This window comes from Lepidochelys kempii, chromosome 20 (genome assembly GCF_965140285.1).
Source record: "Lepidochelys kempii isolate rLepKem1 chromosome 20, rLepKem1.hap1, whole genome shotgun sequence".
NCBI classification, from domain to species: Eukaryota; Metazoa; Chordata; order Testudines; family Cheloniidae; genus Lepidochelys; species Lepidochelys kempii.
The window spans coordinates 2,956,794-3,092,625 of NC_136399.1; the positions used below are offsets into that span (position 1 = coordinate 2,956,794).

General features: G+C 57.1%; 7 protein-coding genes, 1 long non-coding RNA gene and 2 other non-coding genes across 19 annotated transcripts; 2 read left to right on the top strand and 8 right to left on the bottom strand.

Annotated features, from left to right (window-relative positions):
* Positions 1–4,500: 4,500 nt before the first annotated feature.
* On the bottom strand, positions 4,501–38,396 carry BAZ2A (bromodomain adjacent to zinc finger domain 2A). 4 transcript variants are annotated; one of them, XM_073318970.2, is made up of 29 exons: positions 38,111–38,396; positions 25,142–25,279; positions 22,879–23,406; positions 21,994–22,179; positions 20,661–20,882; positions 19,654–19,842; positions 19,481–19,541; positions 19,262–19,370; positions 18,952–19,053; positions 18,394–18,610; positions 17,692–17,753; positions 17,496–17,561; positions 17,185–17,391; positions 16,578–16,832; positions 16,153–16,367; positions 14,803–14,877; positions 13,650–13,812; positions 13,224–13,283; positions 12,951–13,089; positions 12,305–12,858; positions 11,561–11,771; positions 10,975–11,130; positions 10,735–10,892; positions 10,113–10,396; positions 9,609–9,741; positions 9,228–9,374; positions 8,721–8,953; positions 8,448–8,591; positions 4,501–7,984 (listed from the first exon to the last, which is right to left on the bottom strand). In XM_073318970.2, the coding sequence occupies exons 2-29, from the start codon at positions 25,275–25,277 to the stop codon at positions 7,816–7,818; spliced, it is 5,181 nt and encodes a 1,726-aa protein (XP_073175071.2). In that variant the 5' UTR covers positions 25,278–25,279; positions 38,111–38,396; the 3' UTR covers positions 4,501–7,815. The 4 variants fall into 4 exon arrangements, with proteins under 4 accessions (XP_073175071.2, XP_073175070.2, XP_073175072.2 ...); XM_073318969.2 differs by lacking the exon at positions 38,111–38,396 and adding an exon at positions 30,665–30,772; XM_073318971.2 differs by lacking the exon at positions 38,111–38,396 and adding an exon at positions 29,754–29,852.
* A 5,208-nt stretch (positions 38,397–43,604) lies between these two features.
* ATP5F1B (ATP synthase F1 subunit beta) lies at positions 43,605–49,306 on the bottom strand. Its single transcript, XM_073318991.2, has 10 exons — positions 49,158–49,306; positions 47,964–48,146; positions 47,259–47,433; positions 46,644–46,765; positions 46,087–46,271; positions 45,608–45,766; positions 45,220–45,342; positions 44,851–45,063; positions 44,245–44,446; positions 43,605–43,829 (listed from the first exon to the last, which is right to left on the bottom strand). Exons 1-10 carry the CDS (start codon positions 49,288–49,290, stop codon positions 43,732–43,734), a joined length of 1,593 nt encoding a protein of 530 aa, XP_073175092.2. The 5' UTR covers positions 49,291–49,306; the 3' UTR covers positions 43,605–43,731.
* On the bottom strand, positions 46,370–46,443 carry LOC140901143 (small nucleolar RNA SNORD59). The gene has a single exon (XR_012155777.2). It is a non-coding gene; the product is annotated as a small nucleolar RNA SNORD59 (small nucleolar RNA).
* Positions 47,843–47,916, bottom strand: LOC140901145 (small nucleolar RNA SNORD59). Its single transcript, XR_012155779.1, has one exon. It is a non-coding gene; the product is annotated as a small nucleolar RNA SNORD59 (small nucleolar RNA).
* Positions 49,307–58,094: 8,788 nt separating the features above from the next.
* On the bottom strand, positions 58,095–70,501 carry PTGES3 (prostaglandin E synthase 3). Of its 2 annotated transcripts, XM_073318992.2 has the most exons (8): positions 70,200–70,470; positions 62,373–62,486; positions 62,136–62,205; positions 61,306–61,404; positions 60,918–61,007; positions 59,973–60,035; positions 59,623–59,647; positions 58,095–59,027 (listed from the first exon to the last, which is right to left on the bottom strand). In XM_073318992.2, the coding sequence occupies exons 1-8, from the start codon at positions 70,445–70,447 to the stop codon at positions 59,008–59,010; spliced, it is 729 nt and encodes a 242-aa protein (XP_073175093.1). In that variant the 5' UTR covers positions 70,448–70,470; the 3' UTR covers positions 58,095–59,007. The 2 variants fall into 2 exon arrangements, with proteins under 2 accessions (XP_073175093.1, XP_073175094.1); XM_073318993.2 differs by lacking the exon at positions 59,973–60,035 and having other exon boundaries at positions 70,200–70,501.
* Positions 70,502–75,122: 4,621 nt separating this feature from the next.
* On the bottom strand, positions 75,123–91,001 carry NACA (nascent polypeptide associated complex subunit alpha). Of its 3 annotated transcripts, XM_073319325.2 has the most exons (11): positions 90,895–91,001; positions 89,135–89,206; positions 86,893–87,036; positions 84,676–84,723; positions 80,971–83,229; positions 78,538–78,623; positions 77,962–78,039; positions 77,289–77,435; positions 76,813–76,941; positions 75,847–75,969; positions 75,123–75,250 (listed from the first exon to the last, which is right to left on the bottom strand). In XM_073319325.2, exons 2-11 carry the CDS (start codon positions 89,202–89,204, stop codon positions 75,236–75,238), a joined length of 3,099 nt encoding a protein of 1,032 aa, XP_073175426.2. In that variant the 5' UTR covers positions 89,205–89,206; positions 90,895–91,001; the 3' UTR covers positions 75,123–75,235. The 3 variants fall into 3 exon arrangements, with proteins under 3 accessions (XP_073175426.2, XP_073175429.1, XP_073175430.1); XM_073319328.1 differs by lacking the exons at positions 80,971–83,229; positions 84,676–84,723 and having other exon boundaries at positions 90,895–90,998; XM_073319329.1 differs by lacking the exons at positions 80,971–83,229; positions 84,676–84,723; positions 86,893–87,036 and having other exon boundaries at positions 90,895–90,997.
* Positions 91,002–94,989: 3,988 nt separating this feature from the next.
* PRIM1 (DNA primase subunit 1) lies at positions 94,990–107,623 on the bottom strand. 3 transcript variants are annotated; one of them, XM_073319304.2, is made up of 14 exons: positions 107,467–107,623; positions 106,241–106,398; positions 103,844–103,950; positions 103,431–103,504; positions 102,590–102,726; positions 102,023–102,081; positions 101,363–101,472; positions 100,563–100,654; positions 99,804–99,921; positions 99,062–99,131; positions 98,255–98,352; positions 96,983–97,081; positions 96,003–96,058; positions 94,990–95,462 (listed from the first exon to the last, which is right to left on the bottom strand). In XM_073319304.2, exons 1-13 carry the CDS (start codon positions 107,567–107,569, stop codon positions 96,039–96,041), a joined length of 1,245 nt encoding a protein of 414 aa, XP_073175405.2. In that variant the 5' UTR covers positions 107,570–107,623; the 3' UTR covers positions 94,990–95,462; positions 96,003–96,038. The 3 variants fall into 3 exon arrangements, with proteins under 3 accessions (XP_073175405.2, XP_073175406.2, XP_073175404.2); XM_073319305.2 differs by having other exon boundaries at positions 94,990–95,922; XM_073319303.2 differs by having other exon boundaries at positions 94,990–96,058.
* A 4,919-nt stretch (positions 107,624–112,542) lies between these two features.
* Positions 112,543–116,577, top strand: LOC140901094 (17-beta-hydroxysteroid dehydrogenase type 6). Its single transcript, XM_073319308.2, has 5 exons — positions 112,543–112,753; positions 113,409–113,730; positions 114,498–114,756; positions 115,164–115,327; positions 115,729–116,577. Exons 1-5 carry the CDS (start codon positions 112,583–112,585, stop codon positions 115,947–115,949), a joined length of 1,137 nt encoding a protein of 378 aa, XP_073175409.1. The 5' UTR covers positions 112,543–112,582; the 3' UTR covers positions 115,950–116,577.
* A 3,902-nt stretch (positions 116,578–120,479) lies between these two features.
* Positions 120,480–128,417, bottom strand: LOC140901093 (retinol dehydrogenase 16). 2 transcript variants are annotated; one of them, XM_073319306.2, is made up of 5 exons: positions 128,323–128,417; positions 125,218–125,545; positions 124,237–124,495; positions 122,243–122,406; positions 120,480–120,855 (listed from the first exon to the last, which is right to left on the bottom strand). In XM_073319306.2, exons 2-5 carry the CDS (start codon positions 125,528–125,530, stop codon positions 120,638–120,640), a joined length of 954 nt encoding a protein of 317 aa, XP_073175407.2. In that variant the 5' UTR covers positions 125,531–125,545; positions 128,323–128,417; the 3' UTR covers positions 120,480–120,637. The 2 variants fall into 2 exon arrangements, with proteins under 2 accessions (XP_073175407.2, XP_073175408.2); XM_073319307.2 differs by lacking the exon at positions 128,323–128,417 and adding an exon at positions 126,123–126,175.
* Positions 127,011–130,736, top strand: LOC140901097 (uncharacterized). Its single transcript, XR_012155770.2, has 3 exons — positions 127,011–127,129; positions 129,408–129,643; positions 129,997–130,736. It is a non-coding gene; the product is annotated as an uncharacterized LOC140901097 (long non-coding RNA).
* The last annotated feature ends 5,096 nt before the right edge of the window (positions 130,737–135,832 follow it).

The following is a 135,832-nucleotide window of genomic DNA, read 5'->3' on the forward strand; positions in this document are numbered from 1 at the left end:
TTTCTGTGGAGTTGCTTTTTTGGGGTGATTTGGTTGTGCAGCCCCTGGACACCCCCTGCCTGCCAGCTCGCAGGCCTGCGGGTTGCGTCTGAGATGGGGGGGGGGTCCTGTCCATGGGGGCCCGGGGGGGAAGCCCCAGAATTGCCAAGTGCCCAGAGCAGCTGGCGCCTCCAGCAGGGGCTCGTAGAAATAGGCCAATATGTTGCCCTGGTAACACCTCCCCCTACCCTCCCCAGCTAGTTACCTCCCCCAAACACCTCAGCCAGTCCCCCCCAGTCAATAAACCTCCTGTCCCTGCCCCCCCTTGTGTGCACCCACCCCCTGCCAGTCCCTGCCAGGCCAGACCTGGGACTTGCAGCCCTGGGCCAGCTGCGGGGTGGCCAGCAAGCCAGGTTCAGTGTTTTGTTTTGTCCCGTTAACCAAAGAGCCCCGGGCCCCCCGGTGCCGCCCCACAGCATCAGGGCAGCATCAGCACCCCCGCCCCCCCCACCCAGGCCCTCTCCAGGCAGCAGGAGATGCTAGGTGTCAACCAAAGCAGCTGAGGCCAGGCCTGGGTCAGGGAACAGGATGGACCTCAACAGGCGGGGGAGCAGTGGAGGACCCACAAAAAGTGCAGTGAAACCTAAAAGCAACCCCTCTGCCTTGAGCTGGGTCTCCTGCCCCCTCGGGTGCGGGGGTGCTGCTGGCTGGCCTGCCTGCCCCCCACCCCCTTGCCTTGCTTTGGCCCACCCCTCTGTTCGCCCACTCATTGGAGGACGTGTGGGGGGGTGTCTTGGGGCAGACCCATGTCGTATCTAGGAAGGGGGGAGGGAGCAGTGTGGGGGGGTGTCTAAGCAGTTGGGGAGTGGGGGGGGGCTAGTCTCAGCTCTGGCCCTGCCACACTCCAGCACTTCCAGGCCTCGGGGTGCACCAGGCTGTGGGGTCTCCCCTGGCACAGGCTGCTGGGGGGCACAGGGCCCTGCAGTCCTAGCCTAGCCATGGGCCAAGGCCGGCCCCTGCAGGTGGGTCCCATCCTGGGTGCCTGGCGCAGGCAGGGGGGGTGGCCAGTTGGCTGGTGGTCAGGCCAGGGCACTAAGAGGCCATTCGCCCCCTCCTGCCCCACTGCCGGAGCAGGGACCCGGATGGGCAGGAATCCTGCTGGATTTTGAGCCTTGTGCCTTGATGGGCCCCTGCCTGAGATCCAGCCCCTGCACTTCGGGGTGTAGCGCGGGGCGGCCAGCGTTCATCTCCCCCAGGAACAGCCTGGGCCTGACGTTGGATCCCTGTATCCTCAAGAGACACCCTCCCCCCCCGACCCCTTGCCCACACATCCGTGAGTTGTGCCAGTCCCTGAGGCCTGGCAGCTCCTAGCTTAGCACCCCCCCAGCATGGCTCCCCCTAGCCCACCCCCAGGATTCCTGGCCTCCCCCGCCAGTGAAGCCCTGGGAGCTCCTGAAGCCGGCTCCGCGGCCCACTTGCGGCTCGCTGTTACAGCCGGCGCTCCCTGCCCCTGGCTACACAGCTACCTCGCCCCGTCGCCAGCGCATCGCACCCCGACGGGCGGTGAAACGCCGCGGCCCATTCCCCACGCTCCGCCGGCCCCCCCCACCCCGCCCCTGGGGGGAGCATTCATGGTTTCACAAACCTCATGTTGCTGCTAATTACAGGGGTGCCTGGTCGCCAGACAGGGCCCCGCTGGTTGTTTTTTATTCCATTCCCTGGGGCGGGGAGTGGGGGGCCCACCTGGGCCCACACCCTGGGAGCTAACCAAAGAGGGAGAGGGAGACACCTTGGTGCTGGGATGCCACATGGGTGGGGGGGGCGGGGGGGGCGAGAATAAAACAGCCTTTTGCATTAAAGACCAGGCCATGGGCATGGCTGGCGGCTGGGGATGGCAAGCCACAGCCGGGCGGCTGGCGGCTGGGGACGGCAAGCCACAGCCGGGAGGCTGGTGCCTCGGGCCCAGCCCAGTCTGGGGTTTAATCCCAGCAGAGGAAGCAGATCCCGCGCAGGCTGGAGCTGGGTGCCAGGCCGGGGATGCTGGCCAGAGGGGCCGCCAAAAACAAAACAGGCTCACGCCTGAGGTTAAAGGGTGGGGAGCCGTGAGGCCTCGGGGCTGAGCCTGTGCCAGCTGCTTTCCCCCCCCCCGATTGAAACTGGCAGCTCCGAGCCTTGAGATGCAGCAGTTGTGAGCCCCAGAAGCCGCCCCGCATTGCCCAAGCTGTGGGCGCCGGCCCCACCCCTGCGGCCGCGGGCATCCCAGCACCTGCTTCGGCATCGTCGCAGGCACCAAGTCACACGTGTGGGCGTGGGGGGCCAAGCGCCAGGACAGCCACGGCTTGGGCTGAGCAGAGGGCTGCAGGCTAGCCCCAGCGCTGGCTCGAGGCAGGGAGGCGCCTGCATGGGGCCATAACTGCTGGGCAGGGGCCTGGGTCCCGCTGGAGAAAGGGGACACTAAACCAACCACCTCTTTTGCCATCCCCCCTGTGCAGCTTCCGCCCCGCCGCCCCCCCCCCAGGAGTTAGCACCCTTTAATTTATACCAAGGAGCATTTTGTACAGGTTTTTAAGTTTTGGGTTTTTTTAAAAAAAATCTCGAGGTTTCTAGTTTTGTATTCTTCCCGCTTCTGTGCTCCAGCCGGGCTTGTGTCCCCACACCCTCCCCGCCTCTGATGGAGCTCCCACTCGGCTCATGGGGAAGTTTTTGTTTTTAAATAAAAAGGTGGGAAAGAAAAAAAAGGAAAGTTGGCTCAGTCTCCTCTGTGGTTTGGCGGTTGCCTGGGAAAGGCCCGGTAGGTTAGTGCAGCTGCAGCAATTCTGGCTTCCAGCACCAGGGGGCGCTCTCTGGCAACGTTAGTCACATGATGCACAACCTGTGGAACTCATTGCCAAGGGACGCTGTATCAGCCACCGGCCGCTGTCAGAGCCAGGATACAGCACTAGCTGAACCATTGGGCTGATCCACTGAGGCTGTTTCTTTGTTCTTAAGCCATGGGGGTGAGGGATTCAGGGCCAGTTTATCAGCAAAGGGTTTGTCCAGAGTAAGGAAACACATCCCAGGGTGAGCAAGTCAGCCTGGGACTTGGAGCCCCAGCCGCGTCCAGGCTGGAGCACCGTTAGCTTGGGCGTGTCCGTTTCCTCAGCGGTTTCGGTTGGATCTTTTGCCCAGGAAAACAAACAAACCATTTAACCCTGGCAGAGCAACTGTCGAAGCCCAGGACGTCAGGGCCAGATGCTGAGCTGCCCCGCAGTGCCCTGCATAGCACCCCTGCTTGGGCGATGCTCCCAGTACCAAGAACAGGCTGAGAATAGGCGCCAGTGACTCTGGCAGGAGGGGGAGGTGGTGGTGGTTAGGGACAGTGTATTCAAGACTCCTCTGCAGCCCGGCATGGGCTCTGCCCCCCGCCCCAGGGCAGCGCTCACCAGCCGGGACCCTGGGGCTACGCTGCAGCGGGTGCTGTTCTGGAAGCGGTCTGAGACCGAACGTGCTCATGTCACAGCAGGGCCCAGGCTCACCCCTACTCCAGCTGGGTTAATTCAGCACAGGAGAGACGGGAGCCCGCAGCGGGAACCAGGCCCTTCTCGCGCGGCCCAGGGGGCTGCAGCTGGGGCCTGCGGCACCAGAGCTGCCAGGCTCCCTCCCTGCGTTCCCAAGCCGAGGGGGCGGGCAGGGAGGCCGGCGGAGATGCGTCAGAAGCAGCTGCCCAGGCATGACTCAGCGGGTGCAGGCAGCCAGCCAGCCAGCCCGCCAGCCCCCTCTGCAGCAGCAGCAGCTCCCCTGCCAGTGGCCCGGGGGCTAGTCGAAAGGGACATGGGTGGGAGCCACCAACGCCTGGCCGCATGGGCACAGGAAGCTGGGGGGGGGGGGCAAGAGGCCTGCGTTCCATTCCTTGGACTGCGTGCCTGAATCCCCTAGGCAGCTGAGCTGAGTTTTCTAACGGTAACAGCCTCATTTACCCACCAGCTGCGTATTGGTGCAAGGCCCCACCCTGGGAGTGCTCCAAGCCCCACCCCAGGGAATTAGGGACGGGGCTACGCACCCCTTGCACCCCGTGGAACCGTGCTCAGCCTGGAGGAGCGAAGAAAACGGGCCCCAGCCGTTACACCAGGGCAAGATCTGGGCAAGGCCGCCGTATGGTCCTTTGCCTGCTTCCTTGTGCGGCTAGTGAAGCCTGGGGATGAGATTTTCCAGCAGGGGCTGGAGAGGGAGGATATGGCTCAGCGCGGAAGGGGGCTCCCGGGGAATTTTTAAATGCCCTGTAATAAAATGAGGGAAGGGAGCTTCTACTCCTACCAAACTGGGGGGGGGTGGGGGGGGAGAACCACAGGGAGAGGAGGAATTTTTTCCTACAGCTCACATCCCTTTGACTCCATGCTCCTAACTCTCTTAGGCATGGCTTCTGCCTAATCCCCGTTCCGCCTTCCCAACACGAAGGCCAAACTTCGGCCCCGAAAAGCCAGCCGAGCTGTTGCCCCCACCCCCATCCGCCCGCCCCCACCAGAAACACCCCTGACGCCGCCGTCTCTATCAAACGTGGGTTTGTTTTTATTCTCGCAACTTGACAAGCACTCTCTACGGCTGCACTTGTGGGAACATCACATGGCAACAAACAGGAGTTAATCTAGAATATTTTTTTTTTCCTTTAAACCTTATTAAAAATGAGATTGGTCCTAAAAATATAGAAAGAAAGAAATTTAAATTCACAAAACCTGTACATTATCAAAAAGCCACTGAACCACCACGCTGGGCTATATAAAAGAGAGCCAGTCCGGATCCTTGTACCGGGAACGTGAGAATATCTTTCTTTTAGGGCGGCTGGTTCTTCCTGTTTGATCAGACAGAGATGGGGGGGGGGAGAGAAGAGGGAGGGCCAGTTCTAGACTCCCCCCCCCTCAAAAAAATGTAATTTCCAAAGCCAACTCATTAAGGGTTAAAAAATAAAATATATTCCACATCTTACCCTTTCTCTTACTTAGTCCAGAACGGATTTCTACCCGCTGGTGCATCCCCCGTAAGGAAGCATGGACTGGCGGGATTTCAGACACGTCTGGATTAATTTGGGGGGGGGGGGGATGGCAGGGGCTAAGAGGGAGGGTGAGGGTTTACAATTCAGGGCGTCTTATCAGGGAAAAAAAATTTTTTTAAAAACCAACACCACCACACCCTTACAGAGACTCTAAAACTCGCCCATGACAAAAACCAAAACAGAAACCTGACAGCTCCCAAATAGTAAAAAAAACCAACCCCCCCCCAAAAAAAAACAAAAAAAGTTTGTTACCGCGCCGTTATTTAGATAAAATATAAATATTTATGCATAATATAAAGTCAGTTCAAACAGACTTCAAATCCACCTCTTCTTTCAAAGCAAAAAAACAACATAAAAAGGGTTTGAGGTTATTTGATAGAAACAAGGCTACTTTTTAAAGACGAGGGGCAGGGGGTGGGGGAATGCATGACAGAGGCTGCTTCCATCGCAGGGCTTCCCACCCCCCCAAGGTAGGTTGGTTGATTTCAGTGCTTGTGGTGAGTGACGACAGGCTGGGGGGGCGGGGGGGGTGCCCCAGCTGTCCCACAGCCGGACTGGACTCTGAAGGGGGCTCCCCTGGGGCCCGCCCGCCAGCTGCCCCAAAGCGAGTACCCGTAATATCGTGGTTTGAGGAGCTGGGGGGCAGCCAGGGGGTTGATTACCACACCATCACTCCAGCTCCGTGACTCTCCATCCCCAGACTTGGCTTAAGACTTGGGAAGGGCAAGGGCAAGGGACCCCACTTTCCAGAAAGGCCTGGGGGAGACCAGCAAGGGCCGCAGAGTGAATGAGCAAAGGGTTAATGGGGGCCATCGGCGGGGGGAGTTATTTCCAAACAGAACAGGCCGGGGGGGTTAGACAGAACCCAGCTCAGCCTCCCCTGCCTAGATAAGGCCTGGCCGGCCCCTGCCCCCACCCCCAGCATTCACCAGCAGACTTTACCCTCAATACTGGGGAGGTGGGGGGCGCAGGCTGCAGCTAATCCATGCAGCAACCGAGTGCCCACCCCCCTTCATTTTAAGCTGGGTGCCTAGCCCCCCTAGGCAGCTGGGGAGGATTTGGGGGGGGGGGGGGAAGAGAAGCAAGCCTTCACCTCCAGCTCTCCCGCACCCGAGCCAAGGACGGGGTCACGGGGCAGAGGGAGAGACTCTCCATTTGGACCCAGGGGCCTGGGCTCCCTGCAGTGTCGGGAGCCAGGGGCCTTTCCCCTGCCCTGAGCAGGTTGCGAGGTTGGCCAGCGCCCCCAGTGCACCTTCACCAAAGGCCCCCCAAGGTCCCCCAGGCCCAGCGAGCGGCGGCGCTGGGGAGGGCGGGGGGGAAATGTAGCCTTGAGTAGAGGCGGGGCCTCCCATGAGCTGGGGGCGGGGCTTGTACACTGGGGGCAGCGGAGTCCTTGGTGCCAGCTGAGCCATTCAGGGGCTTGGGGGGGGGGGTGTCGACCACCCCTTTGGCCCCCGCATCCCGTTGTGGGGCAGCCGCCAGCCCAAAGGGAGGGGTCCTGCCCTGCTCCCCCTGCAGGTTCTTTGCTACGGCGAGGGGGGGATGCGTGCTGCCTGCGAAGAGCACACAGGGGGGTAGGGGGGCTGGGCCCCCCCCATGGAGTGCAAACCCACCAGCTTGGGGAGCGAGGGGGGGCTGAAGGAAGAGGAAACACCACAAGCCCTACACCCGGGGGAGGGGCACAAACAGTCAGGGTCCGAGGTCAGGCTGGGATCCCATGAACAAGCCCAGGGCACTGGGGCTGGGGGGTTTCTTGCTGAGGAGCAGAGGCAGGGAAGGAACCCCCCCGCAGAACCACCGCCCCCCCCCCCAGCTCCAGCTCCAGGCCATGCTCAGCCCAGCCCAGCCCAGGGCCCTGTGGGTGTGTCAGACACCGACCCCCACACACAGATAATAGGGGTGGGGGGAAGGGACAGTCCAACAGGAGAGAAGGTTCTGACCCAGAGGGGGGTGGGTGGGGGACACAACAGAGGGACACCCGCTGCTAAAGGGTCTGCCAGGGTAGGGCCTGATGGGGGAGAGGGAGGGGCCTTTTTTGGGGGGGGGGGGGTTGGAAGAGGGTTAGGGTTAGAGAAGGAGGTAGTATAAAGGTCCCGGAAGGAAGGCATGGGAAGGTCCCGGAAGGTAAGGGCGAGGGAAGGAAGGCATGGGAAGGTCCCGGAAGGTAAGGGCGAGGGAAGGAAGGCATGGGAAGGTCCCGGAAGGGAAGCAGCGAGGCAGGGGGGAGGGGTGTGTGGAAGCAGCACGTCTCAGTGTCATTGCGAGCGGGTCCGGGCGTGAAGCTCGACGCGAATCTCGAGGAGTTGAGTTCACTTTACTGGCCATTAATGCCTCAGGGACAGCGCACAGCGGTACTGTCCTCATACACGTTCACTACGAACTATTGCTATATTAAATACTCCCAGCCAAGGGGGGGGGTCTTTCCTCGTTTGCCGGGTCGGGAGGTGGCGAAGTAGAAAAGGAACCCGACGAGCGATCGCCCGGTTTCTTTCTTTTTTGGCTTACACAGTCCGTGAGTCCGGGTGGCTGGGGGGTGGGGTGGGGGGGAAGGGAGCAGCTGGACCGTGGAGACGCCCCGTTACCCCAAGCCCCCTGGTGGTGGGGGGAGTGGGGGGGCCTTTTCCACGCCACGTCGGGACCAGCCTCCGTCGGGAATTCAGCAGGCAGCGAGATCGGCTCCTGGGGAGTCAGTTCTTTTGCAGGGGGGACGGGGTGTCTCTCCCCACCCCACCCCGCACGAGACAGGTCTCAGGTCAGGAGCGTGGAGGGAGGGGGGCTCCGTCCCCCCACACAAGCCCCGGGCTCCCGCTTCACGGGTTAGGAGCGTGTTTTCCCTGATAAAATTCCTCCCACCGGCTCTCGAAGAAGCTCCGCATGGCGCGCCCGGCCTTGCCCACCTCCGAGTCGTCCTCGTTGAAGGTCTGGCAGTTGTCGAACACCCGTGTGGCGTCGGCAGCGAACTCCTCGCAGCTCACGTATCTGGGGGGAGAGGGACTGAGTCACCCCCAAGTGCCCCCCGCCCGGATCACAGCAGCCTCCAAGAGCAGGGAACAGAGTCTCGGGGTGTCTGGTCCCCTATGCTCCCAGGATCAGATCTCCTGCCCTCTGACTCCACAACCGCCACCCTCCCCCATTGCCTGACCCCCCACCCCATCCCCCATCCTGGCTCTTTCCCTCTATCCTCCCCCCACAACAGCAGTTGCCCCTCTGGCCCAGCGACACCTGGGCAGTGACCTGCAAGCCCCTGGAAAGAAGGAGGAGAGGCCCCCGTGCCAGCCCCACACAGCCAGATGGGTGCAGGTAGGTTCTTAGTCCTTGGGGCCAAGCGGCCCAGGGAGGGTCGCACAGCACCAGCCCACAAGCTCCATGCTTCCCTTTGGCTCCTCGCAGAGAGTCCCCCGCTCCCCAGGAGGAGAGCAGAGCCCCCCACCCCAGCACTCACTCGCCCCGCAGCAGCCGCGTCCGCATGGTGGCGAAGTCCATGGGGTTCTTGATGATTTTCCTGTAGCCGGGCACCAGCCGGGGGTTGACGGGCTCCAGGAAGGGCCAGGCATCCTCCTGAGACTCCATCTCCATCAGGATGATCCTGCAGAAGGGAAGGGACATATACCAAACTGGGGTGTACAGTGTCCCTCCCGCCCCCCAGCTGGGACATGCACATGACCCCCCTCATCAGGCCCCGCCCCAGCTGGGGGGCACACCCCAGGGTACGTACTCGCAGAAGGTCAAGTCGCTGCTCTGGCCCCGTGGCGACAGTCTCCTCCGCTTGGAGGGGGACAGGCCCTCCCCTGAGTAGCGGGGCACCGACAGGGTGTCACGCCTCCGCGGCAGGACCCGGCGCCCGGGGCTCTCCTCCTCCTCCGGGAAGCCCCCCCCAAAAAGACGCCCGCCTTTCCGCTTCTTGCCCCGCCTGGGCGAACTGGGGTCGTCGTAATACTCGCCTCCTGCCTGCAAAGAAAGAGAGACTGGGGGAGTCACCCGCTGGGACCGGTCACTCCCTCCCACAACCCGCACATTGGGGAAACTGAGGCACAAGGGGAGGCGCTCCTCCGAGGTCACACAGCCACCCCCCAGCAGTCCTGGCTCCCAGCAGGGGACCGTGCTGAGAATGGGGTAGGGGAGAGGGGGCATTACCTGGCCTCAGAAAGATCTCAGTGAGGGGGGCAGCCAGGCTCAGCCCATGCACAGGTCGAAGGCCAGCTGGGCTCCCACGGGAGCGTACCTGGGAGACGCAGACGGAGCAGAACCAGTCCCCATCTGGCACCTCCGTCATCCTGGGCCGGTGGCAGTAGAGGTGGCAGCCGCGGTCGCAGCCATCACACAGCAGCAGGTGTTCGTCATCGTCCCCCTTTCGGCACACCAGGCACGTCTAGGGGGAGAGGGGAATGCGAGGTGGGCAGGCTGAGAGAGGCCCCCAGCCCCCGACAGGAGCCCAGCCCAGCCGGGCATTTATGTCTCACCCTACTAGGCCCATCCAGCCCTGACCCCCTCCCTGCCTCTGCACTGGGAGCATGGCTCCCCCAACAGAGTTCCAGCCCCGACTCTCCCTCCTGCAGCGGGGAGTTCCACCTCTTCCCTGCATGACCCCACCCCAACCCCTTACCACTTTGTTGACCGACTTCTCCCAGGCGATGGATTTCTCCAGCTGGTAGATGCACAGGGAGACCTGGGCCGCACTCCGGCACCGCTCCAGGGTCTGGCGCCACGTCCGCATCCGGGGAGTGATCTCGTAGGCGCTGGGGGGGCACGGACGGACACTCAGTCTGGCACATGGAGGATGCCCTGACGGGGAGCTGGTCACATGCTAAGTAACCCCTCACTGCCACCCCGCACCCAGCCCTGGGGAGGGGGCTACTGACCAGGTTGTCCAGAGAGGGAAACATAGGCATGGAAAGACAGGGATTCGCCCAAACCACACAGCAAGGCAATGGCATGGCTAGGAAGAAAACCCAGGAGTCCTGGCACCCAGCAACTCCCTGCGTTAACCCACTAGGCCCCACCCCCATCCCAGAGCCAGGAGAAGAACCCAGGAGTCCGGGCTCCCAGCCTGTGCTCTGGAGTCTGGTCCCGGAGGCCCCTGTTGCCCCCTCACGGGCCAGGCACTTACATCTCCGTGCTGCCCAGGTCCAGCGCCTCGGGGCTGCTCAGCACGGCCTTCTCCACCACCACCTCATGCGGGGGCCACAGCGGCTCCTTCAGGTACCGGCGTTCCATGTTCTGCTCCAGCGCAGCCAGCCGCAGGACGGCCAGGTCCAGGGGGTTGGTGGCCTCCCGGCGCGGGGGCAACCCCTCCCGCCGGTTCTTGAGGGTGATGTCCTCCAGGGCCCCCACCTTGTGCTCACAGTACTGCAGGTCGTCCCGGGCCGAGTCGGGGCTCGGACACGTCCAGCCCTGGGGGGAGGGAGAGCCTTAGAGGGGGGCCGGGATCCCCTGCACGGATGCCAGCCGGCTTTACCAGCTACCCAGCAGCACCTGGGGCTGCCTTGGGGTCATTCGTCCAGGTGCCAACCTCTTGAGCTCACAGCCCCGCGGGGGGACCCTGGAGTCTGGGCAAGGCAGCCGGACCCGGGGAAGGAGTTCGCGGGAATGACCGGGCAGCCGCCTGGGCCAGGGCCCCCATCCCCTGCACCAGGTGCACCCTGCAGCACCCAGGAGGCATGCAAACCGCAGCACCCTCTAGCTCTCCCAAGCTAGAGCGGGGGGCGCAGGGCGGGGGCCAGGCTCCTCACCCGGATCTGCAGATCCGCCATCAGGACCCGCTGCTCCAGCTCTTCCACCCACTGCAGGAGGGCGAGGTCCATCTCGTAGGCCCGCTCCGTCACGGACCACCGGGCCAAGGCTTCCTGAGACACGGGGGGGCCGGCGGCCTGGGGCTGGAAGATGGGATCTGAGCAGGAGAAAGGCAGGGTTACAGCCCGGCATCCTCCCCCCTCCCCCCCACCTCCCCCCGCCTGCCGGCGCGGCCTCACCAGCAGAGGTGCGGGCGCAGACCTCGTGCAGATACTCCTTGTGCTTGGTGAGATGCTTGTGCAGGGCCTTCTCGCGGATCCCCCGCGGGTGCAGCGCTCGGGCCATGGCCTCCAGCTCCTCCGGGTCCTTGAGCCACCACCAGCCGCTCTGCATCTCTGCAAGGCAGCGAGGGAGCCGGCTGAGCCGGGGGAGGGGGGACCCCAGGGGAAGGGGACCCCAGCAAGGAACGGGAGACGATCCGACAATCCCCACCACCCCGCAGCACGGCAGGGAACGGGACCCAGGAGTCCTGGCTGGCACCGAAACCCAGCTCCCTGCCTTCTGTCAAGACGTGGGCGAACGTGGTCTCCTGCCACCCTGTGCTTCACCCGAGGCTGGGTGCCCCCAGTGAACGGCAGGCTGAGGGAAAGACACAAGAGGGAGACCCACCCTCCCCCAGGCAAGGAAGGAAAGTCTGGATGGGCAGAGAGGGTGGCACTGGGGGAAAAAGCCATGCTGGAAGTGGCAGGTGGGGAACTGGGCTGCCCCGGGGGAGAAGAGAAGAGCAGGGCTGGGGGCATTGCTCAGCTGCAGGGGGATCCTCACCTGGGGGCACGGGCTGTGCCATCAGCTGGGTGAGATACTTCTGCTCAATCTGCTTGAAGAACTTGGTTGGGGGCCGGCCCCGGCGCTTGGGCTGCCCCGGCGGCTCCTGGGCATTCTCGGGTCCGCCCCGGCCCCTCGGGCACGTGCTGGGCACCCTGGGGCTGGCGTGGACGGGCGTGGAAGCGAAGGGGGGAGACGCGGGGCCATTTGGCTGGGAGGAGAGAGAGCGCAGGTGAGAGGTGCCGGGTGCACAGCCCTCGCCCCAGCCCTGCCGCCCCCCCCCCCCCCGGAGCCAGTCCCTCCAGCCCCCCAGGGGCTCGGAATCCAAGTGACCCATGTCACAGGGCTCCCCTCATTTCCCACGGGCCTCGTCTGTGCTCCTGCCCACCCTTCCTCCCCTCACAGCCACCACCCTACTCCTCCCTGGACTCAGCCCCACACCCTCAGCCCAGGCACCCCGTGGATCCGCCAGGCGCCAGCCAGTTCCCCTGACCCCTCCCTGGGGCCCAGATCCTGCCGCAGGGGCTAAGGGAAGAGGATGGGGCAGCTTTTCAGCCCTGCTTAGAGCGACACCTACAGGGGCCAGAGGGGAGGGTCCCTTTGGCAGTGCCAGCTGACCCTGTGGGCACAGTGAGTCAGGCGCCTGCCAAAGGAAATTGCTAGGCCCCCCCACCCGTGTCCCATTCCACTAACTCTTTTCGCGCCCACTCCAGCAGTGGCCCCAGGCACCCTGCCAGCTCTCACCTGCCTGCCCGTGGCCTTGGGCTGGTCCCCGGGGTGAAGGCTGTGAGGCTGGGGGGCTGCTCGCAAGTGGGGCTCCTCCTCCGAGGTAGCAAGGGGGGCAGCGGCATGGCAGGGAGTCCTGGGCAGTAGGTTGAACCAGGGCCCCCGTTTCTCCGCTGTCTCTGGGAAGCTCTCCTCCAGGGTGGGCACCTCGGGGGCAGGGGGGCTGGGGTCCCCCTTCCCGGGGCTGCTGTCCGGGGTGAGCACTGAGCCGTTGAGTAGGGACGACTGCGTCTGGCTCAGCCAGGACAGGAAGGCCGACTGGCTCAGGTCGTGCTGGCTCTGGCAGGGGGGCATTGAGTCCTCCAGGAGCCCATTGAGGGGCGGGGGCTTGGGCCCGCCCGGCCGGGCCGGCTCCTCTTTGCTTTTCCGCGGCCGGCCCCGCGCCCGGGAGGCTGGGCAGTTTGGCCGGCCAGGGATGGGCACCGTGACCGGTTCCTTCTTCACTGGGGAGATCGCCGGGGCCGCCTCTTTCTCCTCCTCCTGCTCCGTGTCCTTGGGCCCCTCCTCCGTAGCTGCAGGTGGGGGTGTGGGAAGAGATCAGAGCCATGCAAGCCCCTCCGCTCCAACAGCCCCCACTCCCCACGAGGCCCCCGACTCAGCTCACCTGCCTCGGAGCCCTCCACGAAGATCCCGCCCAGGTGGGGCAGGACCCAGTACCGCCTGCGGTAGCGGTCCTGGCCCAGTGCTGCGGCCCGCAGCGTCTGCGAAGCGTGAAGCAGCTTCTTCCGAAAAAACATCTGCCTCTGTGGGGGTGGGGGGGGGAGGAAAAGAGGGCAGAGAGGGTGAACCGGGGGGAGGTATCGTCTGCTGGGGGCTGTCCCGGGGGATCCAGAGCCAGAGGCCGGAAGCTCCCCACCCCAACACTGGCCAGCCTTACCTTGGCTAGCTTCTCGATCTGTCTCTCCAGCTCGGGGACGCTGGCTGCGGGAATGCTGGCCTGAGCGGGAAAAAATGGGACAGTCAGGAGGAGTGAATGCCCACCCCCTTCCTCCGGCTCTGCATACGGGACCCCAATGCGGATGGGGGGGGGGGGGGAAGAGAGAGGACAGTCCCTCCTTTAACCCCTTCAACATCAGCAGCTCTGGTTCACCCTCGTGCTGTCGCCCCTATGGTGCCCCTGGGGAAACTGAGGCACCAGGGAACGAGACTTGCACGGGCCAGTGGTAGAGCTGGGACAAGAACCCAGCAGTCCTGTCTCCCCCATTGCCTCTGCTTGAACCCCTAAAAATGACACTGCCTCCAAAAGCCAGAGGCGAACATCCCCACTCCCCTCGCCTGGGGCCTGGCCCTGCCACGCAGCTACCTCCTCATCCTTGCGGGATTTCCGGCCCCGGCTCTCTTCCTCCTCTGTCTCCAGGCCCCTGGTCTCCTCTGGGAGCCGGGAGCTGCGCCGCCTAGGCCCCTCGTCCAGGCCCGTGATCTCGGGTTCCGGGCGGCCCGTCTTCTTGGCCAGGGCGATTTTCAACCTGCCGAGCCACACAGGGAGCGTCCTGAGCACCAGCCGGGGACACCGACTCCCTTCCGCCCCTCGGGTACCCACGTGGGCGGAGGGCAGGTGCACAGTTTGGATCCAACAGGCCGGGAGCTCAGTTTTTGCCCTCGCAGAGCGGATTCAGCAGCGTACAGCCTCCTTCCAGTTCACCAAGACGCCTGGAGCCCCTCTGCCCCCACCCCATACATTTCTCTGCCAGAAGTAAGGCTGGGCATTTAACTGATCCTAAAATAGGCGGTCAGTTCATCAATCAAAAATTGCCCAATATTTTAAAGCACTGACTTATTCCAACTATAAACCACAGGCGTTCATGGCCTCCCGCAGGCTGCGCCCGAGATCAGCGATCCCCAGACAGACTCGAGAGCCGCAAGTGGCTCTTCAGTGTCTCCCCCGCGTCTCTCTGCGACACACGACATTAAAACACCGTGTGACTTAATTATTGACCCGTCTAAAGTATCAGCCCGTCAGGATGCTTTTGTTATGTTCTTAACCGACTGCAGTTGATGAAAGAATAATACAGCAGAATGACGGACTGGGTGAGAATCATATAGAAATAAAAACTAGATACTCTTTAAATAGGGAGTACCTAGCGCTCTAGTCCATGGACCAATGAATTCACACGGCGGTGGCTCTGCTGGGCAATGCAGAGCGCTAATTTGGCTCCTGAACCACTGAGGTCTGAGCATCCCAGCTTAGACATTGGTGCTTCATTCCAAACGATGAGCTACTCGAGCTCAGAACGGAAAATGTGTTGAAATGAAGTTCCAACTGATGAAAGATGCAATCGCAAGGGTAGGTCAGCGCCTACTTCAGGGCATCTCGCTGGAATATTTAACTCTGGTCGAATAATAGGCAGTCAGTTGACATTATCTGGTTAATCAATTGCCCAGAAACTCCGCCCCCAGCCAGCTCCCAGCCTCCTCCCCGACCCAGCCGGCCGCCCGAAGCCCTCAGGAGCACCCACCTGCGCAGCTTGCCCTCGATGATCCATTTATTCCTCCTGTAGTTGGACATGTTCTCCAGAGTCTTGTCGATTTCACTGCAAGGACAGCCCAGAATTGAGTTAGGGGGAGACCCGCAGAGTAGTCCCGTCCAGACCTCTCCCCGCCCCGCACCCCCTGGGGAAGGCAAAGGAGCAACACCCACCAGGGTGCCAGGCCCGGATCTCACCTCCAGGCCCAGCCCGTTGAGTCCCTGCCCATCACGTGCTCGGGAACGGTTCAGAGCGTGTACGGCTGGGGCGGGCGGAGCACAGCCCATAGACTACGAGTCCCAGCATGCAACACTCCCACCTGGATTGAAGCAAAGCTTCCCACTCAGAGCCAGATGGCAGCACTGCATTCTGGGACTTCTTGTCTACAAGCCCACTGAGCGCTTAGCTCAAACCATGATAGGATATCTAGTTTCCCTGACCTGCACCATTCCTAGGGTCAAGGCAACCTAATGCACGCTGGGATATGTAGTCTCCCTATCCGGCACCATTCCCCAGGCTCAATGCAGCCCAATGCATGCTGGGATATGTAGCAGAGTAGCGGCCGTGTTAGTCTCTAAGGTGCCACAAGTATTCCTTTTCTTTTTGCTTGGATATGTGGTCTCCCTGGGCTGCACCATTCCCAAGGCTCACGGCAGCCCAATGCACGCTGGGATATGTGGTCTCCCTGGCCTGCACCGGCCCTAGGCTCACGGTGGCCCAATGCACGCTGGGATATGTGGTCTCCCTGGGCTGCACCATTCCCAAGGCTCACGGCGGCCCAACGCACGCTGGGATATGTGGATTCCCTGGGCTGCACCATTCCCGAGGCTCACGGCGGCCCAACGCACGCTGGTATATGTGGTCTCCCTGGCCTGCACCGGCCCTAGGCTCAAGGCGGCGCAATGCACGCTGAGATATGTGGTCTCCCTGGCCTGCACCATTCCCGAGGCTCACGGCGGCCCAACGCACGCTGGGATATGTGGTCTGCCTGGCCTGCACCGGCCCTAGGCTCATGGCGGCCCAATGCATGCTGGGATATGTGGTCTCCCTGGCCTGCACGGGCCCTAGGCTCACGGTGGCCCAATGCACGCTGGGATATGTGGTCTCCCTGGGCTGCACCATTCCCGAGGCTCACGGCGGCCCAATGCACGCTGGGATATGTGGTCTCCCTGGCCTGCACCGGCCCTAGGCTCACGGCGGCCCAATGCACGCTGGGATATGTGGTCTCCCTGGCCTGTATCACCCTGTGAGAGGCAACAGCTGGGTTTTGCTCCCGGTTCTAGCCCCCACCCCCCCAAGGCTGCAGGGCATAAGCGGCCCCACCCAGCCCCCGCTCCTCACTTGATGATGAGGGCACTGCCATTGAGCTCGTTGACCAGGAAGGCCAGGATGGCTGCCTTGCGGTCCGGGGGCAGCGCCTGGAAGGGCTTGGTCCGCAGGCCGTGGCATAGGTCGGCGTCGGCCCCATAGGCCATGAGGAAGCAGCGCAGGATCTCGGAGACGGTGTCCCGGTTCAGGCTGATCTCGGACACCTTCTCCCCGAGGATCTTCAGGGACTGGGGGGGAGGAGGAGAAGGAGAGGCGTTAAAGCAGCGGAGGAGGGGCCAGGGGAGGGTCTTTGCTGGGATACGGGGGAGGCGGGATCCTGGCTGCACAATGCCCCAGCTCATGCAGGAAGAGTGGGGCCGGGCAAGAAACGGAACCTGGGTTTCCCCGGCCCCACGCCCGCCTCGTTCAGACAGAGTCCAGGGGGCTCGGCCACGTACCTGGCAGTAGGAAGGGAGGCCGGGGTCGTAGAGCGCGGCCTGGAGCAGCCGCACCAGCAGATCCTGCACCTCGCCCAGGCTGTCGTCCACGCCGAACAGCCCCTCCTGCAGGGTGCAGAGGCTGGGGACGTCCCGGGGCACCTCGAAGCCCAGCACCCGGCCGTAGGAGTGCAGGAACTCCACGATGGTGAGGCAGTCGGAGAAGGCCCCGCTGGGCAGGACCAGGCCAGGGATGCGGGAGAAGGCTGGCAGGGGCTGCGGGGGGTGGGAAGAGACGAGCGGCTGGTCAGCGGGGCCTAGTGGGTGGAGCAAGGACCCTACCAGGTTTCAGCATGGATTCTCTTCCTCCCCCCGGCCCCCCAACACACAGGCGTGTGATACTGGCCTCCCCACCCCCAAAGGGCCAGCGCAAGAGGCACCAGGCCCCATGCCCCGCATGGCGGGGGCCTCGCTCAGCCCTTGCCCTGCGGGGAGCCCACACCTGACCCACTCGTGGGAGCCCGGGGCAGCTGGGGGACGCTCCCCACAAAGCTGCAGAGCCAGACGGGCGCTAGCCTCGGGGTGTGGGGCCCTGATCTCCCCCCTCCCGCCAGGGGGTTCACCCAACCTGATGGTCGCCCAGACACATGTCCTCCGTGGGCTTCTTCATCTCCTCTAGGATCATCTGCTGCCGGCGCCGCTCCTCCAGCCGCCGCTGGGCCAGCAGGTTCTTGTCCACCTTCCGCACAGCCTTGGCCTTCTCCTTGGGCCGCCCCTTCTCCTTGGGCCGCCCCTTCTCCTTGGGCTTCTCCGGCCGCCCCTTCTCCTTCTTCGCCTGGGGGACAGACAGAGCGACCGGCACGGGGGCGAGTCAGGGATGCAGCCTCCCCCAGCTGTGTGTCCCCCCCTGCCCCCCCAAACAGGGCCCTCCACACCCACCTTGGCTTTCTTCTTGGCCTCCTTGGGCTTGGGCACTTTGGCCTCCTGTTTCTGTTTGTTCCTTGCCTAGAAGGGATGAAATCCAGCTCAGGTGGGAGGGGAGTCCCAGACTGAGGGGGATACCCTCCCAGCTCCGACTGGGTACCCCAGATGGAGGGGAAACGGACCAGGGAGCCCTCCCCAGTGCTGCTCGTACCTTTCGCCTCATCTTCTTCTTGATCTTGCTCATCTTCAGCTTCTCTTCGTCGCTGAGCACCTCTGCAAATTCGAGGGGGCGGGGGGCGGGGGAGAGAGAAGACTCAAGGGTGGAGTCTGGCACAGCCAGGGGGGAACGTGCACCCCTAACCCCACTCCCAGGCTGGGCACAGCTCCCTGGCCCTGGATTCCCGTGCCCCAGCAGCCACACAGGCCTCTCCAGGCCCTCGCCCCGCTGGAGGGGGCAGGTCCGAGCTGTGGGTGTCACCTGGCGGAGAATTCGTGTCTCCTGGTGGCCAGAAACGCGGCACTGGGAGCGCACGCTGCCTGGAAGCTGCCATTCGACTCGGCAGCGTGTGCCGAGATGGGGGGGACAGGAGCAAATTGCGGGGGGGGGGGAGACGGGCCAGGGGTTGCACTGAATGGAACGGATTGGGCAGAACTAGCGAGGCTGAAGTTTTAGGCCCAGCAATGAGCAGGCCCAAGCTCACGCCCTCCAGCTGGCAGTGTCTAAGCCGGACTCCTCCCTGGATGGTGCCTTTGCAGCTGGGGCATGCAGCGGGTTGAGGGTGGGGCCGGATCCAGAGTGATGCTGAGCAGCCCCGTCCCTGCTCTGAAATCAATGGGAATGGGCCGGCACATTGGGGCCAGTAGATGAGCTCCCTTAGAGCAAAGGGGCCGCATGACACGCGGGGCAGGGTACCTTGGGCTTCCAGTTTCTTCAGGAGCCGGGCATCGGTCTTGCTCAGCAAGTCGGCCATCTTGGCCTTGGGGGGCCGGCCCCGGCCGCGCTTCACCTTGGGCGCTTCCTTGGCCTTGGCCTTCTCCTTCTCCGCGTTGCGGGGGCGCCCGCGCTTGCCCGTGATGGCCTGGATGCGCGAGGGGATTTCCTCCTGGGTCAGCTTCACCCACTGCAAGCCCTGCATGGGAGAGGGGGGAGCTGCAAATCACCACTGGGTCTCCGCACCAAGCCCTGACCCGACCCCCCAATGCCCGCTCGCCTGGGCCCCTGGGGAAGTCTCCTTTTCGCCCGTGGCGAGGGCACCAGCCGGGCAGGGCGGCTCCGGGGAGCATGGGAGGGACTCCGACCTGCCAGCTGGGAAAGCCATGGGGCCCCGGGCCCTGCAAACCCTGCGCCTCGGGCGCATCCCCAATAAACGGGCGCTCGCCTCCGCCCCTACCCACCCCGCTCCCAAGAGAGGAACAGGCCCCGTGGCCAGGCAGAGCTGGCTGCAGCCTGCGCCCCAGGGAAGGTGCCCACCTCGGGCGTGTCCCGCTCCTCGTAGAAGTCGCCAACGGGCATGCGGGGGCTGAAGCTGAAGTGTTCACGCCGGACGTCCTGCACCACATTCCGGCTCAGGTACTGGGGGAGAGACAAGGCAAATGGGGCTGATCAGGCACCGGGACACCCCCCTCTGCAGCACAACGGGCAACCCCCCCCGGCCGACACTGGGCATCGTCATGGGGGCACCCAGCAGCAGGGATCTGCCCGCTCCAACCCGCCACGCCAGCCTCCCGACGGCCACGGGCGAGGGATTCCACCCTGGTCCTTGACGGGGAGAGAGGTTTACCTTGATCACCTCCGGGAACTGCTTCATCCTTTTGCCGCAGGGCCCGTAGTACCAGGTCTCCCCCTGCCAGCGGTGGCTGCCCTTCTTGATCCGCACTTCCCTCCTCCACCTGCGCGGGAAAGGCCCGTCAGTGGCCGTCCCCCACCTGGGCGGAGCGCTGGCCGTCCCCCACCCCGGCATTGCTCCAGGACCAGCCCCCGGGCGCGGGGCGTCACCTACCCGTGCTGCAGGGGGAAGCGAACCTCCTCCACCGTGGCAATCCGTCTGCGGGGGACTTCGCCTGCCAAGACAGGGGGCCAGTCACTCACTGCGCGCCAGCTGCTCGCTTACAGGCCAGGGTGGGGGCAGGGGAAGGGGCTGGAACAGCCGGGGGTGAACAGCTTCTCACCTACCCCTTGCTGACGCACTGAGCGGGGCGGCTGGAGCCTCCAGGCAGCTGTCCTCAGCCACTTCTTCCTCTTCCTCCTCCTCCTGCTCCAGACAGGCGGCTGGGGACTCTGGCTCCAGCGGGGGGCTGCGCTCCAGAGACTCCGAATCCTCCTCCCCTGGGTCGCCCCCGTCCTGCAGGTCTAAGCTGCTGTCTGCAACACCAGGGAGGGACAGAGATTCGTGGGGCAGGACCACCCCAGCTGGGGTGGAGCGGGGGATACGCTGTCTGCTGGGGTTATTTGCCAGGCTGCCACCCCATGCTGTGTCCCCCCACTCGAGGCAATCCCAGTGATTCGTCTCTGCCCCCCCACCCATGGGCAGGCCCTGGGACTCCCCTTTCGGGGCGGAGGGGGGTGACAGGATGAAACAAACCCTGTCACGTCATGCGGCGAGTCTGCAGCCGAGCCGGGACGGCAGCCCCGGTGCCGCATCACCTCTGCTGTAACCGCTGAGCCACGCTCCCTGCAGAACTGGAGAGGCCGGCTGCCAGACTGGGGCTCCCAATATGCCCCCTGCTAAAATCCTGACCCCGAGCCTTGCTGCTTTTCATGGTTCCTCTGGGATTTTTCTCCCCTGGCTGGAGCCCTTAGAACCAACCCCCCACTCAATACCCCCCGGCTTTCCACAGGCCCACTTCCCTGGGGGTACGCCGGCCATCTGTATCCACCTCTTAACCGGAGCTTGGAAGCTCTGTGGGGCAGGGATTGTCTTTTTTCGGGTACGTACAGCGCCCAGCACCATGGGGCCCCGGTCTCGGACTCCCAGGCGTTGCCGTAACACACAATACTAGGCAGGATTCCCCCCACGCCGTGCGCCCACCTCCCCGGAAGAAAGTTTGAGCCACTGGGCTGGAGATGACGCAGCGTCTGCTGGGACACGTAGTCCCCACCAGCTGTGCGCTTTGCAAAAGCAGCCCGGTCTGGCCCTACAGCCACTTGTAAGCCGGTTCCGCACCAGAGACGCCCCCTACCTTGCAAGACGGCCTCCCCCAGGACAGGGGGCGAGACGGGGCTAACGAAGAGCGACGAGGGGGCCTGGCTGTCGTCCGGCAGCAGGCTGAAGGAGCTGGAGTTGTTCAGGGAGGGGCTCTCGGAGCAGTCAAGGGTCGAGATGTCCGGAGCAGCCTCCAGAGAAGACTTGTCGTTCACCAGCTGGGAGTTGTCCATCTCGTAGAGATCTCCGGTCCCTGGGTCTGCGGGGTGGGGAAATCGGAGCAAGGTGCCTTAGGCGCGTCCTACCGGGGGGCGAGTGTTCACCCCATTGTGGTTAGGGTCGTGCCCGGGGAGCAGCTGGGGTGGGGTGGGTGTCTGCTTGGGAAGTTAAACCCACACTGAGCGCACTTCCCGTGATTCCAGCACACCAGGGGTTAACGGATTTCGCTGGCTCCAGCACACCAGGGGTTAACGGATTTCGCTGGCTCCAGCCACGCCCCCGGCTCCTTTGGGAACCGAAACCCAAGATGGCTGTGTAATAACCATCCCGGAAGCGAGTTGGGCTGGGTGACTATGTATAAGGAAGCCTGGCCCTTTAAACAAGGAAGCCAGGCCCGGTAACCCCACCCCTATTGGGAGAGATTTCATGACTCCGCCTACGAGTGGGCGGGATTCCACAGCCAGAGGGGTATAAGAGGCAGTGTGTGTCCCCAGTGCTGACCTGACAGGGTTAGGGGAGGAAGTTTGCACTTAGAAACCACGTGAACCTGGAGCGCTGTCCCTGGGGGTCTCAGCCCCACAGCCCACACCAGACACCGTTGCTGGGGCCGACTGGCGGGCCAAAGGGAGGTGGGAAGAGTTTGCCAGCACCAGAAAGGGACATTTTTCAAGGACCGGGATGGGGCCCAGCAAATAGTCAGCAGCTTCAGCGACGCCCTCGGCGCCAGACTTCCCAGCGGCCTGACCCCCCAGACCCGCAACACCAGCGGGGCAACAGGGCGCAGGCCGACAGAGCCTTTGATTGGTCGAGATCCAGCCCGTTTCACGAACCTGCCCCCTTACTTCCTCCACCCCTCACCCCAGATCGAAGAGGCTCTCTGAATACCTCACGCCCCCCGAGCGAGCGGCTCGCTCTGGTCCCGCAGCCGGCCGGCCTGGGAGCTTCCCCACGGACGGGGCACGGCGCGCCAGTGGGCCCAGTGTTGAGAAAAAGGCAGCTCACGTTACCTGCAAACTCGCCCACCCGCGATGCCCACCCCGCCCTCTCCAGATCACCGCCCCCACCCGCCCGCCCTCTGCCGATTTCACGCCCCAGGCCAACCTCCCGGGGAAGGGGGTCCACCCTCTCGGGCCGGCCGCCAGCCTCCCTACCTCTAGCCAGCGACTCGAAGGGCTCCAGGGGGTCTTCGCTCAGGAGAGGAGGGTCTGCCAGGGGACCGGCGATGGCAGAGGTGTCACCCAGGCAGCTCCCAGCGGTGTCCGGGGACAAGACGGAAGCTTCCTGGCTGAGCGGTTCCACACCTGTCCCGGACCTGTTGTAGCTGCACATTTGCAGGTCTAGACACGACCGGACCCCCCCCCGACCCCAAAGAGAACACGTTAACACAACCCTTCCGTCCCCCTCCCGACACAGGTGTCGGCACCCGCCACAGTCCCAGCACCCCAGGAGGGACCCCGCTTCAGGAGCGGAGCGCCGGGCGGCCCCGGTGCTGGCATAGGGCTGCCGTAAGCAGCCCTGGGTCCCGGGCAGCCAAGCCAGGCAGATGCTGCCTGGGCAGCTCCTGGACTGGGGCAGGATGTTGGTTATGGGCAGCTCAGCAGGGCTCATGCCACAGCCTCCCCCATGGCACAATTGCTGGTCCCCACCCCCCCAGACCGTGCTTTCCACAGCCCTGTTCGCAACACATCAAGTTTGCCGACTCGTCTCCTCCCTCCTTTGGGAGGGGGAGCCTCCCACCCGGCGCACCCCTCCTTACCCTCTCCCAGGTCATGGGCTTGATCTCCAACCCCTGCCCTTGGGGAATTCCCTGGGCACGTTGGGGGGGGGAGGGAAGGTGTGTGTCTGCAAGTGCAGAACGTGGGTAGGGAGCCAGGCAGCACTGCTGGGCTCCCTCCACCACTGCTGAAAAAGCCCTTGGCACGCAGTGCAGTGGGCCCAATTCGGAGCAGTCTCAGGGCAGCTCTACACCACAGCAGGGATTTGCGGGGGAGGCAGGGGGGTTGATTTAACCATGACCCTCCCCTGCCCCCACTCACCCGGCTGCGTTTCCTCCAGTTCCTTGCTGCCCATGAGTGCGGCGCTGGTCTCCTCGCCGGCAGGCGGCATCTCCTTTGCCGCCAAGGACCCCTCCGGGCCGGTGCCCAGCATGGGGGAGGGCTGGGAGGCCGCGTAGAAACCACTGGCGCCGTTTGGCACAAGCTCGAAGCTCTGATCCTGGAAGGAGTCGTACAGCTCCTGCGAATCAAAGCTCAGCCCCATGGAGCCAGAGGTGCCGTTGGCCCAAAACTCCTGGCCCCCCCGGGGGTTAGTGTTGTGCCCCGGGGACGCCGGCCGGGCGCCCCCAAGGATGCCGTTGAGCGGATACTGTCCGAGGCCGGAGAACTGGGAGACGCCGGGGGTCTCCTTGAGGCCGCCGGGCTGGTACGGCGGGTAGTTCCAGAGATAGTCGTATGGGTGGGGCAGGGTGGAGGCGTCGAGGGAGTGCCCGGCAGAAGCGAAGGTCCCTGAAGTACTAGTGTGAGATACAGTAGATAAGCCATTCCCGTTCATGTCGCCATTCAGGCCTGCCGAGGGAAAGGCAGAGCCGTTGGTTAATTGGCTGTGCTGAGGACACGGACTGGGGGGGTTGGGGGGAGATCCCGGCCTTCCTCTCCGCGGGAAGAGCCTAGGCGAGGGCGGGAAGCCAGCAGGCGTGCAGCAGGGATGAAGGATCTTCCCAGAGAGAGCTTAAAGCGTGTGGGGCACAGACCCCCCCACCCCGGAAACTCTAGGCCTGGGACAGCAACTGGGAACAGGAAGCCACAGAAGGGCTGTCCACGGGGAACACCTCGCCCAACCCAGATGAGGTCCTGCCGTCCAGTTCCTCAGCCCCCTAGAGATCACAGTGTGGAGGGCGCTGAGGAGGCCGGCTGCAGACTGACCCCCCAGCCCCATGCAAGCAAGTCACCCAGCCCAAAGCGGGGCCTTGGGAAGGTAGGAGGGTTTGTCTGATTTCTCCCCAGCTGCCCAGGTGTCTCCCCATGGGCTGCGGCAGGGTACTATGCCCCGTATGTTGGGACCCTCTCTGTCCCAGGAGCAGCAGGCCTCGGAGACCCGCCGTAGACAGGAACCACGCGGCCAGCCGCCCGTTGGCATCCGAGCCACCCAGAGCCATGGACGCGGGAAGTTTGGCAGCTCTGGCTCCAAACGCAGGGGGCTGCGAGCCGGGGTGGGGGTGGGGGCTCTTGCCCCGGCAAACGTCCCCAGGAGAGGGAGAACGCGGAGGTCCGGGTGAAACCTGCCGAGCGGCCCTGGTGTCCGAGCCAGCGCTGGAGTCCCGCGGGGATTAGCTGGCCCTTGGCTGGGCTGCTGGCGAGATCAGCTGACCAGCCAAATCCATGCAAAGACCCGTTCTGGCAAGTCGTTTCTTTTCTAGGATGAAGCAATCCCAAACAGAGCCCCATCCCCCCCGCTAATCCACTCCAACCCAGCCAGAATCCCACCCCCCCACACCACCCGAGTTCCTCTCCTGCGCCCAGCCCAGTGTCTGCCCCATGGCACAGCTGCCTTCAAACCGGGATAACTGTTCCTCTCCAGTGGCTGCCTCCTTGGGAGGAGGATCCCCTGGCCCAGGGCAGACCGGGCGACCGGCCCCCTCCAAGCCCCACCTTGCTGCTCTCAGCTCCTGGGTCTCCTGAGCCAGATGGTCCAGTCCTGCTCCCGCTGAAGCGAACCCAACGCCAACCCCCATGTTGGCTGGCCATGGACCAGGGACAGGAGTCTAGACACGGCTTCCTTCTTTCTGCTGCACAGGGGCTCCGTCCACTCCAGCAGGGGGTGCCCTCAGCACCCCCTCCCCCCCAAACTCCTTGGGACCCCCTGCTCTCTCAAGGGAAGCATCACCACCCAGAGGATGGCCTGGCCGGATCGGGTCCTGCCCTAGCCTGTGCACCCCCTCCTCCCTGGGGACTGGCTCAGCCCCTGCGTCCAGGATCCCAGCCCCCAGCGAACCCGCTGACCACATGCTGCTAGGACGCTAGGCACCAGTCAAAATGATGCAGGGTTTGCGCGGGAAGTGGGATCTAGTGGGCGAGAGCAGCAGGCCTGAAACCCAGGACTCCTGGGTTCTTTTCCCCCCCATCAGACACTGACTCACTGTGCAGCCAGTGGAGATCCCTGACTTGGCACGAGTGGGGGGTGGTCACTGCGGTTTGTTAAGCACCCCAGGGTGCTAGAGACCAGTAGAGGGTTATTTCTGAAGGGTGGACAGGCCAAAGGGTCCAAGCCCACTCAGAGGCCAGCCCCCCTCCGTGCACTCACCTTTCCCTTGCGGGGGGAAGTTGATAGGAGACCCGTTAGTGTAGGGGCTGTCCCCTGAGGAAGGTGCGGGCTTCAGTCCTGAGGCAGTGGGGACAGAGGGGAGGCCAGGGAAGTTAAAATGGTTGTTCGTTTCCATTTCTGAGGAGAGAAGAGACGAGACACCAAAGGGTTAAAAGTGCCCCGACCTGGAACCGCTGCCCGGGGGGGACAGGATCTCCCCCCCCGCCTACTGGGTATAATGCACCCAGACACCAGGCAGGGATCAAGGCCAGGTGGGGGATATTGTACCCAAGCTCCTTGACAGGGGGGTGGAGGTGAGGGAAGGTTGGATGGAAAACAAGCTGAGCCGGAGAGCAGCGCATGAAGAGCCCCCCCCGCGTCCCCCAGAAGGGGGCAGAACGGGTGCAAAAGCAACCGAATCTCAAATCGGTGGAAGGAAAGTGGACGCGGAAACCACGGTGCAAGTTCCCGGCCTGCGTGACGCTGACAGATGGAGGCTCTGAGAAAAGGGGCCATGTCCCCACTTCCCATCACCAGGAACATTCAGGGCTACAAAACTCCCTGCAGCAGCCCCAAGCAGCCAGCAGCCCTCCGGCAAACAAACCAACGTTGGCGTAAGACGGCGTTTCACTGCTGTGTTGGGAGCTTCGCCGAGGGAAGGGGGCTACCGAGAGATCTCACGTGCTCCCGGCCCCGGATTCGTTTTTGCATTAAACTCAGCCGCTCCGCTTCTGCTCCCAGGGCTCAGGGTCCGGCAGAGGGCTGCGGAGAGTTTTCGGCTGTAGCTGGAGCAATCCCACGGGACTGCTTCTAGCATCTTCCCACCAGCGGGCCGGCACGTTTCGGTTACAGATCCTCGCCCCCCTCCCAGGCCGGGAGCTGTTTGCCCATTTCACAGGGCTCACGCGCCCCACTGGGAAAGAACAGCATTTCCTGTTGCCAAGATCCACGCGAAAGAGACGAGCCGGCCGAAATAAGCCAGGGAACGTCATCCCAGGGCATAGAGCCCAGCTAGCTCGGCGCTCGTCTTTCTGACGGGTCACTCCTGCCTGAGTGGCGCCTCCCAGACACACCTACCCACCACACCAGCCCGCGTGGGTCGTATCTTTCGGTTGCTGTGTCGCGGACACAAAGGGCCAGGGCTAACCACACGTCTGGACGGCTGCCCCAGTGCCTCCCCGTATAAAGGAACGGGGACAAGGAGTAAATGCATCACTCTGCCCACCCCCGGCCTGCCAGAGGGAGGGCAGCCCCACCCCGCGCCCCCAAGTCTGGGGCAGAGTAATAAAACTTGCTTTCTATTAGCCTTTTATTGACTAGACCACTTCTCTCCAAGTGGGTGGATTAGCCCCATTTCACAGACAGGGCAGAGAGAGATGGACATGCTTCCCCAAGGCCACACAGCAAGCCAGAGTCAAGAAGAGAACCCAGAAGTCCTAGTCCCCTGCCCATCTCTAATCACCGGCCTCCCATCATCTCCAACTCCCCATGGGCGTCTCCAGGGGATTCGTACACCCGACAACCCGCGGTGCAAACAAAAGACAGGGGGAAAAAAACCCTGAAATTCAGCCCGACCGATTCCTCCGGCACTGCAGCTCATTTCCTCTTTGATGGCTTTTGGAACAAGCCTTCCAGGGTATCTGCCGCTCGGCTCTGGTCTCTGCCTCCTCCCAGCTCCAGAAGAAAACCCTCCTGACCCAGGCACCAGCCTTAGCCACCAAGGAAAGCAAACGCCAACCCCCTCCCAGACATCGGTAGCTTTCTAGCATGTGAATGACGGTATCCCCAAGAGACCCCAACTATAGATGGGGCGTGTGCCTAGGATTTGGCCGGGGACCCTTCAGGGCTCAGGGAAAGGAGACGCAGAGAGGGGAAGTGACTTGTCTGAGGTCATCCTGCAGCAGAGACAGTTGAGAACCCACGTCTCCCACCTCAGTTCCCCACGCAGGCCACGGTGGATTCCTCTCCGCCTCATTGAGTTACAAGGCGAGAGTTTAACACAGCAGGGCCGAGGGACGGCGTGAGCCCAGCGGCAGCCGTTCTCGAAGGGCCGCACCGAGGCCACGGCCTTGCAAGCAGCAGCAGGCCAGACGCGGAGTGTCGAAACAGAGACCGGCGATTTCGTCACTCTCTGCGGCATTCGCTGCAATGCTCCCAGGCCGGAGGAGCCCGATGGGCTGCTCCCCGTCAGCGCAGGATAACAACAGCGTCTGATTCACCAACTCGGGAAATTTCAGCGGCAGGCAACTCATCTCGCAGGCGGGGGACCCCCCTCGCTATTGCTTCGTGACGCCCCGTCCGTGCTGCTCCCTGGGGCACAGGTCACATTCACTAGCGATCAGCCGAGAAAGTGACCTTCCCTCCCACCCCCCTTCAGAGGCACGTCTCCCTTTCACAGCCACACCAAGAGTCCCCCACCGCACAGAGCATCACCGCCTAGCTCTGATTGCTCCTACAAGCCACAACAAGAACAGGGCTCCAGCCTGTGCCTGCACTGGGAAAGCCGGGCCAGACAGTTATTAAAAAACAAAAAAAAAAACCCAAAACCACCACACACACCCACCCCTTTCCGGCAGCAGTTTTTTAGCTGGCAAACCTGTTTCTGGCCCTTTAAGGGCCAGAGGAGGAGCCGAGAAGCCGGAACCAGACAGGTGACTGCTGCAGGGTCAGCTCTGAGAGCATGGGGACAAGCCAGGCTGGTGCCAAGGTGAAGGGAGGTGCTGGGGACAGGAGGGCGAGGTAGCTAACCGCAGGGCGGAGGAACCCTGGCCTTAGGAAAGCAGCCAGGAGGAGGAGGAGGGTGAGTGCAGCCTGGCTGAGAGGGAACCAAATAAAAGCAGGGAAGATGGGGAATTAATTACAGCGAGGGAGGAGGGAGATGAATAGGATGGGAGCGGTTCGACTAATAGGGTCAGGGTTTGAAAGCAGGAGCCGCGGCTGCGAGAGAACATTGGCTGTAGCCGTGAGCTGGCTGCTTTGTTAGCTCCTCCCCAGATGAGCAGCACTGGAGGCAAGCGGGCGTCATTCTCCCGATGGGGTATTGATCGCAGGCCAGTACCGGCACCGGCAGCTTCCAGACGCCTCTCCCTGACCTCCCCCGTCGGTAACGGATTGTCTGCGCGGGGGCTGAGCAGACATCTCCTTGGGCCTAGCCCGGCCGACAGCCCAGCACGGACAGGACTGGGCAGCATCGGATTCCCTTGAAACAAACAGTATCTTCCCCACCACACCCCAAGACACCCGCAAATCCCATCCCAACAACCCCAGGCCTTGGCTCATTTCCGGGCGGGAGCCGCTCACCCCAACCGGCCAGCAACCCTCCCCACACCTGGGCAGGAGACAGAATTAGGCCACGGCTTGTCATTGCAGCCGACCATTTCACAGGAGAGGTGGCGACAAGAACAAGGAGGATTCTGGACCCAGCCGGAGATCCTGAGCAAATGAGAAACATCACAGGCAGGAACGGGCGTGGGGGGTACTTAGGAGGCAGTTGTGATCAATTCAGTGGGCAGGGAACCGGGATGCTTAGAAACCCACGGAGCCGCTCACAGAACCTCGGAACCAGCCAGAAGCTTTCAAGAGACGGCAGCCGAGAATTTAGGCCCTATATTATTCTAGGCAGCACCGGTTTGCTAAACCCAACGCCGATTGAAACGCAGGTGGGTGGTTTGTTGTGTTGATTTCATTTCGATTAAAAACAGGGGGGTTCTTTGCTTTCGATTTCAGCCTCTCCAACACAGGGGTTTAGCCAAGCCAACATGGCAACAGACTATTGAGACATTTGCAGCAGCGCCAACCACCTGCTTTGTGTTTCCCCAACCACTTCAGACCTATCTAGCCACAAAGGGTTAACCGAAGGTGTGATTTTAAACCAGTTTCTTTAAACCAGTTTCATTAAACCAGCGTAACCTACGCACACCTCCTTATATTGGTTCCCATCCGTTTATAACTCACATCGGTAACTGGATGGGCGCAAATGAACCAACGTAACCAGTTTGAAACCGATATATTACCCGCGTCCACACACAGGAGCTAAACCAGTTTACACAGATTTAAATTAAACTGGGACAACTTGTGTCTAGACAAGCCTGTAAAACTGGTCCCTGCTCAGGAACAATAGATGGCTTTAGGCCCAGCCAACCCAGGGCTTTTGTCCTGGCACAACCAAGTCTGGTCAGGGGTGCATGATTTGTAGGGGGACTATCCAGTTACCCCAGTACAAGCCTTGGTATGAACCCCATTACCCCAGCATAGTCCACCCCCCTTCCTGTCCGTTTACATGGGATAAACGCATTGACGCTAGGGGAACTGTACGTTTCTCCTGGTCTAGTTAAAGCGGTACGTCTTGTGTGTTCAGACAAGGCCTTCTACCCGTCAGCAAGGTCCGCCAGAGGTGGATTCAGTGCAGACAGGGTCTGGGCCTCCCTCACCCACAAGGGAACCGAATGAAAGAGGGAAACCAACTATAAAACACAAGCGTGAGAAAGGCCTAGTCAGGGGAGTCAAGAGCGTCGAATACACACGCCCAGCGTCAGCAGCCCCCGAGTTCCCGAGTTCAGTTTTAAGGTCCTCCCCCCTGTTTTGGCTTGTCCCCAAGGGCTTTTTAACTCACTCGGGGAAGGGAGAGCTCTGAAATAGGGCTTTTACACTGCCTTGGACCCTGGAAGGTAATTTTTAACAGGCAGAGATGGACCCCGCCGGCCAGAAAGGGGCTGCTGTGGCCCAGGTTCCCAAGCTCCAGGAAGTCCAGAAACTGAAACCAAATAGGGTTGGGGAGAAAAAAAAAAAAAAAAGGACATTTCAAAAACAACAAGAGACGCAACAAACCCGGCTGCCATTTCCCGGCCACTTCCTGCAGGGGGGAGAGGAAAAGGGCTGCTGGCACCGGGGGCTCCGTGTTTATGTGTGACACAGCCCTGGACCCCACAGGGGATTCCCCCCCCCCAAAATGCTGGGGGATCCCCCCCCAGGCCACACAGCGGGGACTCCCCTGGCTATCCTGTGATCTCAGCCACAGAACTCTCCCACCCCAACAGACATACCCATAGATTCCCCCTCCCCAACCACACATAGGAGACCCCCCCCCAGCTATCCATTCCCCGCCCCCCTCCACCCCAGCCACACCACGAGGGGATCCCGCAACAGCCACATCCCAAGCCAGGCACAGGGGGCTGCACCCCTCCCCCTTCCTACGCAGGGGGATCCCTAACTGGGAGCCAGGGCTCCTGGGCTCTACCCCGCACCCCAAAACCCACCTCGCACAGGGAATCCCCCCCCTCCAAAGAGGGAATCCCGCATAGCCTTGCCCCCCCCGCAGCCAAGCGACAGGGGGGATCCCCCATAACCCTGCCCTCCTCAACCCAGCCAGAGGGGGATCCCCATAACCCTGCCCCCCCCAAACCAGCCACCGGGGGGATCCCCCATAACCCTGCCCCCCCAAAGCAGCCACCGGGGGGATCCCCTCCCCAGGCTGCGGGGGGGGGCTCTCCCACTCCCCCGCCCGCCCTGCCCCCCCCCCCGGACCTGGAGCGACGGGCGGTGCCGGGCCCGGCTCGGCGCCCCGGCGGCGGGTCCCGCTCACATGGCCCGGGCCGGGCTGCGGGCTCCGGGCTCGGGGCCGACTCAGCGTGGCCGGGTCCGGGGAGCCGCGCTGGGCAGGAAGCGGGGCCGGGCGGGCAGCTGGGTCCTAGCGCCGCCCTGCTCCCCCCCCACCCCCGGGGATTGGCGGGGGGCCGGGTCCTAGCGCCGCCCTGTTCCCCCCCCACACACCCCTGGGGATTGGCGGGGGGCCGGGTCCTAGCGCCGCCCTGTTCCCCCCCCACACACCCCTGGGGATTGGCGGGGGGGCGGGTCCTAGCGCCGCCCTGTTCCCCCCCCACACACCCCTGGGGATTGGCGGGGGGCCGGGTCCTAGCGCCGCCCTGTTCCCCCCCCCACACCCCCGGGGATTGGCGGGGGGCCGGGTCCTAGCGCCGCCCTGTTCCCCCCCCACCCCCGGGGATTGGCGGGGGGCCGGGTCCTAGCGCCGCCCTGTTCCCCCCCCCCACACACACACCCCCCGGGGATTGGCGGGGGCGCCCGGGCCCTAGCGCCGCCCTGTTCCCCCCCACACCCCCCCTGGGGATTGGCGGGGGCGCCGGGTCCTAGCGCCGCCCTGTTCCCCCCCCACACACCCCTCGGGGATTGGCGGGGGCGCCGGGTCCTAGCGCCGCCCTGTTCCCCGCCCCCCCAATTGGGGGGCCAGGCTGGGTCCTAGCACTGCCTTCCCCCCTCCCGCAGGGATTGGGGGGCAGTAGCTGCCCGGGGGCAGGCTGTGCCAGTGCTGAGCCCCTTAAGCTCAGTACAAGAGAATGGGGGTGTCCCCAAGGATACGGTGAGGGGGTGCCAGGGAGGACACTAGGGACACAGAGAGGGAGCGGATAGCGGGGTGGGAGAGGTCCTGATGACGAGAAGGGCAGAGGGCACTGAGGACACAGGGAGAAGGGGGTTGGGGGGCACCATGGTAGGACTCCCCAGTGTGATGCCAGCCTGGGAGACTTTGGGGCAGCCCCCTCCCCCCAGGTTGCTGGGGTGTTATCTCCCCTTCCTTAGAAGAGCTCTAGTCCCCACCCACCCTCAGGTAGGGGCATCTTCTTAGCTTCAGCTCCCTCCTCTATTCAGACACACCCCCACTCAGCTCCAACTCACAGCTCCCCTCCTGCCCCCAAAGGGACCCCCTGTCCCCCTCCATAGAGCTCATGGCGCTTTACAGTGGGTCAGGGCCAGCATGCCCCACCTTGCAGAGGGGAGACCGAGGCACTCAAGGGAGTCACAGCAGGGAACAGAACCCAGGAGTCTTGGATCACAACCCCCCACCTTTGCTCTAATCACTAGGCTCCGCTCTCTGCCCAGAGCTGGGAGCGGAACCCAGGAGTCCTGGCTCCCCATATTGTGCTCTAATCACTAGGCAATGCCACCCATCCTCCTCCGCAGCACTACATTTCCTCACTCCACCCTCCCCAAATCCGAGCTCCCCAGACTCCCAGATGCGTGGCCCCCTGGGAGCCTCCCTGTTCGCCTTTCACCTCTCTCTCACTCGCGCACAGAGCTCAGGAAAGCACAGAAGATGCCCCTCGAAGCGTAGCGCAGAGCAGGGAGGGCGAAAGTTGGCTAGATGCTGAGCATTTACAGCCTCTCCCTGGTGCATCCTTCATTCCCACTGCCCAGCTCCCAGGACAGCGATCAATCCCAAACCCAGCCTGCTCATCTCCATAGCTAACCCCAGGCCAGACCCCGCACCCCCACGTCAGAGATGAGCCCCAGGGGCAGAGTCGGGAACCAGCCTTGGTGGGCGGTGGGTTTAGCTCCCCCCATTGTGGATCAGAATCTGGATCCGAAGCCCCATCCTGCATCTAACGTGCCCCACAAAGTGGGAGCTCGGACTAGCTCCTTGCAAGACAGCATGGATGCTGGACCTCTGGGGAGAGGCCAGTGGATGCATCTCCTGGCTTTGCTGAGCCGGGTCCAGACGCCAGCGACTTGAGCTTTCCATCTGCCGTAGCGTCAGCAGATTGGGGCTGCTGATGGCTCCCTCCCAGCTCCAGGGGGAAAGTGGAGGACCAGGAGGGGCACACGCATGGATCAAAACAGCCACCGGCCGCACCGATCCGGGAGGACGCAGGGAGCGGGCAGCCGGAGATGGAGAAATCTTACAGTGTAAGCGGGCACAAGCCCCCCCCTCAGCCGCTCCTCCCAGTGCCGAATGCTGACTCAGCCAGACAGCTAGGTAACATCATCAGCCCTCCCCTAGGCCTCTCACCCAAGGATCTCAAAGCACTCCACTGAGCTACCAGCTAATCCATCAGCACAGCCCCTCTGGGAGGCAGGCATCACTCCCATTTTACAAAGTGGGGAAACCGAGGCACAAGCCGGGAAATGACTCATCCCCCCCCCCCCCAAGGCAGCACAGAAGGTCAGGGCGAAGAAAATAACCCAGGAGTCCTAGCACATCCACCCCACCCAGCCCCCCAGCCTTGCATCCCGAGCTCTGCTTCCTGTGGCAGACAGGAGGATGCAGGACGAGTCCAAGGCCCGTGAACCTTAAGACCCGCTGGGTGGTGGGGTGTCTACGTACTGGCCTAGACCAGCCTGGTACACACAGTGGGGAAGATGGAACGGTCACACAGTGAGGAGGAGACGGCTCCTGAATCCACAGGGACTGGACCTGAGAACATCAAACTCATCACACAGAGTTTGAACCCCCCGATGGCCAATTAGTTACTTCCCCTCCCCTGCGCCCCCACCCTCTCACCTGCCCTCTTCAGGAAGGGAGCCCGAATACAATCCAGGTGGGCACAAGCAGGCCAGGCCACCGAGCCTCACGGGCATTTGCCGGCCCGGCCAGCACATGCTGCAGCCCCCCCAGCTCTCACTAGGAACGCGGCACTCAGCTGCCCTTTTCCGCAGCCCCTGGGGGGGGTCCCAGCCCCCGGCAGGGCTGCACCAGCGCCCTCTCCATCGCCATGCAGAGCCCAGCTCAACCAGACCCCCTCCCCTCCCCAGCCTGCCTCCCTGCGGGGGTGAGGGACGCACCAGGCAACCCCATTAGCGAGAGCCGTGCTCAGCTCCCGTTGGGGGCGGGGGGGGGGGACTTTGCTCGCCTCCGATGCCAGAGGCGTAAGTAGGTTAAGGAGAGAAGCTGTGGTAATCCCAAGCAGGGGGGGGCGTTCCAGCATGGGAGGGGGGTGGGTGGATGGATGGAGCAGGCCTCCAGCATGGCTTGGTGGGCTGAGCAAATCTGGGCGGGGAGGGGTGCAGGGGATCTCCCCTCCGCATTCACGCGCGGGGGCCCTGCCAAGCACAGAGCTGGGCACATGGTCCTGCCCGGCGAGCTCCCCGAGCCGCCCCAGCAGGGCCACTCCCCCAAGCGCTCAGGGGATCCCTCACTGAGCCAGCCCCCCGCTCCCCCCGTCTGCTCCCAGGGCCACAGGCTGAAGGGGAAGGAGCGGGGGGGTTCCAACCTGCAGCGTTGAGGGAGGGGGTGCCAATCAGCTCCCCTTGACTCTAGGGCTGTGGGACGAGACGACTCCCACCTCTGCTCCCCTCCCACCGCGAAAGGCTTCCAGCCCCTCCCACCTGCGTCACTGCTCTCCCTGGACCCCCACACCCCATCTCATCCCCACTCTTGTGGGAAGCCTCCAGCCCTCCAGGCTCAGAAGCCAAAGCAGTTGAAGAAGGGAGGGGGGGGCTGCCTGCTGAGCATCCCTCGCCTCTCCTGCCTCCGTGCCACCCAAGGGTGCAGATCGCCCCCTCCATCGGGGAGTCCTGGCCACGTCTCCAAGCAGGCGTAGGAATCAGAAGTGGGTGGGGAGAGAAGGGACCCTGCATGCGCCTGGTCTGGCTCTCTGCCCTCCCCCAAGAGGGGCTAGCTGGATCGCTCCCGCTAGCCGGCCCAGGGCCCCACTCCCACCCCACCCACTGCTGCCGAGATGGTCTATTTCTAAACCCTTCTGCTTTTCTCCTGCTCAATTCCAGCCAGTTCTGAACCTTCCGCCCCATCCCAGTGCCCCCCAACCCACCATCCCAGTGGCCCCAACTGCAAGAACCCCTCCCCAAGCTCCCCTGCCCAATGTCCCCCTGACTCCCCCACAGTTGCCAAGCCCACCCAGAGACAAGCTCACAACCCTGGGAGGCAGCAGATGAAGGCCGGAGTGGGGGACCCCGTCACACCCCAACTCCTCTGTCATGGGGAAAATGCCACAAGCCGGCTCCAACAGCCAAAGCACTGGAAAGGGGGGGGGGAAATCATGTGCCGCCGGCCCCCCCAGCAGGGAGAAGGGACCAGGATTGGGGGAGGAGTGCAAGCCCCCCAGCTACTCTCACCTGGCCCCCTCAAATACACACAGGGCCTTGTCCCACCACCCCATAGCCAAGGGGGCTTTTAATGCTCTGCTGGAGACAGCTCAGCCCCAGGAGGGATTGGGGGAGCACCCAAGGGGGGGCAGGGAAGAACCATCAGATGATCTGGCCACATGGGCTTCTTTCCTGCCCCCTAAGTTACCGGCTGCCCCCCACCCCCATTCCTGTACCCCCCGGGGAGCATCTGGACAGGGCAAGGCACAGGCTGGTGTTCAGGGTGGGGGGCAGGATGCTAACAAGTCCAAGGGGCATGGGGGGCGGGGAGAGGCAGTGGGGGCTGCCTCCAGATTGGCCTGTGGCTGCCAACTCCTCCCCTCTCTCCCATGTCACACCCCCCCCCATCAGAGACAAAACCAGGAGCCATTGTGGTCTGGGCGCCGCTCCAGGCGGCTGCAAGGTGCAGGGGGAACAGATGGCTAAGCTTGGCGAACGCTTGTGCCAGGCAGTGGGGGGGAGCCCCCCCCCGCCCAACCCCTGGAGAGCACCCTGCACTTCCCCTCCCACCAGTGATCAGCAGGCAGCCGGGAAGCCTTCGCCAGCCCGCTCCTTGGCTCTGCCCGTGAATCACCACCAGGACAAGCACGGGCGCGTCCCCAGTCAGGAGGGGGGACGCCTGACTGTGTCCCGGCAGGCCCTGGGAGAGATGGGCAGGGGGGGGGTGGACGACAGGGCTCCCCCATTACCGATCTGCCCAGACAACTCCTGGCACCACCGATCAGGGACACGGGACCCAGGGCAGCAGCAGCGTGAAACGTGACCAGGCCAGGCCGGGCGAGCCCTTCGCGGACCCCTCCAGCCTCGGCACGCTCTCCTTCCCAAGGACGCGGAGCCGGGGAAGAGGACACAGGCCCCCTCCGGGCCGTCCCTAGCACGGAGCCACAAAGACGGAGACCCCGGAGGGGTCCCATCAAGCGAGGCCGGGCAGCAGGCCCTGGCCCGATGCCACGCGAGGAGTCAGACGCCGCGCCCGCCCTCCACCCCCATGCGCCCAGGAACACCCCCCCGCCTGCCACAGCTGCGCCAAAGCAGCTCACGCTTCCCAGGGACAATTTGCACAAGCGTTTTCACGGTGTGTGTGGGTATTTATTTATTTATTGCTGACCCCCCCCCCGGAAACTTTGCTTTCCTGTGAAAATATTTTCCCACGGGCAGATTCACCCCCCTCACCCCAGCCCCCAGAGCCACGGTGGGTCAAAACTTTTCCGTGCAAAGACTTTCACCAGGCCAGTTTCTCACGCCCCAGGTTCCAATGCCTCCTCCCCAGTTCTGCCCCTCGCCCCAGCTCCCACTTCACCCAACCCCCCTGGGCGCCATGCCCCTGGACCCAGCTTCCCTGCTGGAGAAATTTGACCCCCACCGGCATCTCCAGGGAGCAAAGGGCTTTCACTGGTCCCAGGATAATCTCCCTGCTGGGCAACACGTGGCTGTAGGACCCCAGCACCATTAGCTCACCCCCCCACGCAGACCCCCAGAAATGCTGCCCCCCACTCCCCCATCCAGACCCCCTCTCACAGTGTGGAGGTCGAGGCTAACAAGGTCGCAAGTTGCCAGGCAGCAGCAGAGGACAAGGGAGGAAGCTTCCAGCATCACTCGCCAGTCAATACGAAACAGCTGGAGAGAGGGGATCAGCCAGCCCCCTGCGCCCAGCGGAGACCCTGGTGCTCCCCTACCGTATACCTGCGGCCCTGCCCGGCACCTCAGTCCCCACTGGCCCAGGCTAGCCAGACGCTGCCGGGAGCCGCCTGCACCGTGCGCCCGGGGAAAGAGGAGAAACAGCCAGGCCTAGGCTTCGCTCCAGCTGCCAAGACCCTCCACTCTGGCCTCCCCCTGCCACCCAGCGGGACCAGAGTGCTTTGCAAACCCTAGCTCAGGCAACGGGCACCACCCAGCTAGAGAGCCCAGCCCAGCCAGAGCCCTACAGCCTCCGGACCGGGCCCTCAACACACACTGATCCACGGTTCCCACTTTAACCCCCTACCCCGGGAACCAGGCAAATGTTCTCCCAGTTGTGCAAGTGGGGAAACTGAGGAAGGGAGGTGAAGCAACTCCCAAAGTGGCCGAGCTGGCGGTAGATCCCAGGAGTCCTGACTTCCCGCATCCCTGCTTTAACAACTAGACCCCCTTCCAGCCCCAGAGCCTGGGATGGAACCCAGGAGTCCTGGTTCCCAGCCCCTCCCCCCACAACTCTATTACCCAGTGACCCCTCATTTCACATTCATTCCCAGCCTGACTGCAGGGGTCTGGGGAGGACCCCCCCCATACACGAACCCCTAAGAGGAGCATCCCAGATGACACTGATCACAGAGAGACCCCCAAGAGCAGGCAGGGGCCAGGCCATGACAGAAGAAGGGAGGATCCCCCAAACCCATCCCTGGAAGCTAGGCAAAGCACAGGCCAGCCATGCCAGGGAACAATCCTGCCCCAGAGCCCGTGGGGCAGGGAGGGGAAACAGGCCAGATGGGGCTTTACCAGCTGTGTCCCAGGCCCCAGACCACCCTCTGCACCCCCCACTCTGCCCACATCACAAGCCCCAAACTCCCCCAGGCCTCTGTTTGCACCCCCCCACCCCACCAGCTACGTCACAAGCTCCACCCCCCACACACACACTTTGCACCTCCCCCCCCCAGCTGTGTTCCAAGACCCAGATCCTCCGGGGCCCCCACTTTGCACCCCCAACCCTCCAGCTGCATCACAAGCCACCCCCCCCACATACTCCCCTTTGCAACCCCCCCCCACCCAACCGCGTCACAAGCCCCAGACCCCCCCTCTGCTGCGTCACAAGCCGCAAACACCTCCCCCCCCGCCCCCCCCGGACAGAGTTGCACAAAGTTTCTCCCAGCATCCAACGCCCCCTTCGCCTGGGGGAGGGCAGAGCGGAGGGACCCCCCCCCCCCCACACACACTCTCTCCAGGCAGCCGGATCGGGGGATCCCCATCGGGGGGGGGGCAGGCAGGGCCCATGGCTTTGGGACCCAGGAGGCTGCACGCAGCAGCTGGGCTGGGGGGGGGGGCAGGATGGGCTCAGCTGGGGGGAGCCGCCCCCCCCCCGGGGGTGCACCCCGCGCTCCTTACCTGGCCGAGAGGGGGCGGGGGGGTCCCGGGGCGCAGCAGCTCCGGGCCGCCGCCGCCGGGCTCTGGCTGGGGGAGCAGGTGGCTGCAGAAGCCCGGGCGGGCGCTGATGTCACCGGCGGGCGCTGCTCCTCCCCGCCCGGCCCCGTGCAGGAGGCAGCCGGATGAATTATTTAAAGGTGCAGGAGCCATTTGCAGCCGGAGCGGAGCGAGCCCCGGCCCTGATGTGCGGGAGGGGGCGGCGGCTGCAGGCCGTAATAGGGAGCCCCCACCCCCACCCCAGCCAGTGCATGGGGTGCCGTGGCGGATGTGCACTGTAATGCCCCCCCCAATGCACCGTGACCGACGTGCATCGTCATGGGGGGGGGCCCCCAATGCACCGTGACTCACGTGCATCATAGTGCCCCCCCCGTGCATCATGACGCACGTGCATCGTAATGGGGACCCCCCATGCACGCTGACCCACGTGCATCGTAATGGCCCCCCCATGCATCATGACGCACGTGCATCGTAATGGGGACCCCCCATGCACGCTGACCCACGTGCATCGTAATGGGGACCCCCCCATGCACGCTGACCCATGTGCATTGTGATGGCCCCCCAATGCACCATGACCCACGTGCATCGTCATGCCCCCCCATGCACCCTGAGCCACGTGCATCATAATGGGGCCTCCAATGCACCATGACCCACGTGCACTGTCATGGGTCCCCCCCCAATGCACCAGGACCCATGTGCACTGTAATGGCCCCCCAGTGCACCATGATCCATATGCATCGTAATGGACCCCCCCCCAATGCCTGTCTGGGCACCCTCCGATGCCCTGGACATGCCACATGCACCCTATGACACCCCCCCAGTACACCAGGCACAGGGTAAAGAGTGGGTGCTGGTGGAAGCTTAAATGGGTTCAAAGCCCTAGGGAGCCGCACCTCGCTAGAGCCCCCTGAGAATGGATTTAGGGGTTAAAAAAATTCCCTTCCCCACCCACCCTCTAGCCCTTGGTTCTTTAGCCCAGGGTTGGAAGCAGCCGGGACCTCTTCCCAGCTCCCCCCGACAGTGCCAGGGGAGCCCACCCCAGCCAGGGCTTTCCCCAGCTGGGCTGGGATCGTAGGGTTAGGCCCTGGTCCCCTTTCGGATCCTGCCCAGCAGCAAGTGCGGGCAAAACTTTGAGTGAAGCCAGCTCACCCTGCCGCAAACTAATGCCCCAGGAATGCAAGGGGGGCGCTCTTCCCGCAGAGCTGGCATCGCCCCAATCCCCAGCATGCTGATAGGGGGCGCTGTGCCGCTGGAGATCCCGACTGCTCGTGCCCATGAACATCCGGCCGGCACTCCACCAATGGAGGGGTTAATCAGCCGGAGAAGGGGGGTCTTCACTTCCTGTCCCAAACTGAGCGTGTTACTGAGAAGGTGCTAAACAGCTGCCACGCCCCACCCCAGAGGCAGCTGCATTTCAGTGACAGGTGATCTCCAGGCTAGCTAAGTTGCAAAGCATCCTGGGAATCTTCTTTCGAAGCCTGGGCCAGTTCAGGCACCGCAAAGGCAGGCAAATGCTTTCCTCTCCCTTCGCTGCTGCGCTAAATCTTGTGCCTGGGAAAGGGGAGAACCCCCCCCCACCACCACCTCCGTCCTGCTCTGGAGCAGTTGAGCAGCTAGCCGGAGCCCTCCTGCCCCGCTGCATGGGGTTCCATTACGGCTTTGCCCCATGGGCAGGCCGCGAAATAGCCAGTCTCTGCCCATGGCCGATGGGGAAATAGAGCTGGTTTTGGCGGCGGTCTGAGCTACACATGGTCCTGGGGCACTGGCTGCTTTATGGCACCTGAAGCTGCCAGGCAAAGGTGGCCTCCAGGCCTGCAAGATAAAGGAATAGGGCAGGGAGCTCTGGCACTGGGCACCACCCGGTTGGAGGGGCATGAGAGCCCCGCTGCTAGCCCCATCCGAGGGGAGAGACACCGTCCCTGCTGGCTGGCTTCGCCGCTTCCCTCCCTGGCATGCTCAAGCCTGACCCTCCCCTGGGGCCCTCTGCAAAAAGGGGGTCCCAACGCCTCTTGTGTTGAATGGGGTGCAGCCCAAGGGCTCGGTGTTCCCCACGCAGCCCCCAGCATCGGGCACCTTGGTCAGGACAGCCAGCAGACCCCAGAGAAGCGCTTTTCCCCTGCCCCTTTCCTGTGCCCTCTGGCGGGGGGCTGGTGCCTGGCCCCTGGCTGGCTGATTGCGCGGGGGAAAGTGTGGGGCGGAACTGGCGAGACCTGGCACCGATCACCCACCCGGGGCTCCCTGGCACACAGGCCAAACCTCTTGGACTCTGAGCCGCGGGGAGAGGCCGTGTCACTCCCTGCTGTGTGCTCGGGCCAGCCTGGGAACCCCCCGCCCCAGACTGCAGAGCGCCCCACGGAGCCTGTTCCCCACCTCGGCCCAACAGGAGGAGCCAGGCTGGTGGGATTTTCAGCCCTCCCCACCCTGATGCTTCTCCCTGCGTCTGCTCAAAGGCAGGAGGAGATGGCCTGGGTGAAATGTCCCCCCAGGCGCTGTGTCCTGAGCTGGGGGAGAACCCATCTCTGCCCTGCACTAACCCCAGGGGAGTGGGGCTGGAAGGGGGGGCACTGGGGCACATAGCCACTTTCCTCTTGCAAGGAGCCAGGGTTTCCCAGGGCTGGTGGGGCTGGGGCCTTGGTCCTAACTCATTTCCCCCCTCAGGGACTGTGGGGGGGGGGCTCTTCCCCTTCTCCCACGGTTCATGCCCCTCTCTCTGACCCCAGACCAGGCTCCCCTCCCAACCAAGGGCCTGGCCTGGATTCAGTGCCAAGTGGGGCATGAAAATCTGATCTTCCCCCCCGCATTTATACTCCCTCCCCCCCACAAACGGTCAGAGGCCTGCCCCTTGCGAGGCTCCCGGCCCCTCTGCTCTCACTAGGGGGAGCCCCGAGCCGGGCCCAGCCACACAAAAGGCCCAGCTGCTCTGGGGATGGTGATTAAAGCCAAGAGGCAGCCGAGCAAATGGCTCTTTTGTGTTTTCAAAATGGTGCAAGAGACAGGAGGCCTGGGGGGGAAGGGGGCTGCTGGGCACCCCCTCAATGGAGAGGCCTGCAGGGGGCAAAGGGGACTGTGGTGCCTCCCCCCCCAGCTGGCTTCACTCCAGCTACCAGGTCCTGTGTAACCCCCTCTCATCTAACCCCCCCACCCAAAAGCAGCTCCCCGGGGTCTTGGCTGAATCCCGCATCTGCCTGCCACCCCCCCCCCAACTCCTTCCGGGTCCCAGCCAGCGTTTGCTGAGCCACTGGGTGCTTCTCCCCCTGCCAGGCCCCGGCAGGCTCAGCCCCGCAGGGCAGGGCCCACGGGAGGGGAGGCCGGGCGAGGGCTGCCAGCGCCCTGGAGCGTCCTACCCCAGCAGTGCCTTTTTAAATCAGCCCCCAATAATACGGAAACACCCCTCGCCAACATGGACCACCCCGCACCCCCCCCCCCCGGTGAGGCCAGCTCCAGGCTCCCCAGAGCCAGCCCCCGCCCCCACAGCTAGGAGCCCCCACAAAGCATGATGCGGCTGGGGCAGATCCGCCCGGCTCGGGCTAGCCCCTGTGCATCACCAGCGGTGCAAAGGGGCCCTGCCCGCTCCGGGCCGCCCCTGCCCTGCTGGGTTACAGACGCTGCCAGGAGAGCGGTTTGGAAACTCCCTCCCGCCCCCAGCCCGGGGCCATGCACCGTCTGGCTCACTCCAGGTGGGTGAACCAGCCCCTTCCCCTCTACGCTTCCTCAGCAGGGGTGGGGCACTTCAGAGCTGCACCCTTGGCACACGCTGGGGGACCCACATGCCCTGGGGCTCCAGGGCTCCGCCCACTCCCATAGCTCTTCTTACCGGGCTGGGCGGGGGCTCTGCTGTCCGCCCCCTCATTGCGTTTAGCCTCCCTGAGGCAGCTGGATACAGTCTTTGGCTCCTGTTGGACTGTTGCCCTCAGAGCCTTCAACAGCTGCCACGTTCCAACCCAGAGGTGGCTGCATTTCAGTGGCCTTTGTATTGCGGTAGTACCCAGTCGTCCCAGTCACAGACCTAGGCCCCTTGTGCCAGGTGCTGCTCAGAGACCAGGGGCCTGGGCTGGCTTAACTCCAGCCTCGTGCACAGAGCCCTGAGCTGGGGGGCAGAACTGGGTTCTAGGCCCAGCTTCGCCACTAAACCAGCTCAATCACTTCCCCTGCCCAGCTTTTGTCTAAGGTCCTCAGGGCAGGGAGAATCCCACCAGCTGTACAGCAGCCAGGGGCCCTGAGCTCTTAGGACCTAGAGATGCGGCTGTAGACCCATGGGATCGGCTCAGGGAAGATGCTGGAGGAAACAGAGGGGCCAAAGGGAAACACCCCACTTATTGCACATGAACCTGGCTTGCAAGCTCTCTGGCAGCTGCTGTGGGTGGAATATCCTCGCCCCAGTCCCCAAGCCAGCCCTGCAAGAGGAGCAGTGAGCAACTAGACAAGGCAACCAGCTGGAAGTGCATCCCCCCAGCCTCCCTCTGCTCTTGCATGGGGTACAGGCTTTGCAGAGCAGTGGCTGTTAGCGCCGGACCCAGACACTCAGGAGTTAACAGAGCCAGCCGCAGCCTGCAGGTACAGCTGAGCAACCCGCTGCTTCTCCCCCACGGACTCTGCGCTGGCATGTCTCCTGCAGCACTTCCCCCCAGCCCGGGGCTGCGTCATCGCCCGGCTGCCAGCGAAGCCATGTTAAGAAGGCACTGGTGCCAGACCGGGGCTTTCAGGGCAGAGGGGGATGGGGTCAAGGACTGGGCCTGGAGCCGGGGCAGTGCCAGAAGGTGGCATTCAGGAGTCTTGCGGTCCTGGGTAGGTGATGAGCGTATTAGGAAGCAGACAGGGCTGGGTACTCGCCCCTAGGCCAGTGGCCCCACCTCTTAAAGCCAAGCCCAACGGTTGCACACCAAGAGACAGAGGCTCATTCCAAGAGACCACCTGCCCCTGGGAAGAGAACGGCGCCGGCCGAGGGAGGACATTGGGTCAGGCCAGGCCAGGCCGAACTGTTTCAGAGCCAAGGCCCTTTGTTCTCTGCTCCCCAGAAGCATCCGACAAGCTGCTCTGCAATCTCAGGCCCTCGCTACCCACCTCCCCCAGCCACCAGGGGACAGAGTTTGGCCGATCCCCTCACCCGCTAGTTAAGCGTGGGCAGGAGCCGGGCCAGAAGATTGCACCGCAGCACGGCCATGGGGGGTAGCCACGGACTAGCCAGGAGCCACAAACAGCAGCTCAGGTTGGGAGGAATGACTCAGCAGCTATACTCCTTGCTGCCGCTCAGCCCCTCCACAGGGCACAGAGCCGAGGGGAGGGAAGGGGGCAGCCGAGGCCCAGCGACCAGCTGGGTTGGAAGCTAGTGGCGATGTTTTACGAGCCCTGCAAGTTATGCTGTGGCTCCTAGAATCCCGCCCCACTGATCCAGGTGTCACCCCTCGCCCAGAACTCTGCCCCATGCAGATCCTGCCCCCCACAGCCTCAACAGCCCTGCTTCATGTTTTAGACGGATGTTTTATTGGAAACTTTAAATATACTCTGGAGACAGGACAACACCCAGCTCGGGCCCCGAGGAGCCGGGTGGGGATGCGCTGGGGGAGAGGTATGACGGAGCCAGTCGCTCACGAGTGCTCTTCGGCCAGCTTCTCCGCCTTCGCCACAGCCTCCTCGATGGGGCCCACCATGTAGAAGGCCTGTTCCGGCAGGTGGTCGTAGGTACCTGCGCAAGAGGGAGCAGTGAGGAGGGGGACCCAGCTTCCCTGCACCCCAGGGACTCCCCACAAGGGGGCAGCAAACACCAGGGCTCTTATACATGTGGGGAAGGTCCCTGCAGCTTCACAGGAATCATGGGGGGGGGGGGGGGCATGGGTGGGTGTGTGTGCTATATCCCCCCCCTCAGCCCAAAGAGCAGCTCCCCAGCTGAAGCTGGAACACACCAGCCAAGTCCCTGCCAGGCAGCCCAGGACAGCAAGACAGCCACATACCTCAGTGCCCTGCTTGCAGCACCAGGAGATGTGGGTCCAGCCTCCCAGCTAAGAGCAGAGGGGAGACTCCATGGGCCACAGCCATTGTACCCCCTACTTCTAGGGCTGGGTTAGCTGAAGAGTCAAGAAGCCCCACCCCTGGCACCTCACCTCCGAGGATGTCCTGGAAGCCCTTGATGGTTTCCTTCAGTGGGACCAGTTTGCCCAAGTGGCCAGTGAAGACCTCGGCCACCTGGAACGGCTGGGACAGGAACCGCTGGATCTTGCGGGCACGGGCTACTGTCAGCTTGTCCTCCTCCGACAGCTCGTCCATCCCCAGGATGGCAATGATGTCCTGGAGGGATTTATAGTCCTAGGGGGAGAGAGAAGCGCTGCAGGCCACCGACAGGCTGGCAGAGCTGGGGGCAACCAGAACTGCCCGCTCCTCGGCAGCTAACCAGGGCTCCCAGCTGGCCAAGCCTTCCGTACACAGATCCCACAGGCTGTACCCTTGAGCTTCCCCTTCCCATCAGCCTCTAGGCCAGCTGCTGTGCCCCCAGCCTGGGGGCACAGAAGAGGGGACCCAAGCGCCCCCCAGTCTGTGCTCCTCCCCTCCCCTCTGTACAGACGGGGAACTGAGCTGCGGAGAGAGCAAGGAACTTGTCCCAGGTAACACAGCAGGGAACTGGACTCTGCCCTTCCACGGCCCAGTCTCACCTCCTAACCACGGGGCCTTTGTCGCTCTCACCCCATACAACCTCCCGTCACAGCTCTCACCTGTAGGATCTTCTGCACCCCCCGGGCCACATCGTAGTGCTCCTGCCCCACGATGTTGGGGTCCATGATGCGGGAGGTGGAGTCCAGAGGATCGACGGCAGGGTAGATGCCCAGCTCAGCAATGGCGCGGGACAACACAGTAGTGGCGTCCAAATGGGCAAATGTGGTGGCAGGGGCAGGGTCGGTCAAGTCATCAGCTGGTACGTAGATCGCCTAGGCAACAAGAGAGATGGGCTATGATAGCTGAATGCCACTGGGACGTTGCCCTTGAGGTCATGATACAGCAGCACTATGGGAAACCTCTTCATGAGCCGGGAGAGGCCTGTGTGTCCGAGGGCGCACTGACGGGCCACTCCCCAGAACAGTTACCTGCACAGAGGTGATGGAGCCCTTGCGGGTGGTGGTGATCCTCTCCTGCATGGTGCCCATGTCAGTCGCCAGGGTGGGCTGGTACCCCACGGCTGAGGGGATTCTGCCAAGCAAGGCGGAGACCTGAAAGGAAGCAGAGCCAGGTCAGGCGGAGGCTGCAGAGACACAGATGGCCTTGCCCGGACGGGAGCCTTTCACATGGATTGGACGAGGTGGGACAGTTCCATGGTGAGACACAGAAGGGCCACCTGGACCTGCAGGGAGTTCCTCCCCCGACCCCCCTTTTCTCTGGTGGCCAGTGCTCCCTAGCTCACCCCGTTGGCCAGGGGACCTGCCAGTCAGGCTGGGCAGGTGACCATGGCTCCCTGGCACCGCCCTGCCGCCATACCTCAGAGCCAGCCTGCGTGAACCGGAAGATGTTGTCTATGAAGAGCAGCACGTCCTGGCCCTCCTGGTCCCTGAAGTACTCGGCCACTGTCAGCCCAGTCAGCGCGACTCTGGCACGGGCGCCTGGGGGCTCGTTCATTTGCCCATAAACCAGGGCGACCTGCAGCACAAAGGGAGCGAACGTGTTACCAGGACAGCTGGGGCTGCTTGCCAGGCCCCACCTAACGCCCTCCGCTGGGCCGTTCCAGGAGCCCCAGCGCTATGGTGACAGACTTACTGCCCGCGGCTAGGGACAGCCCTAGCTCTGCCCCCAAGGACCACACATTTCCCAGAGGGGCTGACCCCGAGGCTCTTTGCTTGGCCAGCCACAAAGCACTGCTCAGGGCACGCTTCCTAGATCTGAAGGTTCGGCTTTCCCTCCTGGGCAAACACGGCGGAGCAGCTCGACCCCTAGGGTCCTTATCCAGGGCCCCCCCTCACCTTGGAGGTTGTGTCCTTCAGGTTGATGACTCCAGACTCGATCATTTCATGGTACAAGTCGTTCCCTTCACGGGTTCGCTCCCCGACGCCGGCAAACACCGAGTAGCCACCATGGGCTTTCGCCACGTTGTTGATCAGCTCCATGATCAGCACAGTCTTGCCCACGCCAGCGCCTCCGAACAGACCTGGGCGGGTGGGCGAAGTGGGTGCAGTTGGTTAGCTCAATAGCACCCTGACAAGCAGCTCCTTTGCCACAAGGCTCTCCCTGCCCCCGCCCCTTTTTCCTTCTCAGGAGATTGGAAGTGGCTTCAGCAAACTCAGAAGAACGAAAGTCACCAGGTTACTCATCAGCGAAGGAAACAGGGCGCATTAGCAAGGGCAGGAACGGATACGACTTCTGAACCCACCACGCTCCTCTTACTCGGCCCCCACACTAACAAAGGTTCAGGGTGGCTTCCTAAGCTCTGAAAGGGAGTCTAGCTCCACGAACCACGTGCTGACCCCCCTCCCGAACCCCGCCTCCCTCCCCCACATGGGCCCTTTGATTTGCAACGTACCGATTTTGCCGCCCTTGGCGTACGGTGCCAGCAGGTCCACCACCTTGATGCCAGTAACCAGGATCTCTTGCTCTACGCTCATCTCAACGAATTCTGGGGCTTCGGCGTGGATAGCAGCAAACCTACAAGACAGGGGCCCAGAGGATCACGTCAGCTTGCAGAAGTTGGATGGCCTGGGAGGATGGCATTCAAGGCCTGCTAGGGTGTACTGTGCCACCGGCCGGCGACCACAGCTGGAGGAAACACGAGCCATTGGGGTTTCTCTTGTTGTGGGCAGCGGAGGTTCAGTTCACTCTGCTTCTCCGCATTTGCACCGCACCTAGGCAACCGGGACCCACGCTGGCTATATTCAAGGCACTACTGAAATCTAAGGGCAGAAGTTACTTAATAGGGAGAAAACATCTGATGTTCAGTTTAGCTCCTGCCAATCAAGTCCCTGTAACGCCATGGAGACGCCAGTGCAAACTCTCAGCCATTTAACTAGGCCCAGAGGGTCTGCGACAATGCCCGCCCCCCACTCTCTCAGGCAGTCCCAAGTGACATGCAGCCCAGTCTCTTTGCAAGGGCTTGCCCCTTCTCCCCCGCCCTGCAAGGCCGGAGACCGTTTGCACTTACTGTTTGGTCGTTATTGGGCCTCTCTCGTCGATGGGCTCCCCAATCACATTCATGATTCTACCAAGGGTCTCAGGGCCTACAGGGATTCTGATTGGGGCCCCGGAGTCCAGCACTTTCTGTCCTCTCACCAGGCCTTCGGTACCATCCATGGCGATGGTACGAACTGTGTTCTCACCTGCCGGGGCACGGGAAAGGAGCATTACATGGATGCTACATAAAGGCAATCACAGGTAACAAGACAGTTGCTGCAAAACCAGTCCTGACTGACCACTGCAACCTGTCCTGACTGACCACTGCTGTGTGTGTGTGTGTTTCTCCGTACTCAGCAGGGAGGACAGTTCCAGGGACGCCTAGTGGTTAGGGCACTTGCTTGGGAGAGCTATATTCAGCTCCCTGCTCTGACACGTGTGTGACCTTGGGCAAGTCGCTTTGCCTCTGGTACTGGAGGCTGCATAGGTAGCCAAGGTGGAAAGGACATCAGAGCAGGTGACGTGCACAGGAGTCCCTGGGAACAGCTTTCACTGCATCCCCCGCTGTGGCTTCCTCCTAGACAGATTCAGGCCAGCAGCCATTTTAAGCCTGCTCCTCCTCAGACCATAGTAGTGGCTTCAGCATGCTCAGAAGAACGAAAGTCATCACATTTGATCATCAGCGAAGGAGCCTCAACCCTGTGCCAGTTACAGACCTGGAGGGGCCGCCGCTTACCCAGATGCTGAGCCACTTCCAGCACCAGCCTGGTGTCCCTGCCCTGCACCTCAAGGGCGTTCAGGATCGGGGGCAGCCCCTCGTCGAACTGGACATCCACCACGGCGCCGATGACAGCCACGATGCGGCCCGTGGCAACCCCGGCCTTGGCGGCAGGGGCCGCTTGCGCTGCATAGTCCCGTCCTGGGATGGGGCAAAGGAGGCGAGAGTCAAGGTCAGACGCTGGGACAGGGGACAGGCTGCGATGCCCCAGCAGGGGATTTGGGGGAAAACAAGCTGCTTGTCAGAGGGAGCTGGGCCCCGTGGGAGAAATGATCCTTGCAGCCGTTGCCATCTGCACCCCGGGGGGACCAGCGCCCCCTGCTCCCAGGGCGAGTCTCCCGTCCCCCCCCTTCGGACCCGGTTCCAGCCCGGCTCCCTCCCCGGCACCGCCCCCCGCTGGAGCCCAAATCTCCTGGGGTCCCCCCCCCTCCCACTGCGGCCCAACCCCCAGATCCACCTTCGCTGCCCGCCCCCCCCGAGCCCGGTTCCAGCCCAGCCCCCCCCGCGCCCGGTTCCAGCCCAGCCCCCCCCCGCTCCCTTCGACCCCCCCCGCTCCGGCCCAACCCCCAGATCCACCTTCGCTGCCCGCCCCCCCCGCGCCCGGTTCCAGCCCAGCCCCCCCCCGCTCCCTTCGACCCCCCCCCGCTCCGGCCCAACCCCCAGATCCACCTTCGCTGCCCGCCCCCCCGCCGTGCCCGGTTCCGGCCCGGCCCCCCCCCCGCTCCCTTCGACCCCCCCCCCCGCGGCCCGGTTCCGGCCCGGCCCCCCCCCCCGCGGCCCGGTTCCGGCCCGGCCCCCCCCCGCTCCCTTCGACCCCCCCCCGCGGCCCGGTTCCGGCCCGGCCCCCCCCCGCTCCCTTCGACCCCCCCCCGCGGCCCGGTTCCGGCCCGGCCCCCCCCCGCTCCCTTCGACCCCCCCCCGCGGCCCGGTTCCGGCCCGGCCCCCCCCCGCTCCCTTCGACCCCCCCCCCGCGGCCCGGTTCCGGCCCGGCCCCCCCCCGCTCCCTTCGACCCCCCCCCGCGGCCCGGTTCCGGCCCGGCCCCCCCCTGCTCCCTTCGACCCCCCCCCCCCGCGGCCCGGTTCCGGCCCGGCCCCCCCTCTGCTCCCGGCCCCAAGGTGACCCCGCCCGGCCCCGCCCCGCCCCGCACTCACGGGCCCCGCCGGCGGCCGCGCCGCGCAGCAGCAGCTCGCGGAGCGGCCCCGCGGCCCCGGCCGGGCCCAGCGCCCCGCGCCGCAGCAGGGGGGAGGCGGCGGCGGCCGAGCAGCGACCCACGAACCCCAACATGGCGGCGCAGAGTGAGCCCGGCCGCCCGCCCGCAGAAGACCTGCGCCGCGGGGCGGGGCCGCCGGGCCGCACGTCACCCAGGCCAGTGCGCCCTGTTGGGCGGCGGGCTTGCCCGTCCTGCGGCCCCGCGCGCTCATTGGGCGAGGCTCCTGTCCATCGCCCCGGGCGCCTCTCTTCCATTGGGCAGGAGCTCTGCCACTCGGGGCACGCTCCCCCTCCCAGTTGGTCCGCGCGAGGGAGGAAACCCTCCGTGGAGCTTGAAGTGGATTGGCCGCTGCAGCTGGAAAAGGCGGGCTCCCTGCTTAAGGGCACAGGACCCAGGAAGGCGTGAGCACGTGTTCTGCCTTGTCCTTGCTCCAGGGCAGCCCGGGCCTGGCGGGGATGGGGGGGTCTGGTCGGGGAGGGGGTTTCCTGACTCCTGATCCCACAGGCCTTTCTCAGCCCCTGGAGCCGGCGTGGCCCCCAGGGAGCGTCTACACCTAGATGGGCCCTTGGCCTGGTTTTAAGCCAGACGGTCCATTTTAACATGGGTTCGACCCCTCTCCGGTACTGAGTGAAAATCCGCACGTGGGTTGGTCTGGGCTCACTTTGAAGAGTGCAAAGCTCCCTTCCCGCTGGCGTGACCTTGCCCCAGACATTCCTGGGGCGGGGTGGGGGGGGCGCAGGGGGTCACCCGATCCACCCTGCCTTGTAAACCCAGCTCTGCAGGTGGGTTTACAAGGTGCTGCCAAGCCGAGCTTCTGCGCCCACACTGCAGGGCTTACAGTTGCTGGGTGTGGGTCGCCCAACCAGGCTAACGTACCCATGCTGCAGCACGCAGCCCTTGGGGCTAGGATTTGAGTTGCATCCACACTGCAAAATGACAGGCCTTGGACCTAAATTACGATGGGACCCAAGCTCTGACTCATCCCCCTAGCAGGGTCCTGGGATTTGGGTCCTGAAGGCTTGTTGACCTGAGGCTGGTTTGTGTGTGGACGGAAGGGGAATCCGAACCAGCACAGGGATTTGTCCCAGGTCACACAATGAGACAGCAGCACTGTTAGAAACAGAACCGTGGAGAATCCACTCTCCGCTCACCCAGCACAGAGCTGGGGAGAGAACCCAGGAGCCCTGGCTCCCATTTTCCCCTCCACTAACCGCCTCATTCTGTGCCAAATCAACACCAGTGACGTGTTAGTGCGCCGTTCCCACCGTCGGGTAGCCCTGGCCCCAAGTTATGACACCATTTTAAGTCTGCCTTTTTTTTAAAAAAAGGAGTATTTCCATAACTGTGAAGCTTGAATAGAAACCACAGTGGTTTGATCACTGAAGCGGTGACGTGCATGGGTCAGAGCACAGTGCTCTCCCACTTCGGGTTTATACCGACCTCAACGATCCACTGCAGGATTATGCAAAAAGAAAGGGAGTACTTGTGGCACCTTAGAGACTAACCACAAGTACTCCTTTTCTTTTTGCGAATAGACTAACACGGCTGTTACACTGAAACCTGCAGGGTTATGAGGTGCCTCGTGAGCCAGCTTCAGTAGCAGACCCATGCCAGCACCCAAAGCTACAGGGCTGCCATGCCCTCTCCTCTCTCCCCTCGCACAGTGCTAGCTTTTCAAAGGAAACATAAAAGTGACATCCTGAGCTCCTGTGGTCACTAAAAATTCCACATCACTTTTTGCAGTGGCTAGTCCCCGAGTCCTGGCTAGAATCTCACTGGGGTAGTGAGCCTCAACCTCTTCCCACCCATGACTCAGTAACCCTTCTCCCATCTAGCCCTTAAGAAGGGTGGTTGCTTGCAACATCCCCGCTGAGAACCCATTCACTATGGTAATTACACTGTCTCCCTAACCCACCAGTTTCATTTGGACACGTTGTTCTCCAGAAATTCCTCTCCTAAACTTGCACTGTTATAAACAGCTGCTGTGATCCACTCAGAGGTGGCTGCATTTTAGAGTATATGGGAGGAGGGAAGGTATCCCTGTGATCCGTTCTCCCATCGGTTTCTAAACCATGTTGGCTCCCCTGCCCTTGTGATGAAAAGTGCTATACAAAAAAAAGAAAGAAAGATACTAATAATCAGACATCCAAAATTTTGAATAAAGGAAAGTCTTGAACAGGATGGGGAGCAAAACATAGGTATCTCTTAGATTCTGTAATCCCAGGTCATACACAGGAATCTACCACCACCACATGAGCAAGACCCACGGATGAGTTATCTACACCTGGCTAAAGAGACTCCAAAAACAGGGAAGGGTACACAGCTTTGACCCATCCAGTTTAGGCACAAAAAGTGTTCCAAAACCTTTGAAGAACACTGATGAATCACATCATTGAATAAGGCAGGCGGTGGAGGTTTCTGAAGTCAGTAATTCATATCCACATGCTATAGCAAGAGCAAGACGTGATCGGTCAACATGAGACCTTCCGATCATCAAGATAAACCTGAGATGGCTGCACACCAATGCACGTATACGATAGGAAGCTTAGCTAAAATAACCTCCCCACTCAGGCCTTGAAAGTGCTTTACAGCCAATCACCTTATTTCACATCCCCAGTATGGAGGTGGTTTATTATCCCCCATTTTACAGCTAGGGCAACCGATGTGCTGAGAGCCGCTTTGCGAACGGTGGCAGAGTACATCAATTTCAGCAGAAACCAGGTGTCCCCACTCCTGTCTTTTAACTATGAGATGCTCCCACAAGAAGCTCATTACCAAATTGGGGACCGTAATTCTTACCAGCACCGATCCACATCATTTTTAAACAGGGTGGGCAGAATTTCATTTTATTAATATAATGTAAAGATATCAATTTAAGAATTTGTTCAGTTCTAGTTTTTAATTGATACAGTTGTGCAAAATTACAGATTTTAAACATTTTTAAATTTTTTTGATTGATTCTAAAGTTTAATGACTGTACAGTAGATGTTGAGAATCAAAAAGTGCAAGCTTTATAACTGTTCAAACATAAATTGTTAACATCACATGTCAAAATATACAAAGTAGATCTCCTTTAAATCAACAGCTGAAGTTCTCAAGTAGCGTTTTTCTTACGTTGCCTCTCTGTAAATTCCAACGATCACCAACAGAAATATTTCTTTTGCTGGCCTGCGGGCATGCAGCGAAACCAACATTTACCCATAAAAATCCAATTCTCCCAAGCCTAATTTTGCATGAACATCAAGGGCTTTACAGTAAAACAAAACATCCATGAGATCCTTAACTCTGACCCTTGGGCATGAAATACAGACACCAGAGCAGCTCTGGAAAAAAAATCTACTTGCCCGAGATGATTATTCTGGAGGGATGATTAGTTTTTCCTGATCCTTCTTTGTGGTAAGCTAGAAGGAATAAATCTTCTGCCCAGACTGGTAATTTTCACGGGAGTTTTACAAGGTTGATCATTAAAAGATTTTATTTATTTATTAAACTCCTCTGGCTGCAGCTTGATTTCCTTTGCCTGCCTATTGTTTAGCCTTGCCCTGAAATGTAGCCACTTTGACAAATGGACCGGAAGGTAATGCTGATGTCACAGGAGCTTGCGTATTGTGCCTCTTTGTCCTTGGTTGAAGTGTTGCTTTGTAACTCGGCCAATCCTTACGCCTCCTCTAACAACAGTCCAGTAAGCGAAATTCCTCCTGAGCTAGCCCGGCCCCATTGCACAAAGCTATCCATAGACCCTGCTAAAGTGCAGACCTAAAATTAGAACTACTGGCCAGCATTTCTGAAACAGGGATGCTTCTTCCATGCCATAGTCCCAGGTACGCTCACTGCGCCACCCGCATTCTCACCGCACGCTTGGAGCAGAGATCAAAAGGGACAGGCACAAATTGGGGACAGGGCTGACCCTTGGCTGGAAGGTGAGCTGTCTTTTTATAGGGGATAAGCATGACGCATGAAGGGCCTGAGCCGTAACACACTGAAGTCAATGGAAAGAATCCCCATCAAGGCCAGTGAGCCCCCACTCCAAGCAATTGACAGTTTGACTAGTCAGATTAGCATGAGTAATAGCCCCCAACTTGCTAAAAGTTATTCTGCACTTTTTATTCTCATTCTAGACTTAGCAGACTAAGCCTTGGCCGTGTTGCAGTTTATGTATCCCTAGGTAGACGAACTGCAGTATCCTTTTTGTCTTGTTCCTCACGTTTACAGTATTGCATGTGGTTTTTTCAAGCTACAGAGAGGGCGGGGACACCCCCCATAGAAGGGATTTATAAAAGGACTTTGGATATGCCCAGAGCCTGACCACCACTGTTTTACATCTACGCCCTCACGGAAAGAATTACAGTGCGCACACACTCACAGGGACTCTCACTCAAGCTGATATGGACTGAAAACAGCAATTAATAGAATCTAAGATGAGCCCTGCCTGTTACCATTACATAGGGGGGAAAGCCAGGAGAGGTATAACCTGTCTATGACCTATACATACCTGTCATCCCCTTTACTGGCCCCATAGCTCTGAGTTTAACTGGCCCAAGAGGAAGCAGCCCCTTGATAGGACTTCGGGGACACATTTTTGGAAAGCAGTAAAAATCATCTCTGCCTGTTGGCACTCTGGTGCTTTCGTTCCCTCCCTCAACCATAAGCTCCTCAGGGTACAGGCAAACACCACTCCTCTTGGTTTGCGTTACACTCTCTTCACAGCCCAGTATCTGCACACCACAGAACAGACGCTTAAGCGTTATCCCATGTAGCCACAGCTCGACCCGCTGGGACTCCCCGTAAACCAAGGCAAATCAGTACAGAGTTAAGTTCATGGGGGCCATCAGACTCCACAAAAGCCTTTCTATGGTAATGCAGGTTCCAGCTGTTAGGGGACCAAGTGCTGCAGCTCAAAACATACCCTGTCCCCCCAGCAAGCAGCTGCCTCGGTCTGGGTCACATGGCAGCACGTACAGATGTAGGTCAGCACGACGAGCGTCAGCGTCTACCCCAAAGCGTCCCCATTTGGATGGAGCGGCTCGAATGCCGGTGTTAGTTCTGTTGTCTCTGGATTGGTGGACGGATCCCCTCCAAGTCTGCCTAGGGGATCCCCTTTGTTTCCTTGATGCCAACCCTCACTCTAGTCAGATGCATCCTCACTGGGCTGGGGAGATCATATGCGGTCCCTGCAGGCCAAGGATCCCTGGTCGTCTCAAGGCTCATGTAAATATCAGGGAGCTAAGAGCAGTATGTTTAGCCTGCTCAGCCTTCCTCCTCCACATAGTAGGGAAAATGTATTAATTTGAACAGACAACTCTGCTGCTGCCGCCTTTTACAGAAACTCGCTGGGAGGAGCACAATTGACCCAGCTTTGCCTGGAGGCAATTCGCCTCTGAGACTTTCATAGAAACAACTCGATTCACCTCTGAGCTGCTTAGCTTCCAGGGAAACAAAACACATTAGCGGGTCTGCTGAGTGGGTCCTTCTCTGATCACCAAGAGTGATTGTTATGCCCAGATGTGGCTAAATCCATCTTCCGGCTCTAGGGGACGCCCCAAGTGGATGAGAGCAGGACGCCCTCTGTGCGCTCTTGTAGACAGCGAACAAGAGAGTTGACAGGTTTCAGAGTAGCAGCCGTGTTAGTCTGTATTCACAAAAAGAAAAGGAGGACTTGTGGCACATTAGAAACTAACAAATTTATTTGAGCATAAGCTTTTGTGAGTGGAGGTCCTTGCTGGAGGGGCCCCAGGGTGTCCAGAATGGCCACTGGTATGGGCCTGAGACCCATCCTTGCCTGGACCACTGTCCCTTAGAATAAGGCCGGGGGTGGGGGTGAGGGGAGACGTTCCCCATTCTAGAAGGGATACGGATGGTATCACATCCAAAGTCTGAAGAAGAAACTGAATGTTTCTGACAGAGAGGCAGAACCAGTTAGGACTGATGAGGGATAGCCAAGCCCGGGGATGTTATCGGAGGCTTGCCTCTCGATTGCACGGGGTTCTGCGGAAGCTTGGGAGGTAATGGCACTGCAGGGTCTAGACGCAGCGAGGTAGGAGCTGTATGTATCAGTCCCAGCCGTCCACCTTTTTGTATTGCCAGCAACACTGGTACCAACAGGCTAAGCAGGTCCCTTGCAGCTGCATCTGCTTCTGGGGCGGTTGGGGACAGCACTGTCAATTGCTCTGCAGCGATCTTCCAGGGGACAGCCTGGATGGACCTGGCCCAGCTTCTGGAGGCAGCAATCCTCTCTCCCTAGGCAACGGGAGTCTCAGCGTCTCTGTCTCTTCTTGGCTTCGGTACAAACACACTCAATCGACGCACCAAACTTGAGAAAGGCCTCTCTTTTCTCTGGCACTGGTGAACGGGAACAAGAGGCTACAGGCAGGCTCCGGTGGGGCACTCTGTACCGAAGCTGATGTATTTGGGGTGCTTTTCCCGTGACATGACTCAAAATGGAGCCTCCATAAGCAGCACTTGAGCCTCCCCATTGTCTTCCTGTGAGCAGGGCTTGAATCCTTTACAAACGTGACATTTGTCACTAAACCGGGGTTCTCCCACACATAACTAGGGTGGGAGTGGGCTGCTGGCCAGCACAGGCTTAGCACAAATCCATCAGGGCTTAAATCCCAGTGAGGCATCGTTCCAGTACGGAGAGAAAAATTGGTCAAAAGTCCTAAAATGAAACCCTAGCACTAAGAACTACATAAGGCTAAACGACAACTAATTAACTAACTTCTAACAACGGGATACATACACAGAGCGACAAGTGCTTCCCTCACAAGTCTGGAATCGCTCTGACAATCACTGGCGATAAGAAGGAACTGAAGAGGGTTGCGGGGGGCACACATCTGCAGTGGAATGGATGTGTGCAAGGACTCACAGAACATTCACCTTCTCTGCATCAGCTGCCTCTCTCATGTTCCCATGCGTTTTCCATTTCTAGATAGCCCAGTTCTTTTCCACGTGTTTATATTCAATGCAGGGGTTTAGGCAATTGCCCTCAAAGGGCAGCGACTCTATTGAAGCAGGTAATTTGGACCTAAATTAGATATAGGAGCTGGACAACTGCCAGCTATTAATAACAATATTTAGGACCCCTTTAAAAGGGAAGTTGCTTAAGTAGACATCCCCACTGAGCAGAGGGAGACACGGCTTGTGACTACAACAGCATATAGGGACAGTAACAGAACGACAACAAAAAGTGAACAAGCAGGGTCACATCTTAGTATTAGTTGCATGAAGCCTGATGTATGTTGTGCCAGGAAGAGGCCAGAGGCTCCTGTTCTGCAGAAGGTACCAGGTGAAACCATAAGTGACAACAGTGTCAGGTAACGTTCTTTGATGTACCTATTGGCAGGTAGCAGAGCTGTCATCAGCCCTACCCGCACAGTTCTATTAATGATCTTATTAACAAAGCACCGGAGAATGGTCCACACAGGGCTGGTCCAGCTTTCTTCTGATGGGCACAAGTGACTCCTTTATCAAGGCTTACCAGCCTAGGAAATCTCCTTTCCTTTAAGGGTGAACCTGGCCCACTTCTCTGCAGTGTCTTTGGCAACTCACTGCTCCTCTCCCATCAGATAGTGTCAAGGCTAAGGCCAGCACCAATGGGGCTTAAATTAAGATCAAAAGGCAACAGAGGTGATCAATTTGCATCCATCTTCTCCCTTCTATGGCCTTCACTCTGCAATTCCTGTATTCCTCTAGCAGAGTCACACCAGCAGTTACAGATTGCATCCCCTGCAGATTCAAATGGCCCAGCCCTGCAGTCTGAGGTAGGTGAGCCGCTTACACACCTGCACCTGTGCTTACTGAATTTGTTTCTGGGCTTCTGCACCTGTGGCTCTGAATTGTTAGGCCAGGCCTACACTATAAGCTTACATGAGCACAGCTGTCATGCAGGGCTGTGAAAAGCCCACACCTGCGAGTGATGCACTTCAACTGCCCTAACTCTGTTGCAGGCAGCACTATGTCAAGGGGGGTGGATTAACCACGCTGACAGGAGAAGCTTCACTGAAGCGCTACAGCTGGGCCGCTGCAGTTTAAGTGTAGACGGACCACTGGAAGGAGTCTTGTTTTGAGGAATGGTACAAAGCAGGAGCCTCCTGCTGTAGAGGAGAGAAACTGCTCAAAAGACAAAAGTGCTTTTCTGATTCTAAACTAAAAGACGTGTGGACTTAGCAACACCAGACTGTTCCCTAATTCCCATACCTGGAGCATGAGAAAGGCTAAACATTGGCAGGTTTCGGTCTCTGCATGCAGGGACCAACTCATGGCAAGACTGTTCAGCAGAAGGCGTAATCTTCATGGAGACCCAACTCTAGTCATGGTGAGTTAACTGACTGTTCATAAAGAGATGTACTGAAAGGAGACCAGGCTAGAGTTATGGAACGCACAAATGTGCGTGGCCACAAGGCTAGGGCAGGTAGTATCGTAGGCACTAGAATACGGAAATAATCCTTGAGAGCCTGTTTGCATCAGGAGCAGCACACTTCAGCTGTACCCGTGTGAAGCTTTGCACTTGGGAGTCCAGACATAGAACATCATGAAATCGTGAACCAATGCACCCAGCAGCCTGACAAAGCCCAAGGGCCATTTGGGGGAACTAAAAGTGCCAAAATGCAAAAGCTCAAAGATTTAGGAGGAGGACAAAACATTGTTTTATTTTAGTCAAATCACAACACTTCTTTTTTAAACTGTTGTCAAAGTGTACCTACAATTTTCAATTACAGATTCACTTTTCTGAAGGTTTCCTGGGAACATTACAACTTGCCTCCTTCGAACAGCTGAAATAATCCCACACTAGTAATCCAACTAAAAAAAAAATCCATTCCAGCAAATAGTAAGAATACACGAAGTTACAGTCAACCAGACAGTTCAAAGGACAGCCATGGAGTCTTCAACAGTTTATTAGAAAGAATGTAGACATTTAAAAAAAAAAAAATCCCCTCTGCTCTTAACACAGATTGAGGTTTTTCAGTTTTGTAATAAGCTGGTCAAAATAAACGAAACAGAAACCCAATAGTGTATTAATGTTTTGTCACTTGTTTCCATACCAACAGTGCAAATACAATTTGGTCTAAATGTACAGATTGACAAGCAACAATGTACAGCCAGCCACTTTCACCCCTCTGTACTAAGAGATGTAAAAGCTTGAGGGTCAAACAATACCAAATGTACAGGCTTCACCCATTTAAGTTAGGGGGTCACTAGTTTTAGCTAGGATACATCTGGAACACTAACTAGTGATTAAATACAACAAAGTGAAGCAATTTGTTTTTCCTTTTTATTAAAACATTAGTGGAATACACCTGAAGACACCGCAGAGGTATAGCGTGTTACCAGTTTAATTTTGTAAGCCAATTAAAACATTGTTTCCGTCAGTTGAGTTCCAGGTATAAAAATCTGAAATTTTAAATGATCTGCAGTCCACACCGTGAGGGGGAAAACGCTAATTTACCACTTCCTGTAAATTGAGAATCTTCCCATTGTAATTATGTCTTATGAGGAGGCAAGGAGGCTTTAAGCCCTTTTTATTGCAACTGATTTTGTAGCGATTGCCTACACCTCAATTGTTTTTTGGAAGTCTGGAAAAGTAACTTTCCTGCATAACATTATTGCCTCATGTGGCTTAAGACTGCCCTGAACAATGGTACACACCAACCATCAGTGAAACCATTTAAAACAGATTGAACATGGGTTAAAGGATGCAGTATCTGCCTTTAGAGCGATCAACTCAGGAATTCTTCGGTTATGAAATGTTGTGATGAAGTTCTTTCCCCAAACCCTGAAGACGACAGTTCTCCTTACTCCAGATCTGGCATTTCTGAGGATAAAGGTGGCACGTTAGTGTTTGGGTTTTGTTTTGAACACAGATCACCTACAAACTGTTGCACTAGGGGCTGTACAGACATGATCCCCGCACCAGTCTAAGGAGCATGCAGCAGACTTTTCTAAGAATGCTTCTGCTACTTTGTCCACCGGTGAAAAGACAAGTTAGGTTCTCAAATACGTGAGCAACTTGACAACGAGTCCTCTAACCGCTACATGAAATACAAGAGGTCAGTCAATTAGCATGTACATAGCACCATGTAGGAGATGCAAATTAGTCTCTAGCTTCAACAATTGTTGTTGGGACTGCAGCAATCTGCAAAGTTAAAAAGTGATGCTTGCAACTCTTGGGAAAGTTTATGACTCTATATTCGACAGTCCGTTAGACCACACTGCCTAGATGACAGATGTAAGAGTTAGACCTGTATTGAGTACACACTGCAGGTTAACTAGAACACAGTGACTTGTGTCGACATGCAGCACAAAGCTTAGTGCTGGCAAGCTCTCCACAAGACTGTCCTACTTTGGATGAAACAAAGCTTATGCAAGACTAGTGCTCAGAAAAAAATTTGCACGCTAAAATAACTTACTTTCATCATCACTGTCTGGTGAATCCTGGAGAAAGAAGAAAAAAGTTAGCAAATAAGTCAAGCTGTTCCTGAAGCTGCTCCTTCTGCCCTGACACTAGCTCAGTAAACACCACCACTAAACTGAGGATGTTTAAGACATACTTTTGATCAGATTTACTGTGACAACCTCCAGGAAGGACTCTATACCTCTGGTACACCCTACATGCTTCAAGGCAGAATTACCAAGAACCACAGCTGAAGGTTTGTTCAAGCACAACAGCTGTGGTGGTAAAGCCACTACCATTTGAGGTCATTGCAGAGGACACAAAAGTAGGTTTTCCCAAATCTGATGTTCCCCATAAACTACTTACATCATCTGCTCCATCTACTTCTGGCAAATCTACATCTTCATCTCCACCCATGTTGTTCATCATCTGTTATAAAGGGAACTAGTGTTAAATTAGAGACTTTGCCTCACTGACGTTTTCTTATTCTCTGTAAAACCCAAGGAATACTGCATTCCAAGTCTAAAAACAGTCCCAATTATCACAGAGCCCTGTTCCACTTGGTCAGTCTCCACTGTGCTTTCTGTAAACCCTTCTACACAAGTGCAGTAGTTACTGCATCTTCATTAAGAATATTTCATGGGAAGAGCCCAAGAAAGAATGCAGAGTAGCTCAATTAGTATAAAATTCAAGATTCAAAATATTGTTTTAAAATTTACTGCATCTCAATCTGATGGAAAGTCAAATTAATGCATTAGCTGTCCTCTACCTCTGAAGAGGCATGTTAAGTATAGGTTTGGTCACAAGCACAAATAAATCTGGTAATCTTATCAGAGGCCACAGCCACACAATCTGTTGCACAGCTCAGAACTGGCAGTCTCTGCTCTGGAGAAGACATGCCTTCTATCACCACCTATGTGCACTTGGTCTACTGCTTCTGAGTGCTGTGCAGGCCTCCCTTGGCACTAAGCCTGGTTCTTCAAAGTGCAATTAAGAGATCATCATAAGGAAAGATTAAACATACAGAAGAAGCAGCCAGTGAAGTGTTTTTTTTTTGTTTTTATATATTATGTTTGAAATTGCTACAATTCTAAAATTGATTTGCTTTAGTTGGAACCTGCCAAGTCACCCATTTGGTGCTGGCAACAGCTGGAGTTTAATGTGGAATGAGTGTGCATTGGTACTGATGTCTTAACAGACCAAGTGGCTCCTTGGCCAACTAAAGTGGTCTGATTGCCTAGCCACCAGCTATTGCTTGCAGCCAAAACCCCAAAATGGAACCCAGGCCTTTGGGTTCTCCTCTTCCCTCACCTCCGAGAAGCGATCAAAATTGGACAGGTCTTCATCTGAATCATCTTCCCAGTCTTTCCAGTTGTTGAAATCCACACTGAGCCAGTTGAGCTACACAGGAATACAAACAGTTATCTCCTTGAGGGAGAAATATTTGTTCTAGGGTTGTGTGGGGGTAGAGGAAATAGACAGGAAAAGTCTTCCCTCACATTAGCAAAATGTAGGCAGGTTCTTCAAGAGCTGCCATTTTGTTTGGAGAGGGGCTGAATGACAGTAAATACTTAACCCATTCATCATTTGGCATGACATATGGACTCTCCATAATTTGAGTGGCAGTGACCACTGCTTCCATGAGTATAACCAAAAAACAACCAACCACACTTCAAGCCCCCACAGAATAGAAGTGTACCTTTGCCTTCTCTTTTGTTAACCTTGGCCATGACTGGCCAGATTCTCCTTTTCTTAAACAACACAAGATAGATCTGTCTGTTCTTTTATGCTTGGATTCCTGGAATGAAAGAATTGTCCTATTAACATGGTAGAGTCAGGATATAGGAGCAACTTCAGTAAAATGTATACATCTAGCATTCACCCACCCATTTGAGAGGTCATCACTCAGTTATGCTTGAGAAGATGAATAAAGTATATACAGTAGCTGCCTCCTGTCACATGGCATGAAAACTCTTTACAATGAATGCTTGAATAGATCACCAAAGTCTACTGGAGTGTCTACAGAACATTGCACTGTGATTTACCATGTACTAAAATAATCCCTCCCCCCAATTTTGGGCCCAGGATTCAAACTGAGGACAGGACTGCAAAAAGTCATTATCCATCCGAGACTGAAACCCCACACTCCTGCACAGGAACATTTTACAAGCTAGTAAATATACCTGCTCTAACAGGCGCAATGATGCTGATTGTGTTTGTTTTTGGTCCCTTGAGAAAGATGGACAAGAATAAAGCAAGGAGAGCTAAGAAAGGACGTGCAAGAACAGTGGTGAGAAGCACACAGAAGTGCAATATGTACGTACTCAGGAGCAGACTTTGACATGCCACTCTTCAAGTAGCAGAAAGGACGGACCAGAAATCCCTTTCTCAGACAAAAATTTCTTTAGGTATGCTAAGTTACTAATGGGGCTCATTATCCATAGTATCCAAGTACCTCACATGTTTAGAGTCCCTTTTTCTTGTATAATTATTAAGGGTACAGAGGACAAACGTTCAGAAAATACTTACATTTGGATCAATATAATTAAAAAGATCGATTTCATTTAAATGCTTAAAGTTATCACTTCCGCCAAGACAACTGTAAGAGAAAAGAATTAAGCTAGTTATGTAGCTGGACTGAAAAGTCCCAAAGCAAACATAGTTGAAATAAAATAAAGGTACTAGCTATTTAGTTAGAAAAAGGGTCAGGTCAGCGTTTAGATAGTGAAATTTCTCTTCCACTTGACAATGATTTCAGTTATTTACCTGAATGTAAGTTTGGATTTTTCAAAATTTACATTAACATCTTTACTGTCTTCAACGCAAAATTCAATAAAGACGTAGTCCCTTCGGTCATACCACTTCGCAGAAGCAGGCTGCCTAAAAACAGACCATTTAGTAGAATTAGATCAAAACTGAAAACTTGTGCCATTTAATTAAGTCTCTGTTAAAGAGAAATTATTTCTTAATTTTTTTTAAAGATCTGAGCTTTGGTACGCTCTGTCCTATTCTGCTAGCACATTCAAGGGTGGACATTGCCACTTAATGCACACTTCCCTCTTCCAAACAGCTTTAATAGCATCTGTCTAGTTTTCACTGCAATTAAAGCGACTTTCATCAGCAAGAGAAAGTAGTCTTTGCAGTTATGAGATATATTGTACTAAGCTGCTTATTGCAGTGTGAGTAGCAGCCCAAATGGAGCTTAGGTTGAAAAGTAGATAGAAGCTGGAGAGAGAATAGAAAATTACTCAGTGTTTAATCCCCCAAAAGCATTGCAAAGTGGTAACACTCCTTGAATGCTTAAAAGTTATCACAGCTCATGAAATGCAATGAAGAGATCATACACTTAAGGCAATCAGGCCTCTTGTCTGATAGCAAGAACTCAAAGGTACTGGAATAGCAGAATTTGAGTGGTTCCTATTTAGCCAGACTCAATATATACCTGTTTTGAAGCAAGTTCTCTAGTTAAAAACTCTATGAAATAGAAAAGTAATCAGAAGACTCAAGTTCCTGAAGATGAGCTGGTAAGAAAGAGTAAGCTCAGTTTAATTTGCATTTGAATGCTATTAGAAATGGCCAGCAAGCGCACAGGTTTGTAAACAGGACCTAGACAGACAGTTTTAAGGAGAGTAGTCTTTCAGACTTAGCAATGAGATTTTTTCTGCTATTTAGAAGTGCTGAGATTTATTAGGAGTTAGAAATACACTTCACTTTATTTATAAAACCCTCCCCACAAAAGCTGCTATCCCTCCGCTCCAAACTACCCTATTACAAAAGCAGAGAGTGGGCAGGAGCCATGTAATTACAAGTTAAACTAAGGAAAATACAACAGGGGCATCCATGACAAGTCTCCAGGAACTGTACCATTTTGAGTTGATCATGTCAGATCTCAGCCTAAGTAGGATAAAGACTTGCTCAGTCCTTTATGGAGGCCTCAAAAGAACACACGTGCAACAGTATATGCACTTCACAATTCAGTAGGCGGTAAACCAACTCCCCAGAATAATACAAATCAGATCTTTTGCTTTTTGGATAAGATGTAAAGCTGAAGCTCTGACCACACAAGGTCCATCGAGATCTTGTGTCACTTGTGGTACAAACAGCAGTATCAGTGTCCTGGACAAATTCTGACCTGGGTAATTAGATTCTTACTTCTCATTTCCCTCCATAGCTTCGTTTCCCCTCCTCTAGAGCAATCAATGCTTTTGCTGCAGAATGGAAACCACACCGCATAGGCGGCTGTATTTAGGTGCCCAGGAAGCAAAGCTAGTAAAGGAGACAGCATTCTTTCAGGGTGACAGACTTTATACAAATCAATTTATTAGCTTTGCTGTCAAGGTTTTGAGGTCCTTAAAAGTTCAGTTGCCTAGCCTCTATAGGTCACTTTTAACACCAGCTCTAAACGGATCCCTTGTACGTGTCTAGTGTTGGAGGAACAGACAAGACTTGAAAATTGCCTTATACTGAAGTTCTCACTAGTTGGTCTTATATTAAGCAGGAAGTGGGTAGACTTGATCTCAGGACCTTTAAAAGAACTGAGCGAGTATGATTTAATGGCACTTTTTGGTCAATGGTGTTATAAAAGAGACAGGTTCTGTTTTGCAGCAGGATGTGGTTGTTCCCATCTGAATCCAAGGCCTGAGCCAAGTGTTAGCCATGCCTAAGTCCTAGTTACACTGACAAACAGAACCACACCTTAACTGTAGGGCAGGGTGGGGGGAGAACGGGACTCACTAGGGTCACTAAAGATAACTGCACAAGCAAGCACCTTCCACATGTCTCAGTACCACAGAACAAGAGTGGAAATCCTTTGGCTTCCCTACAACTTGCTAATGCTACAAGCAGGCGCAAGTTGGAGTACCATTTCTACTAGAAGTAGGACAGTGTTAAGTGTCAGTATACTCATCTGACAGGAAGAGCTAACATGCTTCAGTATACCCAGTTGCATACTTCCCAGCAAAACCTGACAGATCAGTACAGCTGACATGCAAGCCAGGCTGGATAACTGAATTTCTGCATTCTGGAGGAAAGACTAGTCACCCCCCTTTGCATAAGCTGCTGTTGCCATGATCACAAGACAGGAAGCATTTTTCACAAAGTGCAATGGACTTTGGGATACCTTCCTCCAGAGACCTGGGAGGTAGGACAGTAGTAACCCATTTATAATGTTAAAGGGCAGATCTCAGATACAGAGAACCGCAATGCTGGAACACAAATACAGTCCTGCTCATGAGTTCAGTAAATCATTCCTATATATCAGAAACTTTTAAAGAAGTGGTCTCAAGGTTTTATTCTTTAATAAATTTTGACTACCTCAATATACTGGCTAACAGTTAATTATTAATACCACAGAAGTCTAGAGCGTTCAGTTGCATCTGAAAGAATGGGTATTTGCAATTTGTATATACAACACATGTAAAGAGCTAAGAATGCGTGGGACATTAGCTTTTTCCTGCCATTACATGGAGGGATTGAGAACAAGGTGCTCTGCAGTCCAACCCTCCCTGTTAAAGAATTGCAATAACCTGCCAAAAAGAGAATCTTAATACAAGGACAAGTTCTCAGACCATTTCAACAGACCACTGCTACACTTTTGAAAGGTAAAGCTTTGAGAAGATTCTGACTCAGACTCTCAGTTGACTGAGTCAAGCATGAAGTATTCTGCAACGTTTGACACAAAACCAATAGCCAAGCACATTTACATGCACCATTACACATTTAGCAAGGGATTTTCTCCATCCATCTTATAATGCAATGTTCAGCAGGTTCTGTAAGTTTATTTTATGAACAGAATTTTCAGGGTTAGTGTCGGATGGTTTTCCCAGCACACTAAAGGCAGTGTTTCGGTGTTTAATTTCATTCTTGCCAGAAAGAGTAAAGAGCTGTTCTGAACATATAGCTCTAGTATGCTTCTGTCCAGTTACTGCAGCAGAGTCTACCTAAAATTATTCAAGCACTACTCTGATTATACTAGGAACCAAGGATAAGAAGCTTGAAGGAAAGAAAATGTTTGTAAAACGGAAACTATTTATTTTATTTTTGTTGAACTTTTAATTTGTGATGTCTTACTTGAGAGGTTAAATCTGAAAACACAGTATAACGTGTCGTTTGAGAGTATTCCAGTAGCACAAGGATTTTATGTTGCTAAGTGAGCAGACTTATTTTAGTGGACATGGTTTTAATCAAAATCTTTTTCAAGTGTCTTACTTATTAAAAAGCACAAAATCTGATTCACAATCACACTGATTTTGAAGCATTAGGCAGAGGAGAGATTAAAGAGGCTAGGACTTTTCAGCCTGGAAAAGAGGAGACTAAGGGGGGATATGATAGAGGTATATAAAATCATGAGTGGTGTGGAGAAAGCAAATAAGGAAAAGTTATTTACTTGTTCCCATAATATAAGAACTAGGGGCCACCAAATGAAATTAATGGGCAGCAGGTTTAAAACAAAAGGAAGTTCTTCTTCACTCAGTGCACAGTCAACCTGTGGAACTCCTTGCCTGAGGAGGTTGCGAAGGCTAGGACTATGACAGGGTTTAAAAGAGAACTGGATAAATTCATGGCGGTTAAGTCCATTAATGGCTATTAGCCAGGATGGGTAAGGAATGGTGTCCCTAGCCTCTGTTTGTCAGAGAGCAGAGACAGATGGCAGGAGAGAGAGCACTTGATCATTACCTGTTAGGTTCACTCCCTCTGGGGCACCTGGCATTGGCCACTGTCAGTAGACAGGATACTGGGCTGGATGGACCTTTGGTCTGACCCAGTATGGCCATTCTTATGTTCTTATATGGTGGTGGTGATGGACAACTCAATAGGGAAAAATGCAAACTTTGGGATAGTATTCTGAGAATTTCAAAGACAGCTTCTAGCCATGCACAAATAGTTGCTACCACAGAAGAGACCCACTTTATTGGCAATTCTTGCACCAGCTCTACGAAGACTGATCTGATAGCAAAGACAACTGACTGGGTTCACAATTATGTTTTCCTATGCTCCACAGGAAAAAAGTGTTTCCATTAAGGTCTGGTTCTATCTTTCTGGGACCGAGCATAACCCAATAATGCCCACGTAGGAATTAAAAAGTTCCCTCTACCACAAACAGTGATCTTCAAATGTGAAAAGATTACCCCTAGAATTAAATGGGGGTTCCGTTCCCAATTCCTTAAGCCATGTGATAGTAGGTGATAGTAGCAAGAGGAAATACACTAGACCTATGTTTAAAGTTTGAATGATCTCGTTTTAGAGTAGCAGCCGTGCCAGACTGTATCTGCAAAAAGAAAAGGCGTACTTGTGGCACCTCAGAGACTCATATAAATTTGTTAGTCTCTAAGGTGCCACAAGTACTCCTTTTCTTATCTCTTTTTAGATTTACATACTCTCTTCTCCCCCCAAAATGGCTTGCTGCAGTCAGGTTAAACTGCTCTGGAAGTCTTGATCTGGATGGCTATCTGCTGGTCAGTGTTTAAAAATTAAGCTAAGGTCGATGGCAACCTTAATTTAGGCCCCCACATGATGTGCCAGGAATCAGAATTTCATAACACAAACAGTAATGCAAGATGCACCAGCACTACGAGCAGAAATTCCAGATGAGGTAGTACTGTGTCTATCTTTTAATTTTCCTGGAAGAAAAGAGACTAAATTTTTTATGGTGCACTTGTGCAGTAAGGTCACTCCACACCTATATAACCATTATGCAGCACTAACCACGACACGTTGCCTGACTAGTAGCGGAGAAACGTGATCTGGATTTTCAAGGGCACCAGTTGCACGCATTATCATGAAAGCCTACCATTTTCCTCTCTTCCCTCAGTGTAACCAAGTCCATCTCACAAGAACCACCACCTTTCATCCAGGAGGGCTGAAAAAGTTCATTTAATATTGCTTCTAGTTGTTCAAGTGGTCACTTGAGCTACAAGGAATGAGGCAGAGTTCTATCACAACTTCTCGTTAAGTCCTAAATGCACTATTAGGATTGTCCAATATTTCAAACAATTTGTACCATGACACTGTCATGTACCCGGAAAGTAAACGGTATCTTTAGCAGAGTTAAAGTAGTGTTCTCTGGCCCGTTACAATAAGTAGCCTTCTCCATACAAGTTATCTGTATTTTACATTCTGGTGCCCTTTGCCACTAGATGAAACACACACAAGGAAACCAGTTTCATTTACTTAAGAATTATGACCACAGTGCATTAGATCAGAGCCAATCACTTCTGTTTGCCATTGTTCTCAAATAATGAAAGACCACCTCAGCCCTACTGGTAAATTGGTGTGCTAAACCTAAGTGACTAGCACATCACACTGTGCTATGTTTCATCTTGCATCTTAATTCCTACTTTACAGTGACCTCTTCACTAGTTTCCATCTGATGAGAATCCTGCCAAATTAGCCATACTTGTCTGATGTAGAACACACTGCATTAATGCAATGTGGAAGTGACAGACTACACAGGAAACCACCTGGAAGTTACAGCTGGTGCAGAATACAGTAATTCCTCAGCTTAGCAAAGTTAATTGCATGGACTATATTAAAATCAATGCTCCAAAGATGGCACTGGTATCCTCCCGCATTTGCAGTTCAAGGGGTTGCTAGTGACTGTGAAGTGCTAAAATAGATTGGGGTCCTAGACACCAAGACAATCTTTCCCCATATACCACCACCATTCAAATCAACCCCAGGTTATCTTGTTCTTTCCCTGGTATTGAATGCCATAGGGGTCTAGGTTTCACTGAAGGGATCTCTACTGTATAATTCTCCCCCAACAAGGCCCGAGTTGGTTCACTTTATTGACATGCTGCAAAGTTGGTTTGGGGAGCAAGAATTTATCTGAGGGTCTGATAGTGGCAAAGAGTATTTTGGTTCATTGATGAGTGTGGGATTCAGTTTTAGGTAATGAAACTAGCTTTTATTACAAGTCATTTTACATGTGTACCCAGAAACAAGGCAATAAGCATCTTTAAAATATATTAAAATAGTTATGAGGATGCCTGTATGTATATTCTAGAGCAGTGGCTCAAACTTTTTTTTTACTGGTGACCCCTTTCACATAGCAAGCCTCTGAGTGCGACCCCACCTTATAAATTAAAAAGACTTGTTTATATATTTAACACCATTAAAAATGCTGGAGGCAAAGCAGGGTTTGGGGTGGAGGTTGACAGCTCGCAACCTCCCCCATGTAATCACCTCGTGACCCCCTGAGGGGTCCCAATCCCCAGTTTGAGAAGCCCCTGTTCTAGAGATTCATCATCTGGTCTGGTACCATGCTGCAGACCTGCAAAACTAAGCAATTCTATACTGGACAAAATACAATTGCCACAACCAGAAGTCAACTTGGGAAGTTTTTGAGTAACACAGTAGTTGGGATCTCAGTTATTTTATGACATGCACACACCTAATATTTTACATTGCTTTGGAATGTAAATGCTTGTACCACTTTACAAATGTTTAGGCTTAACACCCTCCCGAGTCTCCATTTTACAGAGAAACAGAAAGAGAAATAAGGCCATACAGGTGAAGTGGCTTGCTCAAGATCACAAAGCAGGTCAGAAGTCAAGCTGTGAAGAGAATTCAGAGTCCTATCTCCCAATTCCCCTAGACCATTACTAGTTCATGGTCTGCCAGAGTAAGTTTCTTGTTTCAGTTTCTGTCACATTTTGCTGCTTGAGAAACATGGTTTGTAAGAAGATTAACACACTAAAGAACTTAAACAGCCAACAGCAATTAATATAGTGGCTTGCATTCCTTAATCCACAAGAGAAAGCAATGAAACTGCTGTCTTGTGTCCCATTTATACTTAGTTTTGGACTGTATTGAGGGCTGCTGCTCCAGAAATATAACGTAAGTGCCCAATCCCTCAAACAGGGAAGCCGTAAGATAGCTCAGAAGCCGATCGTTCCATGAATTCTTAAAGGGGGGTGGGGGGCAGTTACAGGTTTGAGCGACAACCTCAGGTGCTCCTAGGAGAGACAGGAAACCTGGGAACCCTGACAACACCTCACCTTAATAAAAACAAAGGCTGCTGGTTACATCCAGCCCCTCCGGCTTTACTACTCAGCCCCTGGGCTGTAGGGACCCGCCTCCCACCCCCAAATTACCCTCTCTCACACCCAGACAGGTGATCAAGCCTAAAGGCTGAGCTGCTCAGCCCCCCACCTACCCCACGTGGCCCCCCGACAGCCCTCCCCCAAAAGGAACCCTCCTCCTCCTCCTCCTCCACGTGCCCCCCGACAACCTCCCTCCTCCCCCACGTGGCCCCCCGAAAGCCCTCCCCCAAGCCCTCCAACCGCCCTCCCCCTCTCCCCCCACCTACCCCACGTGGCCCCCCGACAGCCCTCCTCCCACACACACCCCAAAAAGCCCTGCGTCCCCTCCCCCACCTACCCACGTGCCCCCCGAAAGCCCTGCACCTTCCCCCCCACCCCACGTGCCGCCCCCCCCGGAAAGCTGCGCCCCCGACTCCCCATCACCTCCCAAAAGCGCCCCCGCCAGGGCCGCGGCCTTGCGGGGCCCCTCCCCGCTGCGGGGGGAGTAGCTCCCCCGGCCCCGGCCCCACAGGCCGCGCCGCCCCGGCCCTCATCCCCTTCCCCCCCTCACATGGCGGACGGCGGCAGGGTCGGCTCCGGGTCAGGCGGCTCCCCGGCTCGGGGCTCTCTGGCGCGGGCGGGCAGCGGCGAGAGGGACCGGGTCCGACCAGCGTGAGCCAGCAGCGGCGGCGGCTCCTCAGGGCTCGGCCTAGCACCCACAATGCACCGCGCGCTCGGGCAACGGCGGCTGTTCCAGGCGCTGGTGACGCAGCAAAATACCCCGCGCTCCCGCCTCTCGCCGCACTCCCCGCTGCGCATGCGCCGGCGCCCGCTCCCTCAGCGCGCTTTGCGCCCAGGTGGGCCCGACCGGACGCAGAGCGCATGCGCCCCAACCGCCTCGCGGCTCTCGGCCTTCCACGCGCGCGTGCTCGGGGCAGCCTGCTCCGGAGTGCGCACGCGCGTCTCCCACCGTCGCAGCACGCACGCGCCTAGCCTCCCTTTCGAGTCCCCTAATTTGCCCCCGGCCCACGCGCGGCGCATGCGCCGACGGCTCCCGCTGTTGCTACGGTGTGTGGGCACAGCTCCCCGGCCCAGGATTGCCATGGAAACGAGAGTGGAGGCTGCTGGGACATGTAGTTTTCTTGGGCCATGGTGGTGCCCAGAGAAGGGGGGGACCGTGTCTCTAGCAGGGGCAGGTGGGTCTGGGGTCACAACAGCTGGCACCCCCGCCCCCCATTTGTCCACCAGCTGCACAGCTCCTCCAGGGCCAGGGTGCAGGTCCCCTCCCCGCTTCCCTTTAAAGGGCTTTGAGATCCACAGGCCTCAGGAGCCAGAGCCAGGCCCAGGCCCCCACGGCGCCCGTCAGAGGCCACGGGCGCGGAGCCCCTTCTGCGCGGAGAGGGCAGCCCTGGAAGGCCTGGACATCTAAAGCAGAGAGCGGCGGCTGGGGGAGATGCGCTCTCTTGCCAAAAATAAAGAGAAAGACCCAGTCTTGCCAGAGGGCTAGAGAATGACCCACGGTAAAAGCAAAAACCTCAGCATAAAGTAAGGCGCAAAGCCCCCCTTCATGAAGGAAATAGCCATGCACACGATTTGCTCCTTATTTACGAGGGCTCCTCCTCCACAGCCTGTCTTTTGGGAGCATTATAAAACAGGCTTGGAAAGGTCAGATTTTTATCGGCAAATGTCCATAAATGTCGGTTTCACCGGGCGCACACAACCCTACGAAAAAATATCGTCCTACACTGAAATGTTAACGACAGGCAGAGGAAAATGCGGGCTTGAGAACTTTCGTTACCATTATATCCTGCCCGCCACCCACTACAGATTCCCACAATTGTGGACATGTAAATAGAGCAAAAATATTAAAGAAGTTTACGTATAAAGATGGATATCCATCAAAATATATATCAAATTCCACCACGCCTAATTATAAGCTCTCCTGAGTTGTCTGGGAGATAGGAAGCAGGCACCCGCATTGCAGCAGGGGCGGGGGGGGGGGGCTCTCATTAGAAAGCCTTAACATCCCAGTCAACAACAAAGAAACGGATTCCCTCCTTCCAAAACAGTGAGAGAAGCTGAGTTCATTAGCCTTTCCATTGGATAAAGCTGCATTTTCAAAACAGGGCAACATCCAGGCAGCGAAGCAATTGTCTAGATAATCATAGAATCATAGACTATCAGGGTTGGAAGGGACCTCAGGAGGTCATCTAGTCCAACCCCCTGCTCAAAGCAGGACCAACCCCAACTAAATCACCCCTGTATGGTGGGTGTTCTTCCTATTTTACAACTCAGGAAGTTGAGGCACCCGGAGAAGAAGTTACTTGCTCTAGGTCAACCCGGGAAGCCGGTCACAGGGCAGGAAGAGAATGCAAGTGTCCTGACTCCCTGTTTTTTGTTTTAACCACCAAACCATCCTTCCCGCAGGGCAAAAATAAAACATCATCTGGATTTCTAACACTTATCCCCCTAACAACAGCATAAAGGGTGTAATATGCTGCCATTCTATCAGACAACCAGTCAAATCGATAATTAAGCCCTATCAATGCCCCTGCAGACTCAAAGCAACATCTGGCAGGTTAGAATAGTTCACACTCAGCTCTACCTCACACCAAATGGGACTCTGGAAGAGATCCTTTCAGGTTTTACCCCTTCTAGTCTCACCTACCAGCCTCTGAATGCAGCCTACTGGAGTCCTCAGCTACTTTCAAATCCTATCACTTTTCTCTAAGCGCTAAAGTCTTAATTAAAACGATCGAGCCCGGCTCCCTGAACCTCACACTCCAGTATTCTTCCCAAATTTGGCTACAGCATCCGGCCCCCTCTGCTCCATCTTCCTGCATCCTCCGAAGGCTTCCCACGGGAGATTCGGAACTCTGCCTGCTTGGATTTACACGGACAGACAGTGATTAACAGCCATATCTATAGGGCTTGTGCGCAGCATGAGGGTCTTCCAGCTAGCCGCTCTACCTGATGTTCCTTGCTGCCTGTATTCTCCGCAGTGTAGCTAATCAGTTTGAATGAGTTGTTCCACGGCCCAGTTTCTAGTGCACCGGGGGAAAAGCGTTACTAAGCAGTGGCAAGATTCCCATTTTCACCGCTCCTGCCTTTTCCTTTCATGTCACTTAGGATTTCACTGGGCATTAGCTCCCTCCCACCACCTGATGGTCTTGAAAACCTCCCTCTGCACCGCACTCAACTTTCTGGACAAGGACAGGTTTGTTTGTAGGCCTGGGGAATGAGAGAGAAGCAATCAAAGACATCTCATTACATGGTCATACACGACAATGCCACTAAAGTTCTAGAAAAGCAGCGTTTTAAAATGGCAGGTATTGTCATTTACTTTGTACATGCCTAGCACAATGGGGCCCTGGCCTGTCTGAGGCTGGCAGGTGCTACTGCAATATGCATGTTAACACCCCGACAGCAAGTACAGGCAGGGACTCCACCCTCAGAGTTACACAACAGGGTGTAAAGAAGGGATGAATGCCAAGAAAAACTTCCCACCACCGCCAATCCAAGGAAGTGGTGGAAGATCCATCAGCTGAGCACGGAGTTGCCAACTCTTGTGATTTTGGGGGTATTTCCAAAAGCTCCCAGTGCTGAAATCAAGAGATCGCAAGGACTGTCTTTTTCCTCTGTTTTTGAACAGTACCTAGCACCGTACAACAAAGAAACGCTGTAGCCCAAGAGAGGTCACTGGACTGGGCCTCAAGAGACCTGGCCCTGCCACTGGCCTGCCAGGTGACCTTAGGCAAGGCACTTTCCTCTCTGTGCCTCAGTTTGCTCATCTATAAAATGGGGGTAACGACACCTCCTCTGCAAATTAAAATCACTAGAGAGACAGGGATGAAAAAAGTAAGTCCCTAGCCTTCATGGTGGCAGAGAAAAGCTGAGACACGTGAAGCGAGTGTAACCTAAAGCCTCAGAAACCAGAAGGCAGATCAAAAGAACGTGACATTTCTTTTTATAAAGAGGTCATGATTTTTAGGCCAATCTCATGATTATGTTCATAGAATCATAGGCCTGGAAGGGACCTCGAGAGGTCATCTAGTCCAGTCCCCTGCAGTCATGGCAGGACTAAGTATTATCTAGACCATTCCTGACAGGTGTTTGTCTAGCCTCCTCTTAAAAATCTCCTATGATAGAGATTCCACAACCTCCCTAAGCAATTTATTCCAGTGCTTAACCACCCTGACAGTTAGGAAGTTTTTCCTAAAGTCCAACCTAAACCTCCCTTGCTGCAATTTAAGCCCATTGCTTCTTGTCCTAGCCTCAGAGGTTAAGAACAACTCTTCTCCCTCCTCCTTGTAACCTTTTATGTACTTGAAAACTTATGTCCCTTCTGTCTTCTCTTCCAGACTAAACAAACCCAATTTTTTCAATCTTCCCTCATAGGTCATGTTTTCTAGAACCTTAATCTTTTTGTTGCTCTTCTCTGGACTCTCTCCAAATTGTCCATATCCTTCCTGAAATATGGCGCCCAGAACTGGACACGATACTCCAGTTGAGGCCTAACCAGCACGGAGTAGAGCGGAAGAATTACTTCTCGTGTCTTGCTTACAACACTCCTGTTAATACAGCCCAGAAGGTTTTTTTGCAACAGTTACACTGTTGACTCAGATTTAGCTTGTGGTCCACTATGACCCCCAGGTCCCTTTCATGTTGGTAACATCGGAGTCATTAAAACCTGGAGCAGACTAGACAATTGAGAGCTCTAAAGGGAGCACCCTGGCATCACCCCCGGGGGATGAGGCCCCTCAGAGATCTTCTAACCTCTGAACATTAGAATTTGCAACTGAACTTTAGACAGCAGGTAGGCTGACCAGACAGCGAGTGTCAAAAATCGGGACAGGAGGTGGGGGGTAATAGGTGCCTATGTGAGAAAAAGACCCAAAAATCAGGGCTGTCCCTATAAAATCGGGACATCTGGTCACCCGAACAGCAGGTGTCCATAAGCTCAATGTTCCACACTCCCGAAGGACCATTCTTGTGCTAGAGTCTGAGCCTTTTGCGTCCCCCTACAGGCTGGTGGACCTTCACACAAAGCAAGGAAACACTAGAACAGGGGTAGGCAACCTGCGGCCCGCAAGCGGATGTTCAGTGGCACTCACGCTGTCCGGGTCCTGGCCACCGGTCCAGGGGGCTCTGCATTTTAATTTAATTTTAAAAGAAGCGTCTTAAACATTTGAAAAACCTTATTTACTTTACATACAAGAATAGTTTAGTTCTATATTAGACACTTCTAGAAAGAGACCTTCTAAAAACGTTAAAATGTATGACTGGCACGCGAACCCTTAAATTAGAGTGAATAAATGAAGACTCGGCACACCACTTCTGAAAGGTTGCCGACCCCTGCACTAGAATTAGCAGGCGTGCCTTCCCAGGAACAGCAGAGGAGAGAGAATGTCAGGCCTGGGACCTCCTCTGTGATCAGCGGTTACACCTCCTTGTGACCTCAGGGCAAACAAAAAGCAAAACAAAACATAAAAGATTTCACCGACAGTAAGCCACAACTTTTATTTATCGATAGAAATAGTACAAATGTTAAATTTCGCTGCATTTTACTCTTCTCTGAAAAACCAAAAGGTTCCTCCCTTCTGATGGCTACATCGTCAATTCCTGGAGAGACAGAGAAAGAACGGTTAGAAAGTATCTCTGGGGGCAGGTCTGCAATTCCCTGGAGATTTCACTAAGCTCTGCACTCCAGCTCCCTCCAGCATGCTGATGCAGAAGAAACAGAGCGGCGTGAGCTTCAGACTGTTTATCTATCAAGCGGGGCCAAGCGACCTTGGGGAAGGCTGTTCTGAGAGCAGAGAGCTGGGCAAGATCCTGCTTGGATACACACATGGGGGGGAAGGGGGGACAGAGGCAGGGGGACGCCTACCCCCCAAATAATAATTTACATCACAACACAGACCCAAGCGGATTTTGTACCATCTGTTATTTCCCCCCTTCCCAATGGGTGAGGTCGGTGCAGACAATGAAAACTGCCAGAATGATGCAGAACAGGCGAGTTGAGACATGGAGAGAGGAGGGGGTAAGTAGGGATATGCCCTCATGGTAACTGATCAGTGAGCTCCTCACACCCATCAGCAGTGAAATGAGCATGCCCTGTTCTCCCCATTCAGGGAGGATTCACTCCAAACTGTAACGTCTGCTCCCCAAGTTTTGGGTTTGCTCGACTGGCTGGGAACTCCGCTCCGGAGGCCACTCACCATAATAGCATTTACAATATCGTTACTGTTGTTCTTCAGGGCCCGGACAGCCTTCGCGCGGGACACGTTCGCCTGGGACATGACCAGCTCGATGTCCTTCACCTCGACGCCGGTCTCGTCAACCTAAGCAAGAAAAGACCAGGACTGTCTCCCAGCTGATGGCACGGATCTCTCTGTGCCGTGCAGGTACAGACGGCCCCGACCCACTGGGGATTCCTCAATTCAACCCAAGCAGTAGGAGCACTCATGATCTGATTTCACTGCTTGCAGATTGGGGAAATGGCTGCTTCATGGAAGCAAAGGAATTACCAGGCTGGATCAGACCCAATTTGGTGTGTTTTCCTGTCTCCTGACAGTGGCCAGCACCAGCTGCTCCAAAAGGAAGGTGCAAGCAGCCTCGCAGTAGGGGATTCTGGGATGGCCAGCACTCAGGGCAAGTTTCTTCTTTCTACCATTAGAGCAGGAAGGCGGCAGAAGGGACAAGGAATCCCCAGGTACCATGTCTCAGTGTATCCAGCATGTGTTATAGGGGCAAATGGGCTCAGATGCCTTGCAGGTGAGTGCAATGGGGAGATATCACAATGCATACAGCAGCAGGAGCCCAGTAACTGCAATAATCAGTGCTGGTGAGAAGTGCCTGCTCCAGAGTGGGGAAGGATAGTAAACGTCCGGGGCCTGCCCTCTGCCGGGCTTCCCAAAGAGAGGATGAGTTGGTATGATGGTTTGTGTGAGGTGGACATCTGTCCCACTAGAAAATGGGCTGGGAACCCACCCGCAACTTGCTTCACACAGGGGTCCTGGACACCTGCCAGAGAGAGACACTAGGGTGGGCAAGAGGCCCAACGGGTAGCACGTGCCATTAACCACACGTGCACATTAATACAGTGGGTCCTTTCATCTGAACTGCACGGGCTGTGGGCTTCTGTTTCAGACCCCAAACATGACTGGGACCCGGAGGCAACATACCTCCTCCTCTTCGCTCTCCTCCTGTACGGTGGGAGTCTGTGTGTTTTCCTGAATGTTTGAGACGGCTTCTCCTTGCACTTTGAATTTCTCGGCAGCTGCCAGCTGCGCCTGCTGGGACAGATCTTCGATCTGGGGGTTGGGAGAAGCACAGAGCACAGTGAGATGCTGTCATTTAAAACTGAACCCAAAGAGAAGCCAGGACTTCAGAATGGAGCTTCAAGACATCCAAGGCCTTTCGAGTCAGCCACAGCCACAACAAGATGAGAAACCAGCCCCTAGAGAGGATTCAAAACCCACTCACATCCCACCAGACACACACGCACAGCAGCAGGGAAACTTATCTAGCACAGTTCTGTCTGAAGCGAGATGCCACAGAACTGCAATCCCCGAGGTCTGGCTGGGCCACCGCGCTGCTGTGAACACAGACTGAAAGAGCGGTCAGGTGCTCCCGTCCATCATGAGCGGGCTCAGCTCACCTTTGCCTCGCCGAAGACTATGTAGGTGTCTGATGCTGGGCTTTTATACACATCTGGCTTCGTGATGACGAAGAGGATGTTCTTGGATTTCCGGATGGTGACTCGGGTTACACCTGTGACCTGGCGAAGGCCCAGTTTGGACATTGCCTTAAAAGCAAAGGAGAAGGGAAGGAAAGAGAAATAGCTCATTGAGACAGCCTAGGCAAGGTGTAACTAGCTCATCGGCTCAGGACATTGGGATCCCGCAAAGAAACCTCTGACATTACTGCGGCCGAGAAGCCTTGTAGACAGAGGCAGAGTGGAGAGAACCTGGAGGCAGAGTTCATTCCCAGCTCTGCCACCACCTTACTGGATGGCCCGAGGTCTCCTCTCTCTGTTTCAATCTCTCCTGTGGAATGGGCGCGCCTCCTCAGCCGGGGGTCACCAGGGCTGGCCTCTGAGCTCATTGGATGAGAGAGGCGGAGGGTCACCCAAGCGCCCCTCAGTTCTGCGCCAGCCTTGCCACTATACAAGCAGCACCATGCTGGGCCCGACAGGGTTAAATCAAAGGGGCGCAGAGGGTTTTAGCCCCAGTGCACATGGAGATCTTGACAGAGCCATTCCTCTTCCCCGCTGGGCTGGCTGACTCCCGAAGGGAGGGCGAGGAATTGGGCCCATGGCCACGGTCTCTTACCTTTCGTGCTTTCTTTTCACTCCGGCTCTGCTTTGCTTTGCTAACTGGTTCTTCATCTATTTCAGCGGCTGCTGCGAGCTGCAGGGACAGGCAACAAGTGGGGCCTTAGCGAATCCTGGGGAAGACGCCCAAGGAACCAGCAGCAGGGGACCAGCTGAGATGGACTCTCTCAGCAACCGCGGCTCTGCCGTGCTGGGGAGCAGAGTTCAGGACAGAGCCAGCTCACTGTATGGGGGAGGGAGGAACAGAACTGCTCCGCATGCAGGCATGACTCTCCAATGGCCAGCATTCACAGCAGTGTGAGCTAGCTGAGACAGGATCTACAGGGCCTGGGAGGGGTTGCATCTGGGTGGATTGAAGAATGGGGATTTCCCCAGGGCCTTCCCCCTAAGCTGTGAGTACAGTGAGAGATGCATGTTCACATCCGCCTCAAGTGACTGCCTGGGCTCAATCAATTCACAGATCATGGCCCTCCATAGCACGAAGATGAAAGGTTCTCGCTCACTTCCAGAAGCCAGAGAATCCTGCAACTCACCCCCACCGCACACACTCAGCTGCAGGGACCGGACCCCTCACCTGTGCCTGCTGTGTGGTGGCCTGTGTAGAATCTTGTTCTTCGAGTTCTGGCACCGATTCGTCACTGTCGGATTCTGTGCCGGACCCTATGGATACAAACGTGCATTCACATTTTCCAGCGTGGGCCCCCGTGGGGAGTAGCAGGCCAGTCTGGAGGAAACAGACAGACCAAGGAAGCAGACCTGTTCTGGCAGAGCCTTTGCCATGGGGCTGTTTAGGGTCTCGTTATACCAAAGGGTTGACATTGCTCCTTCACCCCAGTTCACACCAAAATGAACTTCAATTCAATAAACTTATGTAAGACCTGGTATAGGAACAGTTCTCCCCACACCGATCCCTTTTGGGTAATAAAAGAACAGGCACATCCAAGGAGGACAACACAGACTAACAGCACCAAATGCTTTGGAAATCCAGTGCTCTGAAACGGTGGGGGGAAAACCTTGTGCGGCAGCAGACAGAAGCCTAGTAGTCAGACTGCATGACTGCCTGCTCCTTACCCTCCTGCTCTCTCTAACAACTAGACTGGAGTGGATCAGGATTTGGTATCTATGAGGCCATTGGGTTTACAGACCCTGCCTACACAGCTGACACTGGATTTTGGATAGGAAAGGGAGGGTGAATTTGAGGACGGGAAGAGGGGGATGATGGTTGGTATTCTGCCCCGTCTAGAAGCTGAGAAACAGGAAGGAGCTTAAGGTACTCCCCTAGGCGAAGTGGGAAAGTATCTGTACCTAATCAGAGGGCTGAGCTAGGGCACTGGGCACCCCCCCATCTCCTTCAAAATTAGTGGGAGTCACAAGTACTCAGCTCTTTGCAGAATCCAGCTCCAAGCCCAAACCTCTACATTCATCAGCAGTGAAGTGAGTGTTAGGCAGGAGCAGATGATAAACAAGTGTAAAGGCGGGTTTGACAACACCAGAAGAGTGAGTCAGCAAAGCATAACTCACATCACCAGGGACCCAGCTGGGGCGGGGAGGAAGACAAAATCTGACACTCTGTCAATGCCTCTTCAGTCTGTTTAAATGACAGCAAAATGGGGGATTGTAGGAGCTCAGGCCTAGAGCAGGGAAAGTGGCTACGAGTTACCTTGAGCTTGCAGGGTTGCTGTGTGTCCGCACAAAGCCAGGCCCACCCATGGCTCTATTAAAGGGGTGGTACGACAACAATTAAACCAAGAGCCCTTAGCAGGAAGCAGCATCTCCGGATGCTGAAATGCGTATCTGTGCCACTACCAAGAAGCTGTCAGGGATCTGGTAAGACTCAGAGGACCGCTGGGAGTTCATGCAAGTCTCTGCTGCAGTGGGTGTAGTTAGCTTGCAAGCCCTGACGTGTTGGAGAATGAAACGTGCCTGACAGCACAGAAGTGAAGAAGCAGAATCCGTCTGTGCCACACTCAACCCCCAGAGCAGACTGGGAGGGGCGAGTTACAACCCTCCTCTCCATGCTAACAGCCAGTTCAGAAATGAAGACCAGCTAGGGCACAAACTCAGCCCAATCTGCGATTTCCATGTGGTCCAGTCTCACTGGGAGTGGATACAAGGCTTGGTAACTAGACAGACCCATCAACCACTCACACCCTGAGCCTCAGGCCCCTGCACTAAATGCTGTGTGCAGCTTGGTTAGGGTGTGCATAGGGCAGGCCACCACACCAATGACACATACAGCAACGCTCCCGTGGCCCAGAAGTGGGCGCAGATAGGTCAACTGACCAGCACACATGCTAAGAACTAACACAGACCACGGAGACACATTTTAACATCAAACTTGTTTCCAGGGAAGTAAAAGAATAACCACAGGTGAACCAGCCAGGACGCTAAATCCAAGCAGGACTGTGAGCATCTGCCCAATACAGGCAGATTGAAAGTGACCACGATTAACCCTGGGACCTCTGGTGATCTTTGAGCTAACCTAGATCTCCACAAGGTTGCTGAGAAACAGAGAATTCAGAGAAGAATGGATTAAATACACAGCAGACGTTGGTGAAAGATCCAAGTGGGAGGCTACGCAGTTCCGGTGACGCTGGTCCAGACGCAACAGAGTTCAAACCATCCCCCCCTGCAAGCCAGCCCCATGCGTGTCCGAGACCCCTCCATTAGTAACGTGAACTGCACTAGGACAAACTACAGAAGTTGGTGTCCAACACAAGAGCAGACAGCGGGCGGTGACCTGCCTGATACTGGGGCGCCACGTACAAGAGGCTTTACCCCAGCCAGGATCCTGGTCAGCGCTCACGGCTCAGCACGGGGTTATTTTGGCCTCACTACATAGCATGGCACATCGCTTCTAAATGCTACGTTTCTAGGCTAACAAACCAAGCAGGCGAAGTGCGTGTGGGGGAGGAGGGGAATCCAGGCCCGACAGTCTCTACGAGGTTAGTACTCCGTGGGCAGCCGCTGACACTCCATGCACACAGCAAACCGAGGCCGCAAATACCCTTGTCATTCTTCAGCACGGGTTGCTTGGCTGGAGGAAGAGAAGCTGGGGCCTCAGCAGGGGCCACAGCGGGTCTGGGAGAGGAGAGATCCACCAGGATCGGCTGCAAAGGCAGTTCCCCGGCAGGCCCCTCAGGAGGGATGAGAGGCGGCAGCTCGTCGTCATCGATGGTAGCAGCGCAGACAGGGGTGGGGGGTCTAGCTGGTGCTTCGGGCGCAGGACCAGGTGAGGAGGAAGGCGGGGATGGTTTAGGAAGCCCGGGGCGGGGGGTTAGCTCTTCAGCGGGGGAAGTGGGCAGAGGTGCAGGGGCTTGGCTACTCGCTGAAGTAAGGGGAGTGGCAGGGAGGTCAGTGGAAGCAGCTGGCGAGGAAGCTGGTTTCTGGGGAGCAAGGAGGAGCTCAGGGGAGGAGGCGGGGGCAGAGCTTACTGCCTTTGGGACAGGGGGAGAGCCAGGGGTCACCAGAAGTGGGGAAGTGGGAGAGGCTGGGGCCACAGGGGGAGAAACAGGGGTCCCAGGAGAAACTGCAGCCTCAGTGGGGGTGACAGGAGCTGGTGGAGATGCACGAGCCCCCAGAGCTGGTGTCACACTGGGAGAAACAGGAGCCACCAAGGGGTGGAGAGGGGCTGGGGAAGGAGCCATAGGGGAAGGGAGAGGGGTTGGGGGAGGGGCTGGGGTCACAGGGGGAATGGAGGGGGATGGAGCAGGAGCTGCAGGAGAGGCTGCGGTCTTTGGGGGAGGGAGAGGGGATGGGGCAGAGGCAGGGATCACAGGGGGAGTGGAGGGGGCAGGAGCAGGACCCACAGGGGAGGCTGGGGCCTTTGATGGAGGAGCAGGGGTTTTGATGGAAGTGGAGGGGGTTGGGGCTGAGGCAGGAGGAGCAGTAGAAGCTGAGGCCACAGCAGAAGAGAGAGGGGTCGGGAGAGAGGGAGGGGTCTCAGAGGGCATGGAGAGGGCGGGGGCAGAAGCAGGACCCACAGGAGAGGCTGGGGGCTTTGGTAGAGAAGCAGGGGGCTTTGGGGCAGTGGAGGGAGTTGGGGCAGGAGGTGAGGATGGGGCCTGTGTGGGGGAGAGAGGGGTTGGGGGAGAGGCAGGGGTCTTGGGGAGAGTGGAGGGGGCTGGGGCAGGAGGTGAGGATGGGGCCTGTGTGGGGGAGAGAGGGGTTGGGGGAGAGGCAGGGGTCTTGGGGAGAGTGGAGGGGGCTGGGGCAGGAGCTGTAGGAGAGGCTGGGGTCTTTGGGGGAGGGAGAGGGGCTGGGGGAGAGGCAGGGGTCTCCAAGGGAGTGGAGGGGGCTGGGACAGGAGCTGTAGGAGAGGCTGGGGTCTTTGGGGGAGGGAGAGGGGCTGGGGGAGAGGCAGGGGTCTCCAAGGGAGTGGAGGGGGCTGGGGCAGGAGCTGTAGGAGAGGTTGGGGCCTTTGGGGGAGGGAGAGGGGCTGGGGGAGAGGCAGGGGTCTCACGAGGCGTGGAGGGGGCTGGGACAGGAGCCACAGGAAAAGCTGGGCAAGAGGTTGGGGCCAGAGGGGCAGCACCAGGGACCACCAGAGAAGCTGAGGTCCCAGGGGATGTGAGGGGGGCTGGGGGAGCAGCAATGACTAAGGGAGGAACAAGAGGGGTGGGGGAAGTAGGTTGGGCCACAGGGGTAGCAGCAGCCAGAGCTGATGTCACAGGGGGAGAAACAGGAGCCAGAAGGGTGAGGGGAGCAGGGGCAGCGGCCACAGGGGGGGTGGCTGAGATTGCGGGAGGAGCAAGAGGGCCTGGCGCCGCAGGGGCCACAGGAGGAATGAGGGGGGTCAGGGGAGAAACAGGAGCTGTCAAAACTGGGCATTTAGGAGAGGCTGGTGCCGCCAGGGGGGCAAGAGGGGTGGTGAGAGAGACATGGGGACACCTTGGGGTAACAGAAGGAGATGCCAGTGCTGGGCCCCCAGGGGACGCTGGAGTAACTGGGGAAGCAGCAGCAGCAGGCCTGGGAGAGCCTGGAGTGGCAGAATCGGCTGGGGTCCCAAGAGCTGGGGCTGTAGGGGGAATAGGGGGAGGTGGGCTGGGCACTGGGATGCCAACAGCTGCAGCTGGGAGCTTTAAGGGAGCGGAGAAGGTCGGAGGCATCAGAGCTGGGACCACAGGTGGGGAGGCAGGGGCTGCAAGGGGAGCGAGTGCTGGGGAAGCAGGAGAGGTTGGGGAGGGGGGCTGCTCTCGTGACACAGCCAGGCCCGTGGGGGCACGTGGAGGGGAGGGCTGGGCAGGGTTAGCAGCAGGAGCTGGAGCTAGTGCCGGGGAAGGAGCAGCATGAAGAGACGGAGAGAGAAAAACAAAGTGAACCAATGAGAAAAGAAAACCAAGGGGGCCAGGGGAGAAAGGTGAGCAATCCAGCGCGACCCCGCATGGGCTACAGTCCAGCTACCCGGGCAGACGGGTGGCCCCACACCCTCGCCAGGACACTGCCAGGCAATGGCATTTTAACACCCTGTCCCTTGCGGCTCTCAGAAAGCTCTCCTCGCACCACAGACGCTCCCGTCTCCCGCCCTCCAGAGGGAGACAGATCAGTGTATTTTAACACACAAAATACCCCACCCCTAAGGGGAAGTCCCCCTGGCTACCCATGCCTGCACAGCTTCATGCCCCCATCCCCACGGGCACACATGCAAGCCCCCTAACCCAGAATGCCAGCTGCCCACCCACAGCGTCCATGTGTCAGTAGCACATTGGGGAAGAACCCTGCTCCAGCTCGTTTTCCAGCCCATAACTTCAGTAAAATGATCCTGGGGTCCAGAAAGCTATGGAAATACAGCAGCTTTATTTCAGCACAAAGACCCAGGAAATCATTCTGGCCCGTTGGCCTTGAACGCAGGACCCTGTGCGGGTTTCTAGACACCAGGTACAAGTGCCTGACAAGCCAGACGGAGCGGTCGGTGTCTGGTTGGTTTGGCATTTGCCTGGCTCTGGAAATCCAGTTTTTCTCCCAAAGGGATTCTGGTAGCATAGGGGAAGTATCACACCCCTGTGCTTCACACAGTCCAATTCAAAGCTTGGCTCCCTCAGCTACTATGGAGGTGTGGTCTGCAGAGGCGGCAGGCCCCAGCATGCAGGGTTCCACCTGTATCCAAACAGGGCAGGATCACATGCCGGGCTTCGCGGTCTCTGAGGGCTGCACCTCCATATTAAACAGGAGTCTGGCTGCAAATGGCTCTTTTTCAGGCAGGTTAGGTTAGGCCCTCAGGCTCCTGGCAAGCGGCTGATGCAGCCTGAGCTGGGCAGAGTGTGAGCACGCCATGCTCAGGGCCAGACAGCACTGTTTGTCTCCTAGCATTTGGGATGCCTGAGAACGGGAAGGAACATCACAAGTTGCTGTACAGCTCCTGAACGTTGTGGTTTCATGGTCCCAACACACCAGGCTCTCACACGGATCCTTTATCCCAGGAAAGCAGCCCTCAGATCCTAGGAGCAAACACTCCCTCCTCTAGCCTCATCCATCCCCAGTGCTTTACAAACATGCAACTAAAAGCCTTGTGTGCTCCTGGAATGCAGGTTTTCTTTTACACATAAGTAAACCGAGCCACACGGCAGTGACGTGGGAGAAGAACCCAGGAGCCCTAGCTCCTAGGCTCCTGCTCTCGCACTGCACGTTTTGCTAAACGTTTTTGTTAATGGGACTACCCAGCACAGCAAACATGGTTAATGAGACGCACGCGGGGGACATGAGTTCAGAATACCTGACGCTTGAACAGGAGCACCAGCAGGAGGGGCAGGGACAGCAGGAGCTAAACAAGCAAGAGTGAAAGGTTATTACCGACAAGTCCTTCCAATCAGGAACTGCTGCAAGCAAGAAGGTTCTGCTCCATTTCCAAGACAAACCAGGTCTCACAAGAATGGTGCCGCTCACCTTTCACCTCTGGATACCAGAGTTCAAACCCAGGCTGGGCTGCAATCCAAGCGAGCTAGCATGGGGAAGATGGATCCAGGACAGCGCTGTCCTGATGATTCTGCTGGTCAGGAGCTAGGTGCACTGGACCAGCAGCACACCAAAAATAAGCAGCGCCTGCCCATATGATATATAACGCTAGCGAGTGGCATCAGCCCTTTACTTTCTTGAGCCCTAGATGCACCCCAAACCTCTGAGGGAGAGAGCCCAGCGAGGTCTCTGGAAGAGGGTGGCAGGACAAGTCCGGTGAGACTGATCTAGGGAGGAACCTGCGCAGTCTGTATCAAAGGGATCCAGGGGAAGAGGCCACACTTGGCAGCGTATGGGAATGAGCTGGTTCTCATGAGCAGCAATCTGCTTAGCCAAAAGCTGCAGGCATGTTGTTTTGCACAGCAGGCAGAGGGGTCAGGCAAGGAGAGCTGACCTGCTCCAGTTGCTATTCCACCATCAGGTACAGCTCCATTGGAGACACTGGGTGTGACTCAAGCAGCCTGGGGCAGCTTGCAACCCCAGAACGCCATTAGTTGGACAGGAACAGCAGAGCTGCTTGGGCTGTTACACCAGTTAACCCAGCATCGGCTTCCATGGGGAGGGGCTAGAAGCTAGGAATGAGGGGGTATTCATGATGAGCAGGAGGGTGGGGAAGAGGTGGTCTGTTCCCAGCAGGCCAGAGGCGTGGTCTGCAGGTGTCTGGGATGCAGATGCTTCTCCACATTGTTCTCCTGAACAGCTTTAGAATAGAAGGGAAATGCCTTTTGTGAGTCTGACGCCTTTTCTTGCTCCTACTCTGGAGGGCCAGGTCTTCTCACAGCAGGGCAGTGCTGACTAATGCAGAATGCAAGGCTTGGCTGCAGCAGGAAGGTAACCCCAGCGCTGCACTGAGCAAGCAGCTAAGGCTTTCACTGACCCTCCTGCTCCGGGGGGAGGGAGCTGCACCCCGATCCAGGTATGAATGACTGACTCATTTATGTATCAGCCACTGATTTAGGGAGTCTGCACAAAAGCCACTTTGCATAGGTCACTTGACTGCTCACTCAGTGGCAAATACCAGTTGCTCATGTATTGTCCTGGCTCAGCCTTTCCCAAATCGGATTTAGTGCCAGTCAGAGACTAGAACCTGTCATCTCTCAGCTGCTGAGAGCCAGACAGCTAGGCCCAGTCCTGCACTCAGTGAGCAGGAGTTGGTTTCAAGTGTTGGTGAAATGTACGACAATAAAACATGGCAGATCCCAGAGTGGAGTCTAAAATTGGGAGTCCTGTAGCAAGGGGGAAGAAAGGCCCAGCACATGCCCCCCAGAAGTTACCAGTTTCCAAGTAGGGAAACCGATCAGTTTCTTAAAGGGGAACTACCAAGTCTAACAAAGGGGAGCTAATCTCAGAAAGGTGCTGAGCCGAGCATGAACCAGGCAGCAGGGGGCATTCACCATAACTTTCCCTTTGAAAAATTCTTTCCAGTCTCCATGAGGCCTCATTGATCCTTCCATATTCACTCAAGATGCCTCAGACATTATCACTCTGGGACATCACTGAGACAAGACTGCCATGCAACTGCCAGCTCTAATGCCCCACAATGTACTCCAGGGGCATCTCCTGCCAACCCAGGAAAGCAATGGATTTCATGGAGGCCGCAGACAATTGGTGAAGGCTCCTAATAACTGGGCTGTGGGGGGTGGGAAACGAAGCCCCCTATTGCTGGACCTCAGGAGTTCAGCACTGCATTATGCTCTTTCCACAGGCCAATCTAACTCCAGCAGAGATACACTTAGGTGACAAGAGGTGCAATGAAACCATCTCAGAGATTAAATCTCACATACACGTAATCATACATGTTATCAGAGCCCTCTAACCAGGAGCTCCTTTCGAGCCCCACAAGGCTTTGGAAGATTCTGCTCAACGTGGAGCTGGTATTTCTAATGCCCTAGATGAGTCAGAGCCAGATTTTATTTTACAGACAGGGTAACTCTTCGTGCCCCCCCCCCCGCACCTCCTGTAGTAACTTGAGACCTACCTGAAGGTTCCAGAGCAGCCTCAGCCTGGGAACCCTGGCCTGCCACCTCAGGACTCTTGGTGGCAACTGCTCGGATCTGCTCAGCTGCCAGTGTCACTCCTGCGAGAGCCCAGCTTGCTTCCCCGGGGGCCGGGGGAGGAGTTACTGCAATAGCATCAGCTGTTGAGTACACACCACATACTACCAAGACCCACCAACCTTTATATGCTCCATGGCGTGGTAAGACAACCAAGAGATGAGAAGAATCAACAGTGGGGAAAATGTGTGAGTTATCCTCGGTGACCCAGTGAAAAACCATGCCCTGGGATGCTGCAGCTCTGTATGCACCCACGGGCACAAATGGTGCCTGGGAAGTTACCCAGCCATAGGAATCGCATCTACCCCTCAATGAGGCATTTAAAGAAAAATGACAGCATGACCATACTGCTAGTCAAATTGAGCTACCTACTTGACTCATGAATGACAAGCACAATTTAATGGAGAACTGGACTTTAGCCCCCCTCCGGGTTACTTCCCTTCACAAAACCTTTTCCCCAGCACCGTTTGATCATTCAACTGTTCCCAATTTTTCTTCTTGTCCCCAAGTCAAACTCACACAGCCCTTGGACAGAATTCACCACATTTGCCAGTCATGCACTGTGTGGCTCCCCCATGCCTCAGGCCCAGTCCTACAGTCATGCAGTGTGCCCCGACCCTCTAGGCAGAAATGTAGCAAACAAGGCCATACTATTTGATAACTGGATCACAGCACCAGGAAACCTTCAAGAGAGACAATTGAGAAGCACAACATACAGTGGGTTGGAAAATCATTACTAAATTCATACACACTGCAAAACGCAAGCAGGATTCTGTTGCTTTTTTTTTTTTTTTAAAGCTGCACTGACTCTCAGTTCAACTCCTCCCTCCCTCCCTCCCTCCCAAGAGTAGTCAGATGTTCTTACAGCACATTCATCAGTGCTGCATCACAATGCGCGGTGAATGCCAAACCCTGCTGTAACTTTCTGGCTGAAGCACCATGTTGCTCCCTGTGTCCACTTTTAGCCATTCCATTGGAGAGAATCTGTTATCTAGTCAGTTTCAAGGAGTTAAAAGGAATCTTGGTTCCTACACCTGCTCTAACACCTTGTGAATCTTTGCGGACTTACAGCTACGTTTTCCTATGGCTTTAAAAGGTTTCTCTCCCCCTTGCTGTTTTGGGAGAGACCCATACATGCAATATGGGAAACCGAGTACACAGGGGAAAGAGTAGGAGGACTTGTGGCACCTTAGAGACTAAAAAATTTATTTGAGCATAAGCTTTGGTGAGCTACAGCTCACTTCATCGGATGCACACAGGGGAAAGAGTGAAATTGACTATACACCAAGTGCCCTCAGACACAAAGAAAACAAGCTGAACAAAATTAATTTTTCTAGTCTGTTTCACTAATAAGGACTTCCAGTGTTACTTGTAACAACAGTAGGTTACAAATGCGTGACACAAGCTGATGACATCCCTTGATGGAGGGAATCAGCATTTTACTGAATGTACCAAGTATGCTTTTGCAATTCCACTGTAGGCCGTGTAACACAGAGCTGGCTACACTGGGACTGCTTTGTCAGACTCTGAATGTTACCATATATTTAATAACCAATATCACTGCGGGCATCAAGCGCCTTTCAAGCTGATTGACTGAGAAACACCCACACAATCGTGTGGCGATGCTGTGGGACAAACAGTTCTGCCTTGTACACCAGCAGGCAGCCAAACAATGTGTGGTTAAGAGAAAAGGCACCAAGACCAATGAAACCAACATCCAGCATTTCACCTGGGTTAGGGCAGCTGAGACCCACATACTTGTGTTTCACTTAGTAACCACAGCAAATCAGAACACTAGTTAAATGAAAACAGGTTGGTGTTTTACAGTTAGTATTTCTGCACATCACACACTGCCAAAGCCTTGGTTGTACAGCTGGGCAGCAGTATTGACTGACCCCTTACTGCCCTTCAAGCATGCTACCACCATTTCCATTCAAAGAGCCCTCTTAACTCATCCATCTGAGCAAGTGAATCACAGTCAAGTTACCAGCGCTCAACCTTCCCTTCCTTCTTCAAGGCTTTTAACTAGACTTCCAAAAGCCACCAGAGGTCAAAATATTCTTGTTCTCCCTCCCCACAAACTGGCTTCACCTGTCCTTGAAGTTTAGGCTGGATGAGTTTCGGGATCCTTTCAGAAGGTGTATAATAAAGCCAAGCAACACTGACCTGTCTCAGCCTGAGGCTGTGGCAGTTCCTGCTCTGTGGCTGGGACAGTTTCTGTCGCTTCACCAGGCATTTCTGAGAGCAAGAAAGAAAAACAGAGGCCACAATTAATGAAGGATTCAGTTCTTTGGGATTTGAGGAGCTAAGAGAAAAAGTCCCATGACATTCACAGTTAATGTCTCAACCACAATCAGAAAAGCCAAACAGATGCACTTTTGGGTGGCTACAAATAAGGAAGTTTCATAACACTTTTGAAACAAGCAAGAGAGAAGCTGTAATTTTATTTCACCATGAAATTGCAACTAAGTGGTCGTTCCCATTACCAAACCCTTGTATCACAGCATTTCGCATTTCCAACAAGTAAGTAAACTCGTTATGCATGTCCACAGAGGCAACAGGTCTGCAATGGTGATCACAGTGACCAAGAACGTAAAGAGATTAAAAATGGAACTGCATATTCATATGGATATCATGAATATCTAGTGTTACAGTTAACGCAAATGATATGAACGCTTGTGTTTCAGAACAAAACCAAATCTATTAGAGATCTGAATGCCACCTCTGTGTGTGTGCGTGTGTGAGAGATAGGGGCTGGGGGGTTGTGTGTCAAATAATCCCTCATCTGCCTGCTGTGGGGTTCTTACACCTTCCTCTGAAGTTTCTGGTACCAGCCCCCATCAGAGACAGGAGATTGGGCTAGACAGACTTTGGGTCTGAAATGCACTGGCAACCCCTATATTCCTATGAAACTCAGCAGCTTAGATAATAATTCTTGGCCCATATACACAGCACTTTTGACCAGGCCAACAGCTCTTTACTGACTTCAGTCAGCTCTCACAACTCATCATGAGTTCAAAAGAGGGGTGTCCTCCTCTACTTGAGAGAAAAAATTAAGGGTCAGAAAATTGAAGTGACTTGTCAGAGGCCACACGGCCAGCTGGTGGCAATCAAGGATCAAATTCTTCCTGTCCCATGAACAAAGTACAGGGAGCTAGCAGGACCCAGAAGTTTTGGCCAAGGGCACTGGGACAATCCTGCATTGTGAGACGCACCCCCTGCGACCTGTAGAGCCGGCACCGGTTGCGAGGTCTCCTCAGAAGACCCCACACATTCAGTACAGCGCTTGGGATCGGGTTTATCTACCTGGGCCGGATGAAGGGCTGAGTCAGACCTGGGATGTGAAGTTGCGGGGGCTCCAGACAGTCTTGGGGTTTCAAACTTGAGGCTCAGACACCCCCGCGCCCCCCGAAAGCCCAGGACGTGTGTAAGAGCTGGCTCCACTCTTCACAGTTCCAAAGTTAGTCTGACAGGAGGGAACTCCTGACCCACCCCAGAAGAGGCTGGGAGTGGGGGAGACATGGACACCCCCCCATTCGCAAAGGGAAATGACTCCCCCTCCTCCCCCTCACTCAGAAATCCCCCCCCCTCAATTTCTCCTAATCAGGCGACCTTCTACCCCCCACACACGCAGTTGGGGGGAGACACCCCCCTACCCGCCAGGTACCAGGGAGGGGCTTCCACTGGCCCCCCTCCCCAGGACCTCCTCCCCCGCCCCCGCCCGGGAGCCCCCCTCCCCGGGGCAGGGAGGCCCCGCACCCGGGCGGGAGCTGGGACCCAGGCTCCCCCGATGCGGGGCCCGGGCCGGGCCCGCCCAGCTCCTGCCCGCACAGGCCGGGGCCCCCCCGCGCGGCCCCCCACCCCCAGCACCCCCGGCCGGGCCCGCCGCCGGGCGGATGGCGGCGGATAGACGCGGCAGGACTCACTGTGCGGGGAGCCGGCTTCAAGATGGCGGCGGAAAGAGAGAGAGACTGGGGCGGAGAGGGCGGTGCTTCCGGGAGAGCGAGCGAGGGCTTCCGGGGCAAGGGTCACTCACCTCCCTCGTCCCCCTCCCCCGGGGACAGGGAGCTCCCCCAGGGGCTGTTCTGTGCGCCTCCCTCCTCTTCCCCAGAGCCGCGCCCCACCCCGTCAGGGGCTGTGCCGTGCTCCTCCCTCCTCCTTCCCAGAGCCCCCCCAGTGAGGGGCTGTTCCCTGCCCCCCCCACCAGGGCTAGGGGGCCCCCCCAGTGAGGGGCTGTTCCCTGCCCCCCCCACCAGGGCTAGGGGACCCCCCCAGTCACGGCTGTTCCTGTCCCCCCCCAAGGCTAGGGGACCCCCCCAGTCAGGGCTGTTCCCTGCCACCCCCCCCAGGGCTAGGGGACCCCCCCAGTCAGGGCTGTTCCTGCCCCCCCCCACCAGGGCTAGGGGACCCCCCCAGTCACGGCTGTTCCTGTCCCCCCCCAAGGCTAGGGGACCCCCCCAGTCAGGGCTGTTCCCTGCCACCCCCCCCAGGGCTAGGGGGCCCCCCCAGTCAGGGCTGTTCCTGCCCCCCCCACCAGGGCTAGGGGGCCCCCCCAGTCAGGGCTGTTCCCTGCCACCCCCCCCAGGGCTAGGGGACCCCCCCCACTTAGTCCCAGGGGCTGCTCCCTGCTTTAAAGGACCCCCCCATTCCCTCTACCCAGGGGCCATTCCATGTTCCTCCCCCCTCTCTGCCAGGACCTGCACCCCCTAGCTGGGGGGGTCCCAAGGAGCTGCCGCCAGCTCTCTCCCCTCCCCGCCCCCCACATTTTGGCTGTGGCTGCTCCAGCTGCTTCCCGAGGAGGGAGCTGGGGGTTAGTCTGCTCCCCAGCCCAGTTCTCTCTCACCCTGGCAGGGTAACAGACTCAGCTGGGATTGGGGGGCCTGGGCTGAGTGACCATCCTGTCCCCACCGTCTGCGCTGAAGGAATGTGGCGTCTCCCCGCCCGCCGGGGCAGGTCGGATTTTCCAAAGAGCCCAGCTGATCACTCTGGATCAGCGGTTCTCAACCTGTCCAGACGACTATCCCCCTTTCAGGAGGCGGATGGGTCTTGCCTACGGCCAAGTTTCACCTCACTTAAAAACTACTTGCTTACAAATCAGACATAACAATACAGAAGTGTCACAGCCCCACTGTTACTGAAAAATGGCTTCCTTCCCACCATATAATTTTAAAATAAATCGATTAGAATATAAATCTTATACTTACATTTCAGCGTTTCAGAGTAACAGCCGTGTTAGTCTGTATTCGCAAAAAGAAAAGGAGGACTGGTGGCACCTTAGAGACTAACCAATTTATTTGAGCATGAGCTTTTTGTGAGCTACATCGGATGCATCCGATGAAGTGAGCTGTAGCTCACGAAAGCTCATGCTCAAATAAATTGGTTAGTCTCTAAGGTGCCACAAGTCCTCCTTTTCTTTTTACATTTCAGTGTGTAGTATAGAGAGAGCTGTGTAAACAAGCCATTGTATGAAATTTTAGTTTGTACTGACTTCACTAGTGCTTTTTATGTAGCCTGTTGTAAAACGAGGCAAATCTCTAGATGAGATGATGTACCCCCTGGAAGATCTCTCTGTACCCCCACAGGTAGGCATACCCCTGGTTAAGAACCAGAGTGGCTGGGTCATTACACATATTGACTCTATTTCCCCATGTTAAGTATCCTCTCACCTTCTTGTCAACTGTCCAAATGGGCCAGCTTGATTAGCACTACAAAAGTTTTTTTTTTCTCCTGCTGATAATAGCTCATCTTAATTAATTAGCCTCTTATAGTTTGTATGGCAACTTCCACCTTCTCTGTATGTGTGTATACATATATCTATATATCTTCTTACTATATGTTCCATTCTATGCATCTGATGAAGTGGGCTGTAGCCCACAAAAGCTTATGCTCTAATAAATTGGTTAGTCTCTAAGGTGCCACAAGTACTCCTGTTCTTTTTGCGAATACAGACTAACAAGGCTGCTACTCTGAAACCTGTTCTAGAAAACCTGCTCTCACTGTCAGACACAAGCCCCCTCCTTTTCCTCCCCCTAAAAACTGGGCACTTGCTTACCCCCAGGTTAGTTAAACTGTGCAAACCTTGCTGGAGATGCTCCAACTTTGACCTGAGAGCAGATTATTGCAGTTCAGCTTAAATCTAGTCCTACTCCACTTAAACTGGCATCCACAGAGGGCTCTAAACTCATTTAAATTCACCCCTTTAGCTAAACCGATACAAATGATCCTCACACTGATCTTCCTGAGACCTTTCTGACTTGCCCATCCCTCTGAGCCTGGGTCCAGGGCAGGCCAAAAAGGGGAAGTTTTCAACTTAAGTATGTCTGAACTTTTTATTTTCTAATTTCTATAAATTTCTATTGTTTATATTCTACAAACAATAACCCCTAGCTCTTACCAATGACCTCCCTTTGGGATCTACTATCATTATCCCCATTTTAAAGATGGGGAAACTGAGGTATAGGGAGGTGAAGTGACTTGCCCCACTGAACTGGGAACAGAACCCAAGTCTCCTGATTCCCAGTGTGGTGCTCTATCCACTAGGAAACACAATCTCTCAGATTCCTGTAAGAGGGATGCATGAGAGTAAAATCATTCTCTCTTCCAATTTGTGCCCAACTTGTACTAGGAGCTGTACAGAGCTACAGGCAGGGGAGGTCTCTGCCCTGCAGTGTGTTCCCAATTGAAAGCTCCAATCTTGCAACTGGAACCAAAAAGCTAGATCCCCATGTCCGTATAGAGTCATATTGATTTCTAGTCTAGAGAGGTTCTTACATCACGCTCATCACTGGTACATTAAGCAACGTGACTAAATTCTGCCGCGTTTCAGCAGGACAACTTCCATGTGCGAAGTTAAGTATGCACGCAATCATCTATCTGCAGGATGCAGGCCCAATTTACAAGCATCTCATAGTCACCATTACCATTTCCACTTGCCGTCACCTAGTTTCCTCTTTGTATTTGTGCGGGGCTTTCACGCAGCGCAGGAGAGAGTTAAAATCATTCAAAGCCATTAAAAGTGTTTAACTTATCAAGAGGAGGCCTAAGAGGCGATTTGAACACAGTGTATAAATACCTTCACAGAGGCAAAATCCCGGATACTGCAGGGCTCTTTAATCTAGAGGAAAAAGGCAGAGCAAGAACCGATGGCTGGAAGCTAAAGTCAGACAAATTCAAGGGAGAAATAAGGCACAGGTTTTTAACAGTGAAGGTGATTAACTACTGGAACAAACTTCCAAGGGGAATCGTGGATTTTCCATCTCTTGGGGGTCTTCAAATTAAGAGTGGGCCACTTGCTGGAAGATGTGCTTTAGACAAACACTTGTTAGGGGACTCAATGCAGAAGTCATTGGGTGAAATTCTCTGGCCTGTATTATACAGGGGGTCAGCTGAGATGTTCTAACAGGCCTTAACATCTATGAAAAACAAAATGTGATTTTAAACCCACAGATGCCAGCAGGGGGATGGTGCCGGGTCTGGAATAACTTTTGGGTCCATTTCAGAAATTGTGGATACTGCCCCTTGAAGGTCAACAGGGGGCACTCTTGCAAATTGATTTGCCTAGCAATGACTTTAAATGACTGGCTGTCTAGAAAAGGAGAGGGCTAAAAAAGAAAACAAACCACAAACAGCTAACCCCTGCACCTAAACTATCTGACCATGAACCTTTAAGGCCAAAGGGCTCTGGGAGAACTGGAGTGGCGAGGGGATACTTGCAGAGGGTTTGCACTTTATCCCACTCCTGAGTCATGTTTGTTTCTTTACTTCACTAACTAACCTCACGCATTAAAACACAAAGAGAGAGCAACAAACTAAACGGAAGAGCCAGGGACCCAAGTACCTGTCACTCACTGTATCCCTCAGACCTTTCCAGTCCTGCACCTAGCTGTAATCCCACCTCTGCTCTTTCCCCTGAGACATGGGGGTCTAGTAATCTTTTCAGATCACTGGATAACTTCCCAACCACGCCCCGTGAACCCAACCAGCAGCCCACAGCACAACCACCACCAGAAAGACAGACCGTCTTCAACAGAACCCTTTAATAGTTTTCTTTGTGCATAAAAAAGTACAAAAGGATGCACAGACCGCCTCCTACTGGGCCATCAGACCCAGGCTGCCTGGAGTCATTCGACACTCCGAGATAAAGAGCTTGCGAATTAAATCCCACAGCAGGGAGAGGACTACACAGGCTGCAGCCAGAAGGGAACAGTTAAGCAGGAAGAGGGAGAATTGGAGTAGCCTTTGATGTCTGGAATAAGTCAGTCGAGGTCAAAATCTGGAAGAGCTGGGCCTGGGGAACCATTGCTTAGAAATGACGAATACAATGGTCCAATCTCATGCATCTGGGGCTGTCAGGCAGCTTCTTCCATTAATAATGGTTTGCCCCAGAGCACAGGGTGCTCTTTCCTTCTGTGCTGGCAAAGGACAGCAATCTAGACACAATCTCCACTGCCTGCCCCCAGGTTGAAGGATCAGCTTCAGTCTCAGCAGAGTTACCCTGATAGAAAGAAAACCCGCAGGTCATTTTTGCAGGCACCAGCCAGGTGCCAATTCCAGATCCCTGGTGCCCTTGGAATCTATCAGCCGATGAGACTTCCTCCCTTCCTCTTGAATCAGCCAGCTGGGATCCCCCTGCTCCTAATTCCCACTTTACCAATGGCTCTTGGTCAGGCAGGTAAAATTCCACCTTGCCCTTGTGCCGACAAACAGGGCTGGGTGGGTTAAGCCACCTGCTGTGTGCAGACAAGGGGAGGAATTGACATCAGCTCATGCCCCATCTCCTTGCCTCGCGCAGAAGGAAGCAGTTCTAATTTCTTGCCAACAATCCATGGTGTGGCCTTCTCCCAGCGCGTGCTCCAAGCCCAGGCTCACGCTGGCCCCTGCAAAATGAACATCCTCTTCCTCCACTAGGCGAGACCAGTTGGGTTTCTCTTTGTTGGAAGTCTGCTGGGTAAAGCCTTTAATGCCAAGAAGAATAAGGGAACTACCATAGTCCGCTGTCCTGATCAGAGCTCTTGTAACGGCTGGCTGGACTTACCAGACGTAGATTTTCCCCCCGGAGACGCCAGAATCCTCAGAAATCTCCTTGTAAATCTAAAGGAAAGAAACACAGGATCTTATGCACCAGAGAAAGCTGCACCTGTGGCTTATTATACGTCTGCCTTTCTTTTCCTCCAAGCCAGTGATTCTCAGATCGCAGCAGTTCAGGAGCCAAATTAGTGCTCAGCATTCCCCAGCAGAGCCGCCAGCATGTGAATTCATTGTTTCATTGATGATGGGTGCTCTATATTCGTATTTTTAACAGAATGATGGGGAAATATTGAACGTATATATTATTCTCACAGCAAAATCACTGACTAGGTATTATTATTTGATCAACTACAATCAGTTATAACACAGTAAAAGCACCCTGATGGGCTAATAATTAAATCATAGTGTTTTAATATCACGTGCTGCGAAGAGCTACCCGGTCTGAGTATGGCTGCAGTAAGCGGAAGTTTGCGGGCATTAAGACACACAACCTTCTTGGTTACGTTCTCATTGAACAGAGCAATGCAGTTCATCCCTAAGACTGTCCGTCCGTAGTCACTTCAGCCACCATGTGCAGGTCCCTGGGTCTTTGTTATTAACTATTTGTATTACAGCAGAGCTCAGAGGCTTCGGCTGAAATCAGGGCCATCCCATGCTCGGTGTTCTGCCGCATCTCAGTCCCAAATTGTTCACAGCAGCTAACCCGAGTTAAGAGCAGAGTTGCCATGTCTTCAGCGCTGGATTAACCTGAGTGAAGAACACCCCTTTTATCTGCAGGGAGGACACAACCTAAGGGGAGCTGAAGTCACTTTTCAGGGTGACACAGCTGAAATAGAACCCAGGCAGCTGTGCACTGACCATTGGACAGTATCGCCCTCCCACGCTTAGAAGTCAGGACCACATTTCTGCAGGGAAGGGAGAGCCCTGAAAGGTTTCAAGCAGCCTGGAAGAGGAAAAGCCCCACCCAGTCCCCTCCTTGGCCCCTACCGCTCTTCCTGAGAAGCTCCCCTTTGCGAGACTTCTCCATTTCCTCCACGAACCGTTCGAAGACTCTCACGTAAGGAGCCAAGCTGGTTTTCTTGTAGTCTAAGGGACAAAGAGAGACATGTGCAAAGGATCTGCTGGCCGTACAGAGCATGATGCGGGAGATCCTGCCATGCAGCCCCACTTCCTCCTGTATGGAAAGCCCTGAGAGCCCCATGTTACAATCCCTCACACCTGGGCTCTCAAGGCTGGCTGTATCAAGAGGGGACGTGAATTCAACCTCCGTCCAGGCCTGTATCATAACTTAGCCTTCGTAGTTTCAGCGCTGGTTTACTGTGTCAGGTGTACAGGGAAAATTCCACCCCCCCAGCATTGCTCACACTGCTGCAGTGGGATGCTGCCACTGCAGAATGGCAGTGTTGCCTAGAGGCTAGTGCACAGGCTTGTGACTCGGGAGACCTGAGTTCAATTTCTGGCCCTGCTGGAGTGACTTCCCCTGTGTGTACCTCAGTTTCCCTATCTGTAAAACAGGGGATAATGTGAAAAGCGCTGTAGAAGAGAAAGGGGTTAATTCTTATTAAAATGCCACTGGGCTCTGCAGCAGTTAATTCACACGTCTGGGAGTTTGCCGCTAGGGTTGGGAAAAATTCTAAAGCTGGGGGCACTTTTTGTTCTACTTTGGAAGCTCATTTTTCGGGTGCAGCAATTTCCAGGGGGTGCCTCTTTCCTCCCCTTCGCGAGCTGAAGACCTCTGTGCTGTGTGCCCTGGAGCAGCTCCGGCCGTTGCATGAAACTGAGCCAGCCCCTTGGTTGACAAGTGGCTCTAGGAACATGGGGAACCTGGTTGAGGCCGCTCTGGGGACCGGAAATACTGACTAGGAAAGAGGGGTATCAACTTGCAAGACTGACCACTGGGTCAATACGTAAGCTAGTCTCCCCCGCGCCCAGACGGAGCTGCCATGCCTGACCTCAGTTGTTAGAATATTCTTTGTTCTACAGCACCACCAGCGAAGTTCGGGCCCCACCGGGCCAGGCGCTGCACAGACACACAGCAAGAGACAGCCCCGGTCCTGGAGAGCTTGCAAGCTAAACAGATGAGAGAGGCTGGGAGGGGAAACTGAGGCAGAACACGGCAAAGTGCCTTGCCCATGGGCACAGAGCAAGGCACAGAACCCAGGTCTCCTGTCTCCTAGACCACGCTCTCTTCCGTGGTCCCATATTAACGTGTTTTAATAAAAGCAGCATCTTTCGGGACGACTGCCTCCAGCCACTCACCCCTGGTGCGACGCTTGGGCACTGGCTCCGCCTCGTTTTCCTTCTCTCCATCCTCCTCCTCCTCCTCATGAGCCGTGTCCAGTTCACTACAGAGGCGGCTAAGAACAAGCAGAGTGAGAGTCCCTTAGAGCTGGCTACCCAATGCCGCTGGTTAGCCTGTAGCCACGATCGGCCCCACCAAACAGATCAGCACAGAGCAGCCTCGTGGCACGGCTGCTCACTCGCGGAGCGCAGACCCGGCCCACTCCGCGCCGGACAGATCACGCGAGAGAGGGGTTCCCTGCCCCGCGGTGTAAAAACCAACCAACTGGCCCCATCCACCTTGTGCTGATAAATACCTTGGGGATCGCTTGTTGCTTCTGCACTCATTAGGAGGCTCCATTCTCCCCTCCTGCCCCCCCACATGCCAGGGGCTGAGTCTCCCACTGTCCCCTGCTCCATTCCAGGAGCTCTGTGTCTCTTTCTTTTGTCTCCCCCCGGTCCCTGGATTGGCAAGTGGCTGGTGCGCGCTCTCTCCCTGACCAAAGATCCTCATATTACAACACATGCTAGGAAGGATGAAGTCTCCTCTCCTTCTGGCTCGCCTCGATGGCTGAACATCTGCCCCACGGGGCAGGGGCTCTGGGAGTCCCCCATTTTCTCTCTCCCCATTTCCTGATCTCCCCCCAAATCAAAAGGGTTCTGCCCGTCGACGCTGGAATCCCAGACTGAACAAAAAGCAGCATTCGGAAGTGATTGTGTTACACAGCCAGACAGGCCCCATCGTGCGGAGAGAGGGGTCCCGCAATCCCGGCCCATCACTGGTACCTTATGGTTGGAACGGCGAACGGGTCAAACTGATCCAGCTTCTGCAAATCGATTGGGACCGAAACACGACCTAGGAGAGGCAAAACCAGCATCACCTTACCAGCGGCATGTTTCCTGTGTCACCCAGAGGCCACAATGAGGGGTCAGGGCCCCTTGGGCTGGAAGCTGCGCAAGAAAGAAGCTAGACAGCCCCTGGCCTAAAGAGCTAGCAACCTCGGTTTGCTGCGAGTCTCAGGTGGAGACACACAGCCAGGGCTGAAGAGAGGGAGGGGACAGGGACAGAAGCGAGTTTAGCATAGGGAGATGCAGTCACAGCTCACCACGAGCCCAGGCAGGGGATGGGACTGTCTTTTGGTTGTGTTTGGACAGCGCCTAGCGCAACGGGGCTCATTAGGCCCTGCAAATTACACTGGCCGAGGTACGAGATGAGGAAGGTAAGGTAAAGACGGTGGGGATTTCTGGACTGCATGGAGACCTGGGTCCGCAGGCAGGAGCTGACCGTCAGCTCTCTGCTCGAAAGGAAGCTCATGGCGCCAGGATCTCCCATTGCATTAGCCAGGGGAGCGTCTGGCAGGGAACTTACTCCCCACCCTGGTCTGAAACAAGGAGGGGCTTCGGGGGCTGCCGACGGGGCGGAAGGCGGCTGGCTGAGTTTCTCACACTGGCGAGATTCCCTACCCGCGGAATGGGGATAACACGACCGCCCCGCCCCGCCGGACCTACATCGGTGTGCATGCATGACCTGTTTTGGGGTGGACGCTGAACGGGCTCTTCAGTAAGTGGCTGACTCCCTTGCTGACGTTGATATCCAGCCGGGGGAAGCAGAACTGCAACATGATCTCCGACTCCGCGTGGGAGGGCTAGGAGCAGACGGACAGTCATGGGCTGGGGACGACTTTTGTGCTACAAGGCCCCATACGCTCCCTGTCTCTGTGCTGGCTGGAAACGAGTCCTACCCCGGAGATTCAAGGACGTCACCACCCCAGGTAAAGCCAGCATCCCCGATTCTGGATGCGAACCAGCCACCAGGGAATACCCCTCGCCGTGGGCTGCTGTTGGCAGGGCAGGGCATCCCCATCCGAACAGGGCCCAGCGCTGGATTGGGACTCAGAAGCCTGGATTCTATTCCCGACTCTGCCACTGGCAAATCCCACCACCTCGCTGTGCCTCAGTTTCCCCATGAGTAAAATGGGAGGGAACGATACCAATCTTTGTAATGCACTTTGAGGCTGACGGATGGAAAGCATCAGATAAGAGCTAGGCACTGTTATTATTCTAGGGGCGTGCCCAGATCTGGATACTGCAGAGGCCCATATAGGGCTGGGGCAGGAGCAGAGAGTAAGTTAAATCAGACCCCAGAACCTGATGCAAAGAGCACTGAACCCAACGGGGGAAAAATATTCAATCAATGGATCGGGCCCAAAGACTAACTGTCCCCAACGAGCCACAAAGCACCTCGATTCTCTCCCATCCCCAGCTACGTTCTTGGGCTGTTCCTTACCCTGCATTTATCCATTTTGTTTTTCAGGAGCTCCCAGCGCTGGAGCGAATCACGCTTTTTGGGGAATTCCCGCAGCAGGCTCTCTCGAATCGGTGATCAGCTGTTAAGGGGTTACAACAAGGCTCTCCTAGGGGCCAACTCCCCATCAAGGGAACACCGAAGCTCCAATATTCAAAAGGCAACAGCTGGGTCACTGTCCGAAGGGCAGTAGCATGGGGACTGGGTCTCTGTGAAGCCCCCCTCAGAGACAGACAAAGGCCCTAGGAGCTTACAGCACTGTGCGTCAATCCCACGCACACGCCTTTGTATTTCTCTTGTGCCAAAGGCACGCCACGAGCATTTCCCATCTCGGAGAAGTGGGGAAAACGCAGCTATACCCCAGGAAACCCAGACCTGACCAACTGACACAGCTACAGGGCTATTACAATGCGTGTAACGCGACAGCCCCTAGAAGCCCTGACCGAGATTGGACCAGGTGCGCTCTGTGAAGGCAGGACAGGACTCTGTGGCCCAGAGCCCCAGCAGGTGGAAACTGGGGTCACTCTACTGCGATCGATGGGCAGCCCCCCAGGCGGTAGCTCCCGCGAATTACAGGCTTGGCCCGTTGATTTCACTGCCCGATAACCGTTTCTCGGCTCCCTTGACAGATGTCGCCCCTAGAGCCGAGCTGAAGGCACTCGGCGCATCCCGCATGCAGAGCCTCTGTCTTGGGAGACTCCAAGAGCCGGGACCCTCGAGTTCTAGCCCCCATCCCCAGAGGCAGCGCTTTAGGAAAGGCCCTGCGAACAGCCGAAGGATATGCTCTGGGACGAGGGCAACCACCTTCTCCCAGCTCTCGTTGCTGCCCAGGATATCCTGGCCCACCAGGGCGTATTCTTCGAAGTACGGCTCCACCAGACTCAGCGAGTTGCTGGGGGAACAGTGGGTGGGGGAAGATGAGAGAGCTAAGAAGCTTGACGAGCTGCCATGCGCTTTGGCAGAGGAAGGCAACACAACACCTGGATTTAAGCCTGATGCCCCTAACGCCACATGGCGGGCCTGACGCTCAGCTACTTCCTCCCTGGAGGATCTAAGCTGTACTCTGGGACCAGGCAGGATCCTGCCTGGCTCCTGATTAAGTTAGAGCAGCCCCAGGGCTACTCCAGCATACACTCCTCTCCCTGTGGCCCTCAGGAAGCAGAGATTAGCCATAACTCAAGTGCGATCTAGTCACACCCTCACCTGCCCGCTATGCCAGGGGCTGGGCGCAGAGCAGATGAAGAGCCCCTTATGTCTTGCTCCACACCATCGCGGAGGGGCTCCCAGGGAGTCATTCTCACCTCCTTTAAGCTGCTCTAAGCGGCACAGAGGGGTCTGAATACAACCGACACCCAGGCCCAATGCACCCCGGAGCAGGGCATGGCACGCGACTAACCCAGACTGAGGTACATGAGATGCCATCCAGCGTCACGGCAACTGACCTGATGAACGGGTGAATGGGGTCAGTCAGGTTCACCTTCTTTACGGTTTCGGATCCGCCCTGGGAAGCGAAAGAGGAGACGATTCGTACAGCCCAACCCCTCCCCTTATCCGGAAACCAGGCGCTGAGCGAGGAGCCCAGCGCCAGGCACCGGGGTGGGAGATTCTGGCTCGAGGGCACCATCTGCAGAGGACCTGAATGCTCACAGCTCCAGCTGGGGTCCATGCTCCGGACCAACCACAGACGCCCTCGAGGTTAGAGCCCTGCAAGCCTGAGTCTGCAGACCCGGCCTCAGGCTCGCTGTCGCGGGTCTTTTTTTTTTTTTTTTTTTGCAGTGTAGACGTACCCATTCTGCCTCAGTTGTGCAAATGGGGGGGGAGGAGGGGCTGCCTCTCAAGGGGGTAAGGATAAAGCCATTGCTGATACCGCAGTGACTGGGGCCAGGCGAGCACCTACGACCGACAGGCCCCATACTTGCGTTGCCATGCTCGGCACGGCCTGGCTTCTGAAGAGAGATGGGAGGCAGCCAGTTTCTCAGGCCACCCCTGCCCCGTCGGCTCCCACGCACCTTCACGAGGGTGAGATACTCCACCGTCGCGGAGCGCATGGCGGACGACCACTTCCGGACGGCATCATCACACACCCAGCAGTGGACGCCTCGCCGGCCCGAATACACCCACAGGCGGTGCTTCACCCCGAAATCCTCTGCGGGGGGGAGGGGGACACGGAGCAAAGTCAGCGCAGAGCTCGGGTTGGAAACAAGAAGGATCGTACAAGAAACAGGTAAACCTCTGTGGAGCAGAGTTCTGGGGCGCCCTGGGTCCCACAGAGGGCCAGGATACATGGGGTTACGTTCTGGAGTCTGCAAACAGACCCGAGAGAGGCTCCAGTTTATTTTGCATCCCACATGCCCTACGAGCCCTCTTGCCCCTCCTGGCTTAGCCCATATCCCTGTTGGCAAACGGGTTAAAACGAGCGGCATCATAACTGACACAGAGCTGGTCAGGAGCCCAGGGCGAACAGCACCCCTCGGGCTGAGCGGGCAGCCCGCAAGCTGTGCCAAAGGACCCCGCACGGCTCTCGCCAACACATATGTGGCCTACATATCCCAGCATGCAGTGTGCCATCTCGACCTGCAATGCACACTGGGACCTGTGGTCTCTGCGGGTCCCACCGCCACATGTGGGGCCGCTGAAATGGGTCCCGTTTTACACCAAATAGGAGTTGCCAAGGCGGCTCCCAGCCAGGTGGAGATTGGACTCCCTGGAGAGCGCGGGGGGGGCGGGGAGAGGGGCACCACGGCAGACTTCTGGGACGCGGTTAGGGAGGAAACGGCCGAGCCCCAACGGTGCCATGCAGACCGGCCAATAGAGCAGTGATGGGCCCCAAGGGGCGCGGCGGGTACTTGCCCACGAGCGCGCGGTCGATGACCCGGATCGCGATGGTCATAAGGGTCCAGCACTTGGAGCAGATCTCAGCGGAGCTGAAAGGAGAGCGGCACGGAGGCAAGGCAGAGTAAGCATGAGCCTTCCACAGTATAAACCCCCATGACCCGGGCACGGCTGACCAAGCAGCCACAGGGTCCTGCTGTCAGAACCACGCCCAGTTGCCTACCCCTTGCTCATAGCCAGGGTGGGAACTCTCTGGGGCAGCGCCTTTGTGACCTTGGCCTGACCCCGTGCCTCAGTTTCCCCATCTGTAACATGGGGTTCCTTTGTCTGCTTCATCTCTTTAGACTGCAAGTAGGTTGGGGCAGGGACTGTCTCATAACATGTCTGTGCCACACTGGGGCTCTCTAGGAGCGACTGGCAAGAGCAAATACCTGCAGCAGCTCCGGACGTCGTCGTAATCCGTCATGTCTATGTCGAACACCAGCTCCTTCTCCTGAGCCTGGAAGGCGCCCCGGTGCACGGCGTTGCACTGGCTTGGCTGCAGAAGGGGAAGAACCGGTCAGTTTCGACGGCCGTGGGGCCCACGCGGGCGACTGCCGGTTTGGCCGGGGATCCCTCCACGGGACCTGCTAAGCCAGCGGCGTTGCGTTCACGTGCCACCAGAATCGCTGCATTACAAGGCAACGGAGATCGGTCTGGCCACCAGCCCTCGCCGCGGCGGCTGCTACAGGGGATTTTGCAATGTGCTCCCAGCCCCAGGCTAGCACCTCGTCCAGCTCTCTCCCTCGGTTGGCGGGGAGCAAGCAGTGTCTCGCAGACCCTGCACCGCACCAGGGATCCTGCCACACAAATGGCACTTCCCGCACCAGACCGGGAGTCAAGATTCCTGGGCTCTAGTCCCAGCTCTGGGAGGGCAGCGTCGTCAAATGCAGGGGCTCTCAACGTTTCCAGACCGCTGTCCCCCCTTTCAGGAGTCCGATTTGTCTTGCGTACCCCCAAGTTTCACCTCACTTAAAATTACTTGCTTACAAAATCAGACATAAAAACACAAAAGTGTCACAGCCCCACCGTTACTGAAAAACTGCTTCCTTTCTCATTTGTACCATCTAATTATAAAATAAATCGACAGGAATATAAATACTGTCCTGACATTTCCGTGTACAGAGCAGTATCAACAAGTCATTGTCTGTATGAAATTGTAGTTTGTCCTGACTTCACGAATGCTTTTTATGTCACCTGTTGTAAAACTAGGCAAATCTCTAGATGAGCTGACGGACCCCCTGGAAGATCTCTGCCTACCCCTGATAGAGAACAACTGGTCAAATGGTTAGAGCAGCGGGGCTGGGAGTCAGGACTCCGAGGATCTCCTGCTAGTCCGATGCTGCAGGGGATGGAGAATATGAATCAGGACTCCTGGGTTCTATCCCAGGCTTCAGGATTAGTCTGGTCAAACGGTTAGAGCAGAGGGCCCGGGAGTCTTTGTTTCTAGGTGTACGACTTTACATTAGTCCCTACTGAAAACACAGTTTGCGTGCGTCCAGTTTACCAAGCAACCCAGATCGCTCTGTGTCAGTGACCTGTCCTCTTCACTCTTCTCCCAATTTTCTGTGTCATCTGCCAACTTCGTTAGTGACGATTCGACGTTTCCTTCCAGTTCAGCGACACATGGTCAAGAACCAACTCCTGAGGGACCCCCCCTAGAAACGCACCCTCTCAGTGATAATTCCCTATTCACAATTAGTTTGAGTCCTGGCAGTCAGCCAATTTTGAATCCATTTAATATGTGCCATGTTGATTTAGCATCGCTCTAGTTTCTTAATCAGAATGGCACGTGGTACCAAGTCAAACGCCTTGCAGAAGTCGATCACATCAGTGGTTCTCAACCAGGCGAATGCAGGGATCTTCCGGGGGGTACGTCAACTCATCTAGATAGTTGCCTCGTTTTACAACAGGTGACCTAAAACGCACTAGCGAACTCAGGACAGACTTCGATTTCACACAGACAATGACTTGTTTATGCTGCTCTGTACACTGCACACTGAAATGTTAGTACAATATTTATATTCCAATCGATTTATTTTATAATTAGATGGTACAAATGAGAAAGTCAGCCATTTGTCGGTAATAGGATGCTGTGACTCTTCTGTATTTTTGTCTGATTTTGTAAGCAAGTAGTTTTTAAGTGAGGTGAAACTTGGGGGTGCGCAAGACAAATCGGACTCCTGAAAGGGGGACAGCAGTCTGGGAAGGTTGAGAACCGCTGGATTACATCAACACTATGACCGTTATCAACCAAACTTGCAGTCTCATCGGAAAAAGATCTCAAGCTACTTTGACAAGATCTGTTTTCCATAAACCCCTGTTAATTGGCATTAATTATATTATCCTGCTTTAATTCTTTATTTATCGTGTCCCGTATCAACACTTCCATTATATTACCTGGGAACAAGGTCAGGTCTATAATTTACAAGGTCATCCCTTTTCCCAGTTTAACCACACCCCTCTCTGGGCCTCTATTTCTCCATCAATAAAGAAAAACGATAAGCCACCTGGGTGACCTGCCCTGTCTACACTCCGGGTGCTAGAATCGTACGGCTACCGTGCCATAGCTCTCCCGCTGTAAACTCATCGTGTAGACGCAAGGAACTCCACTTCCCTCAGCATTCATCCTTCGACCAAGCTGAATCTACACCTTGGGTTAGGCTGGCAGAGCTGAGGGGCTCGGGGTGGGGAGGGATTTTGACGCCCTGGAGCACCATCACTACGCTGATGTTCGTTTAATGCGTAGACCAGACCGGCGAATACTGGCTCTCTCAGTCCGGACTCACTCGATGCGAATACACGGCTCCCACGTCGATCTTATAGGGGTTCATTTTCTGCATCTCTTTCTCCAGCTCCTGGGGGCTGTTGAAGGACTGGTACCGCACGTAGATGTCATCGCGCAGCGTGAAGGAGAACTCCCGCCGCTGGAAGTAATTCTTCACCACTGCCAGGGAAACGGCTGCTGCACTTGGGACTGTCTGAGCACCCTAGGGAGCTGCTGGAGTGCGCACACACCCCAATCTAAGGGCCCTCAAGCCTGACCTACAGCCCCCCGCTCCCTTAGCTTGGGGCTCCCCCCACACGCAGCTCCTCACCCCTTAGATCCGCTCCTTCCCTGCTGCCCCCCCGAAGGGTCCCAACTTCAGGACCTGGGCCTTTTAGAATCCCTCCTTTTACACTTCCCTGTCCTGCTCCCTCCCCCCATCTTCCCCCCATGGTACAAGCTTCCCCCTCCCCGAGCGTGCACCCTCCCCCCCGTGCACGTGTTCCCCCCATGCATGCACCCCCATCTCCCTGTGCACCCCCATATCGCCATGCACCCCCCACCACTCCTTTCGTGCACCCCCTGCGTGCACTCCTCATCTCCCCGTGCACACACCCCCATCTCCCCGTGCACCTCCCCACCGCCCCCCTGCGTGAACCCCTCCGAGCACCCCCCCATCTCCCCGGGCACCCCACCGTGCACGCCCTCCATCTCCCCGGGCACCCCCCGCCGTGCACACACCGGGCACCCCCCGCCGTGCACGCCCCCCATCTCCCCGGGCACCCCCCGCCGTGCACGCCCCCCATCTCCCCGGGCACCCCCTGCCGTGCACGCCCCCCATCTCCCCGGGCACCCCCCGCCGTGCACACACCTCATGTCCCCGGACACCCCCCGTGCACGCCCTCCATCTCCCCGGGCACCCCCCCGTGCACGCCCCCCATCTCCCCGGGCACCCCCCGCCGTGCACGCCCCCCATCTCCCCGGGCACCCCCCGTGCACGCCCCCCATCTCCCCGGGCACCCCCCGCCGTGCACGCCCCCCATCTCCCCGGGCACCCCCCGCCGTGCACGCCCCCCATCTCCCCGGGCACCCCCCGTGCACGCCCCCCATCTCCCCGGGCACCCCCCGCCGTGCACGCCCCCCATCTCCCCGGGCACCCCCCGCCGTGCACCCCCCCATCTCCCGGGCACCCCGCGCGCTGCGTGCACCCCCCGAGAGCCCCCGGCGGCCGGAGCCCCCCCAGCTCACCCCCGCCGTAGCTGAGCCAGCGCCCGTAGGGCCCGTGGGGGAAGAGGCGGCGGTAGTAGAGCGGCAGCAGGTCGGGCAGGGAGCCCGGCTCGAACCCGGCCATGGCCCGCGGGCCGCAGGGGCAGGGACCGGCCGGCGCGCGCGGGAACCGGCTCGCGCGCGGCGCACGTGGGCAGGGCGGGGCCGGCGCGGGGCGGCTGGGAGCTGTAGTCCGGGGAGGGGGGGAAGGGGGGCTCGCTCCGCGGCAGCCCCGGGGGCGCGACGCGAACCCCCCCCCCCCCAGCCCGCATTGCAGAGCGAGCCTGGGGGCTGCAGAGCGAGCCTGGGGGCCGCTGCGCCTCGCAACCCACCTGCAAACCCCTGACTTCAGGGGCACCTCCCCTCCCCGGGCACCCCGAGGTGCTGCAGCCCCCCCCCCCCGCCGGGCACCCCAAGGTGCAGCACCCCGAGCCCTCTGACTCCAGCGCAATGCAGGGCGGCCCCAGTCACCGCACGGGCCCCCAGAGGTGCAAACCAGCCCCCTGCCTATGGTGCCTTGCAAAGCCCCTGGGGGCCGTGGGCAGCGGAGCCCCCCGCCTGGCAAGGCCAGTGCCCCGAGTGGCGTGAGGAGCCAAGTCCCGCCTCAGACTGCAGCCCCCCGACTGCGATGCCCGGCGGCTCGCTGCCCGGAAGGGCCACCCCCGTCCCCACTAGGGCGACCAGATGTCCCGATTTTATAGGGACAGTCCCCATTTTTGGGTCTTTTTCTTATCTAGGCTCCTATTACCCCTTGCCCCCGTCCCGATTTTTCACATTTGCTGTCTGGTCACCCTAGTCCCCACATACACAGCCCTCCGCCCCAGCCACCGCCCCCCAGCACACGCATCGTTCAGGGGGAAGCTGCGGCGGGATGGAACGGGACTGGCCGTGTGTCAGAGGCCCTGTACTGATCGCATGTCATGGAGATCCTCGCCATCTCACGGGGTCAGGGCCCATGCTCCTCTAGTGCCATATTGCTTCTCTGCGCCCCCCGCCCCCCACCTATCTATGCTTTGGCTTGGTATTCGCTATGCTCAGAGCCCTGCTGTTTTCACCTTGCTATCTGTGGCCATGAAGCCTTTGCACGGGGGTGGGGGTAGGGAGGGCTCCACAAATCATTCACTGATTGAAGGCTGGGGCCCAGTGGATTGTGTCCCTGCTTTCCCAGGGGCTGCAAAGGCGGAAACTGGTTCCCCGGCCTCCCTTCAGCGCAGCCTCCCTCGCTAACAGGCAGGCAGGAATGAATGCACTTCCCCGGGCTGGTGAACCGCTGGGGGAAAGTTGATATTTGCTGGACCTTGGGGCAGTTAATTATTCATTTCCCCAGCGATAGGGAAGGTGCTGAGATTCCACAGGACAGAGGGCTGGTTGCTGGGGGAAGAGCTGCACTACAGTCCAAGGCTGATCCTGAAATTCACGTGGACAGTGCAGATTTCGACCTCTCCCCATCTTCAAAAAATACCAGTAGGAACAAGGGAGAGATTTAGGGTCTGCGTGACAAGGACAATATGCTGCGGCCGGATTACAAATCCTCCTGCTTCAGGGCATGAGCCAGCTTCTAACTATCGGGGGGCAGGAGGAAACGGTCTGTGGGAGACCCTGATCCCAGGGAGCACGAGGGGGCAGGGGCCACTCACTGTGTGTCTGGCCAGCACCCACTACGATGGGGCCCTGCTCTGGGTCGGGGTCTGTGCAGCGCCTGGCACATTAGGGCCCCTAATTTCAGTCCCCGGGGGGGGAAGGGTCTGTGCAACACCCAGCACAGTGCGTCCGTGATCAGTATGCAATCCAGACCAGTGAGGGGCTCTGTGCCCCCTGCCCTGCAACCTTGCTCCAACCCGGACTGTTCACAACCTGCCACTAGCCTGCAGGTCACTCCCTGGTGTGTGTGTGTAACTGCAGCCTGCCAGGTGCACCCTGGCTCTCACCAGCCTGGGTTACAATGCAGGGTGACCCTGACACACTCCCAGTCCCAGATCCCCCCTGAAACATACATCCTGTGCTGCCCAGCCCCCTCCTGGACAGGGTGAATGCGGTAAGTCTCTTATTCCTTCAGGGGAATAATATACAGCAGCTTGTCACCTGAACCAGCGTTACCCAGACACCTCAATGTAAACACACTGGGTTAGGTCAAACAGTAAAACAAGCTGATTAGCTACAAAGCAAGAGGCTTGAAGTGAGTACGAGCACCGAGGCATACAAAAATCAGAAATGGCTACAAGAAAAATAAAGATAAAACACTTCCTAGTGCCGAATTTAACAACCTGTATCCGATACAAGCGGAGTTCCTCACCACATGCCTCCAGCGCACGGTCATACTGACCGAACTCTTCAAGTCAGGCCCCGTCCCCCAGAGTCCAACAGCTGTTTCCTTGGTCTTCTCAGCTGCAGAGAATGAGATGGGTAGGGAGAGAGAGGGGGGATTCCCTGAGGTGTTTGTCCCTCCTTTTTATCATTTATGTCCCCCCCATCCCCAAAAAACATTGCCAGCTGAGAACCAGTGGACAAAGCATATATGTGGAAGGATGTTCCCTGCTGGGTTTTTTCACCTGCATGTACTTACATGCAAGTTTCCTTTTGTTTCCTTCCTTCCCCTTTTGCACCTGATGACTCTGTTTACTGCTTAAATGCAGATTAAGGCAAACACACAGTCTTTTGCTCAGGACAAACCCGCTTGCTGACTTCTGCCAGGGCATGGCTGTGGGGTTTGGACTGTGTGTAAATCACATCGTGCGGGGAAAGCATCTCGCTTCACATCCAATGCTGCCAAGCCTATGTGGTCAGGACACTACTGACCAGCAAAGGATGAGTTTCCAAACGATACCTCCCCAGGCGTCCCTTGTACAAAGACGGTTACAATGGCGTGCTGGGTGTGAATACAGGGGTGCATTGCATCATGTGGGGGCAGGGGTTGCACAGTGCGAGACACAATGGGGCCCCCATCTCGGTTGGGGGTGTGTGACTGTGTAATGCCCGTCACAATGGAGCCCCAATCTTGGTTGGGAGGGGGGTCCGTCCAGTTCCGGGCACACTGGGGCCCTAATCTCAGAGAAGCACCAAAATCCTGGGCGTTCCCTTCTGTCGCTCTCTAGGCAAATGTTATACCAATAAAATAAAAACGAGCAGGATCTTATTAAAGGGGAAAAGGCCAGATGCCATGTTTACTGTGAACACAGAAAGAATCCTGGTAGCAGTCAGTTATAGCAATAACATTCCATCCAATTTCACATTCATTCACACACACATGGGTTCTGCCAGGTTGTTATCATAGTTACCAGCCTTAGAGTTGCTCGTACCAAGCCACTGGCCAGGAGGCCTGGACACAAGGAGGGAGCAGGGCCTTGTCAGATGTGCATCTGATGCTCCTGGAAGTTGGTTTGCAGAATCAGACCTAAAGTCCTCACTCTTCAGGGTCTGTTCTTGTAGGGATCCATCCTCCTGTATTTGCCTCGTCATGCTGTTCTCACGTTTGAAGTGACAGTCAGTCACACAGATGGCACAGCAAGGACGGAATGACAGCATGTTGTTGTCTTGTTCTTCGGCCCCCAGTCCCTGGGGCAAGTATGCCCTCAGGGCTATCAGGCTGTCTCGTCCACTGTATTCTTCAGCCAAACGCTCTTATTTTAAGGCTGGCACCTCAATCTTTAGTCTTTCCTTCCTCATTCAATCATACATAGAATCCCACTCACACTCCAACGTATATCCTGTCCCATCTGCATTTTGTCACCTACCCATCCTTTAACATAACCATTCTAACATCAGTAGGCCATGGCACACTTCAATAAGTCTACTCATCCCACTTGTTACCCCTAAAAGGAAATGAACAAGATAAGCATGCAAGAGTGGGGGGTTCACAGATTTTATTCTGGAGTTTAGGATGTCACGGGGTCCCCGGGCGATGCTCTGGAACTGCTCCCTATGAAGCCAGTCAGGACTCTGGGGAAGTCTTCTCTCTGGGAGCAGCCTGTCTGCAGGACACACAGCTCACCCGGCTCCACCTTCCTGGGTCTGACCTCGGAGCGCATTCGGCATCCTCTGCCCCTCCGTGCGCTTCCCACAGCAAGTCCGCCCAGGCGGGCTCCTAGGGAAGCCAGAGGGTCCTGCCCCCGAACTCCGCAGTCAGACGTGACTCTCAACCAGCCAGTAAAACAGAAGGTTTATTAGACGACAGGAACATGGTCTAACACAGAGCTTGCAGGTGCAGAGAACAGGACCCCTCAGCTGGGTCCATTTTGGGGGGCAGTGAGCCAGACAACCCCTTCTGCCCTTCACTCCTCGTCCCCAGCCAGACCCAAACTGAAACTCCCTCCAGCCCCTCCTCCTCTGGGTTTTGTCCCTGTCCCGGGCCAGGAGGTCACCGGATTCCTTTGTTCTCCAACCCTTCAGCTCTCACCTGGCAGGGGGGAAGGGCCCAGACCATCAGTTGCCAGGAAACAGGGTGTCGGCCATTCTCTGTGTCCAGACCCCTGCACACGCCTGCCCTCTAGGGCTCTGCAAGGATCATACACCGTTATCCCACCACCTAGATACTTAAGAACTGCCTAGGGGAAACTGAGGCACCCCCACACTATTCAGAGGAAACATTAAGAACAGTCCCACTTCGTCACATAGGAAAACAAAGTTTGTACCAGCCATCAAGGACAGCCGTTATCTTGTTACTTTTAGAATAAACTCCTTGTCTCTGGATGTTTTTCTCCAGTTGGCACAGACCTTGCAAATGGGCATAGACGTTGCAAATTGGCAGGCCTCTTTCAGCGAGCACAAACTCAGCAGGCCGAGAGACATATTTTCTTTCTAATGGTCACGCCAAATCCGGGGTCTGTTCTGGAATCGTTCTTTCTTACATTTTCCACAACATAAAACATTAATTATTACTTTTAATCCAACCCACGCCCATTCCAGCTAATCAGCCTGCCCAGCCACACTTCCCCGCCTACAGACTAGGCTTTGATACCCCCAGTCTGAGCACCCAGGAACTCAGCACCGCTGGGATTTCACGGGCTGGTTTTTCTGAATCCCTTTTGGGGCCAGAACAAACTGACACAACCCTCTTGTTTATGCACAGGCAGAACCTTGCACCCTGGCCTTTCCTCTGTTGATGCATTCGCCGCCCCCATCCACTGCTCAGACGCCTGCCCGGGCCCTCTGCCCAGCTCCGCTCCACGGGGCGTGGTATGTCCTTCACCTTCGTTGTGTCCATCTAGTCCGAAGGCTGCAGGCAGACCAGGCGGGAGCTGACAGCCAAGGCAAGCGGAGATCTTGCTCACAGGTAGCTGGTTGGAGGCTTGACGGAGCAAAGGGGCCGGTGTCCTCCTGCGTGATTGATACAGGGAAGGGTAGGGGGCAGGGGCTGGCTCAGGGCTGCTGGCTCGGGCAGATCTCAAAGGGACCGTGAACCGTGGTCTGCAGGCCGGCACAACTGCTACCTAGGGCGAATCAAAGGGGTGGGTTCTCCCCTGGCTGGCCTCTTGTCCCGGCGTTCACCTCCGTGCCCAGCGGCTGTAAACCGGCCCCAGCTGGGATCTCCTACCGTTTGAGGCTGGTGAATTTAGCGGGCTCGGCGTGTTGGCAGCAGGGCTTGTTGGGAAACCTAGACTCCCGCGGCCCAGCGGGAGTTGCTGGCTGCTAAGCGCAATTGAAAATACGACCCGTGTTCAGAACATGGGGGGGCTGAGAGCTCGGGAAAATCGGTTTTATGTCCATAAGGAGTTTAATTCTAAAACCCCAGGCTCTGTCTCTTCTAAAGTCCCACTTGTGTTAGATGCGTTGGGCCGTGGTGCTCATGAATCCTGTGGCCGCTGCAGGCAGGCTTCTACGCACTCCTTCGGTGCTCTGCGCTGTTAAGCGGCTGCTCTGACCCACCCCAGAGCTGGCTGCATTTCAGCGCAAGTCTTGCCCCATCTGGCTGGTTGGTTTGTTTGCAGTGCGGGAGGATGTGGCTGTACCTGGCCGCCCTGCTGGGGCTGTACTTCCTGCACCGATGGTATCGGGAGCAGCAGGCGGTGCAGAACCTCCGAGAGAAATACGTCCTGATCACCGGCTGCGACTCCGGCTTCGGGCACCTGCTGGCCAAGCACCTGGACATGCGGGGCCTGCGGGTGCTGGCGGCTTGCCTCACCCAGCAGGGCGCGGAGCAGCTGAAGAAGGCGACCTCGGAGCGGCTGCAAACGGTGATCCTGGACGTCACCCGCACCGACAGCATCGCCGCGGCCACCGCCTGGGTGAAGGAACAAGTCGGGGACAAAGGTGGGGCCCCTGAATCCCACCTGCTCCTTTGCCAGGGGCAGCTCTGAGCTCACACAGGCTGGGGCTATGCTAATGCGACAGCCAGGAAAGGAGTGAAGGGTTGGGAGCTAGGACTCCTGGGTTCTATTCACATCCTGGGGGGAGGGAGTGGGGTCTAGTGGTTAGAGCAGCAAGCGCTGGGAGCCAGGACTCCTGGGTTCTATTCCCATCTCTGGGAGGGGTGTGGGGTCTAGTGGCTTAGAGTAGGGGGGTCTGGGAGCCAGGACTCCTAGGTTCTATTCCCATCCTGGGGGGAGGGAGTGGGGTCTAGTGGTTAGAGCAGTGAGCGCTGGGAGCCAGGACTCCTGGGTTCTATTCCTATCCCTGGGGAAGAAGGGGGGGGCTAGTGGTTAGAGCAATGGAAGCTGCGAGCCAGGACTCCTGGGGTCTAGTGGCTTAGAGGGTGGGGGGCTGGGTGTCCTGCTCTCCCCTAGCTCCAGTTTCAATGCACCAGTTCTTCTCCGCCAAGGACGAAGCGCCCGTCGGCAGCTGCGTTCAAGGCACAGTGATGTCGGATGATGCCAGATAACCTCAGCACGCTGCAGACGGTCCCGGCCCACGCCCAGAGAAATGGCCCTTTAGCAGCTGCCCCAGGCACACATGGGGGATTGGGGCCAGGACGGGGGTTGGTTTAATTGCCAGGTGTGGATGGACATTGGTGCTGTTAGGAGATTTCAGATCGAAGGGGAACAGCCTCCCGCCGTGCTCATTCGCTGTCCCTTTCCCAGGGCTGTGGGGCCTGGTGAACAATGCGGGGATCATCGGCTCCCTGGCCCCCAACGAGTGGCTGACCAAGGACGACTTCGTCAAGGTGCTGGACGTGAACCTGATCGGCCTGATCGAGGTGACCCTCAGCGTCCTGCCCCTGGTGAAGCAAGCCAGGGGCCGGGTCGTCAACGTGGCTAGTATCCTGGGCCGGCTGGCCTTCTACGGAGGGGGCTACTGCCCTTCTAAGTATGGCGTGGAGGCGTTCTCCGACAGCCTCAGGTACCTGCGAGAGCCGCCGGCTCCCCTGCCCCACCTTGGCCCCAGATCAGCCCAGAAATGGCCAAGTGCAGAGAGGCCCAGGGCTAGGAGTTTCTAAAGCAAATTTGGGGCCCACAACTTTTGACGGCCTGCCCTGAAACCCCTTAAAAGAGCCTGAGTCGCAGAGATGATCCTTTGCGCCCGCCCTCAGGGGAGCAGGCTCCTTTGAGGGTCCCCCGTCGGGCCCCCAAATCCTTAGTCCTTTGGGAAACCTGTCCCTGGCCACTGATTTCCAGGTGCTTTGATTTTAAGGGGCCCCACTCCAGAAGCACTGGGCCTTGTTCCCAAAGGGGGAGTTGGGGGGGGGGGGGGGCTCCCGAAATCGGCGGCGCCCGGTGGCGGGCGGTGACGGGCTCGTTCCGTTCCAGGCGCGAGCTCCGGCCCTTCGGCGTGAAGATCGCCGTGGTGGAGCCCGGCTATTTCCGCACGGTCATGACGGATACCCAGCACCATCTGGAGTGCCTGGAGGAGAGCTGGCGCCATGCCCGCCCCGAAGTCAAGGAGAGCTACGGGCAGTGTTACTTCGACAGCCGTGAGAGCTCTTCTGGCGCCGTGGGGAGACAGGGGCTCTCTGGGCAGGCTCCCGAGGGTGGGAAGAGGGGAGAAGCCAGGCAGCCCATACACAATCTGTCCCCTCGTCTCCCCTGACGGGGACCCCGGAGCTGCTCTGCCTGACTACAGCCACATTTCCGCAAAGGGGCGCTCGACGGCGTTATGTTTAAGAGTCAACCCGCCAATGATCTGAATTGGGGCCGAGCTATTGACGCAGGCTGCCTGCAGACTCAGGAAGTCACCGTAACGGTCAGAGCATTTCTTTGCAGCCGCAGGGGTCAAATCTTAGTCTCCCTCCCCTCCCACAAAGGGCTGAACCCCTCTGGATTGAAATCTGGGGGGGAGGCATGGGACTGACCTCTTCCCCTTGTCTGCTTACAGTCTACAAGCTCACCAGAGAGTCACTCTTGACAAAGCCCAGCACCAATCTCTACCTGGTCACCGACTGCATGGAGCACGCGCTGACGGCCCGCCACCCCCGTACCCGCTACTCCGGGGGCTGGGACGCCCAGTTCCTCTACATCCCCCTCTCCTACCTGCCCACGGCCTTGGCGGACTGGGTGCTGACCTGGACTTGGCCCCGCCCAGCCCAGGCCGTGTAAGAGGGGGAAGGACAAACAGGGGGCATCCCAGGGGGGCGGAAGAGGAAGAAGCAGGGAAATCCAGCAGGGCCCAGCTGCAAAGAGCAGCTTTGCCTGTCTGCACCGGGGGGGCATCTGCACTGGAATTGGTGCCAACCCCCCCCCCGTGCAGTGCAGACGAGCACAGTTCCCGGCAGCTCCTTCTTAAACGGGACTGGATCCTTCTGTTGAATGGGTAAGGGCCAGATCACTTCCCAGGCAGGTGGCTGGGAGGTGCAGGCTCTCACCAGCTGGGGAAAGCCAGCTCGAAAGCAACTGGGGAGGCTACAGCCTTCAGCCCCAGCTGGCCATTACAATCGTTGGCAGCTCAGCGAACACCCGGGCCAAGGCAGTGCAAAGCACCCCTGGGCCAGCTTGCTTCCAGGGCTCGTTTCCTTCTACCGCCCCAACTGCCTGCCTCCACCTGATGTCTCTTGCCTTAGATTGGAGGCTCCTTGGGACAGGGCGTCTCTTTGTTTTGTGTTGGTACAGCACCTAGCACAGTGCGGGGGGGGGGCCTGGTCCCTGACTGAGACCCCCAGCGGGGAGGAGGGTGCGGGCGCTACCGTCATACACCGAATAAAGAAATATTTCCCATTGATTCACTCACGCCCTTGGCTCTTTGGTTCCTTGTTTGGATGGGAGCATTTGCTGCATTTGAATAATACTGAGCTTGTCTCACCCCTAGAACTCAAGGCACCGTACAAAGGAGGGCTGGGGCAGGATCCGTTTTTACAGATGGGGAAACTGAGGCACGGGGGGGGGGAAGACTTGCCCAAGGCCATCCAGCAGGCCAGTGGCCGAGCCGGGAAAAGAATGCAGCCCTCCCAAGCCCCAGTCCAGTGCTCTAGCCAGGAGGCCTCACTGCCTCCCATTTTACACAGTGACACTTTGTGAGCCCAGGTCCCAAGGGGATTCCCCAGCAAAGCAGCCCCCCTGCCAGGGTTGAGCCTGCGTCCCCGAGAGCATGAGCGGCGTCGGGAGCAGCTGGGACGTGAGCTCCCTGCGCGTGCTGTCATGTGAAGACCCCATCCGCAGGGCAATGGCAGCCCCCTTGCCCCAGCTGCAAGGTGGGCGCTGTCTCCCAGGGGTGCTGGACCAATGTGCATAGTGGGGGTGCTGAGAACCAAACTGGAAACCACTTCCAGCCCAGGGGGGGCAGCTCCCCAGCACCCCCAGTTCCAGCACCTAGGCTGCCTACACTGCGCTGCAAAGCCCCTGAACGCCATCGGCTGCGCAAAGGACCCACCCACGCTGCACCAGAAGCTGCACTGCAAACTCCGGTTCAACGCAAACTCCCTCTGCAGAGGGCAAAAGGGTCACTGCAGCTTGCATGCGACTCCCCTCCCGCTCCCAGCCCCACGGCCAAGTCTCCCACGCAGGGGAAGGGAGAGGTCTCTGGGCTCTGCGAGACCCCCTGGGAAGCGTAGTGGAGCCGACGGGTGCGTTTCATCGCCCTGTTATGATGAACTCGCACGGCGGGTCACACAGGCCCACGGGGCTAAACGGCTAAACGGCTGTCAGCCGGCGGATGGCCGAAGTATACTAGGGAGCCTGTGTGAGCCGGGGAAGGGTGCAGCTCTTGAGGGGAACTTCCCTGGCTTCTGCACGACCCCGGGGAGATGGGCTGGCGAGAGGATCCGAGTCCTCGCTCCCACTCCCTTTACCCAGAGCCCTACCTGACCTCAAGGGCTCCCCTCCCATCTCCTGGGCCAGAGTCCTTGGAACCCGACACGGCTGGGCCCCGGATTCCTGGGGGGCTCCACCCCCAAACCTGTCGTGGCCACGTAGGGCCGGGGCTGGGGTGTTCCCACTCTGGGGGGCTCTCGCTGCGGGCCGGACACTTGCTCTGGCGGTGGCCATGTGCCCTCAGGCTCCAGGTGGCAGGACCCTTCTGCCCAGTGTCGCCCCCGCCCCGCCAGGTTACGATCCCCGTCCACGGCCGGCCGGCAGGGCCCCTTGGCTGGGGCATCTCCCTGCGCTGGGCCCCTGCCCAGGGTCCCCCCTCACTCTGCCCAGCTGCTCCCTGCACCCGGCTCCGGAGAGCCCCGGCCCCGGATCCAGCCCCGGATCCAGCCCCGGATCCAGCCCCGGATCCAGCCCCAGCCCCAGCCCCAGCTCGCCTCACCCCGGCTGCTGCTTCTGCTCTGCCTCCAGCTCCTGGCCCCTGGGCTGCGTCTCTGGCCCCTCTGGCTCTGGTGGCTGCAGCCCTGCTCCCAGCACTGACCTGCTCCCTGGGCTGCTTCTGTGGCCCTGCTCCCAGCACAGGTCTGCTCCCTGGGCTGCTTCTGTGGCCCTGCTCCCAGCACTGACCTGCTCCCTGGGCTGCTTCTGTGGCCCTGCTCCCAGCACTGACCTGCTCCCTGGGCTGCTTCTGTGGCCCTGCTCCCAGCACTGACCTGCTCCCTGGGCTGCTTCTGTGGCCCTGCTCCCAGCACTGACCTGCTCCCTGGGCTGCTTCTGTGGCCCTGCTCCCAGCACTGACCTGCTCCCTGGGCTGCGTCTCTGGCCCCTCTGGCTCTGGTGGCTGCAGCCCTGCTCCCAGCACTGACCTGCTCCCTGGGCTGCTTCTGTGGCCCTGCTCCCAGCACTGACCTGCTCCCTGGGCTGCTTCTGTGGCCCTGCTCCCAGCACAGGTCTGCTCCCTGGGCTGCTTCTCTGGCTCTCTCTGGCCGGCGCGGCTCCGCTCCCCTGCCCTTTCCTTAGCTTGGCCCCCCTCTGTTCCAGGCCATTCCAGCTCAGATGGAGAACAGGCCGTGGGGCTCTGCCCCTGACAGGGGCAGGCCTCGCACAAGGCAGGGAGCTGAGCCTTGCCCCCCTTGTCCCCCACAGCTGGAGGAAAGCTGAGATTTGCTACAGTGCAGGAGGGTTAATTATTTCCCTGCAGCTAGCAGGGGCTGCAGTCCCAGCACGGGGAGGGGGTTCGTTTGCTCCCAGAGCAGAGTCCAGTGCTGATCCTGACCCCCACACACCCCAGCCCCACAGAACTGGCCAAGAGAGGGCGGTGGCTGCTGCGGGCTGAGATGCAGGGAGCTGTCGCCGGGCTAAAGTCACTCCTGCTTCAGGGCACGAGCCCCTAACTCTGGGGGTCAGGAGGAAACGGTCCCGGAGCTGGCTGTTCCCTTGCCTCTAAGGCAGTGGGATTCCTAGGGGCGGTTCTGGCGTACGTCCCTTCAGTAGGGAATCTTACAGATAGATTCATAGATATTAAGGTCAGAAGGGACCATTATGATCATCTGGTCTGACCTCCTGCACAACGCAGGCCACCGAATCTCACCCACCCACTCCTGCGACAAACCTCTCACCTATGTCTGAGCTATTGAAGTCCTCAAATCGTGGTTTAAAGACTTCAGGGAGCAGAGAATCCTCCCACAAGTGACTCGTGCAAGCATCTGCCCTGACCCCTCTGATCCAATCCTCCCTGCTGTGTATTCTCTCCAACAGTCCTTTAAGGCAGACTAGACCCCATGCGGCAGCTTCCCAAAACCCCAGGCCGTCTCGGCCTCCTTTTGAAAAGAAAGAGCCCGGGTCTGTGGGGTCTAAAGAGCTTGTCCAAGCAGCTGTCACAAGCAAAGAGTCCAGGGCTTTCCACCAAAGGTCAGTTACAGCTGGATTTCAGCCACTGAACCCAGGTGCCTCAGTTTCCCCTCTGTAAAATGGGGACAATCGTTCATTTCTTCCGTGCTTTGTCTGCTCCGCTTAGCAGGTCAGCTCTCTGGGGCAGGGCGCAACTCTGCGTCGGGGCAGTGCCCAGCACACTGGGGCCCTGAGCTTGGTCCACTAATAAGCAGCAATGGGGACTACCTAGGGCTAAGCAATCAGGACCACCTTGGATTTGCCTTCCAGAGACAGGTGCTGGCTGGCTGCGAGTTCTCGGGTCTCTGTCTTTAGACAGGCTGCTTGCTTAAGCTAGACATGACGCAACTGGGTCTCCCGACACAGGTATGGGGAGGCACCAGCGGACAGGGACGTCTCTCACACCGGCGCTGAGTAATTGCTTGGGAAGGAATCTGCAGGGCAAGTCATTCTCGATGATGCCGGCAGGATCTGTTACGGGCCGGCTAGCGATTCGTTCCCAGCCTTGCCTGCAACTCCCAGCAGGGGATCCGTCCGGTGGCCAAACTGGCTTCAGGACTCGTGGTCTGGTCTTGGACCCGAGAAGAGGCTCAGCGTGCAGTGGGTTGGTTTCATCAGAGGTTCTCGTATGGTGGAGTTTCAAACTGCTGTCTCCCCTCCAGATGGGCTGGGTTACCCTGCTGGGGTCACCGGGGTGTGAGAGATCCTGGACACAGATCATGGAGATTTGGGGACAGGCAGATAGGAAAGGGAGCTGAATACCAAGGACGGGCGGGTCACGGACACAAGGAGAGGGGTGGTCTACGTTCGGGGAGCTGGTAAAGGGAGGGGGTGGTGGTGTGCCCGGGGGCTGGGGAGGGTTGGTTAGGAAATCACATTCCATCCCAGGACACAGAGAAGAGGTTTCCCTGGTGAAGCAAACTCCAAGGAGCTCTGTTTTGATTCAACATTTGTAATTAAGAACTGATTTGCATGGTCTCAGCTGGGTGCCACAGGACAGGGGTCTCACCCCCGTCGGGAATCTGGACCCCATGTACCAGTGACGCTCCTCTGGTCGCTGCCCCCTGCCGAGAGTCTCACGCTGCATCTTCCTCCTACGCTTTTTGGGCTGGGACCGGGGAGGACCACGTCAGCACCAAGTCGGCAAACCAGGTGGGCAGGTAACTCAGCGGGAGGAAGACCAGCTTGGCGTCCCAGCCGGCGGAGTAGCGGGTGCGGGGGTGGTGGGCCGTCAGCGCGTGCTCCATGCAGCTGGTGACGATGGACAGATCGGAGCTGCAGGATTTCTGCATGTTGTGGGTGGCGCTGATAACTGCGCAGGCAAAAACAGAGAGTCGGGCCCCGCCGGGCTTAGCTGCAGCACCAACCGCACCCGGACTGAACGGGTCGGCCGAGAGGTCAAAGAGGAAGGACAGACTGTGAGCACAGGCTGCGAAACGGCAGCGGCAGGATGGCCTAGTGGTTAGGGGCTCACTTGGGACCTGGGCTCAATCCCTGCTCTGCCCCACGCAACCCGGGTGAGCCTGGGCCAGTTGCTCTGTGCTGCCGTTCCCCATGTGCGGCTATTTACAGCATCACTGTCGGCTCAGGAGACCTGTAGCCGGATTTGGCAACCCGCCTCTTGTGGGGCCTGATCCCACCAGCTGAGTGGGTGATGGAAGGGGCTAGATCCTGTGTGATACTGAGGGCCAGATTTGCAAAGGGCCAGCAGACACCTATGGAGGCAGAGCAGCGCCTCATGGAATTTTCAAAAGCACCTTGGTAAATTCGGTGCCTAAGTCACCTGGGCACCTATGATCGTCCCACTAGACTTGTACCTGCAGCGTTAGGCGCCTAAGTACCTTTGTAAATCTGGCCCACAGTATCGCACCGGATCAGGCCCCTTGCATCACCCAAGGAAAGACACATGCAGCTCCATTTTCAGGCGCTGAGTGCTCAATCGGAGACCCCCCCAGGGCTCATTCGTGCTGAGGTCTGCGCCCGTGGCATGTCTCAAAACCCAGGGCTAGGGGCTTTGGGAAAAATCCAGCCAATGAGACGCAGGGATCCAGCACTCCCCGGGTCTGAGCAGGGGCGAAAAGCAGCAGGAGCGTTTCTGTCGCTGATTCCGGCACACGGATCTGAACACAGAGGGGCCATTTGTCCAGAAAAGTAAAATCCCCTGAGAGAAGCAGCAGCTGCCACTGATTCACCGGTGGAGAATCGTCCTGGCGCAGCAGGGGGTGAGGTGGGAGGGGGTTATTACGCTCAGGAGATCAGCGTGGGAGCTCTGCTCCCGTGCAAGGATCAGCAGGGCTCACGTGTGCGAAAGACACACCTGATCTCGGGGCACGCACGTCCAAACCTCTCTGAATGGTACATTAAATTGTGTCCACATCTAAGAAGGGGGGTTTCAATCCTGTTCAGCCAGCTGGGCTGAGCTAACCGGATTGAAAACAAAACCACCTGATTTCCTACCTAGACAAGGCCTAAGCGGGAACTAGGAGTCTGACCCCACAATGCCGGGCACAGTGTGACGTCATTTGCACTAGTGCAAAGGGGGTGTGCAATGCCACTCAGTCACAACGCACGGCAGCTGAGACTCTGCCCCGAGCTGCCCCGTATACGCTGACACAAAGGCTGCTCTGATGCAGCGCAGGGCCGGGGACTAGAGCTGTTGCTGCCGGCTGGTGGGGAAGGGAATGGGACGACGGACTTACAGGTTTTCAGGTAATTCTCCCCGTAACTTGCTTTGGTTTCCTCGGGGAGCCGCTCCCAGAGGCGAGTGAAGTTCTCGTTAATGAGCTGAGGGTTGGTAATTGCGGTGCGGAAGTAGCCCGGCTCGATCACACACACCTTCACCCCGAAAGGCAGCATCTCACGCCTGAAACGGGACAAGCAGGATTAACCCGAGTGGGAACAGCACCTTCCTGGGGGCTGGCCTGGTTCCCGAAGAGGTGAGATCCGAAACTAGCCCCGGTCTTGTATGTGGCCAGGTTTGGTGGCTTCTACAACCTGTGCGGACCCAGAGATACTGGAATCAAGGGGCTTTCGGGTTTGTCTACACTTGGAAGTTAATTTGGATTGAGGTCAATGCGAATTAAAAGCACAGTAGTTATTCCAGAATACCTCCATGTGCGGAGTGCTGCTCAACCGAACGCCTTCCTGATTTCCTCCATCTGAGGCTCTGTCCCTGGAGGTTTAACTGACTTACAGAGCTGGCAATGTGCAGTCCTGGGCCTGTCCCAGGATATGAGAGACACACGGCGGGGGAGGTCATCTCTTTTATTGGACCAACCTCCGTCGGCGAGGGAGAAAAGCTCCCGAGCTTACGCAGAGCTCTTCGGAAGGGGCACGTGAGACGACCGACAGGTCGACGGAGCCTCACACGCGGCAGCGAGGAGACCTTCCTGGGACCCAGGCCAGCTCTAAACCAGACCCTTTTGCTAGGATAGCGCCCTCAGGGAGTTGTGTGATTTCTGCGAAAACCCCCCGAGGGTAGACGCAGTGATACCAGCATCCATGTGCTTTTGCCAACGGAGCTTGTTTCACTGACTGGTATAAGCTACACCATATGCCTACTCGAGCAGCGGTTTTCAATACAGCCCTGCTGGCATATCTTTGCTAGAGCAGACGGGGCCTCCGTCCCAAGATGAGCCCCGGTGGGGAAGGATGGTGCAGCTCCTGTTAAGAAAGGAGAATTCCTCCTTCATGCCGCGGCCCTGATCCTGCTGGGGCTGTCTGTGGGTGGATCCAGGGCAGCTAGCAGGATCTATTTCGTATTTAGGGTTGGGCTTGCAGATGCTGGTTTGTAAATTGCACCCACAACACACGCCCAGGGCCGGGAGCACATGGGAGAGGTGCGCCAGTCTAACCTCGGGTGTGAATTCAAACCCGTCTAGTTCATCCAGCCCCAGCCGGGTGCCCTGCTCTCAGGATAAGGGCAGCCGAGAGCGGCTTGGTTGAAATCGGCCGGAATCACAGCGTCTGCACTGGGGTCCGCCACAATTTAACTCGCTTGGTTTAAAACCTGATTTACATTAAACCCCTGCAACTCTCCCACGTAGACAAGGCCCAGTGGTGCGGGGCTGCACCCGGAGGAGCCTCTGAGCTGACACCAGGAGAAATCAAGTCTCAGCGAAGAGCCTGTCTCCACAGCGAGTTGCGGCAGGGCACGGCAGGGGGTGGACCTGCAGCACCCCAGCTGGCAGGGGGGAGAAACACCCCTCGCCTGCAATCACAAATTTTGCACTGGTTTCCCCTTTCCTTCTCTATCCTCCCAGATCAACCAGGGGCCAGGCAGGAGTCCACTAACCCCTTAGATGCCAGAGTGCCTTCCTGCCGGACCAGATCCTTGCTAGTGGTCGCTAACCCGTTAGTACAATGGGCAGCAGCGCATGTTTTAAGGGCCGAAGGCGACAGATTCAATCCCCATGGCCACCCCTGAGCAGGAGTCTCGTGGGTCCAACCACAACAAAGAGCCAGGTGCATCGTGTGCAGAAATACACACAGGTCACACCTGCGTACACACACGGCTCACAGCCATGCTGTTTGCATGTTGCACCAAGTACGTTCGGGCCCCAACTCACCGTTCGGCACTTGGCACTATGGGTCAGTGCACGGGGGGTGGGGGGGTTGCACGGGGGCATCCCACCCTTCAGGAGACGGGGCTGAATGTGCAGCTGAAAAGGGCGCCCCGTCACTGGTCACTCACCGGAGGCTGTCGGAGAATGCCTCCACGCCGTACTTAGAAAGGCAGTAGCCCCCTCCGAAGGGGGACAATCGGCCCATTATGCTGGCCACGTTGACGACCCGACCCCTGGCTCTTTTCACCAGGGGCAGGACGCTGAGGGTCACCTCAATCAGGCCAATCAGATTCACGTCCAGCACCTTGACGAAGTCGTCCTTGGTCAGCCACTCGTTGGGGGCCACGGGGATAACGATCCCCGCGTTGTTCAACAGACCCCAGAGCCCTGGGCAGAGGAGACGGGGTATGTGACTGTGGGGCGCTGTTCCCTCTCCTGTCCCTCCCCCAGAAATCCCAGCTCCTCTCCCACAACCCACTGCTTTCTCTCAAATCTCCACACTGCTGGGAGAACGGGACGTCCCTTTTCCCTGGATCTGCCCCGTACCCCCACAGCTGTTGTGGGGGACGGAGGACCCCCCGGGAAAGTTCTCACCCCCTGCCTATGCTCTGGGCTGTGAGCCAGCAATAGGAATAAAGTTACGCTGTCCACTGCCCCCTCGGCATGCAGATTCCAGCAGGCTATGCCCAAGGGGAAGGATGGTCCAGTGGTTAGGTACTGTCCTAGGACTTGGGAGACCTGGCTTCAGTTCCCTGGGTGATGTTGGGCAAGTCTGGGCCTCCTGTCAGTCACAGCCAGTCCAACCTGCTGCTTTCCCTTCCAGCATATGAGGGTGGCGGTTTAATGCAGGCTAATGCCCGGGGGAGCTCGGAACAGCGACAGCCCCCCGCTGTGGGGCCTGCGGATAGCAAGACCCCCCCCCCCCCAAAGCTGCAGTCACAGCTCCCCTACCCGCTCTACAGTCCAGATGACGCCCAAAGAAGAACTGGGTGTGACCCTGCCGCATGCTAATAGGACAGTCAACACCCATATGCCTGTGATGAGTGTCTAGCAAGGGCGTTGACCCGGGGTGGGCGAGGGACGGGCACAGCCAGACCCGGGCCCCGCACCTTTGTCCCCGACTTGTTCCTTCACCCAGGCGGTGGCCGCGGCGACGCTGTCGGTGCGGGTGACGTCCAGGATCACCGTTTGCAGCCGCTCCGACGTCGCCTTCTTCAGCTGCTCCGCGCCCTGCTGGCTGAGGCAAGCCGCCAGCACCCGCAGGCCCCGCGCGTCCAGCTGCTTGGCCAGCAGGTGCCCGAAGCCGGAGTCGCAGCCGGTGATCAGGACGTATTTATCCGGGAGGCCCTCGACACTCTGCCGCTCCTGGTACCATCGGCGCAGGAAGTACAGCCCCAGCAGGGCGGCCAGGTACAGCCACATCCTCTCAGGCGGTCTCTGGGGGTGAGAGGAAAGGGAAGTGTTACAGGGCACCAGCTCTGTCCCAGGGGGCACCGGCTCTGTCTCAGGGGGCACCCGACGGCCTGGTGGACTCAGGAGAACCGGGTTTGATTCCCGGCTCTGCTACCAACTCCCTGCGTGACCTTGGACAAGTCACTTGCTCGCTCCAGGCCTCAGTTTCCCCATCTGTACAGAGGGGATAATCCTCCTCCCTTTGTAAGCATAGACTGGGGCAGGGCCTGTGTCTCACTCCATGCCTCTGGCGTGAGGGGCCCTGATCTCAGCTGGGCCTCCGACGTGCTAGTGTGATACTCAGAAGGTCCCGTCCGGGCAGGGGAGCACATCAACGGGCAGACCCAGCGACGGGACCAGCCTGTGCTGGGTGTGTCTGGGGTCTCCTTGGTAAAGACGGACCCCAGGGTAACTGGTACCACACCAGGGCCACTAGTACCACAGGGGCTCTGTTGCTGCCTGTCCTTTGCCTCCGGCCCAAGGACGAGCTCTCAGCGACGGGGCTCGAACCCTCCTGCACCTTGGACTGGACGCCATGCACCCCTCTCCTGACAGCGCCCACCTTTGAACCCTCTGAAGGTTCAGCTCCTGCCGAGGGAAGTCCGACGTGTCCAGGTTTTTAATACCTTATGGAGACAACCTGGGACCAACCCCTTCCAGAAGCTTCCTTGAGCAAATCATTTACCAATCCCCCCATGTTAACCACACAAGAACACCCTGGGGCTGGCTGCATTGTTTGCCCAGAATTAGCCTCCTCCTCTCCTTCAAACAGTCCCGGCTGTTGCGACACCCATAGGAATCCAGCCAGCTGATAGGTGCCAGCTAGCAGGTGGGTTAATATGCCCGTGAGTCTGTATTTCATTCCTCTCCTCCTCCGGTCACGTGTCCCAAATGAGATCCTGGTCCCATCGCACCAGGTGCTGTACAGACATCCAGCAAGAGGCAGCTCCTGCTTGGAAAAGCTAAGGCCCAGATTTTAAAAGCTATTTAGACCCCTCACTCTGGGAGCTGGATGCCTAAATAGCTTCAAAAACTGAGACCTTAAAGTCTAAGTAGCCAGGACAGACAAAGGGTGGGAGGGGAAACTGAGGCACAGAGCAGGGAAGTGACTCACCCAAGATCACCCAGCAGGTCATTAGCAGACCTGGGTTCTATTCCTGAGTCCAGCCCAGCACTCCATCCACTAGGCAACACTGCCTCCCCTGTTTGCTTTCTCAGATGGGGAGCCCCAAGGGGTGGGAATTCTCTGACATGTGGGGAGAGCCCTGAGCAGAGCACATTGTGAGTGCTGCCTTACAGAAACACAATCATCATCATAATAGCCCGGCACGATTCCTGGATTCCCTCTCCTACCGTCCCCTCTGCAAGACACCGTCAGCTTGGTTCGCTCCACAGCTCCTTGGATCAAAGGCTGGATGTGCATCATGGATTCCACTGGAGGGTTGTTTTTCACACCACATCCCGGGCTTTTCACTCATTAGCGGTTGTGCTTGTGAGCTGAGCGGACTGCAGGAGTTATAGGGAGCCCACGGCTGGATTTGGGGGCAGAACTGAGGGGTGACTGCACAGGTGTGTGATGGGGTAGCCCAGGGGCGGATTAGTGGGTCGGGGGGGGAGCAAACTGTGGGTCGGGATTGAGGGGCATCAGCAGAGCTGTGTGTGTGGGAAGCCTAAGAAATGGGAGTTGACAATCTGCCTTGGGGGTAGGGGGTTGCTGGAGTTGTGGGGTGGGGAAGGGGGCTCTGGGGCTGAGATGCACTTTGCAGTCAGGCAGCAATTCGCCCAGCACTTAGCTGGGCGATCGGCCTTCCCTTTCAGGAACCCCCATGGTGAAAAGCCAAAAGAGAATCGGGGACATGCGGGAGGTGTGTGGGTGTCTGTGTGGAAAGAATAGATCTAATTAAAATACTCTTCAGAAGGGGAAATGGGGGTGGGGCAGGGAAGAGGTCAGATTGTGTTAAAACTGCTGAAGCGTCCAAGTTTGACTAAGGCCCAGGGGAATGTCAGAGTTTCAATTTGCGCCCAGGAATGCAGAAGTTGCAGGCCTCCCAGCAAACCGCAGGTTCGATTCGGGTGACCAGATGGCCCGATTTTACAGCGGTCTTTTTCTTATATAGGCTGCTATTACCCCTCACCCCCAGTCCCGATTTTTCACATTTGCTGTCTGGTCACCTTAGGCTCGATCCGGCCAGGGGCTGAGCCCCCTGGCCTCGGTCCCCCGGAACGGCCCTGAGCGCATGCTTCACTTTCAGAGTGTGCCTCGTCCCGCTAAAGTCCATGGGGCTTACGGTGAAGCGGGTGCCTGGGTGGTCTGCGAGCCCGGTGGTCCGGCCCAGCTCCCGCCAGCAGTGATCAGGCGCGAACACTGCTGCAGCGGTGGGGACAGTCGTGGGGAGAGGAGAACAGGGCCCGGTTTGCACGATGCAGGGAGATGTTTGCTCTCTGGGCAGTGGCGCGGGGCGGGGGGGGGAGCAAATTCCAGCCGTGGAACAGGCAGCCCCGCTAAAGCCGTTCTGTGTGGAGAGCCAGCACTTTCCTCCTGCTCAGGCTTGCGTGTATTCACAGGAACTTCCCCTTTGGGCTCTTGGCTCCACTGAGGTGGAGCCCTGCACCCGAAGCTGCCAACTTTGCACCCCAATATCCATCCTGCTGGCTGCCCCTTCTCCTCGCCAGCTTCCCCTCCAACCTGGGCGAACCCACCCCCCTGGGCCTGGAATTGCTGCTGTGGGAACAGCTGCGGCATCCTGCAGTCTCCCCGTTACCTGGGAAGCGTCTCCTGGGAAGCTGGGACTTCTGCTAGATTGCAGCCTCCGGCGGGTCCCCTCTTTCCTGCCTTTCTGAACCAGATCAAAGGCTCCTGGAGGGGAAAGAGGAAGCATTAGCAAAGCATTAGCAGCCTGCGATTGGTGGGGAGTGACAGGCCGTCTCGCAGAACAGCCAACCACAGAGGCTGGAGACACAGGACATGGAGAGGGGAGAATTGGGCTCTAGGGCTGGGCGCCATGGGGCATTCTGAAGTCCCGCTAAGTGCATCACTGCAGAGCAGGGAAACCTCTTCCTCCCTGCAGGTGTGTGAGCGAATCGAGCTGGAAAGGACAGTTTCCTTGTCTCCTGGCCGTCTCCACTCGTTGTTTCTGGTCTCATACTCAGACTGCAGCTCTTTGGGGGCAGGGCCTCTCTTTTCACGCTGTGTATGTACAGCGCCTAGCACAACAGGGCCTGGGTAAATAATAATAAGTGTACGCGTTTTTATTTAATTGTATTGATAGCAGCAGCCTGACAGGCACAAATATTGTTAAAACACGCACAGGAGAAAGTAAAAAACAAGGTGCAATTCATTTTGTTTAAAATAAAGAGCTGGCATTAATCCCCCACCCCTCTTTTTTTTAAAGGTACTTTCTTTTCAATCAGATCCCAAGTCCAGAAGGGATCGTTGTGAGCATGTAGGCTGACCTCTTGCATAACACAGGCTAGAGAACCGCCCCGAAATAATTCCTAGGGCAGGGCTTTTAGAAAAACCTCCAGCCTCAATTTAAACATGGACAGCGCTGGAGAATCCACCACAGTCCGGTGAATTGGTCCAGGGGCTAATGACACTCACTGTTCAAAAGCTGCAGCTTATTCCCTGTCTGAGTTTGTCTTGCTTCAACGTCCAGCCACTGGACTGGATTCTCTGATAGACTGAAGGGCCCGTTATTAAATATTTGCTCCCCATACTCGGACTTCAATCAAGTCATCACTTGACCTTCTCTTTGTTACGCTAAACAGAGTGAAACTCTTTGAGGCTATCACTAGAAGGCAGGGTTTTTAAAATCATTGTCTTGGCTCTTTTCTGACCCCTCTCCAGTTTATCCACATCCTTCTTGAATTGTGGGTACCAGACCCGGACACTGAGCTTCAGCAACTGCCAAACCCAGAGGGGAAATACCATCTCTGCCCCTTCTCACGATTCGCCGGGTTCGGCATCCCAGGGTTCATCTGGTCGCAGCCTCGCACGGGGAGCTCACGCTCAGCTGATTGCCCACCAGGAGAGTCCAAATCTTTTTCAGAGTCGCTGCTTCCCAGGAGAGTGGAGCCCATCCCGTAAGCATGGCCGACCTAGAGGTCGACATTTACATGTAAAACGCATAGTTTGCCTGTGCCCAATTTACCAAGACATCCCGATGGCTCTGCCTCTGTGATCTCTCCTCTTCCTTATTTCCCATACCCCCAGTTTTTTGTCATCTGCAAACTTTAACAGTGATGATTTTCTGTTTCCTTCCAGGTCATTGATAAAAACATTAAACAGTGCAGAGGCCAGCACCGATCCCTGGGGACCCCACTAGAAACCCCCACACCCCCAGTGATTTGCTGTTTACAGTTCCATTTTGAGACCGATCTGATAGGCAGCTTTTCTACCATTTAATGCGCGCCATGTTAACGTTCTCTCCTTCTAGGTTTTTAATCGAAACGCCGCCCAGTACCCAGTCAAACGCCGTACAGAAGTCTAAGTCTATTACATCGATGCTGTTACCTTTATCAACCAGACTTGCCATGCCATTAAAAAAAGATAGCAAGTTTGTCCCACAGAATGTATTTTCCACGAAGGCAGGTCGATTGGCATTAATATTACCATCCTTTAGTTCTTTTTGAATCAAATGAATCGGTTGCCTGCAAAAACACCCACACAAATTAACTCTCCAAGATTCCTTTAGGAAACAATAAATAATAACGACCTCCAAGCTCCGGATGTCCTGACATGACAACCAGGGAACGCAGAAACAGCCAGACAGGATCAGATCCAGCTTCTGGCTACCTCAGGATCCCCATTCTGCCTGGTCTCCCGGCAGCTCTGGACACAGCTCCTGGATACCCCATCCCCAGGACAGTTTCTTCCTGTGAGGATGTGACGCAGCAGGGAGGGGGGAGTGTTGACCTGGGAATGTGCCCTGGGGATGGGAGACCTGAGAACCTGTCACCTGAGCCAGGAGGAGGAGGGGGAGGTAACACCTCTGCCTGGGAATGTGAAGACAGGCTGCAGGAGGGAGCCTGCTGGGGGGGTTTAGTTTCAGTTTGGGGCTGGGTGGAGGAACACAGAGAACCCCAGGGCTGGGGCCGAAGCTCCCTGCTCCCCCAGAAGGACTTGACTGAGGGGTCCTGGTTGTACCCACAAGCTCTGTTTTGGACTGTGTCCCTGTTGTCCAATAAACCTTCTGTTTTACTGGCTGGCTGAGCGTCTCAGTGAATCCCAGGAAGAGGGGTGCAGGGCCTGGACTCCCCCACGCTCCGTGACACTTCCTGACCCCCAGAGTTGGAGGTCGTCTCCTGCCCTGAAAGCGCAAGAGAATGGGTAACACGGGCGATCTAGGGACCCCCCCACGGCAGTCCTAGCAGGCTCCCAGGAGGTGGCACCGTCCCCTGGTAACACACAGAGTCATGAAGCTGGGCTGCCCTGCTGGACCGCGGGGACAGTCTGACCTGCTGCATAAAACAGGTTGGGAGGGCTTCCTTGAATTAACAGGGCTTTGGCCACAAAAACAAGTCGTACCACTTTAACTATCCCGGTGCATCCTCCTAGTGTGGAAGCAGATCTACTGGCAGAAAGGTGCTAACACTGTTCCCCAAGGGGAATCAACCAAACTGATGTCACACACCTTCATCTTGGTATATCTGCAGCCACACTGGGTATAACAATAGGGGAGAACAATCATCCCCCTGTAACCGACCCAGTTATACCAGCCCTGCAACCTGACGGCACTCGACTACCAGGTTGCTTTGACTCTCTGCCTGCTGCCCGGTGGAGGGGTTGGTTTGGCAGGGGCTGCCTGTCCTGGCTGCTGCTGTTGCCTTGCTGTGGGGCGAGTGCCCCAGAAATCGTAGAGCCTCTCAGCCCACGGCGCACACAGCACAGCGGGGATTAGGGGTGGCATGAGCCCACATGCAGGAGGGTGATAAGAATCACTAGACTTATAACAGTCTATATAACGGTCGATATGAAAATAAGCAAGATTTTAGGCAATAAACCCTGATGCTCCAGGGCATGAACTGAGCTCTAAGTATGGGGGTCAGGAGGAAACTAGCCTAAACTGTCTCTAAACCAGGTGGTCCTGGCTACTGATGGAGATGGGTTAGATCCGGTTTGGCAATGTCTGTGTCCCTAAAGCCTGCAGGGAGGTTGGTCATTCCTCCAGGATTAAGCGGCAGTGAAGATTTTTAAGTGATACCAGCCACTTGCAACGATCTGGGGGGTCTCTGAATGCAAGTGCCCCACCTTCCCCAGGGAAAAGGTGATCGGCTCAGCCTCCTAATTCTGCTAAACCAGCAGGTGAACATGTCACCACGGGCATGAGCCATGACAATTCTTTGGACCACAGCAGCCCCTCGAGGCCTGAGCCGAGTTTGGGGCCCCTGCATGCTGGGACGAGCACAAATGCATACTAAGAGGCAGTCCCTGCCCTGGAGAATTGACCATCTAAATCGGGAATTACGGCCCAAGTTGTCCAGACGGAGAATTGAGGCAAACTGGAGCCAGGCTGGCGAATCGGGGCCGGGATCTGATTCACACTTGCTGGGGGAAACACCGAGAAATTCAGTGGGGTTCTGACCCCAAAACATGGGGCGTTTTGGCATTACTTTGCTTTTGAAGCTCGCACTGGGGCTCGCAGAGAGCAACCAGCCCAGACCTCCGGGAGCTGGAAGCACCTCACCTGGCATGGCTTGGACTCAGCCAGAGGGGGGCTCTGCTGAGCTGGGGAGGAGGGACTGATCTTACTGTCCCCTGGGGGCCGAGCCCTGCCCGGAGCTAGGAGGAAGGTTGAAGGGTGTCAAGCCTGGGACACGAGACCTGCAATGAGCCTGGATCCCCACCTGGGTCGACCTGTCAGCTTCCCCTACTCTGCAGGAGTCACCCGGCATTTCTGGGATCCACTGGTGCTGGTATTGGGGAGTTCATGAGTCCAGCCTGTCCCTGGCCTGGGGGTCCCCGCTTCCCTGCTGGGTTGGGGAAGTCTAGAGATGCCGAGGAAGACAATAGAAGGAAGATCATTAGTGCAAGGCTGGCAGGATCCACAGCGGCCGCTGATGGGGCCAGGAAGCACCATGCACCACGAAGGAAACCGAGACGCGGCCAGGCGCCTCTGGCCACTCGACAGTCCCGGAGGATGTTGGGAGAGTGATGGAGGGGCAGGATGCGGGGGGCAGAGAGGGTGAGGCCTGATGGTCAGGACAGTATGGAGGCCAAGAGGGGCTATGGATGGAGCATATTCGCGGGGAGTCTTAGGGGGCTGCTCCCTGGTGGAAGGGGGTGACGTGATGGAGGCAGGGCTGCGCCGCGGTGATAGGGGCCACGTTCGGCGGGAGCAGCGCCCCGTTAGGCCAGGCCTCCGGGGGGCGGGGATGGAGAAGATGCAGAGGACAGCAATAGTGTTTGGGCAAATCCCACCCGCGCTGGCCCAAGCTGGATGCAGCTGGATGGGGAAGTCGGACCCTCGGGAAAATGGGACCCAGGGGCACCCAGTGACTTGGATCAGATTCTCCCCCAAAGCTCTGATGCTCCCATCTAGCTCAGGTACTTCCCGGGCCCCCCGGGCCTGCAGTATCCGAGCTCCCCGACGTATTTCTCCTCACACGCCCCTCCGAGGCAGGGCGGGAGACTTGCCCCAGGTCTCCTGAGTCCTAGCCAAGTGTTCTCGCCCCTGCACTGCCCTTCCTCTCTGAGCTCAGCCTTTCATCGGAGGAGGTCCCGGGCCTTCGCTCGCTCAGAAGCCCAACCCCTCCGAGAAAGGGGACAGCAGCACTGCCTCCATCTTCCAGATGAGCCACGGAGGAAGCAAACCCCTTGCCCCGAAAAGCTGGGGACAGAACCCAGGTGTCCGAGTTGCCAGGCATGGGCCTGGCCCGCGACCACCCTCCCTCCTTTATTCAGCAAAGGCTCCTAACGTTTCCCCTTCACCGAAGCAGGTTGTTCTTTCAGCCTTAACTCTTCTCCCCACGTTTATTCACACGGCTTGAAACCGGGCTCTGACCGTGGGGGGCTTCCCCTCCCCAGCGCGGCTCAGAAACACTGACGGGGAAGGGAAAAGCTTTAGTCTCCACTACATTTCATGCCCACTGCAGAACCCTTTGCAGGAGCATTCTCTCCTGACTCCACACGCAGCTCGACGCCAGCTGAGGATCTGGCCTTGTGATTCTGCACGGACCCGGTCGTTAAAGCCAGAAGGAAGCCTTCCGTTCATGGCACCCCCCCCCCCCCGCCCCAGAGAGGTTAGATTAAAACATAAATATAATCTGGCTGGAACATCGCACCAGTTCTTCGCACTCGGAGCGACGACACACAAGGGCCCCAAGACAGAGAGACCTAACGTCGGCTGCTGCCAAAGCCAGAGAGACACGATCACCTGCCGGCCGGCTGGCTGCTCTTTGGCCCAGACCCCAGGCTTCACTACCGAGCCTCGAGCTGGCACGCAGGGCCAGGAAACCCCCTGGAAATTTAAAGTGGCTGCTTAAAATTGTAAGATTCCAGAGGAGCAGCCGTGTTAGTCTGTGTCCGCAAAAAGAACAGGAGTCTGTGTGGCACCTTAGAGACTAACAAATTTCTTAGAGCATAAGCTTTCGTGGGCTACAGCCCACTTCGTCGGATGCACAGAATGGAACATAGAGTAAGAAGATACAGATACACATACAGAGAAGGTGGAAGTTGCTATACAAACCGTAAGAGGCTAATTAATTAAGATGAGCTATTATCAGTTTGAAAGGCCCTTCAGGAGGCTGGCTCTGTCCCCTTCCTGGACTGGCCATGAGACCCCCAGTCCTGCAACAGCAACCTGGCCTTGGTGATGAGCAAACTTCCCCCAGGCCAAGGGCAGGCTGGGTCTGTGCTGAGCAGGGAGGTCAGCAGAGACACTGGGCTATAAAGTGCTGACTGGCAGGGGGAAAACGAGGCCACCCTAATTAGAGCCCCTTATCAGCCTTTCCCTGTTGCCTTCCGGGAGGCCGTTTATGTAACCCGTGATCCGGCAGGAGCGCCAAGCGGACCCAACTCCCATCAGAGCAGCAGCGTCCGGAGGGGAAATGGCCTTTTCCATTTATCTCCTCCAAACAAAGAGGAAAACAAGACCCCTGGAGAGGGGGAGTGGAGGGGGGTGCTTGAGAGCAGTCTGGTGACACCTCCCCCCCTTTCCCCCCCCCGTGCACTGAGCCTGCCGCAGCTGTTACCATGGGATCGGGAAGGACTTCGCCCGACACCCAAGAAAGCCGTTTCTTGAGCCATCGTTGCGGACGTCACATTTCTCCCCCCGGTCGCCATGCAACTCGTTTAAAGGTGGCCCACTCCCCTCTCGGTACAACTGGGTCAGGCACGCAGGTTGCAGTAGCACCTGGATAGACACTGGGTCAAATACCGGACGGTTAAAGCTTAGGGGTTTTCTGGACACGCTTTTATATTAAGGTCCAGTTTGTAAAGGGCTAACAGCTGTTCTAAGCAGGTTGTTGGCACGTGGCAGCACGCAGGAGAAGCAGAAAGTGCTGTGGATGGGTCTAAACCACGTAGTACGTGTTAGGAACACGTCCGTAGGGCTGCAGACGGCGATAAGCCGTGTGGTATGCACGCATATACATGTACGTAGTACAGGGGTGGGCAAACTACGGCCCGGGGGCCACATCCGGCCCTTCAGACGTTTTAATTTGGCCCTCGAGCTCCTGCCGGGGAGCAGGATCCGGGGCTTGCCCCGCTCTGTGCGTGCTGGGGTTCTGCGCGGTTCCCGGAAGCAGCGGCATGTCCCCCACTCCGGCTCCTACATGTAGGGGCAGTCATGGGACTCTGCACACTGCCCCTGTCCCAAGCGCCGCCCCCGTAGCTCCCATTGGCCAGGAACCATGGCCAATGGGAGCTGCAGAGGTGGCACCTGCGGATGGGGCAGCGCGCAGAGCCGCCTGGCCATGACCCCGCATAGGAGCTGGAAGGGGGACATGCCGCTGCTTCCAGACGCTGCTTGAGGTAAGCACCACCCAGAGCCTGCATCCCTGGCCCCCTCCTGCGCTCCAACCCCCTGCCCTGGCACTGATCCCCCTCCTGCTCCCTCAACCGCTCGGTCCAAGCCCAGAGCACCCCCCAAAGCCCCAGCCCCACCCCAGAGCCTACACCCCCAGCCACAGCCCTCACCCTCCCACCCCCACTCCAACCCCCTGCCCTCATCCAGAGCCCCCTCCCACACCCTGAACTCATTTCTGGCCCCACCCCGGAGCCCTCACCCCCTCCCACACCCTAACCCCCAATTTCGTGAGCATTCATGGCCC

Excerpts from the sequence above, each read along its gene's own strand:
- PRIM1 (XM_073319304.2), bottom strand. The coding sequence starts at position 107,569 with ATGGCCGGGTTCGAGCCGGGCTCCCTGCCCGACCTGCTGCCGCTCTAC. Across the intron at positions 102,727-103,430 it reads CATCGACCGCGCGCTCGTGG|AGGATTTCGGGGTGAAGCAC; the intron begins GCAAGTACCCGC and ends TCCCCCCCGCAG. Across the intron at positions 98,353-99,061 it reads TTCGCCGTTCCAACCATAAG|CCGCCTCTGTAGTGAACTGG; the intron begins GTACCAGTGATG and ends GCTTGTTCTTAG.
- NACA (XM_073319325.2), bottom strand. The coding sequence starts at position 89,204 with ATGCCTGGTGAAGCGACAGAAACTGTCCCAGCCACAGAGCAGGAACTG. Across the intron at positions 87,037-89,134 it reads ACAGCCTCAGGCTGAGACAG|TAACTCCTCCCCCGGCCCCC; the intron begins GTCAGTGTTGCT and ends ATGCTATTGCAG. Across the intron at positions 83,230-84,675 it reads TGCTCCTGTTCAAGCGTCAG|CTCCAGCTCCTGCTGCTAAC; the intron begins GTATTCTGAACT and ends CCCCGGCACTAG.
- PTGES3 (XM_073318992.2), bottom strand. The coding sequence starts at position 70,447 with ATGCGCAGCGGGGAGTGCGGCGAGAGGCGGGAGCGCGGGGTATTTTGC. Across the intron at positions 62,487-70,199 it reads ACCCTGCCGCCGTCCGCCAT|GCAGCCTGCTTCTGCGAAGT; the intron begins GTGAGGGGGGGA and ends GTCTGTTTTTAG. Across the intron at positions 62,206-62,372 it reads AAATCCAAACTTACATTCAG|TTGTCTTGGCGGAAGTGATA; the intron begins GTAAATAACTGA and ends TTTCTCTTACAG.
- LOC140901093 (XM_073319306.2), bottom strand. The coding sequence starts at position 125,530 with ATGTGGCTGTACCTGGCCGCCCTGCTGGGGCTGTACTTCCTGCGCCGA. Across the intron at positions 124,496-125,217 it reads GGAACAAGTCGGGGACAAAG|GGCTCTGGGGTCTGTTGAAC; the intron begins GTGCGGGGCCCG and ends TCCTCTGCCCAG. Across the intron at positions 120,856-122,242 it reads GGAGAATTACCTGAAAACCT|TTATCAGCGCCACCCACAAC; the intron begins GTAAGTCCGTCG and ends TTGCCTGCGCAG.
- BAZ2A (XM_073318970.2), bottom strand. The coding sequence starts at position 25,277 with ATGGAAACGAACAACCATTTTAACTTCCCTGGCCTCCCCTCTGTCCCC. Across the intron at positions 19,371-19,480 it reads CGCTTCCCCCTGCAGCACGG|GTGGAGGAGGGAAGTGCGGA; the intron begins GTAGGTGACGCC and ends TTTCCCGCGCAG. Across the intron at positions 10,893-10,974 it reads CTGCGCCCGCACCTCTGCTG|ATCCCATCTTCCAGCCCCAG; the intron begins GTGAGGCCGCGC and ends TCTCCTGCTCAG.
- LOC140901094 (XM_073319308.2), top strand. The coding sequence starts at position 112,583 with ATGCATTCGCCGCCCCCATCCACTGCTCAGACGCCTGCCCGGGCCCTC. Across the intron at positions 113,731-114,497 it reads GGAACAAGTCGGGGACAAAG|GGCTGTGGGGCCTGGTGAAC; the intron begins GTGGGGCCCCTG and ends TCCCTTTCCCAG. Across the intron at positions 115,328-115,728 it reads GCAGTGTTACTTCGACAGCC|TCTACAAGCTCACCAGAGAG; the intron begins GTGAGAGCTCTT and ends GTCTGCTTACAG.
- ATP5F1B (XM_073318991.2), bottom strand. The coding sequence starts at position 49,290 with ATGTTGGGGTTCGTGGGTCGCTGCTCGGCCGCCGCCGCCTCCCCCCTG. Across the intron at positions 46,766-47,258 it reads GGCCCAATAACGACCAAACA|GTTTGCTGCTATCCACGCCG; the intron begins GTAAGTGCAAAC and ends CCTGTCTTGTAG. Across the intron at positions 45,343-45,607 it reads TCACGCAGGCTGGCTCTGAG|GTCTCCGCCTTGCTTGGCAG; the intron begins GTATGGCGGCAG and ends GCTTCCTTTCAG.